The sequence below is a fragment of the Patella vulgata genome, chromosome 5 (assembly GCF_932274485.2).
Source record: "Patella vulgata chromosome 5, xgPatVulg1.2, whole genome shotgun sequence".
Lineage (NCBI taxonomy): Eukaryota > Metazoa > Mollusca > Gastropoda > Patellidae > Patella > Patella vulgata.
The window spans coordinates 75594704-75723335 of NC_065883.2; the positions used below are offsets into that span (position 1 = coordinate 75594704).

Sequence of the window (128632 nt, forward strand, 5' to 3'; positions counted from 1 at the left end):
GGGAGATTATCTATTTTTAGTAACAAAATAAGGTAAAGGCAATACCAAGTCATTACTGCCGGGCTACGTCAAATAAATCTTTTTTAGTGATCATGTTTGTCAGTTTTACGCTTCTATATTGAAAATACAAATGCCTCTGCAATAATAACAGCCCACGAAAATCTCTTGGTCAAATTCTATAATTCTGACATGAATCTTTTTTTCAGTTTTCAAGCAAAAAAGTCTCGCGAAATCAGTCAAAAATTCTCATATTTGAACGTTATTACCCCACTGAGTATCTTGACCTATCTGTGGGCAGTATCCCTTAAGTAAGTTACCCTTCTGAACACCTACACCTACCTGTAGGCAATACCCATCACGTACGTTGTCATGCTGATTATCGTGACCTACCTGTGGGTAATAACCCTTAAGTAACTTAATCAACTGTGGGAAGTATCCCTAAAGTAAACTACATGTGATCAATATCTCTCAAGTGACTTACCCCGCTAGGAATCTAGACTTACCTGTGGGCAATAACCCTCCTCAAGTAACTTACCCGACTGAGCGTCTAAACCTAACTGTGGGCAATAACCCCCAAGTAACGTACCCGACTGGGCATCTAGACATACCTGTGGGCAATACTCATCAAGTAACCTATCCCAGTGGGCATATAGACCTACCTATACGTGATATCCCTCAGATAACTTACCCTTCTGACCATTTTTACCTACCGGTAGGCAATACCCTTCCAGTAAATTACCCCACTGAGTAACTTACTCAACTGTGGGCAGTACCCCTTAAGTAAGCTACTTGTGGGCAATATCTCTCAAGTGACTTACCCCACTAGGCATCTAGATTTACCTGTGGGCAATAACCCCACTCAAGTAACTTACCCGTAGAGACCTACCTGTGGGCAATAACCCCCAAGTAACGTACCCCACTAGGCATCTAGACATACCTGCGGGCAATACTCATCAAGTAACTTATCCCAGTGGGCATATAGACCTACCTATACGTGATATCTCTCAGGTAACTTAGCCATCTGGACATTTTTACCTACCGGTAGGCAATACCCTTTCCGTAAATAACACCACTGAGCACCTAGGCTTACCCTTTCAGAGCATCTAGACCTACCTGTGGGCAATACCCATCAATACTGTACCCTACTGAGCACCTAGACTTATCGTTGGCAATACCCATCAATAGCGTACCTTACTGAGCATCTAGACCTACCTGTGGGCAATACCCCTCCAGTAACTTACCCTACTGAGCATCTAGACCTACTTGTGGGCAATACGCCCCAGGAAGCTTACCCTACTGAGCATCTAGACCTACTTGTGGGCAATACGCCCCAGGAAGCTTACCCCACTGAGCATCTAGACCTACCTGTGGGCCATATCCCTCACGCCACTTACCCCACTGAACAATGTATATAACTAGCTGCATGCAATATCCCTCAATTAACTTACCCTCCTGAACACCTAGACCTACCTTCAATATCACCCAATTTAAGGTATTGAGCTTTTGGGTCTACTTTGCATCTATATCTACCTGTTGCCGAAATTCGCACGTAATTTGCCGCCCCTACCTACCCACTGTCAATACCCGAAAAGGGAATGGCATAATACAATACTTATGATTTCCCTTCATTTTTATGCCCAATTTATCTCTAGCAACGCGAATACAAAAGCTCGTAAATCATACAGTTCTGGTACAAAAACGTTCAGAAACCTCGTATGTCGTAAGAAAAAAACAGATTTGGGGGTGAAAACCTCGTAAGTCCGAAATCTTAAAAATGAAAAAACGTCAGCTTATATTTGACAGAACATCTAATAGGGCTTATTTTCAAAGGTACAAAAAGAAAATGTTAAGCCAATCCACCAAGTATCTGATAAGTTATGAAGTTATTTGTTCCTACTGTAAAATTTTGTTGATCTGACTTACGAGGTTTTAGAATGACACCGACGATATACATTATTTACATAAATCATTCGGTTGCCAATGGGTAACGTGAAGTTGGCACGTTATTCTTGATTCGGGATTCGCGAATACCGTGCTAGCTCGTTATTCGGGATTCGCCAATAACGAATAACGCGCCAGCACGTTATTCGGGATTCGCCACTAAAACAGAACTATCTATCTTGCATCCGACCTATTCGCTTGAGAAACGGTTACCTCCGTGTTATTTGGTCACACAACGGGGAAATGGTCGGATGCAAGGTAGATCGTTTTATTTTAGTGGCGAATCCAAAATCCGAATAAAGTTCTGGCTCGTTATTCGTTTTTGGCGAATCCCGAATAATGACCCAGTACATTATTCGGGATTCGGCAATAAAACAGGTGATTGTTGTGATGACTGCACCGTGCACTCTAACAAACCAGTCAGCACCCTAGTCGCCTGAGAAACGGTCGTCCCCTTGCTAATCGGTTACCCAAGGAGGAAATGGTCGGATGCAAGATAGATCGTTCTGTTTTATTGGCGACTCCTGAATCCCGAATTCCGAATAACGTGCTGGCTCCTTATTCGTAAAACAGGTGATTGCTGGAGATGACTGCCCCGTGCACTCTAACAAACCAGTTAGCACCCTATTCGATCGACAAACGGTCGTGTCCTTGTTAGTCGGTCACCCAACGTACACCTGCCCCTACGGTCAGGGGTAGCGAGGAAATGGTCGGATGCAACGTAGGTCGGTCTGTTTTAGTGGCGAATTCCGAATCCCGAAAAACTAGTACGTTATTCGGGATTCGGCAATAAAACAGGTGATTGCTGGAGATGACTGCCCCGTGCACTTTAACAAACTAGTTAACACCCTAAAAACGGTTGTCTCCTTGCTAGTCGGTCATCCAACGTACACTTACTCCTACGGTCAGAGGTAGCGAGGAAATGGTCGGGTGCAACGTACTTCGGTCTGTTTTAGTGGCGAATCCTGAATAACGTGCTGGTCGGATGCAAGATAGATAGTTTTGTTTTAGTAGAGCAGTAGCGTCCAATCAGGTTGTGACATCGCTACCTCCACGGAAACCTTGACATTGAATGAACCTTGAACTTTGCTACTCGATTATTACAGGTAGACATTTTAGCTTGAAGCGCAAGACTTGGTATTCGGTACGATCGCGGAATCTGATAGGCTCACAAGTTGGGCTTGTACCCAATCGAAATTAGTGCCGAAATATACAGGGTATTAGGTGAAGGCCTTGATAAGATGGGAGACTATATACTTTGGGCCTAATCTAAGGGCTATTCAAATACAGATTCTAACCGCGGATTAACTAGGGTTAGGTTTAAGAATTTGGGGGAGAGGTCAAGTCTCCACATAAGCACTGACCTAGGATGATGTAAATTTGCTTCGTGATATTTCCTAGTTTTATTTAAAATACATGCAATACATTAGATTGATATACAAAGTTTGTTTCGCTGTTTTTTGGTGTTGGTGGCGCTGATGGTCTTCCTTCGGTGCCGCTTGTGGTATTCTGCTATTTTGATTTCTGAAGAAAAAAGAAATAAATTTGAGGCTCTCACATTATTGTGTTTCCTACTAAGGATTGGATTTTCTAAAAATGAGGTTTTTTTCACTATCCCGGGGTTAGGGCTAGTGATTCTTATAATTAGTTAATTTTATTTACTAAGGGTTAGGGCTAGGGTTTGATAAATTCTTTGTTTAGGGTTAGGGCTAGGGTTAACAATATATTATGCTAAGCTAACACTTATAGTGGGTAGGGATGGCCTAGCGTGGAGGATATCAAGCTTAGAGCTCTAACTGACTGGTACAGATGGTTTGGAGCTATAACTGACTGGTACAGATGGTTTGAGCTCTGACTGGTACAGATGATTTGAGCTCTAACTGACTGGTACAGATGGTTTGTAGCTCTGGTGAGGGCGTATGTGATTTGTAGGTCGTGGGTTGACTCCCACATGAAAGACCCATGCGCATGCGCCAAATTAACTAAACTGCAGATGTGTCTGTGATATCACTATCACTGGAAGCGAACGTTAAAGTTGCTTTCCCACAGAGGTATTTATCGGATGGTTATCCAATAAAAGTATAGCGGAAATGAAATGAAATGGGGTTTAACGTCCTACTGTTCTGCTCCTAACCTGGGCTAATGAAGACGGGCATACGCCATACATTGTGCTATGAGGGAAATTTTGCCCGGACAGCGGCACTACGGCCTACTCTTATATCGAATTCCAACTGCCCAAGGATCTTTTACGTGCACGCCAATGTGTACACGGGACCCTGGTTTTTCGTCCCATCCGAGCTTTCCCACAGAGGTATTTATCGGACGGTTATCGAATAAAAGTATAGCAATGTTGGAATGTATGGAAAGTAGAGACACTCGATCTTATTGGAGAAATACTGGATTCCTTGAAAAATACAAAAATGAGAGGGTGTCACTAATCGACAGCCTGGGTGACGTCAGTGACGTCAAAGGTTGCATGCATAGATTGTCTGACCTCTTGGCGTTCGGTAGTACTTGATGTACATGTTGATATACTTGATGCTAAGAATTGACAAGTGAATATTGTTTTTATTTTGACTGTAGGTGTCAAGCAAGGATGTGGCGGTATCTTGAATGATACCCAGGGTGTCATATCATCTGTTGATGGCGATGGTGACGGTAACTATGAGAATGCTTTAGATTGTAAATGGACGATTATTGCTGCTGATAACAAGGTCGCCATGTTTAATATTACAGGCCTGGATCTAGAGAATAGTATAACTTGTAGAAATGATTATATTAAGGTTCGTATTAAGGTTCGTGGGGTTTTTCCGGGTCCCCTGGTTTCCTCCCAGTGCTGGCCGAATGGCTAGCACGTGCGCGCTGTATCATGAGGCCTATCATTGAGTTAACTGGCGTAGTTTCGATTCCCCGGTTGTACGTGACAAGGAGTAGGGTTGCCTGTCCAACCTCGTAGATATTCCCTGGGTCCTCCTGTTTCCTCCCACTACTAAAGACCCCTACGCGCAAGCGAATTATTGAAATAAAATTAAATCATATTTTAGCCCCGAAATGGCCTAGTTTGTACCGAGTGCACGTTAAACCCAATGTTCGATCCCGGTGTTGCCCGAGACAGTTCATCTGCCAGGGGGCTGGCAAGGGACAACGTATAGCCATTTGGATGGTACACATTGGCGTGCACGTAAAAGAACGCTAGGCAGTTGCAATTTGATATAAGATAGGCCATAGTGCCGCTATCTGGGCAAAATTTCCCTCATAGCACAATGTATGGCATATGGCCGTCTTCGTTAGCCCAGGTTAGGAGCAGAACAGTAGGACGTTAAACCCCATTTCATTTCATTTCCGCTATACTTTTATTGGATAACCATCCGATAAATACCTCTGTGGGAAAGCAACTTTAACGTTCGCTTCCAGTGATAGTGATGGCATGAGTGATGATGATCCGTTAATTGGTATATATTGTGGTAATACACTACCACCATCTATAGTTGCTACATCCAACTTCCTGTACGTTATATTCCATACAGACGGTAGTGTCACAGCAAGAGGATTTAACGCAACTTATGGACAGAGAAACGGTAATACTATTTATATCATACAGTCTTCCAATTGACGCTTCCGGCTGATCCTCATACCCATTTACTTGATTTGATATTTGCAATGTCCACAGGTTTATCTTGTCCGCAGGTTTGTTTTGTTGGTTTTGTTTTGCATGTAGCCCAGTTTCTCGCATATTCCTGAAGCAATGGCCCGAGAAATCCCTCTTTGGCCATTGCTGGATTGGCTTCTGATACTTGAGCTTTTGAGGGAGTGTGTCTATTTTCCCGTTCAATCAAATCTATCCCAAGCACAGCAACATGACAGCCCTTCGTTTAATCTGGGGTCTTCCCTAAAACTTTGGACAGTGATTTAAGGTATTAAAAATGATGAAAATGTTGTTCGTCTATAAACAGTATTGTTGTTAGCCTCGTTTGTCACACAATTAGTTTTTCTGCAATATTCTGCTATGCACTGGTTAATTGGGCATAATAAAATCGTAAGTCATGTAAACGTTATGTAAACATATTTTGTCCAATTTGGAGCTTTGTTTCAAGCGTAATCATATTGTTAAGCAGTTAGCTTTTGGTTGTTAATCGGACTATTGACCAGTCATAATTTGGAACAGAAATTTGCTTCCATTAAAGAAGTGTTTAGTGGAATTAGCTCTAATCAAACGAAACACTGCAAGGAATATGAGTTTCTCCACTACGTACTACTTTTTCATCTTTTAAAAATACCCATTTTAATTTGAATAATTTCACCATTTAGATATTTTGTTACCATTTAAATGTATGTTAAACACATGTAATATTATATTACAGCTCTATGTGGCGGCACTTTGTTTGCATCCAATGTTTCACAGATAATCAGCTCTCTGAACTACCCTAGTCCAGTAGGACAGATGGCACGATGTCGCTGGGTCATTGATTCAGGTGACAACAATAAAAAAATTCGTTTGAAGTTTACAAACATTCGTCTAGCCACTGATCCAAACTGCCTTCAAGAATATGTACAGTTCCGAGATTCACCTTTGGTAAGTTGTAACAGGTACTCAGTGGAACTACTTTATTAACAGGTACCCTGTGGCACTACTTCATTAACAGGGGCACTGTGGAACTACTTTATAAACAGGTGCACTATGGAACTACTTTATTAACAGGTACCCTGTGGCACTACTTCATTAACATGTGCACTGTGGAACTACTTTATTAACAGGTGCACTGTGGAACTACTTTATTAACAGGTGCACTATGGAACTACTTTATTAACAGGTACCCTGTGGCACTACTTCATTAACATGTGCACTGTGGAACTACTTTATTAACAGGTGCACAGTAGAACTACTTTATTATTAGTTACCCTGTGGAACTACTTCAATAACAGGTACCCTGGGGAACTACTTCATTAACAGGTACCCTGTGGAACTATTTTATTAACAGGTACCCCGTGGAACTATTTCATTAACAGGTAGGCCTACTCTGTGGTGCTACTTTATTAACAGTTACCCTGTGGAACTAATTTATTAACAGGTACCCAACCTGTGGAACTACGTAATTAAGAGTTTGAATACTATATTAACGATATTCGTTAAAATCACAAGCCAGAAATTTCATCTATATTTCAAAAAGTTAAACATGCATTATGCAAGAGCAAAATCTGCTTATTACAAGTCTTTCTTTAGGCCTGAAATGTTATCGAAATTATCAATTAGACATTAATTAACTTATCCAGACCATAATAAACTCTCGATGTCAAGGCTAGCCTTCGATGTAGGCTGGATTTGATTCCTATATGCCGCTAACGGCCAAAGATAATTAAATCAGAAAAAGTGGATAATCGAGACTATGCTGTTTATATTAATGATTTTAGTAATGATAACCGAGACTTTCACCGGCTTCTTTCTCGGCTCATAGCGGATCAATTTGACTGAAATTTTAAGCAAATTACCTTTACACTATCTAGTTTTTAACTATTATAGCCAGAAATGCCATCTCTTTATCTTATCTCCCATAATGTATCTTTAAAAATATTTATTATTTAAACATAAAGCCAAAATAAGATATATCTGTATTTAGACTTACCCGACAGAGTCTTTTTTAGCGAAATTCTCAGACTCGAGGCCCTGTAACTCGGTTTGGGTGGGATTTTCTCTAGACAAAATCCAACACTGAAATTTTAGTTTTATTTTCAAGAACTTTACTCGGTAATTAAGTTTGAAATGCTAGGAAATAGATCATACTAACACCTACGACAAATAAAATGTTACTAAAAAACAAAGATTTTACGATCGACAGACCCAATTTCGTGGCACCAAGTAATGGTAAACACATCTATATTTTATTTTATTGGCCTTATTGTGTTATTATTGTAAAATGTCCCTTATTAGGGCATGTCAGGCCAAACTCTATATTATTGTAAAATGTTTGTTTTTAGGCCATGTGAGGTCAAACACTATATTGTAAAATGTTTGTAAAATGTGTGTTTTTAAGGCGTGTTTAATGTAGAATGTTTGTTTTTAGGGCGTGTCAGGTCAGACACTACATTATTGTGGAAGAACAATACACACTGGATATGATTCGGTTGGTCGAGTTATCATGGTGGATTACAATGTTCCAGCAGGGTCAAGGTCACCAGGATTCCAACTCTCATATATGGTAGCAGGTAATAAGTTATTTTGTCTTATTAGATTTGGGGATTGGGTGCTTAAAGACCCCCTAGTTTGTGTTGAATGGACATTAAACCCCATGTCTCTCTGATTAGATTTGTGTTTGTTCTACCCTCTATGGTAAACCCATCATAGTCCTGATGGCTGAGCATTGAGAGGGAGAGAAATGATGATCTATGGTAAACCCAGGAGGTCCCGGTGGCTGAGTAATGAGAGAGAGAGAGAGAGAGAGGTGATGATGATAAACCAACAGGAGGTCCTGGTGGCTGAGTAGTGAGGGGAGAGAGGGAGAGAGAGAGAGGGGTGATGATAAACCAACAGGAGGTCCCGGTGGCTGAGTAATGAGAGGGGAGAGGGAGAGAGAGAGAGGTGATGATAAACCAACAGGAGGTCCTGGTGGCTGAGTAGTGAGGAGAGAGGGAGAGAGAGAGAGAGGTGATGATAAACCAACAGGAGGTCCCGGTGGCTGAGTAATGAGAGGGAGTGTGAGAGAGAGAGAGAGAGAAAGAGAGAGAGAGAGGTGATGATGATAAACCAACAGGAGGTCCTGGTGGCTGAGCAGTGAGGGGAGAGAGAGAGAGAGAGAGAGAGAGAGAGAGAGGAAGGTGATGATGATAAACCAACAGGAGGTCCTGGTGGCTGAGTAGTGAGAGAGAGAAATGATAATAAACCACAGGAGTCCTGGTGGCTGAGCAGTGTGTGACAGTATTGGTTCTTTAATAAGGTTCGGATGACAAGACTAGTTTAACATCTTAAAATACTTTTATTCTCTGCTTCTTCTAACATATATACAACACTTAAAGATTCCATAACTAGCTTGTGTTGAGAGAGCCATTTCCTAGCTCGGCTAGGCACGAATGTGCCAACTCCCAACTCTTACATTACATGGCCTTAACTCCAAACCTGCGTGGCCTGGAGTTAACTACCAGACGTCGCCTAGCCTCCGACTGCTCTCAAGTCCTGCCTAGACCTCTCTCCTCTATTTGTTTCTTAATCTGGATTTATAAACCCTTTCAAACAAAGGATCTTATTAGGCATCTGGCTAATGTATCATATCAAGTTTACATTCGATACATGCTAATCAGACAAAGAAAGTTTAAATAAAACATGGCAGCAAGTTAACGTTTACATAATCATTACATAATCACATAGACCAAGAACTTCAAGCATGTCGATAACGATCAGGTGTCAAGTTGGCAGGAAGCGTCTTTAACATCAGATAATCTGATTATGTAACAAGTGAGAGAGAAAAATGGGGTTAACATTCACAAACTAGCTCATTTTCGGACTAACATATAGGGGTCTTTAGTATTGGTAGGAAACCAGAGGAAACATAATTCAGTCAATATGCATATCTATAACATATATTTCTTGTTTATTATTTTTACAATACTCTGCTCGCTTTTCAGAGTAGGTTTTAAGGGGGTGGAACCTGAGGTATAGGTCGGGAGGAGGGTAGAGTCTGTGAAGGTTGTTTCTCCCCATTGAAAGAAAATTGTTGAATTCCAGCATACCTGAGAGATGTTTGGAATACATTCCATCTGTCAAACAGTGGTTATTTTTACTGGACATCATCAGTATTACAATATAAAGCGCGCAGGGAGGGGGCGGGTGTAGGAAATTGACCCACATGACTTTGTGACCATTTTGACAGAGGAATTCTTTTGTTAATGATTTGTACTCACTCTAGTTGCCATCGTTAAAACCTCTTTGTGTCTATTTATAGATTGTAATCGTAATATAACAGCTGATAACGGTCAACTTGTTAGTCCGGGTTATCCAGGAAACTATCCTGTTAATCTGGACTGTGATATTAGAATCAGTGCACCAGCAGGAAGAACGTTAGCCTTGTATTTTAACAGGTTCTCTATCGAATCACATTCCAGCTGTAACTACGATTATCTAGAGGTTGGTATCTCCTTTCATGGTTATTAATCGGCTAGCTGACAGGTCATGTGATCTTGTGTTACTAGGACATTTCCCAGTTTGTAGGGGATCTTAATGAGTCATGAGTGTAACCAATGCAATACTGAGTATGTGGTCATGTGACGACCTAGGGAATACAATAAACAGCTCTAGAGTATCACATAGCTACTTGTTGTTGTCCTGTATGGTTTCATGAATTGTTGTTATAGTTTTCTGTATAATATGTTGATCTCATAATTCTTGCATTACTGCATTAGCTTGATAACGTTGAGAGAATACTCTTCGAAACGTCGCCCAAATAAATAAGTAGCTGTTTTTCCATAAGTATGTGTTTTTGTGTATTGCTCTACCCAGTTACTAAATGCCTCTTAAAGATTATTAATAGCTACTGATAGTTGCTAGGGGCTAGTATAAACAGTTCTAGTGTATCACATAGCTACAGATAGTTGCTAGGGACTAGTATAAACCGTTCTAGTGTATTACATAGCTACAGATAGTTGCTAGGGACTAGTATAAACAGTTCTGATGTATCAAATAGCTACAGATAGTTGCTTGGGACTAGTATAAACAGTTCTAGGGTGTCACATAGCTACAGATAGTTGCTAGGGACTAGTATAAACAGTTTTAGTAGCTCTCCACACACAATGGTATTTATATAGAATTTTTTGATTAACACCATGTAGCCAGGTTGTAACTGACGTGAAATAAAACTCCATTTCATTTGTTCATTCCTATAAGAAGTGTTTATTTTAATCACTAAAAGATATGTCCCCCTATAAGATACGTTTTATCGTGCACCTTATATACATTATTTTAAGGTCCATGATTATATTTACTATAAGATATGTGTGTTTATTATTTAAGATACATAATGGGTCGAGTCCTAGTGACGGGGTTATAGCTAAATTATGTGGCAGAACGTTACCTGATACTGTCTTTATTCCAACCAATCAAATTTATCTAAATTTCAAAACAGATTTATCTGTACGAAGACTGGGATATGATATAACATTCACTTCAACATCCGCTGGTAAGTGGGATATGATTTAACATTCACTTCAACATCCGCTGGTAAGTGGGATATGATTTAACATTCACTGCAACATCCGCTGATAAGAGACATACACTTGTTTATAAAGACCAATATATTTACTAGTACCGGTACTAGTTTCAGGTGGTCCTATTAGTATATGACACTGGCTCCGGGGTTTGTTCACGGTGTACATTCAGATTGTCCAGTCGGGGTTTTCCTGTATATTATACAGGGTATGGTAGCTCTTTCAAAAGACCTTGTTGTCCATTAATTGTCCTTCAGCATTTTTACACAAACTCTATTTTATCTCAAGCTGGAGATGGTTGTATGAACTCTGTTTCATACGATCGAGCTAGCGATAGTTGTATGAAGTCTGTTTTATACGATCGAGCTAGAGATGGTTGTATGAACTCTGTTTTATACGATCGAGCTGGAGATGGTCGTATGAACTCTGTTTTATACGATCTAGCTAGAGATGGTTGTATTAACTCTGTTTGTTGATATTTCAGGTTTGGGATGTGGAGGTAGTCTGACGGGAATCAACGGAAGTCTGACCAATCCAAATTTTCCAGGAAATTTCTCGGATGTGCAGACGTGTCAATGGTCGATAACTGTACCAGCACGAAGAACGATAACATTAACATTTACAACGCTAAGTGTAATAGGCGTGGCTGATTGTTCCAACAATTACGTGTCCGTCTACAATGGTAACAATGCGTTATCATCAACACCAACATTCGGCAGATACTGTGGTGATGTAAGTATTTCATAGTCTGTATATAATAGGGGGGGGGGGCTATTAAGAATACAGAAAAATGTTGCTAAGTAACCAACCTATATTTTTTATTATGTTTTCAGACTGATGTTGCCAGCATGACGACGACATCGAATACAGCTTATGTTAAATATGTTTCAACTGGTTCCAGTAACGCACCCGTGTTCAGGCTAACTTATACCAGTTAGTACGAACAAGTGTCAATTTATTAAAAAAAAACATTTATTTTTTATTTTAAACTGTTATATAAAATCCCAATTAAATTTAAGATATCCATCATCAAATTAAATTATGATATTCACTATCAAACTGATTTACACCACCAAGCTGAATTACAATATTCGCCACGAGTTCAATTACAATATTCACCACCAAGCTGAATTACAATATTCAACACCAAGCTGGATTACAATATTCACTATCAGATTGAATTACAATATTCACCATTGAGTTGGATTACAATATTCACCATTAAAGAACAACTGTAAAAAATTGTTTACATTGTATTCCAATTGCAGTTCTCATTCCTGATTTTCTGAACTGGGAGTCGGATGGCCGAATGGTTAGCGCGTACCCATTGTAGCATAAGGTATGTCATTAAGTCAACTGGCGTGGTTTCGATTCCCCGGTTGTACGTGATAAGGAGTAGGGTCGCCTGTCCAACCTCGTAGGTTTTCTCCGGGTCCTCTGGTTTCCTGCCACTGCTAAAGACCCCTACGCGGAAGCGAATTATTGAAATAAAATTGTACCATGTGCTAGTCCCGAAATGACCTAGTTTGTGTCGAGTGGACGTTAAACCCCATTTGTCACTCACTTGCTAAATTCACCTTTGGTCCTGGTACCCCGGAGGTCAAAAGATCAAATTTTTGTTTTTGCATTGGGAAGATTTTACGCGTAAAATATAAAAAACGTAAAATATAAAACCTGTTGTAATTAATAATAGGAGAAACCTGTTGTAATTAATAATAGAGAAACCTGTTGTAAAACCTGTTGTAATTAATAATAGGAATATTTAAAATCTTTCTTTAGACGGTCTTAGCGTCGAAATACTTTGAGATGCGTTTTAAAAATACGTAATTTCTCCGATTTAGTTTGTACGACGATTGCTTTATTCACAATGAAACTAATTTCATTTCATTTGTTTTTCAGCTTGGGTTTTGTTGTGTCGTTGGTTTTTTTGGGGAATCATATAATACCAAGAAATCAACGTTTTTATTCATATCATCAGTTCTGGGAAGAGTTCCACGTTCCTCAAGATAAAGGGGTATAAATAGTTACACTACATTAGACCTATTATTATTAAATTTTAAAAAAGGTGATCCACAAAATATTAAACGTTTCAGTAAAAAGTAAACACGGTCATATTGATTTGTTTTACATAAAAGCATCATTGAGATGGTTGTAACTATCAATTAATAGAATTGTTTCAATATAAATGGTATAAAATATTTACACGACATTAGACTTATTATCCAGACAATATTAAAGGACACTATTGGTGTCAGTCATTATCACATGTGATAGAACTCGTTAAACACGTTCCGAACATAATTTCAACACAGAGAGCATTACCACGATAGATGCTTTATGAAGATTTCAGCCATCGGAAGTGACGAAAGCAAAAGGGGCACACGTGTTATCCCTCTATATAACTGGTTGAAGTGACGAGTGATAACAGATACTATCTGCTCACTATCTCTTATCACTCGCCACTTTAGTCAGTTATATAAAGGGATAACTCGTGTTTTCCTTTTGCGTTCGTCACTTCCGATTGTTGAAACCGTCATATTGATCTCTGTTTTAACCGTCATAATGATCTCTGTTTTAACATTATTTTCGGAACGTGTTTAACGAGTTCTATCACATATGTGATAATGACTGACACCAATATTGTCCTTTAATTGTTTCAGTAAAAACTAAACACGGTCGGATTGATTTATTTTATATAAAAGAATCGGTCTATATATTCACTTGTATATATACCAAGCACGTGTAGGATTTTTTGCAATATGTCAATAAATTATAACCATAATTAGGGAGAACGGCTACTAATTTATTTCGGCGACGTTTTAAAGAGCATTCTCTCAACATTATCAAGCTGAAACATTAGTAGCCGTTTTTCCACAAGTATGACATGTGTTATAGTTTATAGATCTATCCAGTTACTAAATGCTTCTTAAAGATTATTAATTTTGTATGACGCTGAACAATTAAAATACAGATCTATATTTCGTTTCGTTTTTTTTATACTTTCGATGGCCTACACTACATGGAGATCTGACAAGCTGTAGCGATAGTTCGCATCAGAGGTCATACGAGCGGCTTTTGACCCTATGACGTCAGACAGTTGATTAACCAATCATCATTGATGTTTCTAATGGATTACCCACAGTTTCTTGCAAAAGACGCCTAAAGCTTGCCATAACAGGCTGTTTCATTGGCTAATACCTAACACCATCCAGAACACGTCAATAAAATCGTCCAGCCTTAGTGAAGTAAAGACAAATAAAACGAAATTTTGAACTATAAAAAAAGAAACGAAATAGGATCTGTGTTTTAATCAGATTGGACGATGAATGGAGTATTTGATTTCTTTCCGAAACTGCTCCCCAATGAATCTTTTGTCATGGCCATAGAGTATCACTCGTACATATTGGAGAATGGAAATTGATACAAGAAAATGGGACGAGTTGCGGAATTCTCTTTGAATTGAAACCGTCCAAGGGTTCTTTTTGTGGACCTGGGTTATTCCAAATGACCACGCAATACTTTCCTGGTCATCCCCGCAGACAGGAAGCGGAAGTGAACTATAGCTCTAAGGTTTTTCGAACCGGGTATATTCTATTCCGGGAGCGAACCTCGGACCTCCTGGTTAGTAGGTCAAGGTCCTACTCACTGTGCCACCGCTGCCCCCGTTACGTAACATATAAACAGTTCTATTGATTGACCCCAGTATATGCTGTTGTTCCGTTACTGTAGAAACAGATCTATAAATTAACTTGATGATCTTGCATGATGTTAATCAATTACTGGCGATTTCTAAATAATTAATAAATGAAATGAAATGGGGTTTAACGTCCTACTGTTCTGCTCCTAAACTGGGCTAATGAAGACAGGCATACGCCATACGGTGTGCTATGAGGGAAATTTGGCGCGGGCAGCGGCGCTACGGCCTACTCTTATATCGAATTCCAACTGCCAAGGGATCTTTTACGTGCACGTTAATGTGTACACGGGACTTCGGTTTTTCGTCCCACCCGAACGACTAGACAGCTGTCCTTGTAAGACCCTCCGTCGTGCATCACCGACAAAGGGGAAGCACGCCGGAAAATCTGGATGAACCTTCTCGGCCAATGCAGGAATCGAACACCCGACCTCCAGGCTATCGAGCCAGCGTCTTACCCACTTAGCCACCGTGACTCCACTAAATAAATAATAACATACAGTGGCGTATTGTAGATTTAACAAAGATGGATGATAGAGAGGGTCATGTGGGTTTGAGCGGGTGTGGGTGTGGGTATGTGGATTTTGGCGACTATTGAAGCAACTGTTGCACATTGGCACACTAACCTCGAGGTCCAGGATTCGATCCCAGGCAGTGGCGGCGCCAGCCGTCGGTGATTGGAGGGGCAAAGCTGGGGCAAAGTCCAAGGTTAAGGGGGCACAGGCACGAGCTTCAACTAGGGGTAGGGGGCCTCCCCCAGAAAATTTCGAAAAACAGGTTGCCGGAAATGCAGCCTGGCAGTATTTCAGGCACTGATCGATGAGGTAAAGTGTCAAACGAACGGACTTGAGAATCACGACGAAGCCCACTCACGAGCGTCAAAGTAGGGAGCCCTCCCCCAGAAAATTTTGAAAAATAGACTGCCGGAAATGCTGTCTTAAAGTATTCTGTCAGACACCGATCGTCGAGATAAATAGATCTGCCCAGATACCGTTGATCACTAGAGAACAAAATGTCAAACGAACGGACTTGCGAACCTCAACGAATTCCCCTTGTGAGCGCCAAAGTAGCGAGTCCATACTATGGAGGGGGATCCTCGCCAAAACTCTCAATTTGTGAAAATACATTTGTCGATTTGTGAAAGTACATTTGTAAATTTGTCAAAATACAAAATACATTTGTCGATTTGTGAAAGTACATTTGTTAATTTGTCAAAATGCAAAATACATTTGTCGATTTGTGAAATGCATTTGTTGATTTGTCATACAACAAAAATATTATATAGAGGGATAACACGTATGCCCCTTTTGCTTTCGTCACTTCCGATGGCTGAAATCTTCATAAAGCATCTATCGTGGTAATGCTCTCTGTGTTGAAATTATGTCGGAACGAATTTAACGAGTTCTATCACATATTTGATAATGACTGACACCAATAGTGTCCTTTAATATTGTCTGGATAATAAGTCTAATGTCGTGTAAATATTTTATACCGTTTATATTGAAACAATTCTATTAATTGATAGTTACAACCATCTCAATGATGCTTTTATGTAAAACAAATCAATATGACCGTGTTTACTTTTTACTGAAACGTTTAATATTTTGTGGATCACCTTTTTTAAAATTTAATAATAATAGGTCTAATGTAGTGTAACTATTTATACCCCTTTATCTTGAGGAACGTGGAACTCTTCCCAGAACTGATGATATGAATAAAAACGTTGATTTCTTGGTATTATATGATTCCCCAAAGAACCAACGACACAACAAAACCCAAGCTGAAAAACAAATGAAATGAAATTAGTTTCATTGTGAATAAAGCAATCGTCGTACAAACTAAATCGGAGAAATTACGTATTTTTAAAACGCATCTCAAAGTATTTCGACGCTAAGACCGTCTAAAGAAAGATTTTAAATATTCCTATTATTAATTACAACAGGTTTTACAACAGGTATCTCTATTATTAATTACAACAGGCTTCTCCTATTATTAATTACAACAGGTTTTATATTTTACGTTTTTTATATTTTACGCGTAAAATCTTCCCAATGCAAAAACAAAAATTTGATCTTTTGACCTCCGGGGTACCAGGACCAAAGGTGAATTTAGCAAGTGAGTGACAAATGGGGTTTAACGTCCACTCGACACAAACTAGGTCATTTCGGGACTAGCACATGGTACAATTTTATTTCAATAATTCGCTTCCGCGTAGGGGTCTTTAGCAGTGGCAGGAAACCAGAGGACCCGGAGAAAACCTACGAGGTTGGACAGGCGACCCTACTCCTTATCACGTACAACCGGGGAATCGAAACCACGCCAGTTGACTTAATGACATACCTTATGCTACAATGGGTACGCGCTAACCATTCGGCCATCCGACTCCCAGTTCAGAAAATCAGGAATGAGAACTGGTGCCATTTCCTTTTTGTTGAATATAACTGGTCTGTTTATAAAGGCCAATCAAAATGGGGGCCTCGTGTACCTTAATTCAGGGGATCTTGCACTGTTCGTGGACTGGTGTGTAAGCCATCATATTGGAAGTCAATATCTAATATATTTCATGGATTCGTCGTTAGATTGGATAAAACTATCTACCAGCGTTAGATTGGACATGGGGTGTGAATAAAACTATCAACCAGCGTTAGATTGGACATGGGGGTGGATAAAACTATCAACCAGCGTTATATTGGACATGGGATTGAAAAAACTATCAAAAATCTATCAGTGAAATCCATATGAAATATTTTATTCTACACACATATATATATATATATAAATCAATAGGCTTCTTCGTCTCATGACCTTAAACACTGTGTATAAATTATAAGTAATCGGATATTAACTTTAGCCGGCCGGTCGGCGGCGACCACAATATACGACCACATTTCAATTTGTCTGAAACTCCTTTTTTTTAATCTGATCAAAATGGGAGTAAGTCACAGAGTGGTAATGGGCGTATTGTGTCCAAATTTCATGGTTTTGGGACAATCGGTGCCGGTGTCGTGGCGAAATTCCACTTTTTTCGCCCTCACAGAAGCCGTAAATGGCGAAAAAAAAACGAACGGCAGGAACCGTGTCGAGAACAAACGACCTGAACGAATGCAGGTATCGCCTTAAAGTTTTCAGTGCACCTAGGTACCAACGTGAAACTTTCCTCGCCGGAATTTGGTAGTCAACGTACCTTTGTTTCCAGCGTGGCGCATGCGCGAAGTAAAAAGAAATTACGGTCGATTTTTGGGATTTTGGGTATATTTCGGAGTGGTTTGGTAAGTGACGGTGTATCTAAGATGGCGGTCATAACACAATATTATAATAACTTTGAAGAATGAGCAAATTTTCGGGACCGGGTTGATTTGCTCTGCCCAGGCAACGTTCCTGTGCTCCAATTGCTTTCAAATTTGCACAGAATGTACCTTGGGATTCTAGCTATCACATATTAAAAATAGACGAGTGTTGGATTCCGAGAACGTTCAAAATAAATTCAAAACCTATAGAGGCAGCTGGAGACCTAGACGAACGCACCCAGCCTGTGATCATGATAACAGGAGTATAACACCATAGATTGAAAAGGAGACTCGACTAACTGTAATACACCATATACATATCTTTATTCATTGTCTCTTTAATGCTTCATGACATCGGACGAGAATATCATCGTATAAACATTGGAAATAGCCTAACGTAGAATATCATACAATCATGATGAACGCAAACAACTTAGACTCGAACTTCCAGACTTGAATTAAAAGACATGCCGGTAACACAGACGTGAAAACTGAAAAATACAAATTAATACAGTTTAACACAACGCAAAACCTAGCAGGACAAATAAATGAATACTACATTAAACGAAATATGACATACAAATGCAATATTACAGAATTATTTACCTCCAAGAGCCTGTTAACTTGACCACACGCAAAAACGAAAAAACATGGTTTCTAGGAAAGCCATTTGCAAGACTGACACAGGGAGCATTAATTACGCAGGGATATTAAACAATTTAACAATCAACGCTTTAGGTTACTATTTTACGAAGCGTAGCGCAGCCTGGAAGTTTATAACGTAATAAATTAATATACATAAAAAACATACATCAAAAAACATTACAACAGTCCAGAGAGTTCATATTATTAGACAATAACAATAACCTATCCCTTAAACTAAAAGCTCTTCTATCATATTAACTTAAGGCTGTTCCAACGTACAAACTGACCCGATTTATGAATCGGTTACATGGCTCCTCAAAATTAAAGACATTTAATTTTCATAAAATGAAGCATGACAAGACACTCTGCAATCTGCGCAGAAAGATATTACATGTTACATATACATAAATATACGCACATTACCAAGACTAAAATTGACAATTATTACAGAATGTTCGAATTCCCATATTCGTATCGCACTAACCAAATCGCAACGAAAATGTACATAGGCCTACATCTATATGTATGGCAAGATAGAACAACAAAATATCCCGCAACGCACTGACGTAATCGTAATCGCAAAAACGAAGGCTCCTCGATGGGGAACACCCCGGTCTAGTTTTCCAATAAAACAACTAGTTTATGAATTGGACGATCCAGGTATGATATAGGATTAACTCGCTTTCCGTTATCATCCAACGCACGATCACCAATCATAATCTTCACCTTTCGCACATGTCCATCTGAGTCTGGATCTGCAACAACAACCCTTCCTAAGTTCCAACTATTTCGGGGAGATTCAGCATCCTTAATCAAAACAACGTCACCAACTTGAACATTTCGAATGGGTTGAGTCCACTTCTGTCGAGTTTGTAGATTCTGTAAATATTCTACTCGCCAACGGGACCAAAAAACATTAGCCAAATACTGTACTCGTCTCCAACGTTTTCTAGAGTAAACGTCAGGTTGTTGAAAATTACCAGGTGGTGGTAACAGAATTTTTGATTTCATAGTTAATAGATTGTTAGGCGTGAGAGGTTCTAAAGAATTGATATCATTTAAAGTATCAGTCGTTAAGGGTCGGCTGTTTACGATTGCAGCTGCCTCGCACATAAATGTCCGAAGTGACTCGTCATCTAGTTGAGTACCGGATTGGTCCATTAATGAAGAAAGAATACTGCGTACGGTACGGATTTGCCGTTCCCAAATGCCTCCCATGTGACTGGCAGAAGGGACGTTCATCTTGAACTCGAAATAATCGCAACTACGTTTAAGCAGGAACTGTCGGATGTGTTGATGATTCATCTCTTTGAAAGCATCCTTAAGCTCTCGCTTAGCTCCAACAAAGTTTATCCCGTTGTCACACCGAAGCACTCGTATTGGACCACGAAATGTTAAAAACCTACGCAACGCATTGATAAAAGAATCAGTAGTCATGGTATTGACAGTCTCTACATGAATCGCGCGACAATTTAAACAGGTAAACAGAACACCATATCTCTTGAGTTCTTTACGCCCCTCTTTGATCAACCAAGGGCCAAAACAACCAACTCCGCAATACGTAAAGGGCGCCGTGGATTCCAATCTGTCCTCGGGAAGATTTGACATCTTCTGGTCTTGACATCGACCACGCAATTTCCTACATTTAACACATTTATGAATGTATTCCGAAACCGCACTGGTACATCCCAGAATCCAATAACCGTTTAAACGAAGTTCATTCACAGTAAGTCCACGACCTTGGTGTTCACACAATTCATGATGATGAGCAATTAAAAGTTCTGTCACGAAAGACTTACGCGGCATAATAATTGGGTATTTCTCAGCACAACTTAGTCTTGAGTTACCAAGTCGTCCACCAACTCGTAAAAGGTTATGATCATCCAAAAATGGATCTAACTTACTCAAAGTTGAATTCTTTTGTATATACAAAACCATCAGGCTTGAAACATCTATCAATCTTAAGAGTCTCAATTTTAAACAGTTCATCTCTCCACCGTTGCCAACGTGGTAGCAAATCTTCAGGAATCACATCATCCCAACCAGTGTTAAGCCTACATATTTCTTGTAAAACTTGTTTCCCAACTAATAACAAAGGAGATATGAAGCCAAGCGGATCGTATATCGAACTTATAATAGAAAGTATACCTCTTCTCGTTAAAGGTTTATCCGAAAGTTTGATTCGAAATCGGAACGCATCCGACTCAATGCACCACTCAATCCCTAGTGCACGTTAAACCATCGTCAACATAGAAATCCTTCTGAATGAAATTTGAGACAACTGTGCCGAAATCTTTCTCGTGATCTTTCGCGGCTTGTTTTAAAGCAAAGTTTGAGCATCCCGGAGATGACCCAGCCCCAAACAAATGAACGGTCATACGGAATTCTTGAGGTTTAGAGTCACAATTACCATTTCTCCACCAGAGAAATCGAAGGTAGTCTCGGTGTTCAACATTAACGTGAAACTGGTAAAACATCTTTTCGATATCGCAAATAAAGGCAACTCGTTCTTTCCGAAATCGACAAAGTACACCAACTAAGGCGTTTGTTAAGTCCGGTCCTTTCAACAGGTAGTCATTCAAAGATTTATCTCGGAACTTAGCTTGACAATCGAATACCACACGGATTTTTCCAGGTTTCTTTGGGTTGTAAACGGCGTGATGCGGAATATAATTAACATGTTCAGATATGTACGAATCATCACTAACCCTTTCGGCATATCCTTTATCAATAATGTCTTCCATAAAACTTACGTAATCTGAGCACAAATGTTTATCCCTACGAAGACGTGACTCTAAATGATACAAACGACGAAGTGCTAAAGTTTTATTATTCTGCATAACTGGTTCAGAACTCCGAAACGGTAATGGCATTTCGTAATGTCCATCTGGCGCAATATGAATCTCTCGCGACATTATGTCCAAAAATCTCCGGTCGTCACTAGACATAATTGAAGAGTCATCCAAGTGTTCATTGAAATCCATTTCCATGAGCTTAAGAATACAATCTGGACTGATGACTTCCTTTATCTTGTTGCGAAACGAAATATGAACTTGACCTTGATCGCAGCGATCGACAACATCCTGTCGACCATCAATGTCCGCAGTGTTCAAATTAGGCACTTCACAAGTTATTATGCGATGACTCAAGCCAATATGATCTACTTCATTAGTCGAATTAAAATCTACAATACCAATGATGCCCCAACCCAAGTCTGTCCGTTCAGCGTATGGACCATTACTCTCGGGGGGTATGACATCGCGTGGAACTAGAGCTCTTGCGCAATCGTAACCAATGAGCAATCCAACGTCGCAACTCATCAAAGGTTGAAGTTTATTTGCAATGGGTTCTAAATATGACCAACGCTTCGCCACATCAGGTGTCGGTATATGAGTACGATTAGCCGGCATAATATCTCTTGTATAGGTATCAGGCAGCGGAATTCTAACGTCAAAATTATAGCCACGCACAACAAGACCATTAAGTTTACGACTGTCGATAAGGGTGTCTTTAGCAAACATAGTAGACAAAGACAATTTAACAGGAAGTCCTTCTATGTCAAGAGCATCACATGTTTTGTCTAAAACAAATGTTGTGTCGGACTGAGAATCCAAAAGATCATACGTCAAAATTTCTTTACTTGAATTATCTTTGTGAGACAACCGCACGGGTACGATCATAGCGCACTTATCAGTCCCAGTTCTTAAAGTATGCGAAACAGCAGACTTGACTTCAGTATTTTCATTACGCATTGGCCTACTTGGTTGACCAGTATCTCCATGTTGTAATGAAGGATGCAAATGATTACAAATTCTACACCTGAGTCTTGATTTACAAGCACGTGACACATGCCCAAGACATAAGCAAGCAAAACATAATCTGTTTGACCTCAGAAAGTCTTTACGGTCAGACATTGATTTTTTAGCGAATAAAGTACAATCATTAATGGAATGACTTGATCTTTGACAAAAGGCACAATTTTCTGGAACGTAACTTGAATATTCCTTTATTTCAGTTGAAAATGCAGTTCTACGTTGATATGTTGAAGGAACATGTTCTTTCTTATTAGGCGCAGATGTAATGGAAGTTAAAGGGTCACATGCAATGTCTGCTTCATCAGTCACAAAGCCAACAAATTCACTAAAGGGAGGGAACTCTTGTCTCTTTTTTCTATAATCACTAACAGTTCTTCCCCAACGCATCACCAACCAATCAGGGAGTTTATTTAACAGTTTTCTATTTCCACGCATATCATTCAGTACAGTAAGGCAATTAATTGTTCGCATCGCAGTGTAACACTGTTTAAGAAAATCCGCAAAATGACGCAGTGCAGGACCATCTCGGTTAGGTACTTTTGGCCAAGCCTCTAATTTGTCCCTAAATGCATTAGCCACAATAAATGGATCGCCATATCGCTTTTCAAGCAATGACTTTGCATCTTCAAATGCTGTCGGAGTGTCAAGAAGACAGTAACTTTCAATGGCTTCCTTAGCTGGACCACTGATATATCGATGCAGATAATGCATACATTGTTCTTTCGGAATTTTCTTATGTTCGATCAGTGTTTTAAAGGCACACTTCCAGTTTGGATATTTCAAAGGGTCACCGGAAAACACACCTGGTTCTGGAGGGGGTAATCTATTAAAGTTAGCCTGATCTGTCAAAATACGAACCAAGTCACTGGCAGGTACATGTACAGCAGAAGAAACTTGGGCAGGAGCGGACTGTGACGCATGAGAGTGATCAGCATTGTTCATAGGTGGGGTATTATTATATACATCACTAACTGGAATTTGGGGCGGCGGTAAAGACACCAAAGGTGAACTGACAGGAATGACAGGTTTACTTATCGAACTCACAGGGTTAATAGGGTTAACTGCAGGAGACAAGTGAGGCGGATCACCATAATCTGTAGAAAAATTATGACTATTCACAAAGGTTGCGACAAGTTCTGACTTATTTTGTTCACATACTGGTACCATGGATTCAACTTTAAAATCTTCATTTTCAAATCTTCGAAGAGCATTCACCTTTGCATTCGCAATATCCAAATCTTTACGTAGCTGAATATTTTCAAGTTCTAATTTCTTTTCGGCTTCTATGGAATGATACTTTAATTTATGTTCAATAACAGCTGCTTCCTCGGCTGCTTGAATTAACTTCAATGAAATAACAGACGATCTTTTTGATGAACGTTCGGAGTTTTTCGCTGATCTTGATTTAACAGAACCGTATGCACTCTGATCAGTAGGATCAACTGGATCACTCGCAGACGAAGCCATTGTAAACAATGCGCAAACGAAAAAATATAATGTCCTCTTCATCAATACTGCCGCAATTTTTATAACACTTCAAATAATACTAAGGACGCACTAATGTCAGAAAACTTCAAAGTTCACTTACATATTTACCGCATATAGTTCCTTTCATTCCATTCGAAAGGTGTTCGAACTCCGTGCAGAGGAGTTTTCACTATAGAGGCAGCTGGAGACCTAGTGAACGCACCCAGCCTGTGATCATGATAACAGGAGTATAACACCATAGATTGAAAAGGAGACTCGACTAACTGTAATACACCATATACATATCTTTATTCATTGTCTCTTTAATGCTTCATGACATCGGACGAGGATATCATCGTATAAACATTGGAAATAGCCTAACGTAGAATATCATAAAATCATGATGAACGCAAACAACTTAGACTCGAACTTCCAGACTTGAATTAAAAGACATGCCGGTAACACAGACGTGAAAACTGAAAAATACAAATTAATACAGTTTAACACAACGCAAAACCTAGCAGGACAAATAAATGAATACTACATTAAACGAAATATGACATACAAATGCAATATTACAGAATTATTTACCTCCAAGAGCCTGTTAACTTGACCACACGCAAAAACGAAAAAACATGGTTTCTAGGAAAGCCATTTGCAAGACTGACACAGGGAGCATTAATTACGCAGGGATATTAAACAATTTAACAATCAACGCTTTAGGTTACTATTTTACGAAGCGTAGCGCAGCCTGGAAGTTTATAACGTAATAAATTAATATACATAAAAAACATACATCAAAAAACATTACAACAGTCCAGAGAGTTCATATTATTAGACAATAACAATAACCTATCCCTTAAACTAAAAGCTCTTCTATCATATTAACTTAAGGCTGTTCCAACGTACAAACTGACCCGATTTATGAATCGGTTACAAAACCCACCCCCAACAATCAAAGGTTTTTTGCTTAAAAAATTGCCGTATTTTATCGAATTTTTATTGTTGTTGATATCTGAGGATTTTCTCAATTTAATATGTGATAAATATCATCGCGGCGCAGCCAACCGCTAGAAATTCCAGAGATTTGGACCACCGGAAGGATGCCTCAGCAGTCAAAAAAGGTCAAAATAGGCGATTTTGGTTTCTAGTGTCGATACATCGTTACGGTCATTTTAAAAAATTGTCTTTTGAGGATAATGTGTATAGTACCAATACCTATCACATATGGAAGAGGCGATAAAATCTCTTTGCATTTGCAATTTCAAAATTAATTAATGGGAGTAAGGCACAGAGTCCGGGGTGGTAATGGGCGTATTGTGTCCAAATTACATAGTTTTCGGACAATCGGTGCCGGTGTCACGGCGAAATTCCACTTTTTTCCCCTCATGGAAGCCGTAAATTGACTTAGAAAAAAAAAAACGACGAAAGGCAGGTGACAAGAACAAATGACTTGAACGAATGCAGGTATCACCTTGAAATTTTCAGGGTGCCTAGGTACCAACGTGAAAAGTTGCTCGCCGGAATTTAGTACTCATGGTACCGTTGGTTCCTGTGTAGCGCATGCGCGAAATCAAAACCAGCTAAACTCGAAAACAACCTTGTCGGCACGGAAAACATCAAAGGAGAAATTCGAATTTTTGAAATATTCAAATACCAAACATTCCACCATGATCCAGGCTATCCTCAAATGTATTAATTTCGGTAATAGGAGAAAGATTCTCTAAGCCACGACCAATTGTGTATGTTTTCAAGCCCATAAATGTGGATTTTTCACTAATTTTCATTTTCATTTCAAAATGGCGTCCATCAGTTGACCTAAATCAAAATTCTAAACCGATAGATTTTTAGGCTTTCCTTCAAGCATTCAGAAAATGTAACTCTTATGTCTGTAAGTAAAATATTGCAAAACCCGTATGGACTTTTCACATTTTGAGATGGTGGCACTTCTGGTTTGCTCGACAAACTCCATATTTTGTGTACACATCAGTACTGTCTTAGCTAGTACAGAAAAAAATTTTCAAGGCAATCTGACCTATATTTCGTCGATTTTTTTGAAAACTTTGACCCTTAATTTCATCAAGGGGAGATAATTTAGAAAATTTCTAATGACATTTTTCAAGTCGCATTGGTAAGATCTACATACATACTAAATTTCATGAAAATCGTGCAACTATTAAAGAAGTTGTCAAGTTGGTTTCAACTTCCGGTTCGAAATCACAGCGACGAATTTTCGAAATTCGAAAATCGGAAATAGCAGATTTCAAGTAAATATTTCAAGGTACTCAAAGAAAAAAGAATTAGTAAAATAAGCCACATAGTCACAGAGTTATTGGTATGTAGGTCAATATCTTCGTTCGTAAAATTCGGATTCGTAAAACGTTTTGAAAATATATTTAATCAAAAGCTGCCACCCAATTTTGGGGGTGTAGGTCAAAGTTTCAGAAAGATCCCATGGTTAGATTCTGAGAAATCCGATTTGCAGAAAAGACACAAAAAAAACTAGATCTGCATAGCAGATATCAAAGCTTTCATATAAACTTCAAAAGGGGTTATTAGAATCTATGAATCAACAACCACTCTGACGGAAGATATTCTCTGGGCTAAAAAATCTTTTTTCTCTCAGCTACGAGAGATACGTAGAATTAAACCGGCCCAGAGCCGACCGTGTTGATACGAAGCCGCTTATTTGACATTGACACATAACTGAAGGTGAATAGGCCTACCCGTCCAGTTAATACAATGGGCAATCTCACATCGGTCCACTAAAGAGAGGCACATGCTAGTCGCCCCCTACTTCCCCAAGACATTTAGTCCAAACATTGACTCTCATACATATAAACCATTTGGTACTACATGTACATGTATTTCGTACTTATATCATATTAAACCCCTCGGCCGCCATGTTGAATCACACAGTATTTAACGTTCTATATCCTAACATCTTTATGAAGTCAACGACAAATCTAAACTTGGGCACTCCAACCATTTGTATTTTTACATCATTCAGTTTTTTTTAAATAAGTAATTCTATCACAAATTATAGTGAAGACTGGACCACTAAACTAGTTACCGATCAGTTTTTCTTTGTGTTAATGCGTTCTACATTTTCAAAGCAATGATTCTTATAATGTGCGAGCCGCCATGACACCGGCGGATATTATAACTTCGATAGGCGAGAAACTTCAGGTAGCAGTTGGGTTTCATCAAATCATATAATTATGCGGTACGGCTTCACCTTTATTTCAATGGGAATTGGTTCATTATATGTGCAGTGCAGTTTTAGGTCAGTTTATGTGTAAATTAAGGGAGCTATACATAGGCCAGTAACCTTTTTGTAGTCATTTGACTAAAAAAAACTTGCGGAAAGGAACTCCGTAGGACAAGCCACTACTGTGGCAGGAGTAAGGCGGAAGACATCAGTAGTGGAACCATTTCTAAGTTAATCCCGAAGTGCGTTGCTATTGTAAGAATATATAAAATGGGGTTTCCGTTCCGCTTTTTTTGCTGTAGTTTGAGTAATGAGTTAGAGCGTATATTTTGTAGTCAAAAAATCATTGCAAATAGAAGACCTCATCCTCACCACCACCACCCTGTAACACACTAGCTAGCTTGTGTATTTCCATATTCCATTTCCGAGAGATAGATAGAGAACACGCGAAATATAAAGTGATTTTTCTTACAATCAGGGACCATAATTCATGAAGTTACGATTCGATATGCGCAAATATCGAAAGGAACCATATCTTTGGGTTATAAACATGCATGTCAAGTTTCATCAAAATCTTTCACTGTGAAAAACCGGGGCTAAGTCATCTGAAATCAAACAAATTTTACAATGTAGGTAGTGAAAACAAAATGTTATGTTAAGCATTGTTCGAGGGTGGGGTGGGTGCATAAAATTCCAAATGCAAAGGGTTATTTTTCGTGCACGCCAATATGCACACAGGATTTCGATTTTTCGTCCTAACCAAAAAACTGCACGCAAAGTTAGTTGTCGGGCCTTCGGTCAAGAACCACGGACAAAGGGAGAGAACGGGGACCTCTGTTTTGCATACCATCCAAGCGACTAGGCACTAATCCTTGTACCATGGGCGAGGGGACGGGCGTTTTTCGTCCCATCGAAATGACTAGACACAGATCCTTGCTAGGCCTTCCATACTTCACCACTGCCAACGGGGAACCACTTTGACCTCGGGTTTTCGTAAAATTCAAACGACTAAACACTAATCCTTGCAAGGCCTTCCGTTCTGCAGCAAATGAGCCACGCTGGCCTCGTTTTGTCGTCACATACAAACGACTAGACAATGTTTCATAATTTAGTCATGTTCGCGTGGGTGGGTTGGCAGCAGAATTGATATGTACATGATAGTGACACGAGGAGGGGGGGGGGAGCGGGGTGTACACAAATCACACACATCAGAGCTTTGTAATACACGCATATACTTGATATACTAAATACACAAATGGCTGAATTTCGAGACATTTCTGGCACTCTTTTATCACATAATGAGAACACTGCATTAATTTCTATATATCAATAAAATATGCCTCAGACCCATTGTTTATTTTTAAATTTGAATTAGACTCGTAACAAAATATATTTTCTGGCAACAAATAGCATATAAATAAAAATAGATTTACTTTCTGATTATTTTTTTTAAATGAAATCATTCCAGGGCTTTTATTGACATTTCAGAAAATGTAGAGTTGGTCCCATGCACTTGAGGCCAAGGTCCTTGAAGTTGTACAGCTGCACCGGTGACCGATATTTATTTAACGGGGAATAAGTGATAATTCGTATTATAACAGTAAATAATTAAAATAGCCCATAGGGATTATAATAATATGTATATCATGTAGGTGTGCATGTAGGTTAAAATTGTGACCTCTGTAAATAGGCCCGTTCCTTGCATTTAGTTTTAGAGTTAGGAGTGCTAAAATTGAGAGAGCGAAATGGGGTTGATCGACCACTCGACACAAACTAGGTCATTTCGGGACTAACGTATGGTTCAATTTTATTTCAATAATTCGCTTGCGCGTAGGGGTCTAGCAGTGGGGGGAAACCGGGTGATCCTGAAAAAATACACAGGTTGGACGGGCGACCTACTCCTTGTCACGTACGGAAAGATACCCCAGCAGTCAAAATAGGTCAAAATATGCGATTTCGGTTTCTAGTGTCGATGCATCGTTACGGTCAGTTTAAAAAATTGTCTTTTAAGGATAATGTGTATAGTACCAATACCTATCACATACGGAAGAGGCGATAAAATCTCTTTGCATTTCCAATTTCAAAATTAATTAAAACCAATATTAAATTCCGAAAATCGTTTTTTTGCTAAAACTCTTTTCTTTTTAATGTGATCAAAATGGGGGTAAAGCACAGAGTCAGGGGTGGTAATGGGCGTATTGTGTCCTAATTTCATGGTTTTCGGACAATCGGTGCCGGTGTCACGGCGAAATTCCACTTTTTTCCCCTCATGGAAGCCGTAAATTGACGCAAGGAGTAGGGTCGCCTGTCCAACCTTGTGGGTTTTCTCCGGGTCCTCCGGTTTCCTCCCACTGCTAAAGACCCCTACGCGCAAGCGAATTATTGAAATAAAATTAAACCATATGTTGGTCCCGAAATGACCTAGTTTGTGTCGAGTGGACGTTAAACCCCATTTCTCTCTCTCTCTCTCCGTAAATTGACTTGAGGCCAGTGTCCTTTAAGTTGTACAGCGGTACCAGGTGACCGATATTTATTTAACGGGGAATAAGTGATAATTCATATTATAGCAGTAAATAATTAAAATATTTCATAGGGATTATAATAATATATCATGTCTGGGTATTACAGGGTTAAAACCAATATTAAATTCCGAAAATCGTTTTTTTGCTAAAACTCTTTTTTTTTAATGGGATCAAAATGGGGGTAAAGCACAGAGTCCGGGGTGGTAATGGGCGTATTGTGTCCAAATTTCATGGTTTTCGGACAATCGGTGCCGGTGTCACGGCGAAATTCCACTTTTTTCCCCTCATGGAAGCCGTAAATTGACGCAAGGAGTAGGGTCGCCTGTCCAACCTTGTGGGTTTTCTCCGGGTCCTCCGGTTTCCTCCCACTGCTAAAGACCCCTACGCGCAAGCGAATTATTGAAATAAAATTAAACCATATGTTGGTCCCGAAATGACCTAGTTTGTGTCGAGTGGACGTTAAACCCCATTTCTCTCTCTCTCTCTCTCCGTAAATTGACTTGAGGCCAGTGTCCTTTAAGTTGTACAGCGGTACCAGGTGACCGATATTTATTTAACGGGGAATAAGTGATAATTCATATTATAGCAGTAAATAATTAAAATATTTCATAGGGATTATAATAATATATCATGTCTGGGTATTACAGGGTTAAAACCAATATTAAATTCCGAAAATCGTTTTTTTGCTAAAACTCTTTTTTTTTAATGGGATCAAAATGGGGGTAAAGCACAGAGTCCGGGGTGGTAATGGGCGTATTGTGTCCAAATTTCATGGTTTTCGGACAATCGGTGCCGGTGTCACGGCGAAATTCCACTTTTTTCCCCTCATGGAAGCCGTAAATTGACTTAGAAAAAAAAAACGACAAAAGGCAGGTGACAAGAACAAACGACTTGAACGAATGCAGGTATCACCTTGAAATTTTCAGGGTGCCTAGGTACCAACGTGAAAAGTTGCTCGCCGGAATTTAGTACTCATGGTACCGTTGGTTCCTGTGTAGCGCATGCGCGAAATCAAAACCAGCTAAACTCGAAAACAACCTTGTCGGCACGGAAAACATCAAAGGAGAAATTCGAATTTTTGAAATATTCAAATACCAAACATTCAACCATGATCCAGGCTATCCTCAAATGTATTAATTTCGGTAATAGGAGACAGATTCTCTAAGCCACGACCAATTGTGTATGTTTTCAAGCCCATAAATGTGGATTTTTCACTAATTTTCATTTTCAGTTCAAAATGGCGTCCATCAGTTGACCTAAATCAAAATTCTAAACAGATAGATTTTTAGGCTTTCCTTCAAGCATTCAGAAAATGTAACTCTTATGTCTTTAAGTAAAATATTGCAAAAGCCGTATGGACTTTTCACATTTTGAGATGGTGGCACTTCCGGTTTGCTCGACAAACTCCATATTTTGTGTACTCATCAGTACTGTCTTAGCTAGTACAGAAAAAAAAATTCAAGGCAATCTGACCTATATTTCGTCGATTTTTTTGAAAACTTTGATCCTTAATTTCACCAAGGGGAGATAATTTAGAAAATTTCCAAGGACATCATTGAAGTCGCACTGGCAAGATCTACTAACATTCTAAATTTCACGAAAATCGCACAACTATTAAAGAAGTTGTCAAATTGGTAATAACTTCCGGTTCGAAATGACAGCGACGAATTTTCGAAATGCCAAAATCCGAAATTAAAGATTTGAAGTAAATGTTTCAAGATACTCAAAGAAAAAAGAATTAGTAAAATAGGTCAAATAGTCACAGAGTTACAGCATTGTAGGTCAAATGCATTCCTTCGTAAAATTCGGTGATTTCGGATTCGTAAAACGTTTTGAAAATATATTTAATCAACAGCCACCACCCATTTTTGGGGGGATAGGTAAAAGTTTCAGAACGATCCTATGGTTAGATTCTGAGAAATCCGATTTGTAGACAAAACACAAAAAAAAAAATAACAATAACTAGATCTGCTAAGCAGATATTAAAGCTTTCATATTCACAGTCACTGACACATGTCATAGAAATAATATGAACAGAAAAAAAAATCATTATAATGAGTAAAAATTTGGTGAAGTTAATTCGATTTTTCACTGGTAAATAATTAAATAGACAAGTGGCATAACTTGACCCGCATCCCATCAGCTATCCTGAAAAATGCTGGAAAAATTAAACAAGTAAATTGTGTTTAGTACTGGGTTAATTAAGACAGGCATATGCCTTTGCTATACAGGATGACATGAGGGAAATTTATCTTGGGAGGTGTAGGCCTGCAGCCAAAATTTCTAGCTAGCTTAGAAACACAACTCCGCTACACGGTCTTCCATAAAAGAAAAACTATACATTTTTGGAAAGCTTATGATGCCAGGAAGACAAAATCTGGGAGTTCCAAGCAAAATGTTTGCAATTTATTGATTTAGGGCCAGATGAAATTCGTCAAAATTGTCAAATTCTTTTCATCCAAAATAAATCAAATACGTGAACAATTAGATCACTCCAGTGAAAATGAAGAAGCTGAAGGCATTACACCTTTTTCAGCCACATGTGGAGATTATCTAACATATTTTGAGTCATTCTCTAACGATGAAATTGAAAAACTTATCAAATCATCTAAGAAGACAACTTGTCTACTCGATCCTCTTCCAACAAATATCCTTGTTGAATATCTTGATCTGCTTCTTCCAGTCATTACTCAGATTGTGAACACAAGTCTTAGTACAGGAGTATTTCCTTTAATATATAAAGATGCCGTTGTAAGACCCCTTATTAAGAAAACTTCTCTTGACCGGAATGTGCTTAAGAATTACAGACCCGTCTCAAATTTGTCATTCCTCTCCAAAATCATTGAAAAGGCAATAAACAATCGACTACAGTCCTTCGTAGTTTCTCGAAATCTTTTAGACAAATTTCAATCTGCTTACAGACCACATCATAGCACTGAGACAACTATCCTTTGTGTGCTAAATGATCTGCTGCGCTCCGTAGATAGTGGTAAACTTGTGTCCTTGACCCTGTTAGATTTGTCTGCCGCATTCGATACTGTCGATCATGAAATTCTCTTAAGAAGACTTTATCAAACTTTTCACATAACTGGTACGGCCTTACAATGGATTAAATCTTATCTTACTGACAGAAGACAGAAGATCATTATAAACAAATCTCATTCCGAGTTTGCAAACCTTAATTGTGGAGTGCCTCAAGGATCTGTTCTTGGACCGGTATTGTTTATACTGTACACACGATGTCTGGGGGATGTTATAGACCAGTTTGATATAAGCCATTTCTCCTACGCTGATGATACACAGTTAATCAGTAAGTTTAAACAAGACAATGCTCATGATTCCTTTGAAAATACCACTCGCTGCTCCAAAGCTGTTAAATCCTGGATGAATAATAATAAATTGAAGTTAAACGATGAAAAAACAGAAGCAATACTTGTTGGAACACCACAGCGTCTCGCATCAACTCCTGATTCTCGTCTTGTAATTTGCGACTCTAGTATTGAATTTGCAACAAGGGTTAAAAATCTAGGTGTTATATTTGATCCGTCTTTAACAATGGAAAAACAGGTTGATCAGTTATGCCGTGTTTGTAATTTTCATCTCCGTAGTATAGGAAACATTCGTCATCTATTGACTACTGCTGCTTGTCATCTTTTGGTGCGGTCTCTAATTTTTTCAAGATTGGACTATTGTAATAGTGCCTTGGCTGGAATATCTCAACATTTATTAAAGCGACTTCAAATAATTCAGAACAACTGTGCCAGAATCATCACAAGAACAGCAAAACGTCAACATATAACATCTGTCCTTAAATCGCTTCACTGGTTACCAATAGAGGCTCGTATAAACTTTAAAATCTTAACACTGGTCTACAAGTCTCAGCATGATTCAGCTCCATCCTATATCACAGATCTTATGCAGCCTTATGTACCAAACCGACCACTCCGTTCACAGAATAATCTATCACTTGTTGTACCTTCAACTAAATTAAAATCTTTTGGTGATAAAGCCTTCAGTGTATATGGTCCACGACTATGGAATGACTTACCTGACAAAATAAAGTGTTCAGAAACAGTTGCTCAATTTCGATCTAGACTTAAGACGCATATGTTCACGATGTATTATCCACAGAAGCCATTAACTTACAGCGCTTAGAGCATGCTCATGGATGGATTAAGCGCTATATAAATGTACATTATTATTATTATTATTATTATTATTATTTGTGTACTAACAATTCTGAAGTTGACATAAAATTAAATAGTTGGTAAAACACCTCATGCCTTCATCCTTGGCAATGAACAGTTTATTGGACAGATTTTGATGTAAATAAAAATGCTCAAAACACAAATGTCATGGGTGAATAAAGAATTGTGGAAATCCATTAACGGTAAAAAAGAATTATCTCCCTTTCTGTCAAATGCCTGTAATTGATAGACTATCAGGTCTTGTATGAATCATAAGACCAGGTGTGGGCAAACAAGCCCAATAATTATTTTGTTTGTTGGATCTCAAGGGCCTGTTAGGGTTGGTTGTTGGATGTTTGCTCAGAAATTATCGCTTGTATGGAACATGCTAGAGTCGATTTGTAGCATATTCTAGCCAGGGGATATGTTTGACAGTAGTTGAGTGATATGCTTTTGAAATAATGGAGATCAGTAGCACTTTATAAGCATTGAACCACATGATTTTTTTCCACTAAGATAAACATTCTAAACCCACATACATGTTCCCTTTCAATTAGCCACTACAGTATTTTTACAACTGTACATGTAGCTGTGAACTACTATTTCGGATATGATTAATGGTCAAATTACAAACATACATGTAGATATAAGTTAAAAAAAATAATTGTGTATCTGGGCTGGAATGAAGGGAAAGGTTAGAAAACAGGATGAACAGTTGTGAAATTATTTATTAAAGTGAAACAATCATTGAAAATCAAAATTAAACAGTTACTCTGCACATCAAATGTCATCAAAGTTAATCTTCATTATCATCATCACTGTCACTAAATGTATTAACATCAAATTCGGTCTCTTTAACAGTTTTTTTTTTCATTTTCACATTGACTACACATGCACAGGTCTGTACAAGAAAGGGGGGTTGGGATGGCCTAGAGTGCCGCGCTTCGACCTCTAGCTGGTCGGTCACCTCTGGCTTGTGGCTGTGGCTTTGATCCCAGGTGTGAGCGTATGTGGCATGGAGATAGAGGCGTCTTCTCAACCTCGTGGGTTTCCTCCGGGCACTCCGGTTTCCTCTCACTGCTAAAGACCCATACGCGCAAGCGAATTATTGAAATAAAATTGAAACCGTATGTTAGTCCCAAAATGACCTAATTTGTGTTGAGTGGACGTTAAACCCCATTTCTCTCTCTCTCTCTAGATGAAGACTATTATAATTGAAATGAAATGGGATTTCACATCATAATGCTATGCACGGACTGGGCTAATAATGACAAAAAACTACAATGAATACAATAGTATAAAATGTTGCTATGAAATTAAATAAATGTTGTATACAATAATTAACCGGTTTAATACTATATTATACATAAAAGTGAATGAAGTTCAATGTTTACTATTTTGCTTTATACATGAATATCACAGGTCAAATTATTGAAATAAATAATGCAAATAGATTATGATTTGAAACATCTTGTATGTCATTGTTCTATTTGTTATATAAGACTACATGATATAAACTTTTTGATAAGCCTCTTTTATCATATTTTGAACCAATGGAATAAAGAGCAAAGACCTAGAATATATTGTAAATATAATCAGGTTTTTGATCAACTGATCAAAGGAAAATATTGCGAATAAATTTGTTGTACTGCTATTGTAAAGAAATCATCATTGTTTTATTTGATATTTAGAATACACATAATCGTGTATATATTTGAAGTTAAGAACAATTATGATTAGTGATACCTGTATGACCAACTCTCAAAAGATAATCTCATTAAACCAAGTACTTTTTTTCATTTGTATTAGTTGATTTATACTGAATAAAGATAACACAAACAAACAAAAATGAGTTGGCTGTGTGAACACCTCAATGACAAGTGGTATGAGATGCCTCAGAGAGAATATTCAAATGCTCCTTGTGATACGTTTGTAACACAATTATAACCTAATGTATTACACGGGAGTGGAGTGGGTGGGTCGGGGGGCTTTTCGATTGGCAGGGGACTATTAAAATGGGTAAGCAGAGATAAGCAATTTGATGAAACTTTGTGTATAGTTTCATTACATTAGTACCTTGACCATATTACCTTGACCAAGTTCGACAATGAGCATTCTCTTAGTCAGGATAAGCAAAGCAACTTGATTGGCCGGGACTTTGAATTGGTTGATGCTTTGGGGTATGATAACTTTGGTTATAATGAAGTACTGGAACATAACAACCCAGCTTTTAATTGAGCTAGAATGTTTAAACTTGGTGTAGATGTTCATCAGGTCTTGACTGAACATTTTGAGCTACAGCTTGGCAATTTCATTGGTCGATGCTTTCGGACAAGATAACCTTGATTTCTATCTGACAGAGAGTGATGAAATTTACAGTATAGTTTGATTGCTCGATACTTTTGAAAAAAATATGAAAGTGCGATTAATTAATGTGTCATCTTTTACTTTGGGGTTTTGGCGGGAGACATCAGCCATACTGTTTGCTTGTTTAATATCCCCTATACAATATACGCTCGACCTCATTACCCGAACTGGGGTAGAAAAGTGGGATCTTTGACAATGAGGCAATGAACTTGTACATTCTTTTGCAGCTGCACAAGAGGGAACATCAACGCCGGATTAACCATGGTGGTGGGGAGGGGGGCTGATACCGACCGTGAAGCCCCGCAAGGGGGTCGGGTCAGGGGGTTCTCCCGCTAAGAAATTTTAATTGGAGGCCGAAAACGTGATTTCATGGCATTTCAGGCACTTGTGTCGGAGCCATTTAGAAGTACCTCCCCCAGAAAAATAAAATTCTGCCACAAAATTAGCCACAATCCATGCGGGTGCTGTGAAATTTCTAGAGGAGGGAGCTGGAACCCATGAACCCGTTAAATTCGCCACTGTAAATGAGCAGAGCTACATCAAACCTAATTTTGAGTCCCTCAGTGATAAATAACTTGATTCAAAATCGTATTATAGCCCAACGACGATTTGATGAATGGAGACCGTAACGTTACGACAAAGTCTAACACTGTAAGTACCAAATAGTCATACGAGATATGTGCATCTCATCAAATTCAGCTTATACCATACCCACAATAATGTTACGGAGTCAGTGAGTTCAAGTTAGACAATACGCTGACCTTCCACTGACCATGCTTATAATATAAAATCTGTCAATGACAGCTGATTCATTGTTTAGTTTTTTATATGATATATTTAATATCAATAATATATGTATATGCATGCTTTATTTTACTTTACACGACCTCTAAAAATGCCCCAAATCGTAAAAATACGACTTTTTGGATTTCGATCTCCTTTTTTCGGCTACCCCGGATTTCGATCTCCTTTTTTCGGCTACCCCGGATTTCGATCTCCTTTTTTCGGCTACCCCGGACATTTTCAAAAAATGATACAATGATTTCACACAACAGGCCAGCTATTAGCCTCTCGATTGACAAGAGTTTCATCGCCCTCCATTCATTATAACCAATGTCATCGTGCCCTAAAGAATCAACAAATCAGCTTGCTTATCTCTGCTTACCCTAAACAAAAAATGCTCATCTTTGAACTCAATTATGACATTGACCTAGTGAACGCCTACACCAAGTTTGAACATTCTAGCTTAATTAGAAGGAGAGTTCCTGTGTTCCAAAGTCCCGGCCCTTCAAATTGCTTCTATTTTTCATTTTCAATTCAAAATGGTGACCATCACGTGACCGAAATCAAAATTCTGATCCGATAGATTTTTAGGCATTCCTTCCAGGATTCCGAAAATATGACGCCCGAGTCTGTAAGTAAAATAGCAAAAAAGCCTTTTTGATTTTTCACGTTTAAAGATGGTGGCACTTCCGGTTCGATCGACAAACTCCATATTTTGTGTACGAATCAGTAATTACTTGTCTAGTATCGAATTTTTTTTTTAGGTCATTCTGATCTATATTTCGACGATTTTTTTGAAAACTTTGATCCTTAATTTCACCAAGGGGAGATAATTTAGAAAATTTCCAAGGACATCATTGAAGTCGCATTAGCAAGATCTACTAACATTCTTAAATTCACGAAAATCGCACAACTATTAAAGAAGTTGTCAAATTGGTAATAACTTCCGGTTCGAAATGACAGCGACGAATTTTCGAAATGCCAAAATCCGAAATTGCAGATTTGAAGTAAATGTTTCAAGATACTCAAAGAAAAAAGAATTAGTAAAATAGGTCAAATAGTCACAAAGTTACAGCATTGTAGGTCAAATGCATTCCTTCGTAAAATTCGGTGATTTCGGATTCGTAAAACGTTTTGAAAATATATTTAATCAACAGCCACCACCCATTTTTGGGGGGATAGGTAAAAGTTTCAGAACGATCCTATGGTTAGATTCTGAGAAATCCGATTTGTGGACAAAACACAAAAAAAAAATAACAATAATAATCTTAACAGAAACAATAAGCTTTCATATGTAATATGAAAGCTTAATAATCTTAACAGAAACAATAAGCTTTCATATGTAATATGAAAGCTTAACTAGAATTGCGCACAATGCTGAAGGCTTTCACGGTCGCAAGGGCGTCACACGATCGCCAGATGCATGACAAAAGACTTTCCTCACCACTCCCCACCCAAAAAAAACCAACCCAATTCTCTAACATAACTCAGATATTGACACGTTCTTTGTATTCGCATTGCGATAGAGAAGGTAATTGAAAAATAGAGTTTTCCGAATGGCACAAAAACAGTCTGTTAGTCTCAGATAACAAATAAAACCGGAAATCATAATTATCAACCTCAACTTTCCTTTATACTAAGAGAGAGGCGACTTTCTTATAAATAGCTGCAGCAGGGAGCTTTATTTTAAATGGTATAAAGAGATGACGTCATGTACACAAAAAAACTGGGATATTAATTTCAGGAGCAACTGTTTTTACTGATATGAAATATTTTCACTCTAGAAGCACCAGTGCCAGATATTGGTTAACAGTAGAACACCCTTAGTTCAAATATTGCCACTTAGAAAAATAGCTCTCCATATTATACGTATGCAAAACGTTCCGATTATGACCCTTTCGGACTTTTGTCGATATACAGTGCCATTTGTTTGGCCACTCTTGATACCTTTGACCGTTGTACGGTGGTTTCATACGGGGGGGGGGGGGGGGTAACACGCGCGCTCTGTATCATAAAGTCTGTCATTGAGTCGACTGGCGTGGTTTCGAATCCCCGGTTGTACGTGACAAGGAGTAGGGTCGCCTGTCCAACCTCGTGGGTTTTCTCCGGGTCCTCCGGTTTCCTCCCACTGCTAAAGACCCCTACGCGGAAGCGAATTATAGAAATAAAATTAAACCATATGTTAGTCCCGAAATGACCTAGTTTGTGTCGAGTGGACGTTAAACCCCATTTCTCTCTCTCTTTCTCTCTCTCTCTCTCTCTCTCTAACCAGGGTAATTATATAACTGTTAAATTAAACAATGGATAACTCCTACATCTTAAATGATTTATATAATTAGTAAATAATTATTATTATCTAATGATTTTTGTTTTGTGACATATATTGTGTAACCAATATATACATTGTTCTTTTATAATCAATATGACACTGTGCATTAGTCGTGTTTATGTTGTTATGATTTGAATTTCTTCATGCAATATTTGTAAATCGCCAGTAAGAATAAATGTCTCTTATATAGATACGTGATGCTGGCTGTAAATAACACGATAGGTTAGCCTTTGGGACTGATTGTAAATCGCCATTGGGAATAAATGGGTTTTTTTAATATAGATACATTATACTGGCTGGAATTTGCACGGTAGGCCATAGCCCTTAGGACTGCGCTGTATCATACGGTCTGTCATTGAGTCAACTGGCTGGGTTTCGATTCACCGGTTGAACGTGACAAGGAGTATGTCGCCTGTCTAACCTCGTGGGTTTTGTCCGGGTCCTTCGGTTTCCTCCAACTGCTAAAGACCCCTACGCGCAAGCGAATTATTAAAATAAAAAAAATAAACCATGTTAGTCCCGAAATGATCTTTCTAAACATGCTCGTACAGCGGCTCTAGTCTTCTTTTATATAGAATTCCAACCGCCAAGGGATCGTTTACGGTCACACCAATGTGTACACGGGACTTCGGAATGTATATGGTCAATTACAATCCAAGTAAAGAATCAATTACAATACAAGATAAGGGTTCAATTACAATTCAAGTAAAGAAACAATTACAATTCGAATACAATGTAAGCAATTTGTTCTTACTGTTGTTCTTTAATGGTGAATATTGTAATTCAATCTGATAGTGAATATTGTAATCCAGCTTGATGTTGAATATTGTAATTCAGCTTGGTGGTGAATATTGTAATTGAACTCGTGGTGAATATTGTAATTCAGCTTGGTGGTGTAATTCAGTTTGATAGTGAATATCATAATTTAATTTGATGATGGATATCTTAAATTTAATTGAGATTTTATATAACAGTTTAAAATAAAAAATAAATGTTTTTATTAATAAATTGACACTTGTTCGTACTAACTGGTATAAGTTAGCCTGAACACGGGTGCGTTACTGGAACCAGTTGAAACATATTTAACATAAGCTGTATTCGATGTCGTCGTCATGCTGGCAACATCAGTCTGAAAACATAATAAAAAATATAGGTTGGTTACTTAGTAACATTTTTCTGTCCAGGTTAGAGTCTCTGGATGCCATTAGCTGTATTCTTAATAGCCCCCCCCCCCTCATTATATACAGATTTTGAAATACTTACATCACCACAGTATCTGCCGAATGTTGGTGTTGATGACAACGCATTGTTACCATTGTAGACGGACACGTAATTGTTGGAACAATCGGCCACGCCTATTACACTTAACATTGTAAATGTTAATGTTATCGTTCTCCCTGCTGGTACAGTTATCGACCATTGACACGTCTGCACATCCGAGAAATTTCCTGGAAAATTTGGACTGGTCAGACTTCCGTTTATTCCCGTCAGACTACCTCCACATCCCAAACCTGAAATATCAACAAACAGAGTTAATACAACCATCTCTTGCTAGATCGTATAAAACAGAGTTCATACAACCATCTCCAGCTCGATCGTATAAAACAGAGTTCATACAACCATCTCTAGCTCGATCGTATAAAACAGAGTTCATACAACCATCTCTAGCTCGATCGTATAAAACAGAGTTCATACAACTATCGCTAGCTCGATCGTATAAAACAGAGTTCATACAACAATCTCTAGCTCGATCGTATAAAACAGACTTCATACAACTATCGCTAGCTCGATCGTATAAAACAGACTTCATACAACCATCTCCAGCTTGAGATAAAATAGAGTTTGTGTAAAAATGTTGAAGAACAATTAATGGACAACAAGGTCTTTTGAAAGAGCTACCATACCCTGTATAATATACAGGAAAAACCCGACTGGACAATCTGAATGTACACCGTGAACAAATCCCGGAGCCAGTGTCATATACTAATAGGACCACCTGAAACTAGTACCGGTACTAGTAAATATATTGGTCTCACAGGCACTCTAATATATAGTCAAGCAGTAGTAAGAAGTTTTATTTTAATCCCTTCAAGTGCCTGTGATTGGTCTTTATAAACAAGTGTATATCCCTTATCAGCGGATGTTGAAGTAAATGTTAAATCATATCCCACTTACCAGCGGATGTTGAAGTGAATGTTAAATCATATCCCACTTACCAGCGGATGTTGAAGTGAATGTTATATCATATCCCAGTCTTCGTACAGATAAATCTGTTTTGAAATTTAGATAAATTTGATTGGTTGGAATAAAGACAGTATCAGGTAACGTTCTGCCACATAATTTAGCTATAACCCCGTCACTAGGACTCGACCCATTATGTATCTTAAATAATAAACACACATATCTTATAGTAAATATAATCATGGACCTTAAAATAATGTATATAAGGTCCACGATAAAACGTATCTTATAGGGGGACATATCTTTTAGTGATTAAAATAAACACTTCTTATAGGAATGAACAAATGAAATGGAGTTTTATTTCACGTCAGTTACAACCTGGCTACATGGTGTTAATCAAAAAATTCTATATAAATACCATTGTGTGTGGAGAGCTACTAAAACTGTTTATACTAGTCCCTAGCAACTATCTGTAGCTATGTGACACCCTAGAACTGTTTATACTAGTCCCAAGCAACTATCTGTAGCTATGTAATACACTAGAACGGTTTATACTAGTCCCTAGCAACTATCTGTAGCTATGTGACACCCTAGAACTGTTTATACTAGTCCCAAGCAACTATCTGTAGCTATGTGATACATCAGAACTGTTTATACTAGTCCCTAGCAACTATCTGTAGCTATGTAATACACTAGAACGGTTTATACTAGTCCCTAGCAACTATCTGTAGCTACGTGATACACTAGAACTGTTTATACTAGCCCCTAGCAACTATCAGTAGCTATTAATAATCTTTAAGAGGCATTTAGTAACTGGGTAGAGCAATACACAAAAACACATACTTATGGAAAAACAGCTACTTATTTATTTGGGCGACGTTTCGAAGAGTATTCTTTCAACGTTATCAAGCTAATACAGTAATGCAAGAATTATGAGATCAATATATACAGAAAACTATAACAACAATTCATGAAACCATACAGGACAACAACAAGTAGCTATGTGATACTCTAGAGCTGTTTATTGTATTCCCTAGGTCGTCACATGACCACATACTCAGTATTACATTGGTTACACTTATGACTCATTAAGATCCCCTACATACTGGGAAATGTCCTAGTAACACAAGATCACATGACCTGTCAGCTAGCCGATTAATAACCATAAAAGGAGATACCAACCTCTAGATAATCGTAGTTACAGCTGGAATGTGATTCGATAGAGAACCTGTTAAAATACAAGGCTAACGTTCTTCCTGCTGGTGCACTGATTCTAATATCACAGTCCAGATTAACAGGATAGTTTCCTGGATAACCCGGAGTAACAAGTTGACCGTTATCAGCTGTTATATTACGATTACAATCTATAAATAGACACAAAGAGGTTTTAACGATGGCAACTAGAGTGAGTACAAATCATTAACAAAAGAATTCCTCTGTCAAAATGGTCACAAAGTCATGTGGGTCAATTTCCTACACCCGCCCCTCCCCGAGCGCTTTATATTGTAATACTGATGATGTCCAGTAAAAATAACCACTGTTTGACAGATGGAATGTATTCCAAACATCTCTCAGGTATGATGGAATTCTACAATTTTCTTTCAATGGGGAGAAACAACCTTCACAGACTCTACCCTCCTCCCCACCTATACCTCAGGTTCCACCCCCTTAAAACCTACTCTGAAAAGCGAGCAGAGTATTGTAAAAATAATAAACAAGAAATATATGTTATAGATATGCATATTGACTGAATTATGTGTCCTCTGGTTCCCTACCAATACTAAAGACCCCTATATGTTAGTCCGAAAATGAGCTAGTTTGTGAATGTTAACCCCATTTTTCTCTCTCACTGTTCAGCCACCAGGACTCCTGTGGTTTATTATCATTTCTCTCTCTCACTGCTCAGCCACCAGGACCTCCTGTTGGTTTATCATCATCACCTCTCTCTCTCTCTCTCTCTCTCTCTCTCTCTCACACACACTCCCTCTCACTACTCAGCCACCAGGACCTCCTGTTGGTTTATCATCACCTCTCTCTCTCTCTCTCTCCCTCTCCCCTCACTACTCAGCCACCAGGACCTCCTGTTGGTTTATCATCATCACCTCTCTCTCTCCCTCTCTCTCTCTCTCTCTCTCTCTCACACTCCCTCTCACTACTCAGCCACCGGGACCTCCTGGGTTTACCATAGATCATCATTTCTCTCCCTCTCAATGCTCAGCCATCAGGACTATGATGGGTTTACCATAGAGGGTAGAACAAACACAAATCTAATCAGAGAGACATGGGGTTTAATGTCCATTCAACACAAACTAGGAGAGCTTTAAGCACCCAATCCCCAAATCTAATAAGACAAAATAACTTACTACCTGCTACCATATATGAGAGTTGGAATCCTGGTGACCTTGACCCTGCTGGAACATTGTAATCCACCATGATAACTCGACCAACCGAATCATATCCAGTGGGTATTGTTCTTCCACAATAATGTAGTGTCTGACCTGACACGCCCTAAAAACAAACATTCTACATTAAACACGCCTTAAAACACCCATTTTACAAACATTTTACAATATAGTGTTTGACCTCACATGGCCTAAAAACAAACATTTTACAATAATATAGAGTTTGGCCTGACATGCCCTAATAAGGGACATTTTACAATAATAACACAATAAGGCCAATAAAATAAAATACATGTGTTTACCATTACTTGGTGCCACGAAATTGGGTCTGTCGATCGTAAAATCTTTGTTTTTTTATTAACATTTTATTTGTCTTAGGCGATGGTATGATCTATTTCCTAGCATTTCAAACTTAATTACCGAGTAAAGTTCTTGAAAATAAAACTAAAATTTCAGTGTTGGATTTTGTCTAGAGAAAATCCCACCCAAACCGAGTTACAGGGCCTCGAGTCTGAGAATTTGGCTAAAAAAGACTCTGTCGGGTAAGTCTAAATACAGGTATATCTTATTTTGGCTTTATGTTTAAATAGTACATACTTTTAAAGATACATTATGGGAGATAAGATAAAGAGATGGCAGTTCTCGCTATAATAGTTAAAAACTAGATAGTGTAAAGGCAATTTGCTTAAAATTTCAGTCAAATTGATCCAATATGAGCCGAGAAAGAAGCCGGTGAAAGTCTCGGTTATCATTACTAAAATCATTAATATAAACAGCATAGTCTCGATTATCCACTTTTTCTGATTTAATTATCTTTGACCGTTAGCGGCATATAGGAATCTAATCCAGCCTACACCGAAGGCTAGCCTTGACATCGAGCGTTTATTATGGTCTGGATAAGTTAATTAATGTCTAATTGATAATTTAGATAACATTTCAGGCCTAAAGAAAGACTTGTAATAAGCAGATTTTGCTCTTGCATAATGCATGTTTAACTTTTTGAAATATAGATGAAATTTCTGGCTTGTGATTTTAACGAATATCGTTAATATAGTATTCAAACTCTTAATTACGTAGTTCCACAGGGTGGGTACCTGTTAATGAAATAGTTCCACAGGGTAACTGTTAATAAATTAGCACCACAGAGTACCTGTTAATGAAATAGTTCCACGGGGTACCTGTTAATAAAATAGTTCCACAGGGTACCTGTTAATGAAGTAGTTCCACAGGGCACCTGTTAATAAAGTGTTACAACTTACCAAAGGTGAATCTCGGAACTGTACATATTCTTGAAGGCAGTTTGGATTAGTGGCTAGACGAATGTTTGTAAACTTCAAACGGATTTTTTTATTGTTGTCACCTGAATCAATGACCCAGCGACATCGTGCCATCTGTCCTACTGGACTAGGGTAGTTCGGAGAGCTGATTATCTGTGAAACATTGGATGCAAACAAAGTGCCGCCACATAGAGCTGTAATATAATATTACATGTGTTTAACATACATTTAAATGGTAACAAAATATCTAAATGGTGAAATTATTCAAATTAAAATGGGTATTTTTAAAAGATGAAGTAGTAGTACGTAGTGGAGAAACTCATATTCCCCTCAGTGTTTCATTTGATTAGAGCTAATTCCACTAAACACTTCTTTAATGGAAGCAAATTTCTGTTCCAAATTATGACTGGTCAATAGTCTGATCAACAACCAAAAGCTAACTGCTTAACAATATGATTACGCTTTAAACAAAGCTCCAAATTGGACGTTACGTCATAACTTAGGATTTTATTATGCCCAATTAACCAGTGCATAGCAGAATATTGCAGAAAAACTAATTGTGTGACAAACGAGGCTATCAACAATACTGTTTATAGTAGGGTGGCCCATGTACTCTACAGAAATAAAGTCCACTGCTGATCGTTCGAGACTACCACTGAAGCGTACACATTCGCCGTGCCGAGACCAACTTTCTGACAGTATGATACTATAAATAGCCATGGCACGTGCAATTCTCTACAAATCTATCAACTATTACAGCCGTAAAAAATTTATTGTTGACGATTTTGAATAGCAGTGAAATTAAGCTTCTTGGTTATTACAGCAGATTTAGAAATTACGTTCGTTTCATTTTTTAAATCGCTTTATCATTAACTGTACCGTTAAGAGCGGCATCTTTTGGTTTAGTACAAATAATATCTCTGAATCACTCGGGTTAGACAGGAACATGATACTAGCAGTAGTTTCATTTTACTTTTACAAGGTTCTTAAAACGATTGTTGAGCTACCTAACGTGCTTATTTCTAAATTCAATTTCTTGTTCTAGCTTTCTGTTATGTTTCGTAAAAAAGTAGTCTTGATTATCCCGACCTGTCAATCAGACGTAGAATGGTCGATAGACTGGTTAAGCGAGACTGATTTCAAAACAAGGGCACGTAACCTATCTTTTACTCAAAAGTGTCTGGATGTTATGGACGACAATTGGAACCAGTTTTCAGTCTATTTTTTGTAGATGATTAATGGTCATAGCTTATTAAGTACAACATGATCGTTTATTTAGTGACTATAATTGTGTGAAACTGATTTGAGGCTTGGCATATATATCAATAATGTGGCGTAATTGTCGAGATATATGGAGATATATGGAGATATTTATTTATGGTGGGTCACCCTATTTATAGACGAACAACATTTTCATCATTTTTAATACCTTAAATCACTGTCCAAAGTTTTAGGGAAGACCCCAGATTAAACGAAGGGCTGTCATGTTGCTGTACTTGGGATAGATTTGATTGAACGGGAAGAATAGACACACTCCCTCAAAAGCTCAAGTATCAGAAGCCAATCCAGCAATGGCCAAAGAGGGATTTCTCGGGCCATTGCTTCAGGAATATGGGAGAAACTGGGCTACATGCAAAACAAAACCAACAAAACAAACCTGCGGAAAAGATAAACCTGTGGACATTGCAAATATCAAATCAAGTAAATGGGTATGCGGATCAGTCGGAAGCGTCAATTGGAAGACTGTATGATATAAATAGTATTACCGTTTCTCTGTCCGTATGTTGCGTTAAATCCTCTTGCTGTGACACTACCGTCTGTATGGAATATAACGTACAGGAAGTTGGATGTAGCAACTATAGATGGTGGTAAGTGTATTACCACAATATATACCAATTAACGGATCATCATCACTCATGCCATCAAACACCTGGTAACAGAAAAGAAATAAAATGAAATGGAATTTTACGTCCTACTGTTCTGCTCCGACTGGGCTAACGAAGACGGCCATATGCCATACATTGTGCTATGCGGGAAATTTTGCCCAGATAGCGGCACTATGGCCTATCTTATATCAAATTCCAACTGCCAAGAGTTCTTTTACGTGCACGCCAATGTGTACCATCCAAATGGCTATACGTTGTCCCTTGCCAGCCCCCTGGCAGATGAACTGTCTCGGCCAACACCGGGATCGAACATGTGAACTATAGGTTACCAAGCCAATGTCCTACTCACTGAGTCACTGTGGCTCCAACTGGTAACAGTGAAAACGTTATAGTATCTTGTAGGGTTTATAGTTTATGATCGTTGAATACCCTATAAACTACAATATTGTGCAAGTTGAATTTCTGATAGAGAGAGAGAGAGAGAGAAAGAGAGAGAGAGAGAGATAGATTGGGTTTAACGTGCACTCGGTACAAACTAGGCCATTTCGGGGTTAAAATATGATTTCATTTTATTTCAATAATTCGCTTGCGCGTAGGGTCTTTAGCAGTGGGAGGAAACCGGAGGACCCGGAGAAAATCTACGAGGTTGGACAGGCAACCCTACTCCTTGTCACGTACAACCGGGGAATCGAAACCACGCCAGTTAACTCAATGATAGCCCTCATGGTACAGCGCGCGCACGTGCTAGCCATTCGGCCAGCACTGGGAGGAAACCAGGGGACCCGGAAAAAACCCACGAACCTTAATACGAACCTTAATATAATCATTTCTACAATTTGTACTATTCTCTAGATCCAGGCCTGTAATATTAAACATGGCGACCTTGTTCTCAGCAGCAATAATCGTCCATTTACAATCTAAAGCATTCTCATAGTTACCGTCACCATCGCCATCAACAGATGATATGGCACCCTGGGTATCATTCAAGATACCGCCACATCCTTGCTTGACACCTACAGTCAAAATAAAAACAATATTCACTTGTCAATTCTTAGCAACAAGTATATCAACATGTACATTAAGTACTACCGAACGCCAAGAGGTCAGACAATCTATGCGTGCAACCTTTGACGTCACTGACGTCACCCAGGCTGCCGATTAGTGACACCCTCTCATTTTTGTATTTTTCAAGGAATCCAGTATTTCTCCAATAAGATCGAGTGTCTCTACTTTCCATACATACCAACATTGCTATACTTTTATTGGATAACCGTCCGATAAATACCTCTGTGGGAAAGCATCTTTAACGTCCACTTCCAGAGATAGTGATATCACAGACACATCTGCAGTTTAGTTAATTTGGCGCATGCGCATGGGTCTTTCATGTGGGAGTTAACCCACGACCTCCAAATCACATACGCCCTCACCAGAGCTCCAAACCATCTGTACCAGTCAGTTAGAGCTCAAACCATCTGTACCAGTCAGTTAGAGCTCCAAACCATCTGTACCAGTCAGTTAGAGCTCTAAACTTGACATCCTCCACGCTAGGCCATCCCTACCCTCTATAAGTGTTAGCTTAGCATAATATATAGTTAACCCTAGCCCTAACCCTACACAAGAATTTATCAAACCCTAGCCCTAACCCTTAGTAAATAAAATCAACTAATTATAAGAATCCCTAGCCCTAACCCCGGGATAGTGAAAAAAACCTCATTTTTAGAAAATCCAATCCTTAGTAGGAAACACAATAATGTGAGAGCCTCAAATTTATTTCTTTTTTCTTCAGAACTCAAAATAGCAGAATACCACAATCGGCACCGAAGGAAGACCATCAGCGCCACCAACACCAAAAAACAGCGAAACAAACTTTGTATATCAATCTAATGTATTGCATGTATTTTTAATAAAACCAGGAAATATCACGAAGCAAATTTACATCATCCTAGGTCAGTGCTTATGTGGAGACTTGACCTCTACCCCAAATTCTTAAACCTAACCCTAGTTAATCCGCGGTTAGAATCTGTATTTGAATAGCCCTTCGATTAGGCCAAAAGTAAATAGTCTCCCATCTTATCAAGGCCTTCACCTAATACCCTGCATATTTCGGCAATAATTTCGATTGGGTACAAGCCCAACTTGTGAGCCTATCAGATTCCGCGATCGTCCCGAATACCAAGTGTTGCGCTTCAAGCTAAAATGTCTACCTGTGATAATCGAGTAGCAAAGTTCTAGGTTCATTCAATGTCAAGGTTTCCGTGGAGGTCGCGATGTCACAACCTGATTGGACGCTACTGCTCACGTGTCTGTAGATAACATAGCTATAAGTTCGGGAATTGTGAAGTAAACAAGCAACGGACGGATGTTGTAAAACTCGCAGTCGTTGCTTCAGGAACATGACAGTCTCACTGATTTCAAAAGTATCTTGACCCACCCCTCGAATTTAAATGGAATAAAATGTGGTATATTTACCATAACTTAAAGTATATTCTCCTGAGAAACCACCTCGAGTTAAAGATGAGTCCGTAACAAAATTAACGAACATCTGATTTCCTGTAGTATGTATCATGTCTGGCACCTGGTTACCACAGAAACGACCAATCAATGGAGAGTCCATTTCATCACCATCTCGTATCTCAACGTAATCGTTGAAACATGACGAGTGAGCCTGGATATCAAAAGTTCTAAATCTACAAATATAAATACAATAATACGTTTTATTTTATTTAAACTGTTTGTGTAGCCTGGCTTGTATGAAATATTCCTTATATATATTTTACAAACCGGTAATCGTCATATACGGGATTGAGAAATGGGGTTTAACGTCCACTCGACACAAACTAAGTCATTTCAGGACAAACATATGGTTCAATTTTTTTCAATAATTCGAAGACTATACTACATAAAGTTCTGACCACTTGTATTGGGAGGTCAGGGGTCGTTCGAGCGTTTATAGTGCATCGCACTCCAAGACGTCGCCGTAACAGATGGTTTTATTGGCTAATCCCTCACGCCATCAAGAACGCAGGTTATATAACAACTCTTCCAGATCCTAGTGGTGTAGTCTAGACAAACAAATCAGACTGAAACATTGAAAAGTTAGATATTGTTGGACACAGGTCCTGGAACAGAAAGTAAATTAATTTCTATATCGTTTGATTGAATTGTATAAGAAACTTGTAGTTTAAAAAAATTACTTGAGTTTGACAATTCTATTCTGTTGAACTGTGATGGTCCACGTACAGTTAGCGTTATTGTGATATGGTGTAGGATGTGTTGGTGTCCGTATAAAACCGTGAGCTTCCGTATATACCCCACCACATACTATAATAACAATACATAATACCGTTAGCTTCCGTATATACCCCACAACATACTATAATAACAATACATAAATTAATTGTCCACATTAATTTCTTGAGCACATTAATTACGCTCTACATTACATCCTCGTGTTAATTACTTGCCCATATTACTTGCCCACATGAATTTCTTGACCATATTATTTGCCCACATTTACCCACATCCCATCCCCATATTAATTACTTGCCCATATTACATCTCCATATTAATAACTTGGTCACAGTAATAAATCAATTGCCCCATTACATCCCCATATTAATTATTGGTCACATTAATTACTTGCCCACATTTACTATTTACCCATATTAAAGATACATTATGGGAGATTAGATAAAGAGTTGACAGTTCTCACTATAATAGTTAAAGATACATTATGGGCGATTAGATAAAGAGCTGACAGTTCTCACTATAATAGTTAAAGATACATTATGGGAGATTAGATAAAGAGTTGACAGTTCTCACTATAATAGTTAAAGATACATTATGGGAGATTAGATAAAGACCTGACAGTTCTCACTATAATAGTTAAAGATACATTATGGGAGATTAGATAAAGAGTTGACAGTTCTCACTATAATAGTTAAAAACTAGATGATGTAAAGGCAATTTGCTGAACATTTCTTTCAAATTGGTCCACTATGAACCGTGAATTAAGCGTTTGCAATTTCCACCTAGCCTCGATCATCATTACTAAAGTCAGTACGATAAACAGCATAGTCTCGATTATCCATTTGTGCGTTTAATCGAGAAGGAAAGTTATGCAGTAAATCGGATCACAATCCACTTAAGATCGCAGGCTAGCGATGCCATCTAGAGTTGATTATGGTCTGGATAAGTTAATTAATGTCTAATTAATAATTTAGATAACATTTCAACCCTAAAGAAAGACCTGTAATAGACAGATTTAGCTCTTGCATAATGTAGGTTTAATATGATTAATACAATGACATCATTATTAATGTGACGTCATAATGTATGTTTAATGACATCAATAACATGTTTTAGAGTATATCAAGTTGTACCTGATGCTTTGTAGGCCATTCTAAATCCTGTTCCTGTGATAAAAAAATCTGTTTTAAAGGTGAGTACCATATTACCCAGAGTACTGAATGGTTGAGGTGGTGTTGTACCACAGAATTTACCTAGAGATCTACCTGATGTATCATTACCTTCGTAAGCTGATATAGCATCAAACTGACATGATAAACCACCTGTAATTACCAGAAATACAATCAAGTCATAGTTATATTTCTTATTGACCAATTGAGAGAGAGAGAGAGAGAGAGAGAGAGAGAGAGAGAGAAAGATAACATATGGATATATTGAAGCGGATACTGTAGAATATGTTATTGGGTGATGTTCATGCTTTAAAAGACAATATAATGTGTTCGCTCCGTGTTTCCATTAATTATCTCCCTTTTTTCTACTTTTGTTTTAACAATTACAACCCTTTAATATTGAAGTTACATTCTGTTGTTCAGTTGACCTTGACCACAAAAAACCATCAAAATTCAAATGGTTGTATGTACATCATAATTGTTCATTTCCCCTTGAAATTCACCGAGATAAACAAATGTTTGAATAATGTTAAACAGATGTAAACAGCAACAGAATACTTTATTAACAGAATTAAAGGTACCTAGCTGATTTATGTCATGGTTCATTCAATCTTGTCTGTCTGATGGATTTATCGATAATATCTTGTGTTCGACTGAACAGGTGATAAATTACTATATTAGCTTGGTAACATTGAGAGAACACTCCCCAATGTCGCCTTGAATATACTATTACGTCACAATTTTATGGAATACAATTACTGTTTAATTTAATGGGGACTAACATATGGTTTAATTTTATTTCAATAATTAACTTGCACCTAGGGAGGGAACCGAATTACCCAGAGAAAACCCACGAGGTTTGACTGGTCTGAACAACCACAGACACCCTTCTGATAATCCTGAATGAAACTTAACTTAATTAATGTTATATAATTACGAAAGTGAAAACTCCTTTAACATGGTCTACACAGAAACGGACACAGCTCACCAAATATTCCTACGCCGTCACCCCACGAAACAAGGGCCAAAGTTATCTTTAGTCTTTCTCTCCCTTTCCCTTTTTCCCCCTTTTGCATGGCGATTTTTGTTGACTTTTTGGTGTAGAATCGAAGGGTTTGAAAATACATTTTCTGCCAGGTTTTGGTGAATATTCATAATTTTGAGGCGGAAGGATACAAGAGTAGAGAGGTTGGTTACGTTGAAATGTAGGGTCGAAAATTGCATGTTTACTTGCCTCTACTACCAGCTTGTGTATTTCATGAGGAACCTCCTACATGCTTTTGTGCAAGAGATTGCCACATGTTGCTCCATCTGTGGTAGAAGGCGTTCTACCCGGCGAAAATTTGGGAAAAAGTTAGAGCCGGTCTAAGATACGAGAATTAACATTAAAGTCAATGGGGAAATCATTAGTGATCTGTGGCCAAATAAAAATACAACTTACGTTGAATATCGAAGTTAGTGGTGTCAAAGATTACGAGAATGAACTTGTCCGGGTCAATTGCGATGTTGTAGGTACAGTTCAAGTTGTTATCATAACGGTTCGGATAACCAGGGGATAAAATTGTGCCTATATCGGCAGTAAATGTTCCACCACATCCTGCAGAAAATATAAAATAGAACATGCATTAATTCAATCTGTTTCACAGAGGATTACGAAAGTCTTCTAATATCTCTATAAAAGATCACTGCCATCAACACATGGCGTCATATCATTTGCTCAATCGCGCGTGCATTGTTTACATAAGACGTTACTGGTTCGAGCAGAATGGCGCCTTTTACTCATTTTAATACCCATTTACACTAAAATAGGAAATAATTTTTACCTACAAATACCTCAAATGTTTTTATTTAATTTTCTAATACATAAAAAAAAATGTTTGAGAATGTAATTTGTCGGAGGAAAAAAGTTAATATTTGTGGCTCATTAACTCGCATCGATGTCATCGTTATCAGTGATTGTCACGGCCTAGCAAATATTTACTGATGATCAGTTTGGCATTAATTAACAAAGGAAGACGAGGTGACTCAGTGGGTAAGACGCTTGCCCGATAACCAGGAAGTCTGAGGTTCGCTTCCGATGGTGGCCGAGAAAGTTCCTCTAGATTTTACATCATGGTTTTCTATGGTCAGTGGGACAGGAATGATGTGCCTGACAAGACATGTTGTCTAGTTGTTCGGATGGGATCAAAAACTGCCGTCGGATATAGCATGTGGCTCAGTGAGTAAGGTGCTGGCTCGCTAACCAGGAATTTAGCCCATACTCTGCATCGAATTCCAACTGCCATGGGATCTTTTATGTGCACATCAACATATTCACCGAACTCTGCGTAAGGCGAGAGGAAAGCACATTAAAACACTCGCCGTGGGACTAGAGAACTCAGAGAAAACTCAGGTTAGACTGGTGACCCTACTCCTTGTCACGTACAAGTCTTGGATTAAACTAAGTATTGGGCAGGTGACCACATAAAACCCACGGGGAGAAACTAGGACCCAGAGAAAACCTACGAGGTTAGACGCTACTCCTTGTTACATACAAGCTTGGGGATTAAACTAAGCATTGGGCAGGTAACCACATAAAACCCCACATGGAGAGACTAGCGGACCCCGAGAAAACCCACGAGGTTAGACAGATGACTCTACTCCTGGTTATATACAAGTCTGGGATTAAACCAGACATTCAATTTGAAGCCGAGAGAATTGTGAATTACGATCAGACTTACCCACAGCCCAGTTGGCTGCGAAACCATTACCATTAAAGGATGAATCTGACCTAAATTTAACCACGAGGCGATTTGTTGATGACGTGGTAAGAGATGGGTTTGTATTACCACAATATCGGCCCATTGGTACCAGAGTTCTGTTAGATAAACTGTCCTGTGTCTATAAATAAAACAACAAATCATAAGGGTAATAATGACGGTGATGAAGATAATACTGATGATAATGACGGTGATGCTGATAATACTGCTGCTGATGATGATGATAATGACGGTGTTGATGATAATAATAATGATGATGATAATGATGATAATGATGGTGATGATGACGGTGAAGCTGATAATACTGATAATGGTAATGATGCTGATGCTGATGCTGATGCTAATGATGATGCTGCTGATAAAGATAATGACGGTGATGATGATAATACTGATGAGGCTAATAACGATGATGATGATGATGATGATGATGATAATGATGGTGATGGGAGCGAACTCGCAAACTGTATTTGTGTGTGTTACTGAAAACATTATGTTTTTTGAAATACATGATAGCAATATTGGCGCCATATTGGTTCAGTTGTCTTTCACGGTCTGTATTCAAATCGGTTGGATCCCGACTTTCTATCACGGTACTATCAGTGGGATCATGACTGTCTCTCACGGTCCTATCAGTGGGATCACGACTGTCTATCACGGTCTGTTCCCCATCAGTGGGATCATGACTGTCTATCATGGTCTATTTCCTATCAGTGGGATCATGACTGTCTATCACGGTCCTATCAGTGCGATCACAGCTGTCAGGGGGATCACTGCTGTCTATCACGACTGTCTATCACGATCCTATCAGTGGGATCACGACTGTCTATCACGGTCTGTTCCCCATCAGTGGGATCATGACTGTCTATCATGGTCCGTTTCCTATCAGTGGGATCATGACTGTCTATCACGGTCCTATCAGTGCGATCACAGCTGTCAGGGGGATCACTGCTGTCTATCACGACTGTCTATCAAGGTGGGATCACAACTGTCTATCGCGGTTCTATCAGTGGGATCATAACTGTCTTAGAAATATTAAACAAAGTTCTTACCTCAACATACTCATAATTACAGGACCCGCTTTCCATATCAAACGGTGGAATAAAGTTTAATAAGATGATCCGACCATTATCAACATTAATATCCCACAGACATTCGGTATTATGTGGATAAGGTGATGGATAATTAGGTGATTGTATAGAACCACTGTTACCATGATATAAACCTCCACAACCTGGACACAAATTAAAAATAAACATTATCTTGACGATGTAGCAATTTTTCTTTACTGGATTGATTTGGGCTGAAAGTCGAATACCTGTATTAATTGTGATACGTGGTCTGAATACTGGACCCCTCCATTAAGATCAAGGTTGAGATTTGGACTGAATAATAGAATCGTTCTGTTAAGGCGATCTGTGAGATTGGCTTGGGGCTGAATAGTGGAATCTCTCTATTAAAACCGGTTGTGAGAATGGATTGGGCCAGAATAGTGGAGGCTCTCTGTTAAAACCACTTGTGAGACTGGGTTGGGTCAGAATAGTGGAGACTAGATTAAGGAATCTTGTGCGATCGGATTGGGCCTGACTGCAGTGGCGGCGCCAGTCGCCGGTGGTTGGAGGGGCAAAGCTGAGGTAAAGTCCATGGTTAAAGGGGGCAAAGAGATGAAGAACTTCAACTAGGGTAGGGGTGGGGCCCCCCAGAAATATTTGAAAAACAGGCTGCCTGAAATGCAGTTTGGTAGTATTTCAGACACTGATCGTTGAAATGAAGTGTCAAACGAACGGACTTGTGAACCTTGACGAAGCCCACTCACGAGCGCCAAAGTAGGAAGTCCTTACAGAGGGTATGTGGGACCTCCCCAAGAAAATTTTGAACCAGCGGCTGCCAGGCAGGATACGCCCACATTTTGCAAGAGATGGGTAGAGAACAAGCTAAAAACAAACGCGATTTTTTATACAACCAGGGGCAATAATCCAGAAAGTTATGGCCTGAAATGTACAAATATCAAAAGGGACTGAGATCTTTGGGATATAAAGATATTTTTTAAGTTTCATTAAAATCGGTAAAAATTGTGACCTCTAGAGGGTCCACAACCTTCGTATTACACACTTCTACACAATTTGCGTACAAAGAGCGGCCATTTTGTCGGGCAGTTTCCTTTCGATTTTCCCGAAATTCGAATTCAACCTTCATTATGGTCGTCTGGTGATGTATTGAAACGGTTTTTAAAATTGGAAAAAATTGTGACCTCTATAGAAGTTAAAAATGCGATTTTTCGAACAATCAGGGGCCATAATCCAGGAAGTGAAGTTCGGGTATCCGCGATTATCAAAAGGAACCAAGATCTTAATGTGTAACGGTGATATATTCATACGTTTTTTTTAAATCAGATAAAGATTGTGACCTCTACAGGGACCACAACCTAAAAATGGACCATAATTCAGGAAGTGCGCGAATATCGAAGGAATCAATATCTTTGGGTAAAAAACATGTATTTCATGTTCCATCGAAATCGGATCAAAATTGTGACCCCCAGAGGGTCCACAAACTTGATTTACCAGATGTTAACATTTGCGTAAGAGGGGCAGTCATTTTGTCCGGCAGTTTTGGTCCGGTGATATATTCGAACGTTTTTGTTTTAATCGAATAACAATTGTGACCTCTAGAAGGGCCACAAGCTAAAACGTGATTTTTCGTACAATGAGGGGACATAATTCCGGAAGTTACGATCCGATATGTCCGAATATTGAAACGGGTCGAGATCTTTGGGTTATAAACTTGCATTTCAAGTTTCATCAAAATCGTATCACAATTGTGGCCTCTAGAAGATCCACAACTTTGATATACCAGATGTTTACACTATTTGCGTACGAGAGGCGGTCATTTTGTCTGGCAGTTTCGGTCCGATTTTCATGCTCAGACACAATTACGGTATAACGGTATATATATTCAAACGTTTTTTTTTAAATCGGATAAAAATTGTAACTTCTATAGGGTCCACAAGCTAAAAACGCGATTTTTCGTACAATCAGGGGCCATAATTCAGGAACTTACGGCCCGATACATGCCAATATAGACAGGAACGGATAAACATACATTTCAAGTTTAAACCAATTGGGATAAACTTTGTGACCTCTACAGTGTTCACAAGCTACAAACGTGATTTTTCGTACAAAAAGGGGCCAAAATCCATGAAGTTACAGTTCGATACATGCCAATATCGAAAGAAAACGAGGTCGTAGGGTGATAGACCTATATTTCAAGTTTCATTGAAATCGGATAAAAATTGTAACCTGTAGAGTGTTCACAAACAATTGTGGACGGACCGACGGACAGGGGCGACGACAATATACGTCCACATGAAAACGTGGGCGTATAAAAACAGACTGCCGGAAAGGCTGCCTGGCAGTATTTAGATTCAGGCACCGATTGTCGTGATAAATAGATCTGTCGCCTGATAACTAGTTTATCTGACCCCAGAGAGGAAAGTGTCAAATGAACGAAGTGAGTGAATCAAAGTTAACAAGAAGACTAGTGATCACAATCCCGCGCCCTTGAACTTGTTTGGAAGGCATAAGGGAAAACAACTTCTTGGAATATCAATGGGACTAGTCAGAAGATTCATACTCTGATCATAGTAGCTTGGCAAGGCACAGTCGCTACTCCCTGTATGATTTGCACAACAACCTTTGCCTACCTCAATCAGCTGCTGTATGTTAAACAATAAACTTATACATCAGTAAATAAAATACTATAATAGGTTAATGTTTGTACAAAGTTCCAAAAAGATTTCTTGAACAGATAATAAAATATGCTCCAGAAACAAAATCAGGACGGAAGGCTGGATTTCAGAAAATAAAATAATGGGTTGATGAATGTAAAATTATTTTAAAGGTATCTTGAACAGTCAAATGTGTTTCCATGGAAACACATAAAATTATCAAATCTGAGAAATTCAAAATAAGTGCCAAGAAGATATCTTGAACGATTTATGAGATATGCCCCGGAAACAAAAGTGTACACCAAAAACTAAGTCAAATTTGTTTCCATTGAAACACACAAAATATCAATCCCAGAAATTCCTAAATAGCAAAAGGCACAACTACTGTAATGGGTAGATGTCTGTACAGTTTCAATCTTGAACGGTTTATGAGATATGCTCCGGAAACAAAATTATACACCAAAAACTAAGTCAAATTTGTTTCCACGGAAACACAAAAACATTTAAATCCCAGAAATTCCTAAATAGCAAAAGGCACAACTACTGTAATAGGTTGATGTGTGTGCAAAGTTTCAGAAAGATATCTTGAACAGTTTATGAGATATGCTCCGGAAACGAAATCGGACGGACGGACGGACCCCATTTCAATATCCCTCCCTAACTTCGTTCGGCGCGGGATAATGAATATTTGCGCCACGATATTTTGAGAAATAGACTGCCGGAAATGCAATCTGGCAATATTTCAGACACCGGTCGTTGAGATATATAGAGCTGATCAGATACTGTTCGTCGACAAATCACCAGCTTATCCAACCAGAGGGGAAAGTGTCAAAAGGACGGAGTGAGTGTATCAAAGTGAATGAATATTTTCACCGCGTTGACCCTATACCCAAAAACTTTGAGGATCATAAAAAGCTCTTCTCAATTGGTTCACGTTTTATTTATAGTAGGTTTACAGCAGGATGGGTTTGGTAAACATGATCGGGAGACACGGTGGCTAAGTGGGTAAGGCGCTGGTCGGGTGTTCGAACCCTGCATTGGCCGTGAAAGTTCATCCAGATTTTCCGGCGTGGTTTCCCCTTGTCAGTGATACAGGACGGAGGGCCTGAAGAGGACAGCTGTCTAGTCGTTCGGATGGGACGAAAAACCGAGGTCCCGTGTACACATTGGCCTGCACGTACACATTGGCAGTTGCAATTCGATATAAGAGTAGGCCGTAGCGCCGCTGCCCGGGCACAATTTCCCTCATAGCACACTGTATGGCGTATGCCCGTCTTCATTAGCCCAGTTTAGGAGCAGAACAGTAGGACGTTAAACCCCATTTCATTTCATTTCATTTCATTTGGTAAGAAATCATTCAGACTCTACAACATGCAAGTCCATGACTGAGTGGGGATGTGGGATTTAATCATCGTAGAAGTTATTGATTACCGAAACATATCACAAATACTTTTTTTGTTATTTTCTAAAACTATTGAGGGGGCGGGGGTGGGGGCGAACAGAGGGCAGATTTATGACCCCCTTGCCTGACCCACTCCCATCCCCCCCCTTGGTGCCGCCACTGTCTGATTGGTAGAATCTGTTGATGGACCGTCTACATTAGGTCTGAATATTGCAGTAGTCATTTTACTGAGTGGACGTGCTAGAGCTAGGTTGAGCAAGCCTATGCAGATTTATTTTTAAAGAAAACTACTGTTCTGTCAAATTGATATATTTGATCCTATCACATATAACAAGTCATCAACGTCTTGCAGCTTTGTTTCCATGGATACACAAGAATTATTAGACTAATCAGTTTTATTTACATACCTTCCGTTTCAAATGAATATATGAGTCTGAAACCTGGTGCCGAGTTAATAAGGTCTGAAATGAACAGAAGGCGTATTGCGTTACTCTGAGAACGGAACTCATCTGGTGCGGTCGTACCACAGAATTTACCAATCGACGGTGAGTCAGTATTGCCTCCGTTGAATAATTCCAAGTAGTCATAGGGACAGGAACGGGCAGCTTCAATTGAAAAGTTGGAAAATCGAACCTGAAATGTAAATTTGTAATAAGTTAATATCACGTGAAAGTAGATTTGACTTCGTACTAAAATCACTGTCCAAATATCAGTTCTTAGCCAATGTAAATTCTGTGTTCTTAAAACCTTTTAAGTTTCTAATTCACGATGCACCATTTAAAGTAATGGGAATCTCTAATAGAAATATCAGTCGAAACATGATCGGGAGACACGGTGGCTAAGTGGCTAAGACGCTGGCTCGCTAGACTGGAGGTCGGGTGTGCGATCCCTGCATTGGCCGAGAAAGTTCATCCAGATTTTCTGGTGTGGTTTCCCCTTGTCAGTGATGCAGGACGGAGGGTCTGACAAGGACAGCTGTCTAGTCGTTCGGGTGGGACGAAAAAAATCGAGGTCCCTTGCACAGATTCGCGTGCACGTAAAAGATCCACTGACAGTTTGAATTCGATATAAGAGTAGGCCGTAGTGCCGCTGACCGGACAAAATTACCCTCATAACACACTGTATGGGGTATGCCCATCTTCCTTAGCCAAGTTCTGACCAGAACAGTAGGACGTTAAACCACATTTCATTTCCAAACATGGTCAGTTCACTGTTCACACAGATCTGTGGAACTTAAATTTCGTCCATCTTTTCTGCTGGCTATTAAACAAGATTTCAACACCTTTTATTGGTAGCGGAGAAACCTGATGGGCCTAGTTTTAATTCTATTGAATCTCAGTCGGGAGATTATCTAACGTTGATATTTAGATTTTATTATAAAATCAATCTTAGTACATATGAGCGCGCATTAAGCCCCCTCCCCCCACACACACACACACTATGAAATTTAATATAAGCTTACTCGGATTCTAGTTCCCGCGGGAGCTACGATCTTCCAGGCGCAGGCGTCCATATGATCATAATCATTGGGGTAATTGGGACTGGTTATTATTCCATTACTCGCCGTTAAAACACCACCACAACCTAAAAATAGAAAATAGACCAGCGATATTGTAAATTTTTACGAGTTCAACTAAAGGCCTTTCTAACAGGCCTTAAAGACAGGCCTTAATAACAGACTTAAATATAATAAACTTTAATAACAGACACAAATAACAGGCTTTAACAACAGACACTAATAACTGGCCTTAACAACAAACCTTAATAACAGGCCTTAACAACAGACCTTAATAACAGGCCTTAACAACAGACCTTCATAACAGACCTTAACAACAGACCTTAATAACTGGCTTTAACAACATACATTAATAACAGGCTTTAACAACAGACCTTAATAATAGGCCTTAACAACAGACCTTAACAACTGGCCTTAACAACAGACCTTAATAACTGGCCTTTACAACAGACCTTAATAACAGTCTGTAAAGATACATTCCCGTGTACAAACTGGGTGATTTGATGATATATACTATTCAAAAAAAGTAGGGGATATTTGATTTTTAAGTGTTATTAAAGTCACCTAATGAAACTGACGAAGAAACAAATGACAAAATGAAATGAAGTTCACATTCATCGATTTATTCCAAATGATCGTTAGACTAAGTAAGGCACAGACTGACCATTATAAGGGTAAAATGATACCCGGGGTCAAACAGCAAAGTTACCACAGCATCACAACCAAGTCAGTAACGGGTAAATCCTCCTCTGTTTGCCAAACAAGCATTGATCCGACGTGGCATACTCCTAATGAGACGTCTAAGGTCATTTTGGTCCAGATTGTCCCATTCCTGTTGCAACGCAGCAGCAAGTTCTTGGACATTGGCAGGACGTTGTTGAAGTTGACGTAACCTCTGTCCAAGCATGTCCCAGACATGCTCGATGGGGGAGAGGTCGGGACTCAGTGCTGGCCAAGGTAATGTGGTGATGTTCTGTTGTTGGAGGTAACCTGTAACGATCCTGGCCCTGTGACATCTTGCGTTGTCATCCTGGAAGATGAAACGGCGGCCATGACGTCGTGCGAACGGCACAACATGGACTGCCAAGATGTTGTCCCGGTAGTACTGGCCTGTAACACGCCCTGCAACAACATGTAAAGCCGTTCTTCCAGCAACAGTGATGCCTCCCCACACCATAACAGAACCACCCCCAAATCGATCATGTCTGATGACGTTAACGTCTTGGAAGCGCTCGTTTCGACGACGAAACACCCTCCTACGTCTGTCCAAAAAATCAACAGTGAACCTTGACTCATCTGAAAACATCACATTGCTCCAGCGTCGATTATCCCAGTGTTGACGATCCCTACACCAACGACGTCTTGCCTGAATGTGATGATCTCTCAAACAAGGGATCACGCGAGGACGTCGGGCGCGAAGGTGACCCCTATGCAGTCGATTCCGAATCGTCTGGCCACTCACTCTCACACCAGTGTCTGTTTGAAGACGAGCGCTGATCTGATTTGCTGTGATGACACGATTTCTCAAGGCCAAGGTACGGATAAATCGATCCTGGGCTTGAGTTGTCGCCCTTGGTCGACCTGAGCGTGGTCTGTCCTGTACAGATTGTGTATCACGGTATCTGGACCATAGCCTGCTTATGACAGACTGAGAAACATTCATCGTCCGCGCCACAACCGCCTGTGTTGTGCCGATCTGTAGCATGCCAAGGGCACGTAACCTTTCATTTTGGGTAAGCCGACGCATATCAAAATTTGTTTTCTGGTCACTAAAACAATTAAACTGATGTTTCCACCCTGGAATTCAATGCCACAATGACTGTAACATTCAAAGTCAGAGTCGTGCAAATCTTGGGTTGGACCCCCATGATGATCCCAATCATCACCTGCATTCCATGCGGTAGCTATTGGTGAGTTTGGGCGTCACATGTAACTGGAAATGTTTCTTCTGTTAGGTTCTATAGTGACTTTTTTCGTAGTCATTTGCATATTTTATTATTATGCCCCCAAAATCAAATATCCCCTACTTTTTTTGAATAGTATATTTGGCCTAAAACATATTCAAACTAATTAATTTATCATAAATTTGCTTCAAATCCTTCTCAAAACATTGTAATTTTCAAGGAATACCCTTGCTATAAAAAATCGACCAAAAGAGGTCATGTTTGTGTCACCCGCGTCTTTTTCCGTCATTTTTATCTCAGAAAGTTTTGTACGTCTAACTCTTCATAAAGTTGATCAACATGTACATCAAGCGCTCAATCTCCGCGTGCAACCTTTGACGTCACGCGTGCAGATATTCCTAATCGCCGGGCTGTCGATTAGGGGAACCTTGACATTTTTGTCCTCTATACGCTCCATGGGTGTTTTTCAGGGAATCCAGTATTTTTCTAGTAAGATTGGATATCTCTACTTTCCATATATACCAAAATTGCCATACTTTTATTGGAAATAACCACCCGATAAATACTTTTCTGGGAACCTATCTTTAACAACATACCTTTATAACAGGCCTTAATAATGGGCCTTAACAACAGGCCTTAACATCAGACTTTAACAACGGGCCAGGGTGTAATGATATTAGTTATACGTGACAACATGTCTGACACTAAACGTTTTATTAACATATATTTACAATATCAATAAAAACATCAAACAAAATATTTGTGCCTGACAAATCCTGAATTTGAGCCTGACATTGTCGGTGACAGCGTGGACAGCTTGCTTAAACATACATTATATAAGATCTAAATCTGCAGGTCTTTCTTTAGGCCTTAAATGTTATAATATAAATTATTAATTAAACATTTATTAACATGACAAGCCTATAATCAACTCATTATCAATTTTTGATGTATTATGCAGTGATTCTCGACCAGTGTGCTGCGATATCTTCCTAATGCGAAAAAACACATGATCCCAACTGAGTATTCACTGGTGTCTACTGAGAAGTTCATAGCTGTGCTTTTCTTTTTTTAGTTTTAGTCATTTTATGTGTCTATGACTAGTCTCTGTCTACGGGTGTATGCCGTTTGACTTGCCATGTTTTTATTTTGCAAAAATCAAATATATTTAGCCATGTGTGCCGCAATTTTTTCATGTGTTCCAAGAACATCCAGAAATCAGACAATTGAATGATACTCACTGGTGAAGTTAAACTCTACGTTAAATCCACGATCTTTTGTAACTGCATCCGTTTTAAATCGCATCCATAGTGATGAACTTGGTGTAACAACACGGCGCGGATTAATATTGTTACCACAGAAAGTCTCTAGTATCTGACCAGTTGCATCATTTCCTGGTAAAATATAAACAAAGTTTCATGTTACTCAAACATTAAAACAGTTTCTTTAATTTATTGTGAAATAATGGTTTTGATGTTGTTTTTTTTTAACCCCTTGTCAGTGATGCAGGACGGAGAGCCTGACAAGGACAGCTGTCTAGTCGTTCGGATGGGACGAAAAACCGAGGTCCCGTGTGCGCATTGGCGTGCACGTAAAATATCCCTTGGCAGTTGGAATTCGATATAAGAGTAGGCCGTAACGCCGCTGCCCGGGCAAAATTTCCCTCATAGCACACTGTATGGCGTATGCCCGTCTTCATTGGCCCAGTTTAGGAGCAGAACAGTAGGACGTTAAACCCCATTTCATTTCATTTTCATTTCGTTTTTTTTAAAACTGGTTGAATTCAGATCTATATACCATTGATATATTCATTTGATGTTCTTAATCAATAATCAATCTGAGTAAAGCCTATCTTCTCTGGAACAAACAACCTCAAAATATTAGAATCTGTTCATCGTTGGCAAAATTTAATACACAATTGACAACTCACTTATTCTTAGAGTGCTTCCACGTATACATCATTTTAATTGATGTATAGTAATGCCAGTTTATGCATTAATTACATTTATAAAATCTAAGGTTGATTTCAATGTTAACGGGTAAGTCTTATTTGTATTTTTGTTTATTTATTTTATTTGTATATTTAATTTCTGAGCCATATTTGGTAAAGTACAAGTGAGCACTAAGTCGTAAGTTTAAATAATAATGTACTATAATAATAATAATAATTAAAATACAGACGTCACGTCACCCTTTGATGTTAACGTACCATTATTTCAAATAATCGTACGGGCAACTTGCCAATCGTACATTATCTATACTAGTGAAATATTGGACTCGTGTCAGGTATTTCACTGAAAAAGCACGCGCAGAGTGTCTGTATTTTAAATTGTTTAATGGTCTCGAGCTTAAGACATTGCGTAATATATTGTAAAAACACTCGGGCCTCACGGACCTCTTGTTGTTACAATATATTACTTAATGTCTCGCTCTCGACCATTAAACAATACTTAAACATGGTGAGAAAGGCGTTTCTATTAAGTCACATTCAATTTTTTGAAAATTGTTTAACGTGCATGTCCCTTATTCATAAAAACAAACATTTTGAATACTGACAGTTCATTGGCTCAGCATAAATTTTACCTCTTGGCCAATGAAAAAGCTGAATTCTTAAAATATTTCAGTCCTACTTTTCTGCACCGACTGGGATAATGATAACGGCATGCCGAGTGCTATTTCGAATTCCAACTGTCAGGGGCTCTTTTACGTGCACGCCAATGTTTTTTTTATTACCATCCGAATGATTACATACTGTGACTCAGACAGGCACAAATGACAAAGGGAAACCAGGTTGGTAAATCCCGAGGAACTTTCTTCATTCACCTTATTCACTGAGATCCCATGACCCCCCACCCCCTCATGTTGAAGTTAATGGTGGTAAGGTTTATAAACTACACGTCAGCGAGCCAGTGTCCTACTCACTCGGCCATCACCTCAAAATATAATAGTATAAGCCACACATTAGCGAGCCAGCGTGTTACTCACTCAGCCATCACCTCAAAATATAATAGTATAAGCTGCACGTTAGCGAGCCAGCGTGTTACTCACTCAGCCATCACCTCAAAATATAATAGTATAAGCCACACATTAGCGAGCCAGCGTGTTACTCACTCAGCCATCACCTCAAAATATAATAGTATAAGCCACACATTAGCGAGCCAGTGTGTTACTCACTCAGCCATCACCTCAGAATATAATAGTATAAGCCACACATTAGCGAGCCAGCGTGTTACTCACTCAGCCATCACCTCAGAATATAATAGTATAAGCCACACATTAGCGAGCCAGTGTGTTACTCACTCAGCCATCACTTCAAAATATAATAGTATAAGCCACACATTAGCGAGCCAGCGTGTTACTCACTCAGCCATCACCTCAGAATATAATAGTATAAGCCACACATTAGCGAGCCAGTGTGTTACTCACTCAGCCATCACTTCAAAATATAATAGTATAAGCCACACATTAGCGAGCCAGCGTGTTACTCACTCAGCCATCACCTCAAAATATAATAGTATAAGCTGCACGTTAGCGAGCCAGCGTGTTACTCACTCAGCCATCACCTCAAAATATAATAGTATAAGCTCCACGTTAGCGAGCCAGCGTGTTACTCACTCAGCCATCACCTCAAAATATAATCTTATAAGTTATATTAAATATAAAGATGGCCAGGTATATATAACACACCTTCTCTTATTCTCAGATAATCAAAACGACAGCCGCCAAATGGACTTGGTTCCAGCGATAAATCTATCACCGTTATTTTTATAGAGGAATTGACTGTTGATGGGTTAATCATTAGCCACTGACAGTCCATATTGTTTCTATAGTGACCATTCTCCAGGTATCCAGGGGAGGTAATATTACCAGGTTCTGTCAGACGACCTCCGCAGGCTAAAAAAAACATGGCAGTAGACATAAAATGAAATGGGAATGAAATAAAATGGTGTTTAAAGTCCTACTTTTCTACACTGACTGGGCTAATGAAGAGGAATAAAAGCCATACAGTATGCTATGAGAACATTTTGTCTGAACTCTTATTCAGTTTACAACTGTCATGCGATCATTAACATGCTCCATTATTAACTTTAGTTCCACCAGAATGACAAGACATTTTTCGTTATTAGGTCATCAGTCTAACACAACTGACAAGGGGCTGTCAAGCAGGAAATCAAGAGGAACACTGGGATACAAGTCAGGACATAAGTATGGGCATTAAATGAATGTTTGACAGGCAGACTTTAATTGCCCGCAAAAATTCCTGTTCACAGACAGCGAGCGTCAAAGGCGCAAAGCTTACTGTTGTGCCTGCGGTGTAGGGGTCACCGCTAGACAATTTGTAAAATTAGACTCAAATGCATTTTCCAGCTATTCCAGGCCCTGAGTGCAGCAAATTGAAAGTGGTCTAATATAGTCTTATTGATGTGGTCTTGCAACCGAATTCCTGGGAAGGGGAAACCCGCTTGTTTAATTTTGGGACAAACATATGGTTCTATTTTATGTCAATGGAAGGAAAAAGGGAGACCCGGGGAAAACCCACGAGGCTGGTCAGGCGAAAACTTGACTCAAAGACAGACCTTCCGATTGAACGTGCACGTGTTAAACCATTCGGCCAACCAATCCCCCTTTTGTATAAATGGAATAAATACGTTAATAAATCTTACATGCTTCGTTATCAGATGTATAAGTAGCCGAGAATCCACCATTAGACCGAGATTTATCTGTCCTGAAATAAACGGTCATCGTATTTCCCAAAGATTCGGTAACCTCTGGTGGAGTCACGCCGCAATATCTGGCTATTGTTGGACTGTCAGGGAATATTCCATTGAACACCTGTCCTTAGTTCAAATTTAATACAGAATTAGAAAAATACAAAAGAGACACCGTTACTCCCAATGAATCATTCTGCATTCAGAGATCCATCTACGTCATACTTTGAGAATAGATCTCTGTCCTAAATGGCCGCCATATTAAAAAATAAGTAAACCGTTTTGTTTAGGTCTGTCAGACACACAAACACTTAAAGGGACAATAACACTCTTGCTGGCTTGACAGCTCCAGAAAATAAAAAAATAGCCTTATTCTAAGTACTAGATGTTTAAGTGTCCTACCTGTTGTGTAAATTATCCATTACATCCTATTTTACTTGTCCAGAGGATTCAAACATATTTTTAAATCGAAGTTTCATTTGAAAAGGTTTACGTTAGACGTTTCAAACCATCATGTTGAATTTTTCACAATTTTTAAATAAGGTGTGTTAAGATGAAATTTGTATCATCAATTAATTGAAATATTGTAAAATAGTACAATTTGTTGACCAGAATAAAGATTGGGACATATTATTCAGTTACAACAAGAGTGGTATTGAGCCTTTAATAAACTTTTTCAGTTTTATTTAATGAAAGCAGAATAAATACTTCTCAAAATTCTCGAAGTATGCTAAGCGTTTTCGACTAAAATCGTCGATTAAGGACTTAAAATGACGGTCAACTAGCTTAGTGTCTGTTCTAAAGCCGAGCTGACTGTAGACAGACATCCTAAGTTTAGTATGCCAATGAATATTAAAAAACAGAAGGCCCAAACATTCAAAACTTTTAACTGTCGGTCAAAGATCTTTTAGTATTCAGGCACCTGCTTTATGGAATAAGTTACCATATGACACAGGTCCTGTAATAATCCTAATACTTTTAAGAAAAAACTAAAAACCCATCTATTTCTCCCAGCTTTTTAGATAAACATGTATATATATTGAAATTTTTTATGGACTCATTAGTATTGACTGTATTGTATTGTTTAATTTTATGATTTCATAATTCTATATTTGTTCCATTGTAAAGCACCCTTGAACACGTTTATGGGAAAGTGAGCTATAACAAATATTTGTAATAGTAATAATAATAATAATAATAAAAATAATATCATTAACAGATGATTACTTTACCTGTACATAATCGAGACGACATTGTGATGAACTCTCTAATCTAAAATCGTTAAAGCGGAGAGAAATACGCCGCCCATACTGAACTCGAATTTTCCACGTACACCTCCGATTATGTGCATAGAGACCTGGGAAATTTGGTGAGGTAAAAGTTCCTGTTGGGGTTGTAAGATCTCCACCGCATGCTAAAAATAGTCAAAATAAAAAGTATATAAATATTAATATTTACTCAATAGAATTTCTGAGCCCAAAAAACAATTGAATGGAGCAATAGGAGAGAGAGAGAGAAATGGAGTTTAACGTCCACTCGACACAAACTAGGTCATTTCGGGACTAACATATGGTTTAATTTTATTTACATAATTCGCTTGCGCGTATGGGTCTTTAGCAGTGGGAGGAAACCGGAGGACCCGGAGAAAACCCACGAGGTTGGACAGGCGACCTTACTCCTTGCCACGTACAACCGGGGATTCGAAACCACGCCAGTCGACTCAATGACAGACTTTATGATACAGCGCGCGCCCGCTAACCGTTCAGCCATCCAACCCCCCTGGAGCAATAGGACTCTAAAGATACATAATGAAAGATTTAGATAAAAAGCTGACCGTTCTTGCTATAATAGTTATATTAGAGATGCATTATGTACGAATTAGAGCTGACAGGCCTCACTATTATGTACGAATAAGATAAAGAGCTGGCATGCCTCACTATTATGTACGAATTAGATAAAAAGCTGGCAGGCCTCACTATTATGTACGAATTAGATAAAGAGCTGGCATGCCTCACTATGATGTACGAATTAGATAAAGAGCTGGCATGCCTCACTATTATGTACGAATTAGATAAAGAGCTGGCAGGCCTCACTATTATGTACGAATAGGATAAAGAGCTGGCATGCCTCACTATTATGTACGAATAAGATAAAGAGCTGGCATGCCTCACTATTATGTACGAATTAGATAAAGAGCTGGCATGCCTCACTATTATGTACGAATAAGATAAAGAGCTGGCATGCCTCACTATTATGTACGAATTAGATAAAGAGCTGGCAGGCCTCACTATAGTAGTTCAAAGATAATAAAAAAATACTTTATTCTGAGTGAAGTTGTGAATATTTGAAGTTTTGACAAAATGTAGCCTAGATTATTTCCCTAGAAAGTTGTTTATAGATTTGTCATGTGAATAATTGCCTAAATAATAATTTATATAACATTTGAAATAGTCAGATTTAGCTCTTACATAATGCAGCTTTAAAGTAAAAATTTTCATGCGTTAATCCACGCTAAAATTGATTATTGAACATTTAAATGCGAAAACAGAATCGACGGTTTATAATCTCTTAATCTCTCAATCTTTTTAACGAATACAAGTATAAAAACTTACTTTCAACACTGGCCTGGAAAATGACGCTAAATCCCATAGCAGATGTGGCCGAGTTAGATTTAAATCTGAGGTAAGCGACACTATCGGATGTATCTACAGGTGTCGGTATTGTTGCTCCACATCTTTTCATCAACAAATTACCTATACAACACAGGTATATCAAATTACAGGTAATAAAACAACAGGTAAATCAAATTACAGGTCATAAGACACAGGTAAATCATATTACAGATAATAAAACACAGGTAAATGAAATTACAAGTGATAAAAACACCTTGTATAATACTTAAATGTAATAACTATTATCCCACCTGTCGCATTGGCATCTCTGATCTGTAAAAAGTCATTAGTACAGTTATTTGATGTTTCCAGGGTGAAAGCCGTGAAGGTGAAGGTGATATAATGACCTGTTGGAACATTGATATACCATTCACAATCGCTGTTATCACCATAGTTACTGGGATAGTTGGGACTAGTTATTGTATGTCTATTACCGTTTATAGTACCACCACACGTTGCTAGGTAACATAAAAAACATCACAAAATCAATATATCATCAATCAATCACAATAGAAAAATGATTGCGTTTTTTTTAGTACCACAATTAAGAGGATCTATCTACGTTGTTTATTTTCAGAAAAATCAAAGCAGTTACCCGTAGCTTCACTGCTTTTAAATTTGAAATAAGGATTTGTGAGAAAATAATTGGAATTCGATATAAGAGTAGGCCGTAGTGCCGCTGTCCGGGCAAAATTTCCCTCATAGCACACTGTATGGCGTATGCCATTCTTCATTAGCACAGTTTGGAGCAGAACAGTAGAACGTTAAACCCCATTTCATTTCATTTCATTTTTGCCTGCCATGGGTATCAGGCGACAAGTCCACCTTATCACGTGGCAAGCCCTGGGTATCAGAAGTCGTTAGTGGAGTCATTAATCATCACAGCTGACCTGAGTTACGTAAGATCCTTGGTCCGGTAAAGCAATTAGACCAGGAGCCCAGGTGGCCAACCTAGCTGAAAAGTGTACCAACGACGGACAGGTGTTATATTTCAGACTATATTATGGCCGGACGTTGCAGCTGGTTATTATATAATAACAGGTTAAGCTTACAGTACAGATTTAGAACGGGAGCCCAGGGTGTTAACCTAGCTGAAAAGTGTACCTTTTTTCTCCTATATGGTATCAATGCATGTATATCTGGTATCATCAGAATGTAAGTCTGCCGGGTTTCCGGTGGTGAGTGTGGTATTCCACGCCCAAAATGCCATGCACCCCAACTAGGCTAGATTAGCTCAAAAATGTACCACATGAAAATCGTACAGCAGTGTACCGTACATTCTCAGGTGTTACAAAATCACTCTAACAGACATTTCTAGTAGTGGGTTACCCCTGACAGAGCTATGTAATTGTCAGACATTTGTAGTGGTAGAGAATCCCTGACAAGAGTTATCTAATTTCCAGTCCACAGCTAGGCTAGATTAGTTGAAAATCTGTACCACCTAAAATAGCTTTGGAGTTGTTCAGTATCACCACAGGAATCATGAATGACTATTCCACACCCACCACCAGAAACCCGGCAGACTTACATTCTGATGATACCAGATATACATGCATTGATACCATATAGGAGAAAAAAGGTACACTTTTCAACTAGGTTAACCCCCTTGAGCTCCCGTTCTAAATCTGTACTGTAAGCATAACCTGGTATTATATAATAACCAGCTGCAACGTCCGGCCATAATATAGTCTGAAATATAACACTTGTCAGTAGCTGATTGGTCAAAAACCATTCCAGACTGAATGCTGACCAATCAGGTCAGTGTGGTATCTGGAATTCAAGGCTGGACATCGATCTTACCCAGTACTATATAAGACCAGATAAAACGATTTTGGTCAAGCCAGGCCAGAGACCCGAGCTGGGAACAAGACTACTACCAGACGAAGAACCTGTTAACTAAGTATTGTAGAACAAGTCTTGTAGATATGTTTAAAGAGGAATAAAAATATTACATGAAATGCAAACCTAACATAAAGACCCAATAGCGTAACACAAGCCCTCTATATCACGTGACAAACCCTGGGTAACAGATTATTTGTAGTTAGCCCTGGATATCAGTTTGTTCGTAGAAAGCACTGGATATCCCGTGGCAAGCCCTTCTTGGTATCAGATGGCAAGCCCTGAGTATCACGTGTAAAGTCTTGGGTATCACGCGACAATCCCTGGGTGTCATTACAGAAGGCCTTGGTATTAGATGGCAAGCCCAGGGTATCAGATTGTAAGGCCTTGGTATCAGATGAAAAGGCCTGGGTATCAGGTTATCTACAAGGTTAACATATGTAACTCACCAATCTTATATTTGGCCTTAAAGCCCACGCGTGGTAGACTGTTATCGGTACGGAACCTAGCGTATAAAACATTTCCTGTAGACCGAATCGTTCCTGGTGCTGTACTACCACAATATCTCCGGTTGTTGACAAGAGCAGAGTTTTCTGTACCTCCGTCGCGGAATTCAATATAGTTATATGGACACCTACAAAATATTAAAAAGAGGAGACGATACCTTAATGAAATACAACCATTAATTTAACATCCACAAACTAGTTCATTTCGGGACAAATATACAACTCAATTTTATTCCAATAGTTCGTCTTAGCGTAGGGGTCTTTAGCAGTGGGAGGAAACCAGAGATCCCGGAGATAACCCGGCAATGAAACATACACCACTTAACTCAATGACAAACCATGATCCAACGTGGTAAGCCTTCAGCTACCAAACTGACAGGATGGGCATATGCCAGGCGGAGTATTATGAGATAAAGAGACTGACGGGACGGGTAAATCTTCAACAAGTCAATCTTGCTGCCACTCATTCCAGACTGATAGAAATGATTGAAAGGTGCACCTGCAAAAATATGAATAAAAATAATAATACCTGATATGAAATTCAATACTAAATGGTCCCTCGAAATCCACCTGCACACTTTCTCCACCTGGTGCCATTATTAAATTGATACAATCCACATTATGTGGGTAGTTTTTTGGATAGTTAGGCGACATGAAGTAGCCGCTAGTCACCGAGTTCGTTAAAGTTAACCGGCCTCCACATGTCACTTTAACTTTGCTGTAGATCATCGAGAACCCGCTTCCGCTGGTAGATGCGTCGGATATAAAATTAACATATAACAGATTGCTGCTTGTCTCTAGTGCACTCGGTAAACTGTTGCCATAGTAACGACCATTTCCACTTTTGTCTGTGCCGTTGCCAAGGGGAGGTGATGCCGAGTTTCCTCCATTCAACAACTACAAATAAAGATTATATCGAAAAATGCGGATAACGATTATTCCTTGGCTCCTGTGATGGCCGAAAAAACGAGCTAGAGAAATGGGGTTTCACATCCACTCGACACAAACTAGGTCATTTCTAGACTAATACATGATATTGATATTCATATTTAATTAATTATTTAGCACATAAGGGTCTTTAGCAGCGGGGGAGGGGGGCGGAGAAAACCCATGAGGATCGACAGGCGATCCTACTCCTTGTCACATAGAAGCAGGGGCTCGAAGCACGTCACTTGACTTATGATCTTATGTGTTAACCATTCGGCCCCCCGTTGGGCGAGAAAGTACCTCTATTTATTTTTGACCATTCGGAGTATCAAGGTACAATCCCTGTAAACATACAGCTGAATATCTCAGAGGACTATCCGTCCAAATATCAGTATTTACAAATGAAATGAAATGGAAAGTGGTTTTATGGCACGTCAGCTCCAACTGGGATATATTGCACCAAAAGTATTTACAAAGAAAGAATGCAGATCACATATTGTATATAGTATCGGCAACATTCAGCGTCCTCTACAGATCATATATTGGATATAGTGTGGGCAACATTCAGCATCCTCTACAGATCACATATTGTATATAGTTTGGGCAACATTCAGCATCCACTACAGATCATATATTGGATATAGTATCGGCAACATTCAGCATCCTCTACAGATCATATATTGGATATAGTGTCGGCAACACTCAGCATCCTCTACAGATCATATATTGGATATAGTATCGGTAACATTCAGTATCGTCTACAGACCACATATTGGATATAGTGTCGGCAACAGATCATATATTGGATATAGTGTCGGCAACACTCAGCATCCTCTACAGATCATATATTGGATATAGTGTGGGCAACATTCAGCATCCACTACAGATCATATATTGGATATCGTGTCGGCAACACTTAGCATCCTCTACAGATCATATATTGGATATAGTGTCGGCAACATTCAGCATCCACTACAGATCATATATTGGATAATGTCTGGGCAACATTCAGCATCCCCCGTACACCATATATTGGATATAGTATCGGCAGGGGCACCAGAACATTTTTTACTAGTCTATTCATTTTTAAATAATAGATATGTAATTGCCCTCTGGTCGGTCGCGAACCGGCTCTTGCACTCTCATTATCAACTATCAGTGCATGCCTTGGCTGAATATGAGCTCTTGCTAGAATCGTGTCTCTAAATAAATCTACTGTCTCGTTCAAGAAGCTTATTCTATTTTCTTGATGAAGATTGGTGTATTGATTGTCAAATTAAAAAGAATTTTTTATGAGGAAATTGCTCATGATACGAAAATTGTGAATAATCAGGCTTTTGTCTCTTTCATTACCATGAATTTTAAAGAGTTTTATGTTGGAATTTGGAATGCTAGAGGTGCTCTAAACAGCCTTCTCGGAATTGACAAATTTCAAAATTTTCTAGAGGCCGAGGGGGGGGGGGGGGGAGGAGAGACCCCCGGACCCACTATCGTTTGGTACCCTGGCCCGCGCCCCGTTTCGGCGCCCCTGAGAGGTTATTTACCACTGATGTTTTGTTTTCTTCATCAAACATTAAAAAACGATTTGTGTTTGAGGTTGGAAAAAAAAGTGAAAAAATGCGAATGGTGATCAGTGACTTTCACCGCGATCAACCGAGATCAAGCTCAGACTTTATCCTATTCTAGGGAATTTATGTTCATTGAATCAATTTTCAAAATGTGTATAGTGCCCCAATCTTTTTAAAACACAGATCCTATTTCGTTTCGTTTTTATAGTTCAAAATTTGGTTTTACTCATCTTTACTACACTAGGATCTGGAAGAGTGGTTTTCATTGACGTGTTCTGAATGATGTGAGGGATTAGCCAATGAAGCGGTCTGTTACGGCGAGCTTTAGGCGTGTTTTGCACGGAACTGTTGGTAATCCACTAGTAACATCAATGCCCATTGGTTAATCAAAATTAATTTCTGACGTCAAAGCCGCTCGTATGACCTCTGACGCGAACTATCGCTACAACCGATCAGAACTTTATGCGGTGTAGGCCATCGAAAGTATAAAAAAAAACGAAACGAAAATATAGATCAGATTGATATCCTCCACTAACTAGGACGTAATCATTTCCGGGAAGGTTGAATGTTCCGTTAAACCTGGCCCTGACTGTTCGACCGTTCACCATTTTAATAGTCCAGCTACAGTTCTGATTGGCTGGATAGTTACCAGGGTAACCAGGTGATTTGATTACACCTGTTAATTGACCCTCTATAGATCCACCACAAGCTACAAATATACAATTATTAACCACCATTATTTTTAATGTTTTGGATGCAAGAGCATTCAGAATTTTCTACAAGACAAAACGAAATAAATTATTACAAAGTGGAATTGTGTGTAATGTCCTATTTTTCAACTCCATCACAATGGTTATTTACAAGTCATATTGATAGAATATATGGTCGCTATGGTTACTAACCAGTCATATAATTATGTTTATAAAAGATATGGTGGCTTTGGTTATCAACCTGTAATACAATTTTATTGATTTAAGCTTTTAAAAGATATGGTAAATATGGTTACTAACCAGTCATATAATTATGTTTATATTGTTGCTATGGTTACTAACCAGTCATATAATTATGTTTATATCGTTGCTATGGTTACTGACCTGTCATATAATTTTGTTTATATTGATGCTATGGTTACTGACCAGTCATATAATTATGTTTATATTGTTGCTATGGTTACTGACCTGTCATATAATTAAGAGAGAATCCTGCTTTATTGACTGATACATCTGTTTTAAATCTAATGGCCAATCTGTTGGTGGTGGCTGTTATCAGAGCAGTATTTCTAGTACGACCACAATAATTACCTAGGTTACGGCGTCCAGTGTCTACACCTGTTGGCAAAAAAAAATACAAAAAATAATCATATAACTATTTTAATTTCATATTTCTATAATTTAATCCATGGACATTTGGAAAAGAAAGTAAAGTTTATTTAAATATAACGTAAAATGCCTTCATAAATAGTGTAAGTTCAGCAGAACCACACACCATGCCAAACGATACCAACACGAAACTACACACGCATTTCAAGAAATAAACAATAAATTAATAACAAATCAAGTGAATGGATATGGGGGCTAGCCGTAAGAATCCACTGTGCTGTACAGTCCAGGGCTTCACTCAAAATGAACAAGCGGTTGTCATGCAAGATACGCCCACATTTTGCAAGAGATGGACAGAGAACGAGCTAAAAAGAATAAAGTGAATTTTTGTACAATCAGGGGCCATAATCGATGAAGTTACGGTTAGATATGCGCGCATATCTAAAGTAAACGCGATCTTTTGGTTATCAACATACATTGCAAGTTTCATTAAAATCGGATAAGAATTGTCACTTCTAGAGAGTCCATAACCTTGGTATTACATACTTTTACACTCTTTGCGTACAGGGAGTGGCCATTACGTCTGGCAGTTTCGGTCCGATTGTCGGTACGACTGTCACGAAATTCGAACTCAACCATCATTAAGGTGTAACGGTGATATATTTAAGCAGTTTTTTTTTAAATCGGATAAACAAAATGTATCCTCTAGGGGATCACAAACCCAAAACGCGATTTATTGTACAATCAGGGGCCATAATTCAGGAAATTGCGATCTGATAGGCCTATGCGCGAATATCGAAAAAAACGAGATCTTTGGGTTATAAACATACATTTCAAGTTTCATCTAAATCGGATAAATTTGTGACCTCTAGAGTGTCCACACGCTAAAATCCTGATTTGTCGTACAATCAGGAGCCATAATCCATGTATTTTAGATCCGATACCTGCCAATATCAAAAGGAAACAAGATCTTTTGGAGATAAACCTATATTTAAAGTTTCGTCAAAATGGGATAAGAATTGTGACCTGCATAGTGTTTACAAACAAATTGTGGACGGACGGGCGGACGGACAGGGGCGACGACAATTTACATATAAAAATAGTTTAAAACTTACCATCAAAGAAAGAGACAGCATCATATCTACAGATACCATGTACCTCTAAATCTATATCTGTTATATTCACCGCTACACGAGTACCTAATGGTGAGTGGATAACCCAAACACAATTTAAACTATACTATTCAAAAAAAGTAGGGGATATTTGATTTTGGGGGCATAATACTAAAATATGCAAATGACTACGAAAAAAGCCACTATATAACCTAACAGAAGAAACATTTCTAGTTACATGTGACGCCCAAACGCACCAATAGCTACCGCATGGAATGCAGGTGATGCTTGGGATCATCATGGGGGTCCAACCCAAGATTTGCACGACTCTGACTTTGAATGTTACAGTCATTGTGGCATTGAATTCCAGGGTGGAAACATCAGTTTAATTGTTTTAGTGACCAGAAAACAAATTTTGATATGCGTCGGCTTACCCAAAATGAAAGGTTACGTGCCCTTGGCATGCTACAGATCGGCACAACACAGGCGGTTGTGGCGCGAACGATGAATGTTTCTCAGTCTGTCATAAGCAGGCTATGGTCCAGATACCGTGATACACAATCTGTACAGGACAGACCACGCTCAGGTCGACCAAGGGCGACAACTCAAGCCCAGGATCGATTTATCCGTACCTTGGCCTTGAGAAATCGTGTCATCACAGCAAATCAGATCAGCGCTCGTCTTCAAACAGACACTGGTGTGAGAGTGAGTGGCCAGACGATTCGGAATCGACTGCATAGGGGTCACCTTCGCGCCCGACGTCCTCGCGTGATCCCTTGTTTGAGAGATCATCACATTCAGGCAAGACGTCGTTGGTGTAGGGATCGTCAACACTGGGATAATCGACGCTGGAGCAATGTGATGTTTTCAGATGAGTCAAGGTTCACTGTTGATTTTTTGGACAGACGTAGGAGGGTGTGGCGTCGTCGAAACGAGCGCTTCCAAGACGTTAACGTCATCAGACATGATCGATTTGGGGGTGGTTCTGTTATGGTGTGGGGAGGCATCACTGTTGCTGGAAGAAAGGCTTTACATGTTGTTGCAGGGCGTGTTACAGGCCAGTACCACCGGGACAACATCTTGGCAGTCCATGTTGTGCCGTTCGCACGACGTCATGGCCGCCGTTTCATCTTCCAGGATGACAACGCAAGATGTCACAGGGCCAGGATCGTTACAGGTTACCTCCAACAACAGAACATCACCACATTACCTTGGCCAGCACTGAGTCCCGACCTCTCCCCCATCGAGCATGTCTGGGACATGCTTGGACAGAGGTTACGTCAACGTCAACAACGTCCTGCCAATGTCCAAGAACTTGCTGCTGCGTTGCAACAGGAATGGGACAATCTGGACCAAAATGACCTTAGACGTCTCATTAGGAGTATGCCACGTCGGATCAATGCTTGTTCGGCAAACAGAGGAGGATTTACCCGTTACTGACTTGGTTGTGATGCTGTGGTAACTTTGCTGTTTGACCCCGGGTATCATTTTACCCTTATAATGGTCAGTCTGTGCCTTACTTAGTCTAACGATCATTTGGAATAAATCGATGAATGTGAACTTCATTTCATTTTGTCATTTGTTTCTTCGTCAGTTTCATTAGGTGACTTTAATAACACTTAAAAATCAAATATCCCCTACTTTTTTTGAATAGTATATGTGGATAACCGCCTGGATAACCAGGTGATTGAAGAGTCTGGGCATTATGTGTTGCGTAAAGAGTTCCACCACATCCTGGAACTGTTGGATAGAAATAGAATTAGGTCAAAATAATGTCATTACACAACAAACATTGTATTTAGTATACTCATTTATTTATGATTTAAAGAAACAGGCACATTCATGACAAGAGGATCCAAAAAGCTAAAACGCGATTTTTCGTGCAATCAGGAGCCATAATCCAGGAAGTTACGATCGAATGTGCACGAATATTGACAGGAACCAAGATCGTTGGGATATAACCATTTATTTTAAGTTTCATCAAAAGCGGGTAAAAACTGTGACCTTTAGAGGGTCTAGAGGCTCTAAATTTTCGATTCTGTAATGGACATCTATCTATATTGCTTAAAAATTCCAATATGAGTTAATGGCGCGATTGGTGAGCGATTCAGGTGATCCTTCCAGTAGACGTTATGAGCGTTACAGAGCACAAGCACGCCCGATATAAACTTATCTAGGAATATAAATACCTTGTGTGGTTCCTGGTGCCGGGGTCGTGGAGCTGATAGGTACATCTGACGTAGCTTGCCAATTCAACAAGAAACCATTTCCATTGGAGTACCTATCAGTGTGAAAAACAACTTGCATCTGATTGGATGTGCTAATAATAGGATCGGGGATATTCGATCCACAATAACGAATCAACTCGGGACTGTCAGACGCCCCACCATCTAAAATCTGAATATAAATAATATTGATAGCAAAACAAAAACAGTGTTCGGGGTTTTCGATGCGATCTTCCCATATAAGTAGTGATATCGATTGTTCTAGAAGGAACAGATCATCAGATCTACATTACATCTGCCCACTCCTAATATGGTGTTATACAGAATGATACATCTTTCCACTACTAATATGGTGTTATACAGAAAGATAAATCTGTCCACTCCTAATATGGTGTTATACAGAATGATACACCTGTCCGCTCTTAATATGGTGTTATACAGAATGATACATCTGTCCACTCCTAATATGGCATTATACAGAATGATACATCTGTCCACTCCTAATATGGCATTATACAGAATGATACATCTGTCCACTCCTAATATGGTGTTATACAGAATGATACATCTGTCCACTCCTAATATGGTGCTATACAGAATGATACATCTGTCCACTCCTAATATTAACCAAATTACCATTGACAGTCCCTTTATTGTGTTACGGCCATCTTAATGTCTTAAGATTATATATTGTGGATGGTCTAATTCATTCAATATCTCGTCCACTCCATGGTCTAGAGAGTTGATTATATAGTGTGGGTGGTCTAATCTATCCAATATCTTGGCCATCTCATAATCTAGAGAGTCGATTATCTAATCCATTCAATATCTCGGCCACTTGATGGTATAGAGAGTTGTTTATCTAAGCCATTCAATATCTTGGTCACCTTATGGTCTAGAGAGTCGATTATCTAATCCATTCAATATCTTGGTCACCTTATGGTCTAGAGAGTTGATTATCTAATCCATTCAATATCTCGGTCACCTGCTGGTCTAGAGAGTCGATTATCTAATCCATTCAATATCTCGGCCACCTGATGGTCTAGAGAGTCGATTATCTAATCCATTCAATATCTCGGCCACCTGATGGTCTAGAGAGTCGATTATCGAATATTCAATATCCCTGCCATTTGATTGTCTAGAGGGTTGGGTGGGTTAAATGTCTAAATAATCATTTATATAATATTTGATGCCAAAATAAAAATAAGCAATAGACATATTTAGCTCTTACATAATGCATCTTTAAAAAGGGTGGAGTCTGATCAGGGGCATCTATAATTTTTCTATTAAATAGACATTCTATTAGACCTTGTTTGAGAGAGAGAGAGAGAGAGAGAGAGAGGGAGAGAAAGAGAGAGAGAGAGCACCACTGGATTCAATGACAAACTTTACAATCTAACACGCACTCATTAAACCATTCAGCCACCCAACCCCTCATTAAATTTACACAGAGGGAGACTAAGATTCGGCTACCCAACCCCCTCCCCCACTCATTCAATTGACAGGAAACAAACAAACAGAAACGTTTACCTTGACATAATTCCAGACACACACCGAACCTCTTGGTCCCTCCACATTAAATGCTGTAAATGATATACGTATTCTCATACCAACAGGGGCAGTAACTTTCCATGTACTGTCAGAGCTGTGTGGGTAACGGCCTGGGTAGAGAGGGGAGGAAATCTGCCCAGAACTACCCGACAAATCACCACCAAAAACTAGAAATAGAAATAGTAGGCGTCAGTTTTAAAATTATAAATAACTTTTGAATATTTTATTGAACATAATACCTAGAATGCAAGTTACACCACTTTGCCGGAAACCTTGTGAACATGATACACGTTTTAGTTTTTAATGGATGTTTTTTTAATTTTGGTTGGAAATGAAATAGGGTTTAACATCCTATTTATCTGCACTGACGCTAATGATGAAGTGCAGTCAGTCTGCTCCCAGTGTGCAGACAGTCTGCTCCCAGTGTGCATACAATATGCTCCCACTGTGCATGCTCCAACTGTGCAGACAGTCTGCTCCGACTGGGCTCATAAAGACGTGCATACAGTCTGCTATGAGGTAAATTTTCGAATTCCAACTATCAAGGGCTCTTTTACGTGCATTCCAACCCGAACAACAAGAACACTTCCGCCCTGCACTACTTGGAGCAAACCGGGCACTTGCTGGTTAGCTAGCCAGTGTTTATACACTGAGCTACTACAGCTCCCTGTCAAGTTGATACCGCTGACTTAGGGTACTGGACACACGGCAAGACTGTTTCACGTTGGAGTCCTGGTGTCGACTGAGAACCATCTCTTTTCATTTCATGTGTCATTCCTTTAGTTTAAACATATTCCATTTACACATATCAATAGGATTGGGAACAGTTTGGGCTGAGAAAAAATCTCTTCTCATTCCTTAAGTTTAAACATATGCAATTAGCATATATCAAAAGGATCGGACAAAGTTTCAAATTATAGAATTTTTTACAAGCTGAATAGTATTACCGGAATTATACTCCCCAACAAATCCGGTGCCTGTTGTTAAATTGTTCGATCGGAATTTCATCCATATTCCATTAGCTGTCGTTACATTAGAAGGTATTGATGAACCACAATATCGGCCAATCAAACTACCTGCTGCATTTACTTGTCGAATCTCTACGTAATCGGAAACACATGATGGACTCGATTCTATGTTAAAAACACTGAAATATAAACAGACGTCAGCCCAGGGGTCAGTATTACGTCTTTTATGTTTAAATCTAAAGAGAGGTAACAGATATGCAGGACTACCTCAGGGGTCAGTATTAGATTCCTTTGTTAAAATCTACAAAAAGGTATACCGATATACAGTATTAGGTTCCTTATGTTAATATCTACATAAATTTATAAAGATATGCAGGACTACCTCAGGGGTAAGTATTAGGTCCGTTCTGTTAGAATATGCAGGACTACCTGGGGTGTCAGTATTAGGCCCCTTATGTTAAAATCTACAGAAATTTATAAAGATATGCTGGTCTACCTCAGGGGTCAGTATTAGGTCCGTTATATTAGAATCTACAGAATGGTATAAAAAATATGCAGGACTACCTGAGGTGTTAGTATTAGCCCCTTAATGTTAAGATCTACAGATTACCTTAGGGGTCAGTATTGGGTTGGTATTAGGTCCCTTGTTTTAAAATTTACAGAAAGGTTTAAATATATGCAATATCATCTTGAATGAAAATTTATTGAAAGTTGAAGAGTATGCATGACTACTTTGGGGTTTACTATTAGACCCCTTGAGTGACAATTACTGACAGATCATAAAGTTTTAAGACAGTATGCAACATCACCTGACAGACCAGTTCTTATCCCTTTATTTAATAATGGGCTACTTTAGGGATTAGAATTTTTAAGTGCAAAAAGCTTCAAGATCCAAAATAAGCTCTTGTTAAATAGTGAAAATAAAGTTTTTCTTCAAGAAAATCCATGGTCTAGAATGTAGTATGTCGTTTTAACTAGGGTTACCCTATCCCTCCCAACTTGGATTCAGTTGATTTAAAGAGACATCCATCAGAGGATGCCAAATGTTGCAGTATTTTAATTCACTATATATTTGTTAAAATTGAATGGAATTTAAAGATTTTTTGGGCCCATACCCCCTTTAGAGTTTCATCTTTGACAATATTGTAGTTTTTAAGGGACTTAAAATGACGATCAACGATTTTAACTTTTATTAGAAAAATATAATTATCTTAGATTATCCAGACGTACCTGAATGATATCAAGATACTATTACCAGGTGAAGACTGGATTGTCCAGACACATTCTGTAGCTGCAGGGTAACTATTGGGATATGAAGGACTGGTAAATGAACCACTTTGAGCTGTAAACACACCACCACAACCTAGAATGGTAATAATTAATTTTTTGTTTTTCTTTAAATAGCATTAAGTAATTGACAAGCATAAATAAAATAAAAATAACTATATGGAATAACAATAACAGCGACGTTTCAACTTGGCTTCTCTTATCTCTATTATGAACCAGAAGGAATTTAGTAATTGACAAGCATAAATAACAGCCGACGTTCCAACTTGGCTTCTCTCATCTCTATCATAAACCAGATGGAATCAGTCCCGGAATATTACCTGGGCTAATGAAAACAGGCATACGCCATACAGTGTGCTATGAGGACAGTTTCGCCAGGAAAGTGGTGCTACGGCCTACTGTTATGTCGAATTTCCATTCTCAATGGTTCTTTTATTTGTACGTAAATGTGTATACGTGCCTCGCGTACTGGAAGCAAATTTAATCTAGGTGGCCCTGATGCATATGCAAGTCAGCAAACTTTACCGGAAGTATAATATGAAAAATGACGATGTGCACCTATTTTGGTGTATTGAGAACACGATTTGCTACATAACATAAAAATATAGGTGACTCTAAAGCCATAGTCTTGTAAATACATGAACAGGTGACCTTGAACCCAGAGTCATGTAAATATACGTGACCCTGAACCCAGAGTCTTGTAAATATAGCTGAACCTGAAGCCAGAGTCTTGTAAATATTGGTGACTCTAAAGCCAGAGTCTTGTAAATATACTTACTAGAAGCAGACTTGGTGTAGGTGGCCCTGAAGCCAGAACTCTGGGAATATCCGTCAGAAATAAATACAACAAACATGGCCGAGCCTTGGGATGTGATTGGCGCAGGAACAGTAGTACCGCAGTATGTTCCTATTTCTGGTGAATTGACATCATTACCATCCAATACGCGTAAATAATCGTGGTTACATCCACTTCCGCGTTGTTCCACATCCATATGTGTAAAGGTCAAGGTTATTCGGTCACCTGGAAATATATAAACAATGAGAGACAGGCAGACAGAGAGAGAGAGACAGACAGAGAGAGAGAGACAGACAAGACAGACAGAGACACATAGCTAGAGAGAGAGTGGGGGAGGGCTAGGGTCATTACGGGACTAACATATGGTTCATGTTTATAGGGGTTTTTAGCTGTGGTAGTAAACCGGAGGACCACAAGGCTGGACAGGCGACCATACTCCTTAGCACATACATGCCATTATGTCCTTGAATGAATTGAAAAGAAACTTACTATTATGATCAGCCTTGATTAACCATGTACAGTTGCTGTTCCTGTCGTACGCCTGGGGATAATTAGTGGACATGATAGCACCATCAGTTTCAGAATTCTTTCTACCACCACAACCTGTACAAATATAGATAGGCATTCACACATCTCATTAAATCACTCAACAAATACTGGGTCATTTTGGGACTAACACATGGTTCAATCTTATTTCGATAATTCCTTTATGCCTTAGAATCTATAGCAGTGGGAGGATTCTGGATGTCCTTGAGAAAACTAACAAGATCAGATTAGACACGCGACCCTATACTCCTTGTTCCGTACGTACAAGCGTTGAATCGAAACCACGCCACTTGACTCAATGACAGACTTCATGTCCAAATGAGACAACAAGTCAGATCGTTAAAAAGAGGAGGGAAAACGGATGACCAGGAGATAAACCCAGGAGGTAGGACAAGTGCAGCCTTCGATCGAAACAACGACACTTGACTCAGACCTTAGAATCACCCCCCCCCTCCTTTTTCTACTTCCCGATACGAATAATGAGGAGGGGTGATGAACAGCCTCACCCACCCCAGGAGAGGTGGGGTGATAAACGGCCTCAACCACCCCAGGTGAGGAGGGGTGATACACAGCCTCACCCGTCCCAGGAGAGGAGGCGTGATACACAGTCTCACCCATCCCAGGAGAAGAGGGGTGATAAAGAGCCTCACCAACCCCAGGAAAGGGGATGATAAACAGCCTCAGAGATCCCAGGAGATGAGGGGTGATAAACAGTCTCACCCACCCAGGCGAGGAGGGGTGATAAACAGACGCACCTACCCCAGGAGAGAGGGGTGATAAACAGACCCACCCACCCCAGGAGAGAGGGGTGATAAACAGCCTCACAAACCCCAGGAGAGGAGGGATGATAAACAGACCCACCCAACCCAGGAGAGGAGGGTGATAAACAGCCTAACCAACCCCAGGAGAGGAGGGTGATAAGCAGCCTAGCAAACCCCAGGAGAGGAGGGTGATAAACAGCCTAACCCACCCCAGGGGAGGAGGGGTGATAAACAGGCCCACCCACCCCAGGAGAGAGAGGGGTGATAAACAGAACCACCCACCAAAGGAGAGAGGGGTTATAAACAGCCTCACCCACCCCAGGAGAGGAGGGTGATATACAGCCTTACCCACCCCAGGGGAGAAGGGTGATAAACAGCCTAACCCACCCAAGGGGTGGGGGGTGAAAATGTATAGTTAATTAAGTTATCATTAAACCCCCTCACCCACCCTGCATAGTCAACAACTGAAGATTTAGCTTAAGGTCAGACTTTTCAGCACCCACCTGATGACGATGGGCATATAGTGGGCTACGAGGGAAACTTTTCCGTTTAAAGGCCTGTATATTTTCAACAGGATGGAAGCAGGCAACTAAATTGACCTCCACTTACTTGTTACATAGCTAGCTTTGAAACCTCGTGCTGCAAAGTCGCCATCTGATCTCAGTCTGATATAAACCTGATTATTGGACGATCTGTAAACACTTGGAATAGGAAGAGACGTGCCACAATGTTTCACTAACTCAGGAAACGACGTATCCCAACCATCATAAATCTGTAAGACACGTAATGATAGAGAGAAATAGGGTTTAACGTCCACTCAACAGAGAAATAAGGTTTAACGTCCACTCAACAGAGAAATAGGGTTTAACGTCCACTCTACAGAGAAATAGGGTTTAACGTCCACTCAACAGAGAAATAGGGTTTAACATCCATTCAATACAGGAAAGGGGGTTAACGTCCACTTACTATTTCACAAGTACTTATCAAGCATATAAACACAAATAAATAAAAAAGAATGTTAAACTGTTCCTATGTAAATGTTCAAATTTATTTGACGAAACTAGTGAGGATAGTGGACATGTGTGGTTGTTTTAAATGGCTTTTTTAGATTTTTGACTTTACACAATAATTTCCATTTTCGATATAATTGGACACGCTCTACTGAAGCGAGTGAAAGAAACTTGCGTTGCTATGGACACCATCTTAGTTCCAGGTTTTACGTATTGGAATATGTACATGTAATTGATGTATAATGGATGAAACGATATATTATATATTTGATAGTTGACAAGTATAAAATATAAAGCTTACTGCTACATAGTCGTAGTTACAAGTTGAACTTCCCTCCACGTCAAAATCATTAAATGTGATGACAACTGGTTGATTCTCCTCGACTGTGATCAACCACTGACAGTCCGTATTATGGGGATAATTACTGGGGTAGTTCTTGGATACGATCGTACCACTTGGTGTACTAAAGTTACCTCCACATCCTAGAGAACATAAAACACATGTATCATACCATCGTACCTAAATATCTTGGCTTATCTTACGCACTAGCGCAATGCTTTATTTGTCTGCCAGTGGTCCTGGTGACAGATGTATCAGATAAGCACGAGGGCGTCAATTATTCTGGGGTCTCTCTCAACTAGAATCCAGAACATTCCAGTCAAGTGTCCAACATCGTAATCACTTGACTACTAGAGCCGCAAAATAATACTGGAGACGGGGCTATGAAATTAAATGTTTTAACTATACGAGCACCAAATAGCTCCGAGACAAAAATAAAAACCATACGAACTTGTCGCCACCGGGGGAGAGATATCGAGTGATACTGACAAGCTGTACTGTTGACAATTATTCCGAATTCCAACTTTGAAGGGTTCTTCTAGTTCTCAACAATGCGTAGGCTAAGCAGGAACTCAGTTTTACGTCTAATCCGAAAAAATAACTAAAAAGGAGAGATAACTCTTACCTCCTGTTTGGGATTGATAGGTGGCGCTAAATCCCGTTCCGGAGATACGGCTATCTGATTTAAATCGTACAAACATGGTGTTTCCGGTAGTCTGGACAACTTGAGGTGTTGTCTTGGTGTGGCACAGATGAGCGATTCTAGGAGCTGAATCATCCGGTCCACCATAGATCTACAAATACAAATGAAATCAAATTGGCTCAAAAGATTATATTGAGGGAGTGAGTGAAAAATGGGATTTAACATTCATTCGACACAAACTATGACATACAGTGTGCGATGAGGGTAATTTTGTCCAGACAGCAGGATTATTTCTGCCAAGGGATCTTTTACGTGCAAGCCAATGTATACACGGGACCTCGGTTTATCGTCCCATCCAGACGACTATACGCTGCCTCTGCCCTGCATCACTGAAAATGCGAATACACGCCAGTAAATCCTGATGAAGTTTCTCGCCCAACGGAGGGATCAAACACTGGACCTCGAGGTTAGCGAACCAAAGTTCTACCCACCGTGTCATCGTGGTTCCAGAGATGAGAAAGAATTAAATTAAAAGACAATCAAATCCACTTACATCTAATACATCATAATTACAGTTAGAATGAGATTCTAAATCAAACGGATTAATCGTTAGTTGAATAGATTTGCCTGTTCCCACGGTGATCTTCCAGATACATTCTCTACGATTTGGGTAAGCGTTGGGATAGTTAGGACTGGTAAAGGTTCCGGTGGCCGTGAATAATTCTCCACCACAGCCTGTAAATAAATAACAAGTCTTTAAACGTACATTATACAAGAGCTAAATCTGCCTATTGCAGGTCTTTAATTCTCTCTGACTTACAATTCATTTATTCCAGTCTGATGGAAAATATACCTTATACACCAGTGGTTCTCAACCTTTCTTTGCCAACAGCACACTTTGGAACACATAAAACAAAATTGCGGCACACCTGGCTAAATATATATGAAAAATATTTGAATGTTGCAAAAACAACATGGCATACAACCGTAGACACAGACTTTTCATAGACACATAGAATGACTCAAACTATATAAAGAAAAACACAACCATGAACTTACCAGTAGACACCAGTGAATACTCAATTCGGATGACATGTTTTTTCGCATTTTCGTAGTGTGCAGTTCAAAATTTCGCGGCACACTTAGGAAGATCTCACGGCATACCTGTGTGTCCAGGCACACTGGTCGAGAATCACTTCATAACAAAATGAAATGAAATGGGGTTTAACGTCCTACTGTTCTGCTCCTATACTGGGCTAATGAAGACGGACATACGCCATATGAGGGAAAATTTGCCCGGGCAGCGGAACTATCGCCTACTCTTATATCGAATTCCAACTGCCAAGGGATCTTTTACGTGCATTCCAATCTATACACGGGACCTCGGTTTTTCGTCTCATCCGAAGGACTAGACAGCTGTCCTTGCCAGGCCCTCCGTTCTGCACCACTGACAAGGGGAAACCACGTCGGAAAATCCCGATGAACTTACTCGGCCAATGCAGGGATCGAACACGTGACCTCCAGGCTAGCGAGCCAGCGTCTAACCCACCTAGCCACTGTGGCTCCCCACTCCATAACAAAAAAAAAATATTCTCATTCTCAGACAATCCCTACCTGTGCCATACAGTGTGCGACGAGAGAGAGAGAGAGAGAGAGAGAGAGAAAGAGAGAGAGAGACAGAGAGAGAGAGAGCGAGAGAGAGAGGGGTGGGTTTTACGTCCACTCGACACAAATTAGGCCATTTCTGGACTAACATATGAATTAATTTTATTTCAATAATTCGCTTTCAAGTAGGGCTCTTTAGCAGTGGGGGGAACTGCAGGACTTGGAGAAACCCACATGAAATCAAGCCACTTGACGCCATGGCAGACCTAGTGATCTTACACTCAAACGTTAAACCAATTGACCACACCACCCAGCACCTACTCATAAAACAAGAAAGAGTTTACCGTCTGTTATCCATTCAAGTCTAAAACCATTTCCAGCTACGGATTGATCTGTAACCAGATTGAGAGATAGAGATGAACCATTGGTTGATATAGAAGGTGGGATGGTATTACCACAATATCGACCAATCGAATTAGATGTTGGTCTGTTACCATCAAACAGCTAAAACAAAAACAAAACAAAAAGAAAATAGTTAAACTTTCTGAATATCCAAATAGAATAACATGGCTGTACCATCATGGGTGGGGTGGGTGCTAATGATATTGAGTGGTTCGGGATTTGGACAATGTCCTAAACTAATAAGTTTATGTTTTTCGTTATAAAACACAAGTCATAGAATGTTGGACCGTGTGGACAGAACTTCACGACCAGTCCCCTAACACTAACCAGTCCCCTAAGCCTAACCCTAATCCACAACCAGTCCCCATACAAATGTGTGAGAATGTTTAGGACAAATATATGACAATGTTTTGGACAAATGTGTGACAATGTTTAGGACAAATGTGTGACAATGTTTAGGAGAGATGTGTGACAATGTTTAGGACAAATGTATTGCAATGTTTTGGACAAATGTGTGACAATGTTTAGGACAAATGTATGGCAATGTTTTGGACAAATGAATGACACTGTTTAGGACAATTTGTACGAGCGTCTAGAGGTCCCTACAAAATATATATATAGCTTCCTACCTGTAGGTAGTCATAGGAACAGGTAGCTGAGCCTTCAAGGTCAAAATGTGAGAAGGAGGCGTTGATCTTGTTGCCCATTGTTGTCTGTATTACCCAGGTACAGTTACGTATATGAGGATAGCTGTTAGGGAAATTGGGACTTTCTATTACACCATCGTGACTGGTTAATCTGGTATTACAGTCTGAAATACCAGAATGAAGATGACGTACAAAATTGATATTCCACAAGGATACAAACCTAATTCTTATTGTAAAACCAAGGGCCTTTTTCAAGAAATGAAATTAAATGGGACCTAACGTACTACTGTTCTGCTCCGACTGGGCTAATGAAGATGGGCAAATGTCATACAGTGTGCTATGAGGGAAATTTTGCCAGGACAGAGACGCTAAAGCCTACTCTTATATCGATGTCCAACTGCCAAGGGATCTTTTACGTGCACATCATTTAGCTTGCGTGTAGAGATCATGAGCAGTGGGAGGAAACTGAAGGACGTGGAGAAAACCCACAAGGTCGGATAGGCAACTCTACTCCTTGTCACGTTTAGGGAGTCGAAAGCACGTCACCTTAGTCAATGGTAGAACTTATATTCTACTCTCGTTATACCATTCGGTCATCCGACAACTGAATTAAACAAAAAAATGAAATGAAATGGGGTTTAAGGTCCTGTTGTTCTGCTCTGAACTGGGCTAATGAAGACGGGCATACGCCATAAAGTGTGCTATGAGGGCAATTTTGCCCCGAAAGCGGCACTACGGCTTACTCGTATATCGAATTCCAACTGCCAATGGGACCACGCTTTTTCGTCCCACTTGAACGACTAGACAGCTGTCCTTGTCACGCCCTCGAACTCCCGACCTCCAGACTAGCGAGCCAGCGTCTTACCCACATACACTGTAACAAAAATTTCCGTGAAAAAACGTAAAAAATTCCGGAAACAAAAATTACCAGGAAACTTTTATCCGTATTTGTTTTTCCTGTAATTTACAGAAATTCCTTCAATTAACATAAATTCCATTTTCAAATTCAGAAAAAAAATTCTGGTAAATTTTCTTTCCTGAGCATGAAGATGATAAAAATTTCATTGAATTAACCATTGACTTTATACCCGTGCGTCAAATAGCTTTATCTAACGTCCGCTTCCACCGAAGTGATATCGCAGATAATCTTTAAACATAACCTCTTTTCGCTAATATATGAATCGAGAGCAAGGTATCACAACCCGCCACTCGTCAGTGGTTGGAGGCTTTCAGTGGTAGACTCTGCTATAGAGACAAACTGACTTACACTGGCCAACGGGTTGTACTATCTGGATTTAAGCCTGCTTGATTACCAGATATTACAACATTACCACACGAGGCATTAAAACATATTTTTACTTATTTATGAAAATACTTACAATCTGATTTCCGTATGATGAATAACAATACACTTTATAGATCTTATAAATAATGGAAATTAGATATACATTTCAATTAATATACCAAACGTTACAAAATATGATTCTTCATATTATGGTTAATCCATTGAAATGAATACTATAACATGATCATTATTATAAATGATTATATATGTATACGATTACTTATCGTTGTACCGCTTATCCCATAAAAAAACAGAATTAAGTCCATTAAAGAACGGAATAAAACATTTTATCCCTAAATTTCACGGAACTTCTTTGTCATTCCACCGTATATTCCGTAAAATAACAGGATTAAGTCCATTATAGAAGGGAAAAAAACATTTTATCCCTAAATTTCACGGAAAGTTCCTGTTAAATACTGAATATTCCACAGAAATATATAAAACACGTAATTTGAAGAAATAATTCATGCTTTTAACACAATTTTACCAAAAAATCCTTTGATTAACAGAAAAAAGGTGTTAAACTACGGAATTCGGCCACATCAAAAATGGATATTTTTTACAGTGTAGCCACTGTGACCCAAATTAAATTAAGAGGAACTTACTGGTAACATAGGTTGCCTGGAAACCACGTCCTGCAGCACTAAAATCTGCTCGAAATTTTATCCATAGTTTGTTCGTACGTGATTGGATTGGAGAGGGAATCGGCGTACCACAGAATTTACCTCGTTTTTCCCCGTATTCATTTCCTTCCCGCACCTAAAAACAGACACGAAACCAGAGAGAGACCTCTCGCTCCACTAACCCAAGGCAAGGAGTGGGACCGCTTGCCCCAGGAATGGAGTGAGCTTACTCCAGGGTAGTAGGGGTGGTAAATGCTGATAATTTTACAATCAAGTAAACTGAAGGGCCATACAGTGTGCTATGAGGGAAATTTTGCCGGACAGCGGCACATCCGCATACTCTTATATCAAATTCCAACTGTCAAGGGATCTTTTACCTTCACGCCAATGTGTACACGGGGCCTCGGTTTTTTGCCCCATTCGAACGACTAGACAGCTGTCCTTGTCAGGCCCTCCGTCCTGCATGACTGACAAGCGGCGGGGTGGGGGGGGGGGCACGCCGGAAAATCTGGATGAACTTTCACCGCCAATTCAGGGATCGAACACCCAACCTCCAGGCTAGCGAGCCAGCGTCTTACCCATTTAGCCAACATTTCAAAACTCAAATATCTATAGCGGTACTATGTTCATCTGAAGACTGTTGTTATTTTGTCCATCTGCCAATCCGTCCACGGTATAGACAAAAATCCCTCAATTTTAAACATTTAAATAATAAACCAGAGAGAGAGAGAGAGAAATGGGGTTTAACGTCCACTCGACACAAACCAGGTCATTTCGGGACTAACATATGGTTTAATTTTATTTCTATAATTCGCTTGCGCGTAGGGGTCTATAGCAGTGGGAGGAAACCGGAGGACCCGGAGAAAACCCACGATGTTGGACAGGCGACCCTACTCCTTGTCACGTACAACCGGGGATTCGAAACCACGACAGTCGACTCAATGACAGACTTTATGATACAGCGCGCGCACGCTAACCATTCAGCCATCCAACCCCCCAAATAATAAACCAATAAAAAGTCTTACCATTAAGTAATCATAGTGACAGTTATGTTGTGCTTCAAGGTCAAAATCAGCGAAGGTCAAGGTTATTGTGTTACCTTGGTTAATGGTTATAGTCCAGAAACATTCGGAATTATGAGCGTATGTCATAGGGTAGTTGGGCGATATAAAACTTCCTGTAGACGACGTTAGATCGGCTCCACAACCTGCTCAATATAAAAATATTATTTGAAAATAGTGCGATAGTAATATATGGACGGGGGATCGAGAATGACGTCATGATTGCCATATTGGAACGTTATATCATATCAAAAATCAAAGTTCGTCAATCGATGCACAAGGAACAAGCATGGCAATTTTAGTCTTGAATTTGAGGAACTTTGGGGTTTTTTTTCGAAGAGCATCACCCACAACTTCAAGATACATGAGGTTTACATCCATTCAACACAAGCTAGGTCACTTTGGGACTAACATACGGTTAAATTTTAATTTACTATTTCCTTGCGAGTAGGGGTCTTTAGAAAACACCCAAAAAACCAACGAGGTTAGGCAGGCGACTCCACTATACACCCCTTGTCACGTACAAATGTGGAATCAAAATCACACATTTTGACTCATTGACAGATGTCACAATCTAAAGCACTGGCGTTAGTCCATTCGAAATTTGTAATATACCGACCTGTAGATGTTCCATCATAAAGAATCTTGAATCCACGAGCTGACTGTGATACATCTGTTTTAAATTTTAACCACATTCTGTTGCTATGGGAGACAATGATATTATCAATGGTTCTGCCACAATATTTACCAACCAATGGTGACGTCTGATATCCTCCATTTCTATAATAAAATATTATTGTTATCATTGTTATTATCACTTTAAAATAAACGGATGTAAATGTCAATTAATGAACAAAATAGCATTCAACAATTCATCAACACAATACTATCAAGGGCGTGAATCTGAAGGGGGGGGGGGGCGAATAAGCCTTTGCCCTCCCCCCCCCCCCCAATGATTTTGATCGCCAGGACAGATTTTCAAGTTTATATCCACATGAATGTCCCGTTGTGAAGGCTATCTAACCACTGACTTGGGTCACGCCACAGTTAGTGATCTTGACGATATCTTCCTCCTTAATTGAAGGTAGTCAATTACTGGTACAGTAACTGTTCGTTATTATTATGTTGGTTTATTAATGAAATGTTCCAGGTTCCGGGGTTCGTTCGTCGACCTTGAATACTATAGTTTTTTTGCGGAAAACAAATTGTAATTGTCATTTCAAGTGATTGATAGATATGTGTACAATGCAGGGTAGATGGATTTTGCCCAGATAGTAGTGTTTACAGTACTGTACTTTGACCTCTTGGACCGGGGTTACACGATTCAACGTTCCGGAACAGAATTCTCTCAATGCCTTGACTAGTTTGAACAAGACAAGACACACTGAATACAATTCAAAGATTTTAATAGAAGGGAGGGGGAATGACCGAATGGTTAGCACGTGCTCGTTGTATCATAAGGTCTGTCATTGAGACGCCTGTCCAACCTCGTGCATTTTCTTTGGGACCTCCGTTTTTCTCCCACTGCTAAGAAAACCTACGCGCAAGCGATTATTAAAATGAAATTGAACCATGTTTTAGTCCCGAAATGACCTACCTTGTGTCGAGTGGACGTTAAACCCTATTTCTCCCTCACCATCTCTTTTAATAGAGGGAATACAGGGAATACGGGGATTACAGGCAACAACTAATATAATTGACAGGTTTCAATTGAGAATTATAGGCCACAAGGCAAAAGAATACTGAATACCAAAAGTCATCCCACATAATCACCATAGCTAAACACATAACAGGACTCAATTCCATGCCAAAATATTCTTTCTGGATTAACAATGAAAGCAAAACCAGGGGAAATAACTCATGTGAACGTGTAAGTACCAAAATTCTTTCCTTCTACGTTAATATGTGCTCAACATAAAATATATTTACCTGATCTCAAGGTAGTCATAGTTACAGTTGACATGGCTCTCCATCAGGAAATCTGTCACATTTAATAAAATCTGGTTTCCATCGGGAACTGAGATAGTCCAGATACATTCCCGTTGATGTGGATAGTTACCTGGATAATTGGGACTAGTGATAACACCGAAAGTATCGGTTAGGGCGGCACCACACACTGGAAAATAAAACAGCCAGACTAGAAATTCATCACTGGAAGAAATAGAATTAAAATGGGGTTTAACGTTCTACTGTTCTACACCAACCGAACTAATGAAGATTGGCAAGAGAAAACGTTGCCTTGAGAGTGATGTTTTTATGTAATCTTCTTCAAATGATGCAGGACGAAGGGCCTGACAAGGACAGCTGTCTAGTCGTTCGGATGGGACGAAAAACAGAGGTCGCGTGTACACATTGGCCTGCACGTAAAAAATCCCTTGACAGTTGGAATTCGATATAAGAGTAGGTCGTAGTGCGGCTGTCCGGGCAAAATTTTCCTGATAGCACACTGTACGGCGTATGCCCGTTTTCATTAGCCCAGTTTGGAGTAGAACCATAGGACGTGAAACCCCATTTCATTTCATTTCATATATAACTGAACCTCACAAAGACAGACAGAAACCACACACAGAGACAAAAACCACGCACAAACAAAAAGCACACACAGACAGAAACCACACGGAAACTGAACCACATAAACAAACCCCACACACAAACAGAAACCATACACAAACTGAACCAAACACAAGCAGAAACTACACACAAACTGAAACATCATCATTATTTAGAGATCAAAATGTTATAAAAGGTTGAGGAAACTGTGAGAGTGAAAGAGGAAAGACAATAGACAATGAGGCGAAAAAGTGTATAGATAAGAAATTTAAATGCTTTTTATGAAAACATAGTATTTTTTTTCAAAAGTTATAGAGTAGTACGCCAGGACCCATCGCAAATTGCCCCACAGACCCAGCTGAGGTCGCGACCCAGAGATTGGGAACCTAGGCTTTATATGCATCCTTAGGGGTCATCAAAGAAAGAACCAATTTACTGACTGCAGACCCGAGGAGTTAGGGTGAGACTTGTTTTGTAAATGCATCAACAATATTTTATTTTAGGGAAATTTTAATAGTTATTGTAGGAGGACTGAACCAATCAAAAACAGAAACCATACACAAACTGAACCACACACAAACAAAAACCACACACAAACTGAAACCAAACACAAACAGAAACCGCATACAGGCTGAACCACACACAAATAGAAACCACACACAGAAACCACACACAAACTGAACAACACACACAAAAATAGAAACCAAACACAACCTGAACAACATACAAAAGGAGCCACATACAAATAGAAACCACACACAAACTGAACAACACAGAAAAGGAGACACACACATACAGAAATACAGACGACACGTCACATACAGTTAGACATACAGATAGGTAATAAACAGTAAGTCCATTGCCCTGATAGTTCGACCACAATAACTGCACATTCATAGAAACAAGACAAAACATAACAATCTTACGTGTACTGGCGTTGAGGGAAAGATAGGAGGCGGAGAAACCTTCATGAGCGATACTTGAGTCGGAACCGAATCTAACAGTCATTGTGTTACTTGTTGATGTTAAAACTGGTGGTAGAACAGATCCACAAAATCTACAATAAAAATAACAATTATTCAAATTATAAAAATATGAAATAATAATTTAAAAGTTTCAAATAGCACAATAAAGTATCCGAATAAATATCAAATATGACTACAATAAAATATCAAATATGACTACAATAAAATATCAAATATGACTACAATAAAATATCAAATATGACTACAATAAAATATCACTTATTACCACTGTAAAATATCAAATATGACTACAATAAAAGATCACTTATTACCACAGTAAAATATCAAATATGACTACAATAAAATATCAAATATTACCACATTAAGGTTAACATAGAAACTCCTGTACAAAGTATAGAATATTACCGTCCTAGACTGCTGCTGGTGTTAACCATAGCTTTGTCGTAGATTTGAACGTAGTCACGGCGACAGTTACAGATGTCGGACTCTATATAAAACGAATGGAATGTAAGTCTGATAATGTAACCAGGGGTAACGGTGATATGCCAGGTACAGTTAGCACCATGTGGATATGGATTGGGGTGACCAGGACTCGTCAGGGATCCGGTTGTATCTGTTAAAATTTCACCACAAACTGAAAAATACAAAAATAATAATTTGTAAACTTAAATTAAACATTTTGAAATGTTTTGTTTTAATGTCCTACTGTTCTGATCCAACCATGCTAATGGAGACTGGTGTACTCTATGATTAAGGCCTAGCATGGACAGTTGTCTAGTCGTTCGGATTGGACGACCAACCGAGGTCTCGTGTACACATTGACCCGCACGTAAAAGATCCCTTGGCAGTTGGAATTTGATATAAGAGTAGTCATAGTGCCACTGTACGGGCCCATTCAGGAGCAGAACAGCAGGACATTAAACCCTAGACAGCGTCGATACAACCTACTCTTCATTAAAGATTATAGGAGAATAATGTCATGTTTTTTTTTTAGATTGTTTTTATTTGAAAAAGATGAATTAAACCAAGATCATTTTCAAGCCTGGAAATTAAAGCATCTATCAGATTAATTCGGGCTCTGTCCAGTACAATATACATTTTGTGGTATTTATTGATGTTTTTTAATAAATGCCCGACTCAGGTACCAGGGGCCTGTTTCTCGAAATCTTAACTAAAGATAAAATCCAAATTTTAGTGGGTACTTCAATTTTGATTGACGCACTAAAATCAATCTAATATTATCCAATCAAATTACTAAAATTTGGATTTTATGTTACTTAAAATTTCGTGAAACAAGCTCCAGTTTATTAGTGTCTGTCAATTTATGAACGACAACTAAAATCATTTATTCAAGACCTGGCCATCTTGTTATTAATCTGATTAAAACACAGATCCTATTTCGTTTCGTTTTTCATAGTTCAAAATTTCGTTTTACTTGTCTTTACTACACTAGGATCTAGAAGAGTTGAGAGAGAGAGAGAGAGAGAGAGAGAGAGAGAGATTTTATTTCAATAGTTCGCCTGTGTGTAGGGGTACTTAGCAGTGGGCGAAACCGTAGAAAGACGTGGTTTAACATCTACTCCACACAAACTACGTCATTTTGAGACTAAAATATGATTCAATTTTATTTCAATAATTTGACTGTGGGAAGGTGTCTTGAGCAGTGGGAGGAAATCGGAGAACCGGGAGAAGCCAAAGAAACCTCCGAGAGGTTGGACAGGTGACCCTACTCCATGTCACGTACACGGGGTGAATAGAAACCACGCCACTTGACTCAACGGCATACCTTATGATGCAACGCATATATGTTAACCATTCGGCCACCCACACGCCATCTTTTTTAGAAGCCTTGGTTCTATATGAAGGATAATAAATACTCACCAGCTTCCTCTCTTGTAAAGGTTGCCTGGAAACCATTATTGCTAACTGATCCGTCCGTCTTGAATTTGATCCACATCAAGTTTTGCGTAGATTGTTGAACAGCTGGAACCTGAGTTCCGCAGAATTTACCCAGTACTGGAGAATCTGCCCCGCCACCATTTCGTATCTAAACGATATTACAGGTTTAGGTGTTTAGATAATAACATCCAGACATATTTCAGTGGTAGACAATGTCATCAATGGCAGACATATTTCAGTGATAGACAATATCATCCAGACATACAGATATACTGACTGAATAATTCGGGTGGCAGGCTCTTTATCAGTTTGTAGGCATAGACCATGCGGTGTGCGTCCAGTAGCAATTCTGTTGACTCGATCAACGAATTCCAACTTAATTTGGGCAGATGGATGGCCGAATGGTTAGCACGTGCACGCTGTGTCGTAAGGTCTTTTATTGAATCAACAGTCGTGGTTTCGATTCCCTGCTTATAGGTGGCAAGGAGTAGGGTCACCTGTCCAACCTCGTGGGTTTTCTCACGTTAGTCCCGAAATGACCTAGTAAAACCCATCTCTGTCTGTCTGTCTGTCTCTGTCTCTCTCTCTCTCTCTCTCTCCAACTCGGTTTACTGTCCCATCACAACCAGAAACTGAATATTCATGAAATCAAAAAAATGGACATTTTTGTAAAATTGTACATACCTCGACATAGTTATAATTACACGACCCTGCACTGGTAGCTCCCTCTATATCGAAACCACTGAAAGTGAGGACAACTCTATATCCAGCAGGCTGGTTAATCAGGTACACACATTCTTTATTGTGGGGGTAACTATTAGGGTATGATGGAGATTGAAGAGTTCCACTAGATTCTGTAAATGTTCCACCGCAAGCTAAAAAAACCCCCAAATGGATAGCTTTTTTTTATATTTATGAGTAAATTCTTACTTAATTACAATGTTGGAAATCTTCATATTTACTACAATAATTTTGAACTAACAGACAGAAAGAGTGACGACTGTGATACTGCACGAGTGCATCAACCTGAGTGTTGTATCTATATATTATGCATTGTCTAGCTCGAGACAACTTAAAATACAGATACACTCTCGAGAACATTTCTTCCCATATAATCAACACACGAGTTCAATATTTTCACATTGTTTTTAAATATTGGATGGCAAACATCAAATGAAATGAAATGGGGTTAAAGGTCTTACTGTTTTGCTCCAACTGGGCTAATGAAAACAGTGTGCCATAGGGGAAATTGCCCGGAAAGCGGTACTACAGCCTAGTCTTATATATCGAATTCCATCTTTCATGGGATCTTTTACGTGCTGCTAATGGTACAGAGGGTCTGTCGATTATACGCTGTCCCTTACCAGGCCCTCCGTCCTGCACCAATGACAAGGGAGCCAACATCACTGGATGACGTCGACCTTAAAATATCAATACACTATCCCACACATCCAGTCCTATGAAAACGTCACCCCATACCAATATGTCTGCCATGTTAAATAAATAATGTACTATTAGCCAAGCGTGATGTTGACGATAGTGTATACTAACCTGCTTCCCAGGTGGCTCGGAATCCACTTCCACGTTGTGAAGCATCTGATTTAAACATGATCCAGATGACGTTACTGGAACTGGAGAGAACAGACGGTATATTCGTTCCACAGTATTTACCAATAACAGGTGAAGTCTGTTCATCACCATCTCGAACCTGGTTCAAACATAACAAAACCAAGATAAAATGAAATAACGCCATACTTTTCTGCATCGACTGGGCTAATGAAGATAGCCATACAGGGATATATTTTTCTCTACACCAGTTTTCTATAAATTAGCATAGGGGTGGGGGGTGGATGGCCGAATGGTAAGCACATGCGCACTGTCTGTCATTGAGTCAACTCCGGTTTCACCCAACTGCTAAAGACCCCTATGCGCAAACGAAGTATTGAAATAAAATTGAACCATATGTTAGTCCTGAAATGACCTAGTTTGTGTCGAGTAGACATTAAACCCATTTCTTTCTCTATAAATTAATAGAAAATGTTTTGACAGTTTCCGGATTTTTCATGACTAGAGGTGTCAAAGATTAGCAGTGAGAGGACCAGGAGAAAACTCACCTTATTGGACAGGAAACCCTACTCCTTATTATGTACAAATAGTGGGATTTGAAACCTTATGACATAAACCACGTCATTAGACTAACAGACCTTATGATATAAAGTGTGAGCGTTATACCATTTGTCCACAAAAGTTGTCTTTGGTAATATATTTATTAATTCACCCCTTTCACACAAATAAAAATAAATATGAAACAAACCTCAACAAAATCATATCGACATGAAGCTTGACTCTCAAGATCCATGTTCGTAAATGTCAGGCTAATCGTGTCTCCAGGTGTAACTCGGATTGTCCAGACACACTGTGCATTATGGGTATATGCGTTCGGATAATTAGGGGAGATAACTATTCCCTGATCTTCTGTTAATTCACCACCACACTGGGCTCCCGCTACAAAATAAATCATGTCATGCGTCATTTCTTTTATTTTCAATCAAAGAGACAGTTGCAAATGAACTGAGGAGAATATTTATCCATGACCTTGGGATATCTTCTTAAAAAAACATGGACCATTTAACATTTCATTAAGAAAACAAAATCAAAATACCAACAGTAAATAATAGGGGATGCTCGATTCACAGTCCAGAACGTCCCGAATTGACAGAATTGCAATCGAGTAACGCGGAATTCAGTTCTGTCACAGTTCTGTCAGTCCCGACAACGGAGGTGGTGTGAGTAGAATCGTGACGTAATTAAAAGGTTTCGGCTACACGGTTGGTTGAGATATTTACTTATTCAGTCGACGCATGGGCAGTAGCCCGAAATCATCTTTTCACTCGATTGTCACTATTTTTGAAATCGAGTACCCCCATAATCTCTCAGCTTGGATTTAATCGCATTAAAAAGAGGCACATCAAAGATTTTTCACAGATCTATATTACGTTTCGTTTTTTTATACTTTGGATGGCCTACACTACATGAAGATCAGACCGGTTGTAGTGGAAGGTCGGTCAGAGGTCATACGAGCGACTTTTGATCCTATTACGTCAGACATTTGATTAACCAATCAACGTTGATGTTTCTAGTGGGATACCCACAGTTCCGTGCACCGCACACCAAGAACTTGTAGTAACAGACTGTTTCATTGGCTAACCCCTCACATCAACCAGAATGCATGTTATATGAAAAATCTTCCAGATCCTAGTGTAGTGAAGACAAGTAAAATGAAATTTTGAACTATAAAAAAAGAAACGAACATGATCTGTGTTTTAATCAGATTGAGGCACAATCAAAGACTTTTCACGGATTTTACGTAGCTCTGGCTTGTTTTGATCATTGCTGATTTATATACTGCCTACAGAGGACGGCAAATATTGACATTGAACCGACTTTAACAATTTCTGGGCTTCAAATGATTCAGATTCCACACCAGTCTGCGCCCAACTGAAATGGATGCCGAGGTTCTCGAAGGTTCTGCCCCCTACCCTGTACTCCACTGCCACATTATGATTAACTTAAAAATGGATTGTGATGTAATAGGACCATACCTGCAATAGCAGCATACGTGATATGGAAGCCTCGATCATTGAGACTAATAGAACCATACCTGCAATAGCAGCATACGTGATATGGAAGCCTCGATCATTGAGACTTCTATCTGAATGGAATGTAACGAGAGCGTAGGGACCAGATGTGGTAACGGGAGCAGGATTGGTCGTTCTACAATATTTTGCTAAAACATCTGAGGTATCCAATTCTCCATCTTGTATCTATAATAGACATTATAATAGTAAGTGCAGGAGGACTGCACCACACATAATTTACACAAAAACAAATATATGGACAAGACATAATACGCAGAAATCACAAACAAACGCACAATTCAAATATAGTAAATGGTTCTGGGGGGATAGCCGTAAAGCTGTGAGCGTCCACTGAACTGTACAGTCCCGGGCCTGTAGTGACACCGACTTTACTCATATTTGAAAACAATCAGGAATATAACCCAAAGAAACCATTGTGTAATGCCAGAATGAGTCAAAATCTCCTATATTTTACAAGAAATATGAATGTAAGCATATTGAAGTAAGATTTAACTATACAAGTAACCACATGGGTGAAATGTATAATAACCAGCGGCTGTCAGGCAGGATACGCCCACATTTTCGAGAGATGGATAGAGAACAAGCTAAAAAGAAAGTGATTTTTCCTACAATCAAGGGACATATAATTCAGGAAATTACAATTCGATATGCGCAAATATCGAAAGGAACCGAGATCTTTGTGCTATAAACTTACATTTCAAGTTTCAACAAAATCGGATAAAAATTGTGAGCTCTATAGCATCCACAACCTTGATATACCATATTTTTACGCTATTTGAGAACGAAGGGCGGCCATTTTGTCTGTCAGTTTTGGGCCGATTTTCACGAAATTCGAACTCAGCCGTCCTTAGGGTGTAACGGTGATATAATAATACGTTTTTTTTTTAATCGGATAAAAATCATGACCTCTATAGTGTCCACAAGCTAAAAACGCGATTTTTCGTACAATCAGGGGCCATAATTCAGGAAGTTACCGTCTGATATGCGCGAATATCGAAAGGATCCGAGATCTTTGGGTTATAAACGTACATTTCAAGTTTCAACAAAATCGGATACAAATTGTGACCTCTATTGGGTCCAAACCTTAGGGTGTAACGGTGATATAATAATACGGTTTTTTAAATCGGACAAAAATTATGACCTCTATAGGGTCCGCAAGCTAAAAACGCGATTTTTCGTACAATCAGGGGGCATAATTCAGGAAGTTACGGTCCGATATGCGCGAATATCGAAATGAACCGAGATCTTTGGGTTATAGTTTCAACACAATCGGATAAAAATTGTGACCTCTATAGGGTCCACAAGCTAAAAACGTGATTTTTCGTACAAACAGGGGCCATAATCCGTGAAGTTTCGATCCAATATATGCCAATATCGAAAGCAGCCGAGATCTTTTGGAGATAAACCTATATTTCAAGTTTCGTCAAAATCGGATAAGAATTGTGACCTGTGGAATGTGCACAAACAAATTGTGGACGTCCGGACAGACAGGGGCGACGACACTATATGCCAAAATGAAAATAAGGGAATTGAGGTATATTGAATGCAGTAGGGCAAATGTTCCACCCATCACAAAACAGAGCAACAAACAAACAAATACTGAAAACGAAGAAGCATATGAGAAAGTGCAGACCGTCTTGAAGATAGTCGTCTGCTTTTATTCACGGGATATTAACACAACTGAACAGGCAGTGTGAAGTTGAATCACAAGGGCCATAACTCTAAAACACAATTTCAAAAATGGGTCCTGATTTCACTAAACTGAATAATAAGCATAAATTTCAAGGAGATTAGATGGCACTTTGGGACTAACACATGGTTCAATTTTATTTCAATAATTTGCTTGCGCTGAGTGGTCTTTAGCAGTGGGAGGAAACCGGAGGACCTGGAGAAAACCCACGAGGTTGAACAGACCTACCTGTAAATAATCGTAACTATAGTTTTGATGATGTTCTAGGGCTAAAGCTGCAAACGTGAAGATTATCTTCTTCCCCGGTGAAACCAGAACCGTCCATACACAATCACGATTATGCGGATAGTTACCAGGGTAACCAGGACTGTTGATTTCGCCATGGTCACTGCCGGAGAGGCGGCCACCACATACTATAAACAGTAATATATACTATTCAAAAAAAGTAGGGGATATTTGATTTTGGGGGCATAATACTAAAATATGCAAATGACTACGAAAAAAGTCACTATAGAACCTAACAGAAGAAACATTTCCAGTTACATGTGACGCCCAAACGCACCAATAGCTACCGCATGGAATGCAGGTGATGCTTGGGATCATCATGGGGGTCCAACCCAAGATTTGCACGACTCTGACTTTGAATGTTACAGTCATTGTGGCATTGAATTCCAGGGTGGAAACATCAGTTTAATTGTTTTAGTGACCAGAAAACAAATTTTGATATGCGTCGGCTTACCCAAAATGAAAGGTTACGTGCCCTTGGCATGCTACAGATCGGCACAACACAGGCGGTTGTGGCGCGGACGATGAATGTTTCTCAGTCTGTCATAAGCAGGCTATGGTCCAGATACCGTGATACACAATCTGTACAGGACAGACCACGCTCAGGTCGACCAAGGGCGACAACTCAAGCCCAGGATCGATTTATCCGTACCTTGGCCTTGAGAAATCGTGTCATCACAGCAAATCAGATCAGCGCTCGTCTTCAAACAGACACTGGTGTGAGAGTGAGTGGCCAGACGATTCGGAATCGACTGCATAGGGGTCACCTTCGCGCCCGACGTCCTCGCGTGATCCCTTGTTTGAGAGATCATCACATTCAGGCAAGACGTCGTTGGTGTAGGGATCGTCAACACTGGGATAATCGACGCTGGAGCAATGTGATGTTTTCAGATGAGTCAAGGTTCACTGTTGATTTTTTGGACAGACGTAGGAGGGTGTGGCGTCGTCGAAACGAGCGCTTCCAAGACGTTAACGTCATCAGACATGATCGATTTGGGGGTGGTTCTGTTATGTTGTGGGGAGGCATCACTGTTGCTGGAAGAACGGCTTTACATGTTGTTGCAGGGCGTGTTACAGGCCAGTACTACCGGGACAACATCTTGGCAGTCCATGTTGTGCCGTTCGCAAGACGTCATGGCCGCCGTTTCATCTTCCAGGATGACAACGCAAGATATCACAGGGCCAGGATCGTTACAGGTTACCTCCAACAACAGAACATCACCACATTACCTTGGCCAGCACTGAGTCCCGACCTCTCCCCCATCGAGCATGTCTGGGACATGCTTGGACAGAGGTTACGTCAACGTCAACAACGTCCTGCCAATGTCCAAGAACTTGCTGCTGCGTTGCAACAGGAATGGGACAATCTGGACCAAAATGACCTTAAACGTCTCATTAGGAGTATGCCACGTCGGATCAATGCTTGTTTGGCAAACAGAGGAGGATTTACCCGTAACTGACTTGGTTGTGATGCTGTGGTAACTTTGCTGTTTGACCCCGGGTATCATTTTACCCTTATAATGGTCAGTCTGTGCCTTACTTAGTCTAACGATCATTTGGAATAAATCGATGAATGTGAACTTCATTTCATTTTGTCATTTGTTTCTTCGTCAGTTTCATTAGGTGACTTTAATAACACTTAAAAATCAAATATCCCCTACTTTTTTTGAATATATATATATCAACCGTTAAGTGACTATTATGGCCATTTGCATTTTTTGGGGGGGACAATATCTCAATTTTCATGGTTTAAATGAAGTCAAAATGAAGGCGAATTCATCATTTAACATTAAAAAAAAATAATAACAGAACGTAATCTCCAAACAACAATTCAATCGATGCCCACAAATTCAACCGATTTTATCCAACATCCATAGATGGTGCTGGCTTTATATCGTCCACAAAGTGGTTCGATTGTTGGCAATATTTCAGTTCATCACATCATCGTAGATAATGGAGGGAATTGAATCAGTTTAAGACCAGTATTCCTTTTACAGATTCAACTCTTACAACATTGTAGTTTGCAGGGGATTAAAAAAAACATGTTCGTCCTGTCTTCCCTCTGCCCCCGCCCGCCCTGTGAGAACGTTACAGAGATAGGGAGACAAATCCTGCATCGATTTTGAAGACACACATCTAATCGATCACCGAATAAGAATAACGTTTACAAAAAAAATACAGGTAAGCAAATAAAAATTGTAGCATTTTGCTGACACACTGAGCGCTTATTTTCCACCCTGGATACTTATGCGGTTGAAAGTGGACAACAAGAACAAAATATACAAATCTTTTACTCACTGGGATCGCCAGACGTCCAGCTAACGGTGAAGCCGTTTCCAGCCACGGAGGCATCAGAATAAAACCAGAGATAGAGTTGATTATGTGTACTGTTTAAAGAACCACCATTGGGCAGAGCTGTACCACAATATTTACCAATCATATGAGTTGAAGCGGAACCACCATCATGTATCTGCAGGTAGTCATGGCTACAGCTCTGATGAGGTTCAAGGTCAAAGTGAGTAAAGGTCAATGTCAGCACCTGATTTAAAAAAGAGACAAAGTTAAATTTGAGAGAAATGCTGGACTGTAATAATGATTTATAATCTTAGTATTCTCGAAAATTTCCAGTTTGATCAAATTAACAATGCATACCCTGCACTGTACACGAGCTCACATTCAATCTTCTCTTGTACAGTCTAATTGGGTAATTAACGGTTCAGTTACTTGATAATAATATTTACCTTTCCAGCTGTAATCTCTATAACCCAGGCGCAAGAAACAGCATGAGGATAATTTGCACCTGTTGTTCGTGGATAGCTCAATGATCCAGTCTCTCCACGTAATGTTCCACCACAACCTGTAAATATCAACACATAAAAATCATGACAGGTATCATACACCAGGCAGAACACGCTTCATCGTTCAGATCCTGTCTATCAATATCATTTGGTTTTCTTCGCCAACTATTACAGGTGGTCACGCTTTGTGCTATGAGGGAATTGTGCGGCCTATCTCTCAATCGGTGATGCCTCTAAAGCGCATGCTATTATAAGACTTCATCAAAGCGCGTTCGTTATACCTCTCAGTCAACTGATTCTCCATAAAGCAGCTTTACTCTGCCACGCAGCTTCTCGGTCACCCAACCCTATTAAGCGCATTCATTACATCACTCTGGCACGCAGCTCCTCGGTCACCTAACCCTATTAAGCGCATCCATTACACCACTCTGCAACGCATCTCCATGTTCACCTAACCCTATTAAGCATATGTATTATACACTCTGCCATGCAGCTCCTTGTTCACCTAACCCTATTAAGCGCATGCATTACACCACGTGGTCACATATCCCTATTAAGCACATGCATTCTACCACTCTGCCACCTATCCCTTAAAATTTATTTGTCAAACCATAGGCGTAGGAGCCGGGGGGGGGGGGGGGCATTTGCCCCCCATTAAAAATTTATTTTCGGGCAATGAAAAATTCGACGACCTTTTTTTTTCTATTAACATTTAGAGAAAAAATATAACTAACTTATTTCTATGAGATCCACACTGCCCGAAAAGTATTTTCTCGTCTTTTTCTTGTCCACTGCATGCCCGAAAATGTACCCGAAGCTCTCTTATGATATGTATGCCCGAAAAAACGGTATTGATTTCGGGCAATTTTCTCTTATGCCCCCTGAATTACTTTGAGCTCCTACGCCTATGGTCATACCACTCTGCCATACCGATTCTCTAAGTGTGTCTGGTATAATCTGAGATATTAAGGGAACTTACTCTGCTGTGTTTGTTGACAGGTAGGTCCAGTATAATCTGATGAACACTGGCAGCTGAAACTACCGAGACTGTTGACACATGTTCCACCATTCTGACATGGATTACTTAAACATTCATTCACGTCGGATTCACAGTTTCGTCCAGTATATCCAGTATTACATATACAGATATACGCAGTGCCAGATAACTATATAATACAGAGAGAAGAATCATGGAATTAAACAGTGCCAGATAACTATATAATACAGAGAGAAGAGAAATGAAATTAAAATAGGTTTAACATCCTACTTCCTGCATCAACCAGTCGGATGTATACGGGCATACAACTATATAATACAGAGAGAAGAGAACTGGAATAAAACAGGGTTTATCGCCCTACCTTCATACACCAATTGATCTGATATAGACAGACATACAACTAGATAATACAGAACTGCACCATATGGTCATACAAATGTTTAATACAGAGAAGAAAAATTAAATCTAAACTAATATTTGTGACTGTCGTTTGTCTGTCTGTTCGGGGTTGGCGGCTACACTAAATGCCCCGAGTCTGAAATTTGGGGTATAGGGGTAGCTCGGACCGGGGAGTAACATAGGCCAGGTGGCGTTAGTCTACTACTTCCGGTTTCGGGGTTATGACCCACGAGCGAAGCCGGGCATTCTTCTAGTATAATATAAAGGGGTATACACGTTTTACTTAGCAATGGGCATTTACTATGCAAAGTGGGTTTTGAGGGAATGTTTCATGGACAGCATCATTTCCATCCATGGTTCTTGTTCGTGCAGGCCAACGAGTATATTGGACCTCTGTATTTTGTCCCACCTGAACGACTAGAAGCAGTGACAGACAACTACATGATAGAGAACAAAAATGGAAAAGAAATTAAATGGGGTCCAGTTTCCTACTTTTATGCACCAAATGGGCTAATTTTGATAGGATACTTTCCTTGTCAACCGTGAAGGATGGGACACTTTCCTTGTCAATGGTGATGGATGAGTTACTTTCCTTGTCAACGGTGATGGGTGGGACTATTTCCTTGCCAACAGTAAAGGATGAGACACTTTCCTTGTCAACGGTGAAGAATGGGACACTTCCCTTGCCAACAGTGAAGAATGGGACACCTTCCTTGCCAACAGTGAAGGATGGTACCCTTTTCTTGCCAACAGTGAAGGATGGGACTCTTTCCTTGCCAACAGTAAAGGAGACGTACGTTAATTAATGTCGAATTATTATGAAAAGGTAGCATGTCTCTGATCGTGTATTACCAGTTTAATTTTCAAAAAACATTAAAACAGTTTATATTAAAACCAAAGTTGTCTGGATATCAGAGTGAAAACAAACCTGACAGGCTCCGCCATGTTGACATGGATTGGTAGCACATGGTCCAACTGTTGGTGTTTGTCTGATACAGCCTGTATTACCTACGCCATTACCAGCATACCCTGCTGGGCACGTACACGTTCTACCTGATATACCTGTTATATATAAACAATATAGCAATCAATCATAACAGATCAATATCTAGATAAATCAATATCAGACAGATCAATATCTAGACAGAACAATATCAGACAGATCAATATCTAGACAGAACAATATCATATCTAGACAGAATATAACAGATCAATATCTAGATAAATCAATATCTAGATGGAATATAACAGATCAATATCTAGATAAATCAATATCTAGATGGAATATAACAAATCAATATCTAGATGGAATATAACAGATCAATATCTAGATAAATCAATATCTAGATGGAATATAACAAATCAATATCTAGATAAATCAATATCTAGATGGAATATAACAAATCAATATCTAGACAGATCAGTATCTAGACGTGCACACCAACTAGACCCTGTTCCTTGTCAGGCCCACTATCCTACGCCACAGACAAGGGGAAACCTGTCCTACACCACTGACAAGATGAAACTTGAATCGAACCCTGGCGACCCTAGTTTCTGGGATTCTGTTACAGAGATTCGTGTAGTAATTTTTAACAGAATCAGGATTAAAATTATTTTACCTGGTGATTCCCGACACGTGGCTTGACTGTAACATCCACCATTATTTACGTTACAAACTCCAACCCAGGTACATGTAACTCCGTTACCTTGGTAACCTGTAATATACAGAAACTACATAAAAACTTAACTATTATGTTCTTTTAGTCAACTGTATTTGAAACTATGTCTGGTTACGTCATTTAGGAAAGTTAAACTAGGGCTTGCTAATGTTACTCACTTTATTAAGACAGGAACAACCAGCGGGAGAGAGAGAAAAATGGGGTTTAACATCCACTCGACACAAATTATGTAATTACCTGTGGGAGGAAACCAGAGAACCAGGATAAAACCCACGAGGTTGGATATAAGACCCTATTCCTTGTTGCTGTTAAGTGGGGAATCGAAACCACGCCACGGTTTAAACCACCCAGCCACCCGCATCCCTACCCACCCACCCCTAGAATAGACCAGACAAGACTAGAACAACCAGACTGTACAGAATTGAAGGACTAGAACAAACGAGAGTATACTAACATGAAGGACTAGAACAAACCAGACTATACTAACCTGAAAGACTAGAATAAACCAGGCAGTACTAACCTGAAAGACTAGAACAACCAGACTATACTAACCTGAAAGACTAAAACAACCAGACTGTACTAACCTGAAAGACTAGAACAACCAGACTATACTAACCTGACGGGCATGCACCACATCTTCTAGAACCTCGTGTATTAATACATTCGACTCGAGGAGCTTGTGAACAGCCACCATTACCAGTCAAACATTCATTGATATCCTGACACGTAAAACCATTTCCCGTATAACCTGGTAATATATTTTACAGTGTAATTAACAATATCCAGATATTATGGGAGAATTTCGGCCTGTCAGCAGCGGATCTTTAACATACTTTGCTTCAATAGCATACATGTTTTAGTGTTTTGTTTCGTTCATCCAAATGACTAAAATATTATAAATTATATCAGATAAAATTTGTATTGCCTACAAAATCAAAATGCCTACACTAGGCAGCATACAACATACTGTACATGATATACAGTCATGGGGATCCGCAGTGGCTCATTGAGTAAGCTGTTGATTTAAGGTCTTGTTTACGATCCCAGTGTTGGCCAAGAAGCTTCATCGGGGTTTTCTGGCATGGCTCACTCTTGTCAATGTTGCAGGATGGAGGGCCTGACAAGGGATAACACATAGCCTTTCAGTTGAGAAGAAGAATTGTAAAAGAACCCTTGCCGGTTGGAATTCAAAATACGAAAAGGCCGTAGCGTCGCCGCTGTCCGGACAATATTCCCCTCATTACCCATTGTATGGCGTATGTCCGTCTTCATTAGCCCAGTCAGAGCAGAAAAGAAGGATGTTAAACCTCATTTCATTTATACAATCATAACCTCACCTGAACACTGATCCTTATTGAGTGCATGTACAATACAGGTAATATGAGTGGTAGACAGATTCCTGTGTTCAGGTGATAATAATTTATAAGAACTTACCTGTAGGACATACACCACAACGGAAACTACCAGGTATATTTATACATGGTACTGGGGGATTTCGTGAACATGATGCTGCTTGAGCTGAACATTCATCAATATCAACAGTACAAGCAGGAGATGACGTACTCTTCGTCCAACCATCGTCACATATACATTTATATTTAGTCTGAAAGACAGATCAACAAGGTTTAACATCCAGTCCAATCTGGATAAAACACAGATCCTATTTCGTTTCGTTTTTATAGTTCAAAATTTCGTTTTACTTGTCTTAACTACACTTGGATCTGGAAGAGTTGTTATTTAACTCGTGTTCTGAATGGTGTCAGGGATAAGCCAATGAAACGGTCTGTCACGGCGAGCTTTATGCGTGTTTTGCACGGAACTGTGGGTAATCCACTCGTAACATCAATGCTGATTGGTTAATCAAATGTCTGACATCATAGGGTCATAAGTCGGTCTTTTTAACCCTGACGAAATATTGATTTGTATTTGAATCAGATTGCATCCGGTCTCAACACAACTAGAACATATCGAGATTAAAGACAGATCAAGAGAGAGAGAGAGAGAGAGAGAGAGAGAGAGGGGGGGTAACATCCACTCAACATAAACTAGGTCGTTTCTGAGACTAACATGTGGTCATGTGTTTAGCGCTGTATCATAAGTTTTGTCATAGAGTCAACTGGCGTGGTTTCGATTCCCCGGTTGTATGTGACAATGAGTAGGGTCGCCTATCCAACCTCGTGGGTTTTCTCCTGGTCCTCCGGTGTTCCCCCCCCTCACTGCTAAAGACCCGTACGCGCAAGCGAATTATTGAAATAAAATTGAACCATATGTTGGACCTGAAATGACCTAGTTTGTGTCGACTGGACGTTAAACCCCATTTCTCTCTATGACCGCAGGTTTATCTTGTAGATTTTGTTTTGCGTGTAGCGTGGTCCGCCTGTATCTTTCTATAATGTATCTTTAAAGAAAAATGTTGAACTTACTAGAATTTATCGCAGGTCAATTCCACTTGATAATTTTATTTTAAAATCAAGGCACAAACCTGATTGGACAGGACTCTTGCAACATTTACACAAGTTCCATGTCCACATAGTTCTGACTGTGAGGCTCCCGTACAATCATCGTGAGACTCCGTACAGCGTATTCCATGCCAGTTAGCAGCACATTGACAACTAAAAAATAATAACATCAAATATCTCTACAATATTTTACTTTGAAGTTACTGTTTGATGCATTTCTGGAAAAACATCTATTTTTTTTTAGCTTAAATATTATACTAAATAGTTTAGTTACAGGTGTCGTGTGTGTGAGTAAATAAAATAAAACCAAGTACGAACAATCCAAACCATTAGACAAAATACGAAGTCCTAAAAAAACGGTATAGGCAAAATAGTGTAATAAGACAAAATAGTGTAATCAGCATATGGACTGTTCACCGTGTACAAAATACACGACAAACAGTGGTAACAGGTGTCCGGAAGAGTAAGCTTACCCTGCCTGGCGCCACACCCGCCATAGTTGCATCCAAACTATTAGGCGAAATCTCGGTAAAATAGTGTCTTATATAGTTTTAATTATCAGTTGAAAATATGCTAGACAATTATTTTACTTTGGAGTACTGTTCGTTGCATTTCTGGACTAACATATGATTTAATTCTATTTCAATAATTCGATTGCATATAGGGGGTTTTCAGCAGTGGGAGGAAACCTGGGGACCTGAAGAAAACCCACGAGGTTGGACAGATGACAGTTCTCCTTGTCCCGTGCAAACAGGGAATCGAAACAAGACCGATTGACTCCCATGACGGACCTGACGATCTGATGCACAAAAATCCCCACCACCCCCGTTTAAGAAGGAGCTCTTTCTGCAGATAGGGCAATCCAAGTACAAAAAGATTAAATTTCTCCTCATCGTTGTCAGTAGTTACCATGGTTTCTACTGTTTATTATAATCAAACCTACCTGAAACTTCCAGGGGTATTTGTACAAGTTGCACCGTTCTGACATCCCATATCTGTTCCCGCATATATAGAACACTCGTTAACATCTGTTTCACAGTTATTACCCTAAAATATAAAACACATTTGTTTCACACCTATTACCCTAAAATATAAAACACTAATTAACATCTGTTTCACAGTTATTACCCTAAAATATAAAACACCCTAAAATATAGAACACCCATTAACATTTGTTTCACACCTATTACCCTAAAATATAAAACACTAATTAACATCTGTTTCACACCTATTACCCTAAAATATAGAACACCCTAAAATATAGAACACTAATTAACATCTGTTTCACATGTATTACTCTAAAATATAGAACACTAATTAACATCTGTTTCACACCTATTACCCTAAAATATAGAACACCCTAAAATATAGAACACTAATTAACATCTGTTTCACATGTATTACTCTAAAATATAGAACACTCATTAACATCTGTTTCACACATCAGTTTCACACGTATTACCCTAAAATATAGAACACCCATTAAAATCTGTTACACTATCTATTAATTTCAAACAACCATTTTCTTTATCTCTTTAACAGAAATTAGGTCCCAATCGCTACTCATCTTGTTGTTCTTCTTGGGGGGTACAGGGGGGGGGGGGCGAATTTTTTTAGCACGTCATTGAGTCAACTGGCGTGGTTCCGAATCCCCGGTTGTATGTCACAAGGAGTAGGGGCGCCTGTCCAACCTCGTGGGTTTTCTCCGGATCCCTACGGGCAAAGAAATTTTTGAAATAAAATTGAACCATGTGTTAGTCCCGAAATGACCTAGTTTGTGTCGCGTGGACGTTAAACCTCATTTCTCTCTCCCCCCCCCCCCCCTCTCTCTCTCTCTTTTTGATATGACGTTACATTTCCAAAATGGCTGCGATGAGTGAATTCTTTCCGACCTCAAATTGTGCTTTATTTACATAATGAAAGGTTTTTTTTGTCATCTTCTGTCAAGTTATCATTAAAATATTTGGTAAATAACAAAAAAAGAAGATTACCTGCCAAGCGTTGGGACATTTACAAATAAAACCATTAAACAGATCCAGGCATGTACCGCCATTACGACACGGGTTACTATTACATTCATTATTGGTTAATAACTGAAATATAAAAATATAGATTTTATAATCAACAGCTTTATGTTTCAGAGAGAGAGAGAGATGGGAATTTACCATCCACTCGACGCAAACTAGATCCTTTTGGAAATAACACATGGTTCAATTTTACATCAATATTTCGCTTGCAGGTTTCAGCAGTGAGAGGAAACCGCGGGACTCGGAGAAAACCCGCAAGGCTGGACAGACGACCCTACTATGTGTCATGTTCAAGCGGGGAATAGAAACCACGCCACTTGACTCAATCACAAGAAATTAAGGAAAAGTCAACATGAAATATTGGTTATAAAAGGGTGTAAAATTCTCTTACCTCGGTTAAGTGGTCAACGGTAGTTTTTAAAGTGTTAACCTGGAAAAATAACATACAAAAAGTGCAAGATATAGAACCTTGCCAATATGGTCGACTTTAATATATAAAACCATGTCAATATGGTCGATTTTAATATACAACCATGCCAATATGGCCGTCGTTAATATACAACCATGCCAGTATGGCCGACGTTAATATGTATAACCATGTCAATATGGCCGACTTTATTATATACTGCCATGTCAATATGGCCGACTTTAATATCATGTCAATATGGCCGACTTTAATATACTACCATGTCAATATGGCCGACTCTAATATAAACAATCATTGTCAATATGGCCGATTTTAAAAGACTAGTATGTCAATATATCATTTAAAAATGGCCGTCAGTAAATATATATAAAATCTCTAACATTCACAAAGTGTTAACAACATCTCTTTGATATGGTAAAATAAAATCGTGCAGTTTATAGGATTATTTAAAGCTGTGTTGATTTGTGGGCTGACAATCTAAAGACAAGGCGTATTTATAAATAGTTTAGTTTTGATTTTCAGTGGAAAATTTGCTAGACAAATTAATTATTTTTCTGAAAGTAAGTGGATCATGTAGTCAAGAAATGTATGTTATAATCTAGAATGCAGGCACGAATCCAGAGAGGTGTCCATGGGATCTGGACCTCCTCCTGCTCAGGCTTAATTTGAGGGGCCTAGGGCCACAAATGATCAATAATGGCATCTACAGCGTTCAATTTCTTCAAATTTGACTTTTGCGTCTATGAGACAGACAAATTGTCACTACACTTCAATATGAAAATTCGTGATCCGCCCCTGGAATATTATCGCTAAACACACATAATAACTCCATAGGCTTTCATTGTCAATTTGATACGACATCAAATCCACACTAAGTAGCGCCATACAAATCCTTATGTTATGAAGTTATCTTAAACTTGTAGATGACCATTTTTTTCTTTTTTTTATTAAAAGGGAACTATTTCTATTTAATTGCCCTTGATGGAAACACTGGGTCTATAAAGGATTTCGTAATGGTTGAATTGCTGTCAATAAAATGATGTATCACTACGCTGTAATGTAATCAGGTTCAGTAAAAGTGAAATCAATATCAAAGAATTATATGGGTGATAAATAAAATCTCCCACTCGTGTGTTTTGATATGAAAAAATATCAACACTTGTCGACAAAGAAAAAAACCTCGACAAAGCCTCGTTTATTTTGACTTGTGTTGATATTTTTTGATGTCAAAAAGACTCACAGTCTTGTTTCTTTGACTACGGCAGGACTAAACACTATCGCTATAAAAATATCAATTATTCATTTATACTGTTGTTGACATGGGGAATATTGACCTGGTTATGAATTGTGATACGAATCATATCGTAGTATATGAATCGCTATCGTATTATGACTACAGTCGCAATAACGAGCACTGCAGCACTCTGATTAAAATACAGATTTATATTTCGTTTCGTATATTCTAAGTCGTGTATTTTGTACACGGTGAACAGTCCATATGCTGAGTACACTATTTTGCCTTATTACACTATTTTGCCTATACCGTTTTTGTTTTTTAGGACTTCGAATTTTGTCTAATGGTTTGGATTGTTCGTACTTGGTTTTATTTTATTAAGACTTTTCATGGCGTGCACCCCATGAAGATCTGACCGGTTGTAGTGGTAGGTCGTGTCGAGGGTCATACTTATAGGGGCTTTTGACCCTATCACGTCACTTAGTCGATAAACCAATCAGTGTCTGCGTTTTAAGTACAAATTTTGCTTTGATTTGCTATCTATCGCTGCAACTGTCTACCCACAGTCTATTGTGCTATCCGACAAAAACTTGACCCAACAGACCATCTGATTGGCTAATCCCTCACATCAACCAAAAGACGGATAAATTAACAACTCTTCCAGATCCTAGTGTAGTGAAGACAAGTAAAATGAAATTTTGAACTATAAAAAAAACGAAACGAAATAGAATCTGTGTTTTAATCAGATTGAACATGTAGTTTATAAAATAATGAAAACACATAATGCTGGCGTCACAAAGTTTTCTGGCATCAGAGTATGTGCATCCATTAATAATAACCATTTACATGCAAGGAAATATTTTTGAGAATATTTAATTGATGGCCATGCATGTGCATTATCATGCATTTTACCCGAGAGTTTAATCTGCGTATTGATCTCGATATTAATCTACCTCGTCCTCTCCTTCGAGTCTGGTGGATATAAAAATTAAAACAGATTTTGATAATTATAGATTAAATTCACAGTTTTGGTTCAATTTTAATAAAATATTCACTTATTGAACATAACATAACTCACAGGTTTGCTACTGACAATTTTCAAAATAACTTTTGATGCATTGAGGCAATTTGATATAAAATGAAATGGGGTTTAACATTCTACTCTTCTGCGCAACAAGGGAACTAATTAAAGATTGACATATGAGGGCTGGGAAGCTACAGAAAGGAAAGCCTAGCACGGAACAGCGTCTAGTTCATCAGATGGGATGAAAACCAAAATCTTGTTTACACGTCGAAAGTTGGAATTTAATGAAGAGTAGACAGAAACGCTGGTTGCCGGGCAACATAACCCTTACACAACATGTGGTGTACAACCATCTTCGTTAGCCCCGCTGGTGCAGAAACGCTGGTTGCCGGGCAACATAACTCTCATACCACAACATGTGGTGTGCAGCCATCTTCGTTGGCCTTGTTGGCGCAGAAACGTTTGTTGCCAGGCAACATAACTCTTATACCACAACATGTGGTGTATGCACATCTTCGTTAGCCTTGTTCGTGCAGAAACGTTGGTTGCCGAGCAACCAGATGGGTTTATAAGAAACCTACCCGTCTTTCTACTGCTGAGATTCTGCTAGTTATTGTATTAAGTTGTGATTTAATGGCACCTGTTGGTAGATTCAGACTATTCTCAACAGCTGATAATCTCGTGTTAATGGTCGTTGGTACCTGGAGAAAAAAGATTAATTAGATCAGGTGGGATATATTATTGAACAGCTGATAATCTCGTGTTAACGGTCGTTGGTACCTGGAGAAAAAAGATTAATTAGATCAGCTGGGATATATTATTGAACAGCTGATAATCTCGTGTTAACGGTCGTTGGTACCTGGATAAAAAAAGATTAATTAGATCAGGTGGGATATATTATTGAACAGCTGATAATCTCGTGTTAATGGTCGTTGGTACCTGGAGAAAAAAGATTAATTAGATCAGGTGGGATATATTATTGAACAGCTGATAATCTTGTGTTAACGGTCGTTGGTACCTGGAGAAAAAAGATTAATTAGATCAGCTGGGATATATTATTGAACAGCTGATAATCTCGTGTTAACGGTCGTTGGTACCTGGAGAAAAAAGATTAATTAGATCAGCTGGGATATATTATTGAACAGCTGATAATCTCGTGTTAACGGTCGTTGGTACCTGGAGAAAAAAGATTAATTAGATCAGGTGGGATATATTATTGAACAGCTGATAATCTCGTGTTAATGGTCGTTGGTACCTGGAGAAAAAAGATTAATTAGATCAGGTGGGATATATTATTGAACAGCTGATAATCTTGTGTTAACGGTCGTTGGTACCTGGAGAAAAAAGATTAATTAGATCAGGTGGGATATATTATTGAACAGCTGATAATCTCGTGTTAACGGTCGTTAGTACCTGGAGAAAAAATATTAATTAGATCAGGTAGATTATATTATTTAACCTTATTTAATGCAGACGGACCCCATTTCAATATCCCTCCCTAACTGCGTTCGGCGCGGGATAATAAAAATAAAAGTGATCAAATACAGATGGAATTCTAAAAAGAGCTAAGTCTAACATATCAAGGGCTGTGTCGCTGCAATAGTCGCCTAGCAATAACTTACTGATAGGAAACTGAATGTAAGTGATTTTTTGGATTATATCAGAAGAAATGGCAATGTGATAAGATGAACTTTCACGAAAAGCTTACAGATGGAATTCTAAAAAGAGCTAAGTCTAACATATCAAGGGCAGTGTCGCTGCAATAGTCGCCTAGCAATAACTTACTGTTAGGAAACTGAATGTAAGTGATTTTTTGGATTATATCAGAAGAAATAGCCATGTGATAAGGTGAACTTTCACGAAAAGCTTAGCCATGAAGGTTAAAGCTACCCTGTTACAGTAAAAGTCTACAAAAGATGACCTAAAGATGTCGAACACAGACAAATTATCCCACCCCTAAGAAGAGCGACACTAATTAAAGTTTTACTGGTAGAAAACCTCAAAACTGTACTATACAAATATGCTGGGTTGGCCTAGGTGTTTGGTCCAGTCCATGACAAGGGCAGCTGTCTAGTCCTTCGGATGAAACGAAAAACCGAGGTCCGGTGTATATATTGGAATGCATGTAAAAGATCCCCTGGCAACATTTCCCTCATAGCACACTGTATGGCATATGCCCGTCTTCATTAGCCTAGGGAGCAGAACAGTAGGGCGTTAAACCCCATTTCATTTCATTTCATTTCATTTGGTCCAGTCCAGACAAGGAAATACTTTCTGTAGGCCAGCCCCTTGTGCGCTACCACTGAAAATGCCTCAGATTCTTCACGGACCACGTGGACAACTGCGGCGCCCAAATAAAATACAAAGGTTTTATATCTTGGTTATATTTATCAGAGATACGAAAGAGAAACTTACTGCATTTTGATATGTAGTCAGATCATTTGTAAGACTGGTTAATTGAGTAGCAACAGTTCCAGTTGGTTGCAGATTATCCAGTCTGTTGGTTAATTCTGTTAAACGCTGCCCGACATTATCAGGAATCTAAAATAAATTAATTTGTAAAATTATATACACTGTAAGATGAATTGACACCATCCGAAATTATAGCCATATATTGTTCATATCTCTCTCTATCTCTCTCTCTCTCTCTCTCGTCAGATTAAAACACAGATCCTATTTCGTTTCGTTTTTTATAGTTAAAAATTTCGTTTTACTTGTTTTCTCAATATTAGAATCTGGAAGTGTTGTTATATAAAAGGCGTTCTAGTTGGCGTGAGGAATTAGCCAATGAAACGGTCTGTTACGGCGAGTTGTTGGCGTGCTCTACGCGGAACTGTGGGTAAACCCCTAAAAATCTCAACGCTGATTGATTAATCAATATCTGACGTCATAGGGTGACAAGTCGCTCGTATGACCCCTGACGACACCGGCAAATACAACTGGCCAGATCTTCATGTAGTGCAGGCCATCGAAAGTATTAAAAAACGAAACGAAATATACATCTGTATTTTATTCAGATTGGGAATTGAATATATATTGTAAAAAAAAACGCATGTGAATGACTGGCGATTCTAGCAGTGTATGACAATAATATATATATAATATAATATATATAATAATATTTATTTAATCAGGCTTTTAACTGACTCTGTATACAATCGTTAACATGCCCATAATCTTGTTGTTTATGTGTGATTTACATTGTCACTCTGTAAAGTGCCCCTGAACATGTTATATGAAAGGGTGCACTATAAATATGCTGTAATAATAATAATAATAATAATAATAATAATAATAATAATAATAATAAATAATAATAATAATAATAATAATGAAGACTAGTAACTCGATGTAGGTCTAATATCTTTGGTGTAGGCCTATAATATACCCAGAATCTTATTGCAGCAAAAGGATAATTTAGTTGATAGGCTATAAGCAATTTAATAATTATATTTCGTGATGGTCTGTTGTAAATAATATCTAATTCATCATGTCTAAAACTAATCCTAAACTAAAAATAACAGATTTAACCAGTTGTATAAATACTTACATGTGTGGGAGCATTCTTTAAATCAGCAATGTCATTTTTATTTTTAGTCACCTGAAACAGATAAAAAAAAAGATATGTCAAACGTTAGACACGTACAGTGATATTTAATTCAGCTTTCATCTTTGTCATACCATTGTTAGGGAGACGTTGACTGGATCTTGGTATTTGGGGTTGCAGTGGGTAAGTGGCTGACTCGATCAAGGTGTTGGGGGGATGCAGTGGGTATAAGGTTGGCTCGATCAAGGTGTTAGGGGGTTGCAGTGGTAAGTGGTTGACTCGATCCAGGTGGTGGTCGAGAAAGTTCATTAGGATTTCCAGGTGTGGTTCCAACTTGTGAGCGGCGCAGAACATAGGTACAACGTATAGTCGTTCGGATAGGACCCTTGGCAATTGGAAATTGATATAAGAGAAGGCCGCAGCACCACTGTTCAGGTAAGCAAATTATGTAAAATACTATGTAAATTACCATGTAAAATAATATGTGAAATACTATATATAATACTATGTAAAATACCATGTTAATACTCTGTGTGAAATGGTGTGTGAAATACTCTGTGTGAAATACTGTGTAAAATACTATGTGAAATACTATGTATAATACTATGTGAAATACCATGTTAATACTCTGTGTGAAATACTGTTTAATATACTATGTGAAATACTATGTATAATACTATGTGAAATAATGTGTACAATACTCTGTGTGAAATAATGTGTACAATACTATGTAAAATACTATGTTAAATACTATGTAAAATACGTGAAATACAATGTAACATACTATGAGCATACTATGTTAAATACTATATAAAATACTACGTGAAAAACAATGTAAAATACTATGAGAATACTATGTTAAATACTATGTAAAATACTACGTGAAATACAATGTAACATACTATGAGAATACTATGTTAAATACTATGTAAAATACTACGTGAAATACAATGTAACATACTATGAGAATACTATGTTAAATACTATGTAAAATATTACGGGAAAAACAATGTAACATACTATGAGAATACTATGTTAAATACCATGTTAATACTCTGTGTGAAATACAATGTAACATACTATGAGAATACTATGTTAAATACCATGTTAATACTCTGTGTGAAATACAATGTAACATACTATGAGAATACTATGTTAAATACTATGTAAAATACTACGTGAAAAACAATGTAAAATACTATGAGTATACTATGTAAAATACTATATAAAATACTATGAGAATACCCAGGCTAGATATCAAGCCATCATATGCACAGTGTTTGAAAAAATGCTGGTCAGATTTTGCTATAAAACTATAATTCAGTTTTATGTGAACCACGATTGGGAACTGCATCAACCCACCCATTTGTCGGTACAAGTCGCGGGTTGAAACCACTTCAATTTGGGGAATGGAATAATTTTCGTACTTTTCCTTTCATATCCACTAAACTTTTATTTCTTTCATCTTGTGGCCATTTCCGAAAAATACGGGTGTTTATACCAGTGAATCTCGATTTTACATACCATCCGAACGACAGGGCAATACTATAAATGTCAGCCTCACCACTGGCTTGAGAAATCCACGCCGGAATCGGAACCAAAAACTTTCTAACCGAGAGATCAGGGTGGGACAATTTACCCAATACTACCCAATACCACCCAGTACCACCCAGTACCACCCCAATATCACCACATACTACCCAAAACTACAACATTATGATGCAAAATAGACATATCATTTGATTTTTTTTCAAAAATAGAGAGTTATACATAAGAAGGGAGCATTTCAACCCACCCATTTGTCGGTACAAGTCCCGGGTTGAAACCACTTCAATTTGCGGAATGGAATAATGTTCGTACCTTTTCCTTTCATATCCACTTAACTTTTATTTCTTTCATCCTGTGGCCATTTCCGAAAAATACGGGTGTTTATACGGGTGAATCTCGATTTTACATACCATCCGAACGACAGGGCAATACTATAAATGTCAGCCTCACCACTGGCTTGAGAAATCCACGCCGGAATCGGAACCAAAAACTTTCTAACCGAGAGATCAGGGTGGGACAATTTACCCAATACCAACCAGTACCAACCCAATATCACCACATACTACCCAAAACTACAACATTATGATGCAAAATAGACATATCATTTGATTTTTTTTCAAAAATAGAGAGTTATACATAAGAAGAGAGCATTTCAAATGATTTTGAATTTATCCTGATATTACATGTATATATGTCTTTGTAGCTTAGGAGGGACCTATGGAAGATTAGTTTTTTTGTTTTGTTTTTTTTTGCAAACTAAATACGTTGCCTCATCAAATAAAGTTTTTATTATTATTATTATTATTATTATTATGTCGCGGGAAATGTACTTTAAATGCGATACCGATATCTGGCTGTTCCATTTGCCTCCCTCTACCACCCCAAAAAAAGCCAATAATAACCCAATACTACCAAATACTCATCAAATACTATCAAATACTACCAAATACTACCCAATATGATCAAATAACAATCCAATATTGTCAAATAACAGCACATTAGTATAATTACTGCAACGAATATTCGATATTTTGCAGAAAATTGAAATTTTTATACAGTTATCTCCCTTTACAACCGGTAAATAGATTTTAGATTGCTACACTGATTAATCATCTTCTTTGCCTTTGCAATTGGTTTCCAAGACGACAAACTTAAAATAAGAAAAACAAGTATGACGATATACCATATTTTATTCCAAAAATCAGCCATCTGTCTCTTACCACTTGATAAGGTCGTCTGTCAAACAAGGTTGTTTTTCTCGGGTCCCCCGGTTTCATCTCACTGTTAAACATCCCTTCGCTCAAGCGAGTTAATGAAATAATATTGAACTATATGTTAGTCCCGAAATTACCTAGTTAGTATCGATTGTTTGTATCTATTTTAAAATTAATACTTTAACAAAACAATTGCATAATGTTTATATTCATTTTTTCATATCAAGATGTTTTATTTTAAAATTAACGAAATTGCACATGTTTCTTTCCAGTGTGTAATTCTTGACGCGACACTTCTCAGTTCATCAAAACTATCATTTGCGGCCTGTTACAATTCTTTGATAATATAAATAAAACAGAACTTGATTACCCAATCAACAATCTTAATCCCGTTGATTAATTGTTAAGTCAGGTTGAATGTATATACGAGTAGAGCATTACACATTGTGGAAGGAAACTGGAGACCGGTGATAATGACATCGCCGCAACATCGTCACCTGTGGGTATATATAATAACCTGTTTTCCTTATTTTAACTTCGTCGTCTTGGAAACAAACTGCAAAGCTCAATAGGATGATTAATTTGAGTAGCAATCTAAAATCTCAGTTGTAAAGGGAGATAACTGCGTAAATATTTCAATTTTCTGTAAATTATCGAATATTCGTTGCAATTATTATGCTGATGTGCTGCTAGATATTAGGTTTGTATTTTATAATATTGGGTAGTATGTGGTAGTATTTGATAAGTATTTGGTAGTATTGGCTTATTATTTGCTTGATTTGGGTGATATAGGGAGGCAAATGGAACAGCCAGACATCGGTAATCACATTTGAAGTACATTTCCCACGATATATCTCACTATTTTTGAAAAAGATCAAGTAATATTTTCATTTGGTACCATTATGTTGTAGTATTGGGTAGTATGTGGTGATATTGGAGTGGTATTGGGTAGTACTGGGTAGTATTGGGTAAATCGTCCCGCCGGAGAGATCATCTCAATACCCATCTTCACTCCGATTTTATTATCACAGAAAACTACATCGTGAAATCCGCAAAGAATGACATATTTCCCAGCTGAACAAAACCACTTTGGGTCGATTTTCAATAATTTGTTTCTACCTTTTATTTTAGACAATATTTTATTGTATCTTCACACCCAACATGCCAGAATAAATGTTAAATATGGAGGAGTGAATCCAATATTTGATGTTTATTCAGAAATAACATAAACAAGATAAGAATAAAGATAACGTTATCCAAGAGACGCATATACCGCCCTAGACTGTAAGTAATATATAGATATATCAGTGATAAACAAATACCATGGTCATGGTAATCTGATCTTGTTCTACATCTAAATAACTTTCATCTTTAACAACACTATGTTATAAACAAAGTTCATGACGTCGTAATTTTGTCTCGGTACGCGGGGTTGGATGGCTGAATGGTTAGCACGTGCGCGCTGTATCATAAAGTCTGTCATTGAGTCAACTGGCGGTGTTTCGATTCCCCGGTTGTACGTGACAAGGAGTAGGGTCGCCTGTCCAACCTCGTGGGTTTTCTCCGGGTCCTCCGGTTTCCTCCCACTGCGCGCAAGCGAATTATGGAAATAAAATTGAACCATATGTTAGTCCCGAAATTACCTAGTTTGTGTCGAGTGGACGTTAAACCCCATCAAATGTGGTGCTCGTAGTCGCGTTGGCGCTCACTATAAATATCCTTTTAGATTTTCAACCGATTTGATTTCCAAAGCCCCGTTGTGTATAGAATTATCAGCGTTCATTCTATCAGTTAATTCTTTAAAATTGTTCACATTGTCGTCGATTTTAACATTTTATCGCAGTGTAAAGGCCTTCATCTGGTCTAATTAGTAACATAGATAACTAATCGTGGTGGTACCAGATGAACTATGGCACGGGTGACAACGGGGATGCCGTCGTTCATCAATCTGGTTTCTGGTCTACGAAAATGTCCTACTTTTATTTAAATGTCCAACTGACTGTCTGGGGGTCTTTAACGTGGCGTCAATGGTATACACGACGTGCTCTCAATGTTTCGTGTCATTTAAACGACTAAATGCCTTCTCATTGATGACGAGAAACCAGACTGAAAATACCACGAGGAACGAATGATAGGTCCACAAACAATAAAGAGAAATTGCATTGAAATAGGTCCTAGAGCCCGTCCATTTGTGTACCTTATACTTTGTACGTTTTGTTTTGTATTTGTTTTATAAAGTCAGATTATGTGACTGCTCTGAATTTGTCCACGTTCACAGAACCCCGTAGCTATCCTCAAAATGTAGGGCGGGGGGGGGGGGGTGCGGCAAGGCTTCTGGGAGCGCCGATGGAACTTCTCGGGCGCCCATGTACCTAAACTTGACGGTCTAGGGTGTTCTTCGCCCAGGAAACTTTGGAAAATAGGGTTTGCACCTGAGGAAAGGAACTATGAAAGTGACGGAAATTTTCAATTTTGAGGCTGGAGTTGCGATATTGGCGTATTACGATATTTTCATATGAACATTATAAAAATTTGAAGAACGGAATATGACTATATAGGGGAAAAAACGAAACGTTCGGAATGGCGTCAGAGTGCAACTTATTTGTATTTCCGGGATAAGGCCCCCTACAGATCACACCGTTTGAGCGCCTCATCAATCAAATTGTGGTGTTAATCGTGTGATTAAGATGACCGGCGAGGCGCCCATAAAACCAAAGGACATTGCTTGGGCGCCTCGCCAATCTTGTCGTGGGCACCCAACCCATGTCACTCGGTTTTATGGGGCGCCCATACTGATATAGACACGTTGATTGTTGGCTTCGTATGTTTTCTTGAGTGGGCGGCGCTTTTTTTGAAGGGGGTTCGGCAGCTTTTATTTCATACTTTACATATTGTATGCAAGATAATTCTATTCTATTCCTGATTGCAGAATTTAAATTGGTAAAGGCAGCTGAATGTTGATGAATTAAGTCCGTTATAATTAAACGCGTGTCTTTCGATCAAGAGATGGACACAGAACCACAGACGCCTCTTCACCACCAGGTCGGGTGGTACTGAACTGTGTCTTAATACGTTTCATTTCTGATACACATTAAGCTAAAATACTTACCGCGTCTGCAAGGTTTGTGACGTCGCTGTCACCAAACTTTATTTTCCCGCCATTTATAGATTTAAATGTGATGTCATGGTTGGTGCCAGTTTGAAAGACAAGATGGCCGTTCTGGGTTATAATCCGGGGTCTGGAAATACATATTTAAAAGGATATATGACTGCTCCCATAGTAATGATGGAGACGGGGGCTTATAAAGAAGACGCTCCACCTTTTTGATTTATTGACCATTGTTTATTTCGAATATGTGGTCCTTGTAGCTCGTTACATTCTAAAACCCAGTCCACGGCGTATTTTTTAGAAAGTACAAATCACGGTTTAAATCATTCTCGGTATCTACAGTGGTCTCATTCCGTTCCACTCCACTAACTCCACACAATCGGGTTATCTGTCCTTGATGACAGTGCTATTCTTATCGACCATTCAAACAAAGCAATGAGGCTAATACTGGTTTGTAAACTGTTTTTGATTGGTTCGTAGAATCAAGGGCATATAATTTAGATACGTGATTAGGAAGCAGACCACCATTAATTTCCCCATTGAATTCAATGTTAATTCTGGCCTCTTTGCCCACCTCCAACTTTTCCCCAAATTTTCGTTGGGCTGAATGCTTTTCACTACAGACAGAGGAACATATATGGTCATGCCTTTGCACTAAAATCTGTATGAGGTTGACCACACAAACATGTGTGATACACAAACATGAAGAAGCATACTAAAAACATGTACCTAGTTGCCGTACATATCGCCGTAGCCAACCTGATAACCCCGTTATCCTTCCGCCTTAAAATCATGAATATTTACCAAAACCTGGCAGAAAATGTTAATTCAAACCTTCTTCGTCCATTCTAGACCAAAAAATCAACAAAAATGGGCGTGCAAAAGGGGAGAAAAGAGACAGAGAGAGAATTGTTATACCGAGATGGTGGATTTTAATGGCGATCTGCCCCCGTAAGCAATGAGGCTAATACTGGTTTGTAGACTGTTTTTTGACTGGTTCGTAGAATCAAGGGCAGATAACTTAAATACCCGGAAATAGAGGAGTAGAGCGGAATGAGACCACTGGGGATACCAAGGATGGGTTTAAACGAAAAAAGAATATAATTGAACAATTTATATTTCCCAAAAGAATACAAAATACTTTTAATTGGTATGTTGCTTGTCTTTAGTTCTGAACAAATTCGGGCGGTTTCTTTATAACAGTTGTTTAAAATGAAATATATCAATATTTTTGTAAATAAATAACAAACTTCACAGGACAGAAAAAAGGTATACTTACTGATCAGGTACGATTTCTCGTTTTTGTCGTGAACTTTGTGATGTTGGTAAAAATATAGAAAAAAATATAAAAAGGTAAAAGCAAGGAGTCTTCCAGCGTGCCGATCTCATCTGTATGGTTTGGCACCCCCTTTCAATTATATCAACTTTATTCATCGACTATCTATTTCACTTGACTCTTATAGACCTACATCCATTGTCTTTATCAAGGGGGATTAGGTTAGTAGAATAAATTAATTTAAATTGTCTTGTCATTTTACTTGTATGACGATTCCTATGAAATAACACACTCAGATGTTTTTTGACCAAAAGTTTTGACCAAAATAATAATTAAATAACTTACTAAGACGTGTCCTTTCCACCCCTTTCTTGGAGCAGTCTATTATTTTGTTAATTATATAACTTACTCAGACACATTTAAAATCAGAATATGATACCCAAAATTGTCTCCATTGATA

At 38.9% G+C, this 128632-nt stretch overlaps 3 protein-coding genes, 1 long non-coding RNA gene and 1 pseudogene across 4 annotated transcripts; 1 reads left to right on the forward strand and 4 right to left on the reverse strand.

The window, feature by feature from the left end:
- Window positions 1–6381: 6381 nt before the first annotated feature.
- LOC126822393 (uncharacterized) lies at window positions 6382–12084 on the forward strand. Its single transcript, XR_008788066.1, has 6 exons — window positions 6382–6514; window positions 8001–8142; window positions 9873–10054; window positions 10937–11102; window positions 11615–11862; window positions 11964–12084. It is a non-coding gene; the product is annotated as an uncharacterized LOC126822393 (long non-coding RNA).
- Window positions 12085–39321: 27237 nt separating this feature from the next.
- LOC130010516 (cubilin-like) lies at window positions 39322–72795 on the reverse strand (annotated as a pseudogene).
- On the reverse strand, window positions 72671–77675 carry LOC130012831 (cubilin-like). The gene is made up of 4 exons (XM_056100801.1): window positions 77559–77675; window positions 76303–76452; window positions 75661–75833; window positions 72671–73526 (listed from the first exon to the last, which is right to left on the reverse strand). Exons 2-4 carry the CDS (start codon window positions 76307–76309, stop codon window positions 73077–73079), a joined length of 630 nt encoding a protein of 209 aa, XP_055956776.1. The 5' UTR covers window positions 76310–76452; window positions 77559–77675; the 3' UTR covers window positions 72671–73076.
- A 1540-nt stretch (window positions 77676–79215) lies between these two features.
- LOC126822332 (cubilin) lies at window positions 79216–102011 on the reverse strand (the record flags this gene model as incomplete). Its single annotated transcript, XM_050551160.2, has 23 exons — window positions 101115–102011; window positions 100352–100508; window positions 99485–99675; window positions 98783–98948; window positions 97307–97535; window positions 96842–96972; window positions 95295–95481; window positions 93985–94145; window positions 93330–93511; window positions 92287–92440; window positions 90319–90500; window positions 89632–89791; window positions 88236–88417; window positions 87665–87833; window positions 87001–87182; window positions 86299–86461; window positions 84872–84985; window positions 84365–84607; window positions 83530–83662; window positions 82279–82478; window positions 81311–81498; window positions 79745–79952; window positions 79216–79295 (listed from the first exon to the last, which is right to left on the reverse strand). Coding segments are annotated over exons 1-23 (3981 nt in total), but the record flags the coding sequence as incomplete, so codon positions are not given.
- Window positions 102012–111727: 9716 nt separating this feature from the next.
- Window positions 111728–115391, reverse strand: LOC126821327 (cubilin). Its single transcript, XM_056101075.1, has 5 exons — window positions 115185–115391; window positions 114758–114859; window positions 113710–113813; window positions 112790–112919; window positions 111728–111910 (listed from the first exon to the last, which is right to left on the reverse strand). Exons 1-5 carry the CDS (start codon window positions 115236–115238, stop codon window positions 111728–111730), a joined length of 573 nt encoding a protein of 190 aa, XP_055957050.1. The 5' UTR covers window positions 115239–115391.
- Between the last annotated feature and the right edge of the window lie 13241 nt (window positions 115392–128632).

Excerpts from the sequence above, each read along its gene's own strand:
- LOC130012831 (XM_056100801.1), bottom strand. Across the intron at positions 73,527-75,660 it reads CCGGAAATGATTACGTCCTA|TTGTTGAATGGAGGAAACTC; the intron begins GTTAGTGGAGGA and ends CTTTATTTGTAG.
- LOC126821327 (XM_056101075.1), bottom strand. The coding sequence starts at position 115,238 with ATGTTATTTTTCCAGGTTAACACTTTAAAAACTACCGTTGACCACTTA. Across the intron at positions 114,860-115,184 it reads CCGTTGACCACTTAACCGAG|TTATTAACCAATAATGAATG; the intron begins GTAAGAGAATTT and ends TTTATATTTCAG. Across the intron at positions 112,920-113,709 it reads AATACCCCTGGAAGTTTCAG|TTGTCAATGTGCTGCTAACT; the intron begins GTAGGTTTGATT and ends ATTATTTTTTAG.